Raw genomic sequence first — 139,485 nt, 5'->3', positions numbered from 1 at the left:
GGGCTATTACGTATGTTTAATGATCACCTGCAACACCATGAGAAATGTCCAATAACGGTCACCGCTTAAAACCAGTAAAGAGAGATAAAGTATGTGTCTATATTAAATTCCTCCTTGGGCTGACTCTAGGTAAGAAATGCAGCCCCGTAGATTTAAGGTTAAAGTGAATGTGTGAATCTTTGCTACATATTCCAGTAAAGCTGTTACACTTGTAAAGTACATAATTTGTTGGTTATAAAGATCTGTATTTATGCTAAAGTACTCTAACAACAAACTATATGTGAACTTAAGTTTGAGCAACAGATCTGTCTAATGCTGGCTTGCACGGAGTTAATTGCCACTGTAATCACTCTAGCTTCAGTAATGCTCTGACATTGCCATTTAGGAAACACAGATTCATTTCTAAGCTTTAAGCAGAAGGCAATACCTGGACCATATAGGATTTTCCAATCTGCCTCTGTCCAGAATAGATATGATTAAGTGCATTTTTGTTTAGCTATTGATTTATTCACCTGGCTTCCTCAAATGTCAGATATATGTATGTTTTTTGCCCAAGAAAAATAGGGCTATTTGGAGTATCGATTGCAGCAGTGGAGTCTGCAGTACAACTCAGTAAAAGGTTTGGTTCACATTTTAAGAAATTGCACTGTTTTTCAATAAACCTGCACGTCCTTTGGATGTAGATGTAAAAATCTGCTGCCAGGATTATATTATAATCTTTATTATTTTATTTTTAATCTAGAAAAAAAAGTATTTTCAGGTTGAGCTATCAGTGTGCAGTAATATCCCCTTAAACCTGCTCAGAATTTATAGATTTTTTTATGTAGTACTGTAAAAGGATGGGAAATGCTATTACCGAATTCAGTATTTTTTCCTTTTGTTGTATTCTACTTCTGTGACACTAGCAGTTCAGTCTTTTAATAAATACATATGTTTTTACATATGTGCATGTACAGAGAGAAAGAGAAAAAATCACACATAAACAGTAATTGCAGTGCAGTAACTGTGGTAGTAGTTACAAGTTCAAATACAAAATGTAATTATATGGGTGCATACACTACAAGGGCCTTTCCCTGGAGAATTTTTTTCCTTCTCTGAGAACTTACAGTGGCAAAACCTTCCAGACAATGTATTTCTCAACTGGCAAAATATTTCCTGATAATGATAAAAAAATGCTGCTTGCCAAGGCTCTTTGGATTTGTGATTTTCACAGAATCCAACAGTTCTGAACTTATTTATCTCCAAAGGGTGCTGGAGCCACAGCTACTTCCAGCAAATCCTTCCCACGTCTGTGCAGTTCCACCTCTGGGTTTTGCTGGTGTCTTTACCTTTCAGGAACTCCTTTTCCTTTCTTTGATTTCTTTTTGGTTCCACGCTTTCTTCAGATTTAGTCTGGGCTCTTGTTTTCCTTATTCTGTGTTCATACCATACTCCTGTGGGACCTCCCCTGAATTGTGTCATCAGAATGTCGTTAGTTTCAGAGAGTGCAGTTAGTTAAAAGAGACTTAACTGAAAAGTAAAATTACTGAAAAGAAAATTGGTTTTGTTCTACTTCAAAGTAGGACAAAGAGTCTTCTTTCTCTCATGTCAAATAGACAGATTTAACATGGAAATCTCCCTTACAGTTACCTGAAACACTCAAGCTAGGTGATACTCATCTGTCAAGTTTTGGATGGGAGGGATGTGCCATGGAAGTGCCTATTTATGTTCACAGACTATACAAAGTACTTAAGAAGTAGATCAGATTTAAACATTTATAGCTGGGTGAGATTAATTCCACTTTATGAGACTTCTCTGTTGCCAGGGAAGTCAAAGACAAGCTCTGAGTAATTTCCGTACTGAAAGATAAGGCCCAGAATTTTTGTGTCCTGGTAATAATGGTACCTGCGATGATGGATAACGAATGCCTTGTTTTTTAGCTCAGCAGCTACCTCAGAACACAAGTGATCATTAGTTATTACTGCCTGAAAGTAGTTTGGTAGTCTCTGAAAAATGAGAAATCGACCTGGTTCTTAATCTGTATTCTCAGAGATGACTTCATGATAGATGTCATTCACTGAACTGTCCCAGAGACTATAGTACTCTCTCACTTCTGGAGAGGAGATCTTTGGAGCTCAATCTAACTGTGGTAGAACAAGCATATCAAAGAGATTGTTTAGGGAGCGAATTGGCTGTGAACTGGAAGTACCTATGTGGGGGACAAGACTTCAGGAACAGACTCTTCAGCATACCTGGTGAAAGTTAGACCTCAACATATTCACGCTAAGAATGAGATTAAAAACATGCAAGCAAACAAACAGAGTAATATACATCTGGTATGACTTGAAAAATGTCAATACTGGTAATGTCTAAATTGAGACAGGATGCTTTCCTAAAAAAAACGCTGTACTGTAGTTCACACAAGAATTGAGCCCAGAAATTGTGATGGCATCTATGTATACAGAAAGTCAGAGTAGATTATCACAGTGCTTTCTTCTGACTTGTGGGATAAGTTCTTCAAACAGAAAGCCGGTCCAACATAAAAAAAGTGGTTTGCACTGTCACCATCCTGCAGAACTCCTCTTCTGAGCTCTGGATGACAGTTTCGCAGTCATAATGGTTTGCTCAGTGTAGAGCCTAAAATAACCTTTGGAAGAAAATGTGCATTGTGATAGAAAACAAAAGACTGGATTCATCTGCTGCTACTAACTTGACGTAGCTCCATTGAAGTTAGTGAAATTATATTGATTTACAAAAGGAGAAATTCTGATCTATGAACATTTGAAGCTAAGATTGAAACACACACTAAGACACTATCCCTTTTCCCTAGAACTCTAGTTTACAGCAGGACTCTTGGACTTCAAAATTCCTTTTTCAGCAGGACAGGATGTGTAGTATTCTGGAAGATACTATAGAAATGTGATGTCACTGGAACTTTGGCTGATCTTATCTGAAAAGCATAAAGCTATTATTCAGAAACTTCTGACAGATAATTTACATTTTGCATGTTGGATACTCTACAATAACTATTCTATTTTGCAGGCTAATTCTGTAGTGCACATTTAGTCTTTTTACATTTCATTTGCTGTCACAAGTGATCAAGTGACAGATAAAAAATTTACTTGATAATAATTGAGTATGTCATCTGCTTTCAAAGGCTCACAGTTCCAAAGCTGAGAAAGACTGAAAGAGGAGAAATGTATAGTGTTACATTATACTTTATCTTTCAGGTAGCTAAATATTGTGACTAAAAGTCAGATTAGACAGTTACATCTGTACCATGTTTTACAGAAGCGGAAAGATAAGTCATGGACTTTGACAAAGCTTTCTTCAGTACAGACTATTGATATAAATGCTTTAGTAGATCTGCTTATAATTTTTCACGCTGTCTCCTCTTTTGGCACTGAACTATATGAAATTTACAAAAGCAAAACCTGCAGCTCTCTAAATCACAACTGTTTTGAAAGTTGATGTCTACATATGACATTTTCACATTCAATCGTCATAAATATATTAACAGTTATGTGACTTACGTTGAATCCCTAAAGACGTACGCTTGAGAAAAGATTTTCTTTGCTTCAAGATGTCTTTCTTTCTGAAGAATCTGTCATACCAGCCAGACTTTCAAAATCTGCACTATAAACACCATGGTGTAGTGCTGAGCAACTTCCTGCAAGTTACTAAATGCTTTCAACTCCTATTGATCTTTTAGAAATTGAAGGAAACTGACTATTTACAGGAGGAGTGGAGACTTTTAAAGAATCTAGTGCAAATTAATTCTATTACCTTACACATTTGTAGTTAGCTTTAGGTATAGTTTGACATTTTCTATTTTTTCTTCTTGACATAAAAAGATACTTAACTGGCAAACACCTACTGTCACTTCCTTTGGGATTCTCACACCAGCTATCAACTTCTTCTGTTGCTGTTATCTTCAGTGTTAGAGCACAAAATGTTTTGGAGAAACTTAAGTGTAAAAAGCTTTTAGTTTTAAAAGTTAATGTGCAGTTCCATGGCTTATAGCAGGTAAATTGCCTCCCTTATAAACATACTAATGCTGTGAGCTCTTTTACATTTTTCCTAAATCACAGCAACCAGATATCCAACTGGCTGATTCGGTTGAGGACTTTTCCTCTAAACAATCAGCCTAATTCCAGACCGGAGCTGTTGACTGCTCAATGATCTGTTGAAAGATCCAGTAGCATTTGGCACATAGATATTGTTTACAGCATGTCCTTTATTTTTTCTGGCACATAACAGAACCTTCTGCTCCCTCCTTCTTCCCTGATGATCACCTTACAGTGACCAGGGAAGTAAAATAATGTAATTAAAGAGAGTGTAGGTATACCCAGATAACATTAGAAAATCACATACCAGTATTATCCAGCTTTGTGCTTAGCATGTTTAGCAGAGAGATGGTCCTGTGCTTTTTTGACATAGGTGTCACTATAATTCTTTGTCATGGGCCTTCACATTGATGACATTACAAAATCCAAAAGCTTTAAGACAGAGTGGGATACATTCAACCTTGAAATAAAATGCAATCTGTGAGAATAATTAAACAGTATGGTGCCTTAACAAGGAAGTGGTAGGTCATTATAACTTAGGTTTTTTAAAAGTACGCATTAATATCTTTTTTACAAAATATGCATTAATCATCTGGAAGAAATTTACAGCCCGTGTGCTGAGGTTATGGGCTGGACACATTGCAGTTCCTTTTGGTCTCAAGAAGTATGAATCTGTGAAGCATTTCCTTTCTTCGTACGTCATGGCATAGTGAGCAGAATTGTGTCCGTAGTCCTTGCATTGCTCATAGTATATGCAGTTTTGTATTAGGCCAATGTCTCATCTCTCAGGACTTCAGATGATTTCCTGAAATGATAAGGAAGTTTCCTCTTCCTTGCCCCCTCACTTGCCTGGGCAGAACTGGACAGGTGTACTTTTATTTATCTTTTCCTCCACCAAAACCATCAAAAGTGAGATGCTGGATTGTGTGGACTGGTGGCTAGAGGGGGTGAAGATGTCAGACTGGCTTGCTGGGATGTCTTGTTCACAAGCCTTTGGGTCTAGGAAGAGAGATCAGTCAGGCTTGGACTGTAAAGTGGATGTATGTGTTTATGTCAGACGAGAGGGGTTGAGGCATTATGCTTACAGTTGGGTGGAGGGTTGGAGTAGATTCTGGCTGTAGATTAGCTGGTTCCAATAGTATCACTAATGATACCCCTGTAAGACATTTTCGTATATAACATGATAAAAAGAGAATGTTTGGTTCCTGTTTACCTGCTACTGAAAAGAAGTTTGTAACTTGACCGTAAAGACTTTCCCAACTACCACATTTCTCGAAAGCTTGGGCAGAGTCTGAGGATTATATTGTCATGCAAATTGAACTAGGCAGTGAAGACCTGTCCCTCAGAAAACCATGCAAGTTTAATTCCAGTCTGAAAACCTTTTTATTTATTAATATCAGACTTTGAGATTTTAAGAGAAGCATAAGGAACTTGGTCTTGTATCGGCAGTTCTTTCTGGGCTCAGTTCCAAAGTCTTTCTCCACATTGTATCCACGGATATAATGTCTAATATTATATCTGTGGACGTTCTTATCAGTTCAGTCTTGTGGATCCCAGAGGCCAAGTTCATAACTTTTTTCTTTCCTCAAAGTTTTTATATTTATAATGCAAAGATATGTATTGCACTTTTCTTGCAGTGTTGCGAGAAGTGAAGGGGGGAGATACTCTCACCCCCTTCTCCTTCAGTCTAATAACTTGCATGAGCAGGTGCTACTCAGCATGAGCAGGGACTACAGGAGCAATCTCACAAAGGTGAGGTAGGCATGAAATTCTGTTTTGAAACTGGACCCACATGGAAGCTCACAGTCAGGGGTCGGGGTATTTGAAATAGTGTGTTCCTGATGGCTTCAGATTTGGAGTTCTCTTTTCAGGTCTTTTTCCAGTGGAGATAAGCACAATTATACACCCTAGCAGTTCGAATAATCTCTAGTTACATTTGGATTCACTGCTATGTATGTTTCATTCTTCTTCTCTTATAAAATATCAGGGATTAGTTCTCTTTACCTCCATCTATGTAGTTTGTTTTTTTTTTTCTATAAAATTCAATAACAAGAAAAAATCCAATGTATTTGTACTCACAGAAAACCAGTCATGCAAAGCATTCGTTTATGAGAGATGGTTACACTGAGTCAATACTAATACAATTACCTACTCGAACAAGCTCAGCTACTCTTTGCATTACTTAATTCTGCCTCTTTAGATTCTTGCTGTTTTTTCTGTAAGACTCGTTTTCTGTATTCTCTTATTCTTGTGTTTTCAAGAACCACCACTAGCTAGAAATGTAGAAGTACACTGTGTTGTCATGGAAAACCTGCCTTACCTATACAGATATCTTACCATCGCTCTACACAAAAAACAGATGCAAGATCTGCAAACTGTATGTACAGCTCTGAGACACAGTAGTCTAATTGGTAAAGGTGGCTGGGAAATATTTTTTTCAGTCTGTGAAAATCTTGAAATAAGCTCTTATTCCCAATGGGACAGAAGCTTTCCTTATTCCAAGTGGGACAAAAGCTCTTCTCCTTTTTTTTTGAGGGGCAGGGAGATGAGTGGGATGAGAATTGTCTCTGTTAAATTCTTAAATAAAAATAAATCAATTTTAGATGAGTTCCCACGTTTTACCTTAATCTGTTCCAAATATTTTGTTTCAATTTAAATTTCTTTTCTATGAGCTTCATCACTAAATGGCAGTTTTGAAGTTAAACATTTCTCATTTGAATACTGAAAGAGGAAGATTTTTCCTAATAGAAATTGTTTTGAAATTGATAGTTTCACATAAAACCCCCACTTCTGTAGAAATGGAGCTTTCCAAAGAACATTATTTAAATTAAAAAGTGTAACTGGTCTAGTTTATCACCGATTCTTAAAGGTAAAGACTGCTGGTTTGGAGTAATTTCTGTGACCCTCTGAAATCAATGGGAATCTTCTGCTAATTTCTGAATCAATCATTTTTGCTCAGTGTTATGTATCAAGATCATTACAAAAAAAACCCCCACAACTGGAACTAGGTTTCACTTCATCTTAGAGACCTACTAAAGCTTGGCGTATCCTGACTTAGTTGCCCAGCAGTGTAACAGGAGCTGATTTAAATGATTGAACGACCCTCTGTGTATCCAAGGAGCACATAGCCTAGTTCTTCTACTTTAGTTGTAGTTAGAGGAAGTTACTGAACTGCACTACAGCTGTGTGGTTGTATTTGATCCTACAAAAATGTGGATAACACTGGAGTGTTGCACTTGATCACAGTTTGAAGTCACTTCAGAAGGCACCAGAACCCAATCGTGATCCACATCGGAGAAGCAAGTGGTAAAGCTGCTCCTTTACTACAGCAATTCATCTCTGAGTAGTGTTACGACCAAATTTAAGTCTGTGTCATTGTGCATTTCCTGCCTAGCATTCATCTTAAATTTTCAGCCACATACTTAGTAAATTAAAACTCATATATTCCCTGGAGAACAGACAAGAAACCCCATCCCCTCTCCAGACGTCCACCTTAATCACTAAGTTACAAGCCATACTTTCTCAGGACCCTGTGAATATTAATTATTCTACACAAAGTGGAACAGCTTCAGCAAAGGCGGCCGAGAGAGACATTGAGCGCTCTATAACTTGGACATTATGGCACTTCAATGGGAAAACAAGCTCAAACCTTTACGGCAAAAAGAAGCAACTGGACCACTGGGATCCTGGGCTGCATTCAAACTTGCATCTTTATCAGCAAGCTGTTAGGTAAAATACTTATCATGAGCATCCAGCAGGCCCAGCAGAGCTTAGACTTGGACCTAATCTAAGCAGCCTCCTAGTAGTACAGTAGTCACAAGACCACTGCTGATATTAATATGCCTTCCTGGTGTTAATTGTTATTTAGATATAATCACTGCAGTATTTATTTATTATTTTTTTCCACACAGAAGGAATGAGGGTAGAGCACCTGTAACACTTGCTGTGTCACGAGGGGAATGTGAAGCAGTAGCTCTTTAGGAAAGCATACTGCTGGAAATCTACATTGGCTCAATCACTTTGCAGCTCACAACTGTGAAATGGCCTGTTTTGTCGAGCTTGTCAGCAATGTGCATCATTCAGTTGACAACACTGAAAGCTGAGGTTGGCTCATGCACAGTAATTTCCAGTTGATGAGTTAGTTCAATTGATACATTCACTTTGGGAAATAAAGTAAGAATATTCTCAGTTTGAGTGAGGCTACACTGCATGAATATCTTCCTCATTGAAAAGAGAGATGATGACTGTGTACAAGACAAGGCACGATTAGCAGGAGGGAAAAGAAAGAAGGGCAATATATCTTTTGGAGGGAACTGTTTCATTAGTTTTCCTTGATCTTTTTGAAGGAGATTTTGTTTCCTTATTGGTCATATATCCCATTTGAAGCCAATAGGAATGTATGCTTCCATCCTTTTCCCACATACACTGCATACACTGCACAGCTATGGTGTAACTTAAGTTGTGCACAGACTGTGTTTCTTCTCTAAAGAAGAGGGATCGTTACTTTGTAAATATAGAATTAAAGACTCAGGAATTAATGACTCTCTTTGATAGTCAAAGAATCGCAGGTATACACAGGAGGGAACCGATCCTTGTAAGGTTACAGGGTACTGAGAGCAAATGTAATCTCTAGAAGAGATGCAAAAGAACAGGAGTCATGGATCAGACACCTAGCAGTAAGCTTCACTCCATTGCTTGATTTCTGGTGCCTTCTGGAGCAAAGCAGGTTGTATTTTGAAGTTGCATGATACAGCATTAATAAGAGCTATTCATGGTTCAGCACTGCTCTTCTAGGCAGTACTTCATTTTTTGGTGCAGGGAAAGAAGGCGCTCTTGGCTTTTTTAAAAAAAAAATGTGGCATGCACAGGAGGAATTCCTCATGTTTTATGTAGTCAGTTGCTGCTAGTTTTTTGTGCCACTGGCATTCAGTCTCCTTTGTTATTCCTATGTTTGCCACAGGTCTAAGCACATAATAATGATGCAGTACATGTTAGCAAAAAGATCAGAGTGGCCTCTCACTAAATAACTTGCTGCTATAGCTGCTGCAAGAACCATTTTCTGTTCCCATTTCTGCTCGGAGGAGAATCTTTCCTGAAAACCTTTAAATAAGTTAAATACTCCCGGTAAGCAACATTTAGTGTCAAACTTTCCTATTTTAAGATGATTTTTCTCCTTCCACTTTGTACAAAGTATGTGTCATTGGTAGCCTTACAACCCTGCAGTGTTAATCAAACCATCCAAACAGTGGGTTTATTTTGTTTCTAGTATAGATACTGATCCTTAATTACCCCGGTATTGTTTTAGCTACCTCAGCACATCCTTATCTGTTTTGCTGCACTTCATTTCATATTACACATTTCCAGTTGGAGACTTGACAGGAGGCAGAAGCAATCAAACCATATTGTCTGGCATAACAGTGGGGAAACTGCCATGTCTCTCATGCAAAAGATTAATAATAGACTGTGTGCTGTCTTTGTAAAACAAAAACATGTCTTGCTTAAACGGCTTAAAAAGTTACATCCTGTGTGATGCTGTCAGTGTGGGGGCCCAATGTCAGACATCTAAGGAGTTTTAATCTTTGAAGAAGAAGCTTTTTTCCTTGTAAATCATACTGTAAGTTCCTGCTGCAGATCTCAGGGCAAGATGCTTACATTAGACTGTTGCTGCAGATAAGAAGGGACACACTGTTGCTGGGCAGAAGATGATCGTGGGGAAAGCCACAAATACCTCAGGTGGAGAGGGAATAGCCTGCTATTGCCAGGCGAGGGAGCTGTTGAGGTGCAAGCTTGGATTTTAGATCCAGACACCGTCTCTGAAATATAAGGAGACTGACTGGATTACTGCTGCCCTAAAATACCTGTGAGAGCCAGGCACTTAATTGCTAGGTCTGACAACAGCTAGGAAAAACCTACATAGGTGCTCTCTCCCCCTTTGCTATGTTTGATCTGAGGAGGAAGGGATATGTCCAGAACTATTAACTGGAAAAAATAGGAGTAGCAGCAAGATTTAAGAAGAGGCAGTAAAAGTTTATTTGGCCATCTTACTCACTTAAGAGTAAGTAAAACTTCAGAAATACATGAAGTCACTCTAGGAACTGATTTTCAATCCAGGAGTATAAGTACTCCATATTGGATTTTCTGTGGTCTGTCCTATCCTAAATGTCCGAATTAAAGGTAATCCAGCACAGAAACACTGATTTTATTAATCTCACAGAGTACAGAGAAATAGCTAAACATAAAAAAAAATTGCAGGTGGTGAGGAGGAGGCAAATAGAAAGTCCTGGCAATATGCTTGCAGGGAATGTATAATCTTCATTAGAAAATTCAAAGCCTGTCTGCTTGGCGTGGATCCTAGCTGTGTAGTGGTTTGTTTAGTGATGATGGAAAGCTCACTCTACATTAATTCCTAATGGATTATTGCAAAATGTTCTGTAATGATGACGTGCTTGAGCTGTTAATTGATTATGAAGTGCCTTAAGAGCTTTATGAAAAGCGTAAGATACAATTGGATCATGCCGCTCATTAACTTTAAAGAAAATAAATGTGCTGTAATTCCAACTGGCCCGTAAATCTCTTTTGTTTGGAAATAGATTCATGTCACCCTCCTTTTCTGCTGCTTGTTTGAATGGAAATACGTTCTGGGATATTAAGGGCCTGAACCAATCTGACTGAAGTCAACTGGGGTTGTTTCCATTGACTACAGAAGGGATTGGAGCAGTCCTTGTTTGGTTTATTCAAGTCCCCCAGAAAAAATTCTGTGGCAGAGACACAAAGGTTTGTGGCACAGTAGCTACAAAACTCTCTGAAGAGAGGGAACGTGAAAATTCTTGTTTCTGAACTAGGAGCATTACTCTATCCTAGAAGTGTTTCAGACTCCTAGCTGTCTTTTGTTGTCAAAATAAATTTGGCATAGATGGTGAGGTATAGGAGATTGGGACCGCATTTGCAGTGATAAAGCTCTGCACATTCATTTGGCTGCTACAGCAGTAGTTGTGCAAACAACCATCTTACAGCACTTTACATTGTGTTTCGTAAGGAACCCATAATGTATATCCTGTAAGCTCACCTTGGCAGCATGCATTTTACTCTCTTCCTGCGCCATGCTTTTGAAAGCTGGCAAGGACAACTAAGAGAGTGCAATTCTGAAGGAATCAAAAGCCTGTACTCTTGGTTAAACACTGGCCTGATCCTGTCATATCTCAGATTGACTTGCTGTTTTATGTTATGACAAGCCTCTGCTAAGAAGCAAGCTCAACAGGAGGCTGAGTGCTTTAAATGTGGGTGAATATAACCCTGGGATAAGTTATTCATGCTGCAGATCTGGTGATACACCGACCCTGAAAAAGAACCGTCTTTCACCCTGTAGCTCTGTGCAGGAGAGAAGGGAACAGAGTGGGAAGGGGACACATTCCCCCCACGTAAGACTACAGGTCCATATGTAAATCATAGGTTTTCTCTAGAGAGAATGTATCTCATTATCTGTATCTCAGCTTTTAGCATCTCAAGCATATTGTTTTTTTGCTAATGCAATTAATTAAAAATAAAGGTGAAAAAAACAGGCTGCCCAGGGAGGGTGTGGAGTACCCTTCTCTGGAGATTTTCAAGACCCGCCTGGATGCAGTCCTGAGTAATGTGCTCCAGGCAATCCTGCTTTGGCAGGGGAGTTGGACTAGATGATCTCTAGAGGTCCCTTCCAACTCTGAAAATTCCGTGATTCCATGATATGCCTTACCTTAAATAAGGAAACATCAGTCAATGGAATAGAATTCACCTTCATGACTATTTGTTAATACAGTTCAAGAACCAGGAAATCCTTAGGCTTTCTAATTTATTGTACAGAAAGGTTGTTATTACTGTTTACAAAGGAAAAGTTTTCCACGTAAAATCTGTTAGACTTGCCAGCATATCTCATGCATTCAAGTGCTGCCATGTGAGACAGATAAAAATCGCACCTAATGATAAGCTGTATTATGAAAGAGGCATCTCTGACAGAAAGAAAAGCAGCACTTGTGGATAATAGAAATAATGAAACAGCGATAAGTATTTTCCAAATTCCTTTTGCAAATTGAGGTTTTGAATATTAAGTATTAGTGAATGTTTTGTCAACCTAACAGTGATGGTTACTTACACACCACTATAAATGATCAATCCATACTTTTTAAAATGCTGCCTTTGAGTTTTGAGATCAGTAGGGTTTTCTCAACCTCTGATTCTCATCTCTGCAAATTTGTGGAAATGGGCTACCATCTCTAGAGTTCTGCTAAAATATGAATGGATTTAATTTTGGGGCTCAAAGTTGGTCTTGCAAGGACTTCTACATAATTGGTTTTCTTATATATTTACCTCTGGAAGGAGTTTTATGTGAAGAACAGTTTTGGAAGAAATAAATGTTTTATTTCCTATTTAGATTTTCAGAGTTTAAATATTTAAATATTTTAAATTTTCAGAAGAAAATCAAACCCCATTGAAATATTAGTTTTAATTTCAGTAGTCCAGATGTGTCACTGAACTAGTTCATGAAATTTGGCCTTCATGTTGGTTTCTGATCCAGAAAAGAGTTTTTCAGTCTGCAGATTTGATATTATTTCATCTGGAATACTCAAGATTTAGTTACAGTTACCTTCTAACCTGATTTCAAGAAGGAATTTGAATTCTTAGGGTACCGCTCAACCATGTTAAGGGGACACTGGCCAATGAGGTCAGTGCCCATTTAACCCATAAGGGTCACTCAGAGCAAGGAGAGCAATGAGTGGGACTTAACCTTGTTTTGAGTGGGGCTTACGCATGAAGCTCAGTACCAATCCTCTGTGTAAGGCTGAATTTCAGCTCTAGCTCCCAGACTCACAGTGAGTATATTACAACCAGCAGCTAGGTATTTTTATAATGGATACATTAAAAATAGTTTAACTAGGAGACATGATAGTTGTATTTGCAAGTGCTTTCAAGTCATACTGCTTCAGAAATAATGCTGTTGCCACCACTTACTTAGGAATGAACACATATCTTGCAAAAAGATTTTCTGTTTTTGCAGAAATAGTGTAGACCCCTAATTTCTGCAGAGCACTCTGTCTAGAGAAGCCAGCAAACTCCCACTTTACTCCAGTCCTCAAATGCTGACAGGTACCACCAGGACTCTGGAATAACTCTAAGTGAAAACTGAATTCTGGGTATTCATATGTAAATTGAAATAACTGATGTCCCCTTGTGCTTTTGCTTTCAAAAGAAAAAAAAGAGGAAAAAAAAAGAAGAAAAACCCTAAACATAATGAAGTATTTGCATATAAAAAGGCTTTTAACTTACATTTTTTGCTCATTGGCAATCTTTGGAAGCCCATTATTCTTTGCTGCTATTAAATTTACCCAGAAAAACATTCACATTTCTGGGCAAGTAGAAGTTCATCAAAAATAATTTATTCTTCTTCACTTATTTCCATAGGACGCAGACCTTTCTAGACGCAGGGCAATTATTTCTAGACACAAGTGGAAGAACAATGTAAGATTCTGTGGTGGTGTGGTTTGTTGATGTTTTTTTTTTTTTAAATTGTCCTAGCTAAAAGTTTATAGATACTATTTCAGTAGAAAATCTTATTGTAACAGCAAAGTAAATGCGGATGTCTTCAGCTTCTAATCCTGAGCATGCAGCTTTGTGACTAGATAACTGTGAGCAAACGGCTTATTCTTTTGAGGACTAATGTTAGTCTTACTTCTACTGGTGTAAATCTGAAATAACTACACAGAAGTCAATGGAGTTACAATGAGAATCCGATGTTATTTCCTCGTTTGTGAAAGAGGTTAATGACATTCTCTTCTCTCAGGGAATATGGCAAGGATATTTAGTTAATGTTGACTCTTCACTGTGTAAAATGCTAATACATTACCATTGTTAGAGCAAAATTTGTACTGCGCAGGTGAAAGAAACAGTTAACACACAAGGTACTCATGCTTAACCCACTCTGCTAAAGACACATCATAATATATTGGCTTTCATTATAGCACCTCAAGCAATTTTCCCATGACTACTTTCATTAGGGAAGGAAGACTGGTCTATTCTATTAGGAAAGCAACCAACTGCATGTAAATAAATTAACACCAAAAGATCACCAAGTATAAAATGTGCATATGTCCTCCACTGTGCTGCTTGTTTGTGTACAGGTCAAAAGAGTAAGTTTGTAAGTTTAAAATAAGCACCTTTGATTCTGTTAAGTAATTTGTTGTTACATGTATACTGAGAGACAATAAAATATACACAGACAAAATGGTGGACAGATAAATAATTATTGCCAGAAAAGATCTGCAGCTTTCAGGCAATCCTTTTAACATTTTTCTGTCTCGTTATTTCTGTATATAAATGAGAAATATCTTTGTAAGAGGTAGCAAGGATACCAGGCATGAAAGCCTTCGTATATGTCTATCCAATGCAATCAGGAACGTCACTGTTTAATTCTTAATAACTCAGAACTAGCAATTTATGAAGCGATCATGGCCTGGGACACTGTCAAAAAGCAAGTAGGGGCAAGTAAAACTGCAATAACAGTAATGGCCACTCCTGTTCTGAGGTTCATGTTGTTAGTTCTCGATGCGTTTTTCAAAAATGGGTGTATATCATAGCGCGCTATGATAGCTACATTGCTGCTGGTTCCTCAGTCACCATGCTACTTAGCTTGGTTTTATCAACATGATATAAGAATATGCTAGACTTACCTTTGTTGCCAAAACATTTGCAAGGAAAAACAAAGACATTACAACAATCATGGGAAAGCATACACATTTTATTTCCAGAATTAGGCTTTTTAATATTCACATGCTAAAAGGAAAAGAAGCAACAATATATCCTAGAAAGTTTTAATTTAGGAAAGAAATTAATCAAGTAACCTTTTCTATAGCCTTTATAAATTAGCAATAGCACTGGTTTGGTCAACTTGTCCTGAAAATGAGATCATTAAATCTAATTGGACACACTGTATAGTGAAGAATCATATGATAAAACTATGGATTTTATATCCAATTAGAAAAATACTCTGTGGTATTCAGCACTGATTCCAGTGGTGGATGTCTGCCAAGATACATTTAACTAAAGTGTACATGTGGTTTAGATTAATACATTTTGAGATAGAATCAGCCCTGACAACAGGGAAGTCGTCTATTAGCGGCAATAACTCAAAGATCACAGCAAAATTGCATGTTAAAAGAAATCATAAACTCGGGAAAATATCAATGTTTATTAAAATTTATTATCTCTGATTTAAATAGATGGCTTAGTAGAAGAGATGAGGGTTTTCTTAAGATCTTATAACTTGACCATAGTGAATCAAAATGAATGAACGCATGCCTTGCAAGTAGAAAATGGGGCTCATATCCTCCCTGCAGTTGAAAGCAAAGGGAAAATGCACACTTAAATGATGCGAGGATGAGATCCAAAGTGCCTATTTATGCACTTCTTACAGGCATCACAAAGTCTGGTCTCAGCAGGGTGAATCAAAGAACTGAAATTATGCATGTAAGGTTCATATTCTCAAAGAAGAGAGTTAGACGCTTCCCAGGGTAGCCCAGAATGCCACACAAGGGCTTGGTGGCCGGCCAGTATAAAATCCTGAGGATAACACATGTCAGAGCACTTCTATTTTTCTGGACTATGGAGCTTCTACCTGTTCAGCATACACAGCACAGAGCCTTCCCCTCACCGTAGTGGCCTAACCGAGCGTGGCTCATGCTTTCTGGAGGCATGTAATGGCTGAAGGACAAGGCTAACCTGGGGTCTCAACTCCCTCATTAGCTTTGAATGTTCATTTCATGATGACCTCATGTAAAATGCATTGATAGTTCAGAGCACAGCAGAGAATTCAATCTTCCAGGCCTCCTCACCTTTCTCTCCATGCCTCCAGAGCCTGGTATGGTCCTGTCTGCTTTCTCTCCAGGCTCATTCCTGGATGCACAGCAGCCCAGTTGGCACGGGGCACGCACCAAAGAGACCTTCCTAGCCTCAGACTTAGCATTTGCAGGCTAAGGATCAACCCCAAATCTCCACTGCCGGGGATAAGGGCTTTAACCACTAAGCAACCCCACTGAAGAAGCAACATAGTACCACTTTTAAATGGGGTAACCTGGCTGTCATGCTTTATGCTGAAAAAAATACAGTCCTTGTGTGATATATATCTAAGTTTATAGCTCACCTAGTCATTCCTGGTTGCATTGCGGTAGACCTCTGTTTTCACAGAGTAGGCACCTACTTTCACAGAAGAGTGATAAACATAAGTCTCATTTGAAGTATTGACAGAGCTTCCAAGTAAAGTAGGAGCATGCCATCTCCAAGAGTAGGTTTTCTGAGGAACACAGGATTTTGAAGATTAATTTCTTCAGTTCTTCCCAACATCTCATCTATAGGCACTGAAGGAATGTCCCTAGAACTCCTCCTGACTGCAAGGCCAAAAAGCCCAGGATTTGTTTTGCAAAGACCCTCCTAGTGTTGGCTAAAAATACATAGCTTCTTGAGTTCCTGGCACAGGGTAACTCTCGCATGGTGAATTAGACCTCTCAAACGGGACGGTTGGTTGTTGAGATGGCAATGGGAGTTGCCATTGCTATGGGTCCTTGCAATAGTATCTTAACTGGATCATGTGATCCAGCCTCTTAAACCACTGTTTTGCTCAATTCTTAGATGTAACTGGTCTGTGGTGCTATGGGACCATTCCAGCACGTATATGATCCGTTCCTACAGATTATCTTAAATGCCATACAAGGCATCTCCTAACTGTCAGAAGTATGTACAAGGGTCCTATGTGACTGTTTTTGCATACATAGAAACAATTTCTACTGCCTATTTACAAATGTCTGTGTAAAGTTTGGTCAATTCTGCAGCAAGAACCATGTAAGGGAGTCTCTCAACTACATTGTCCACCCAGAATGTTAACGAATACACTTAAGCATATAAATTGATATAGGGACACCAGGAACTGTCTGGGGAAATCTCTAGAACTGTCCAAAATTCCTACCCAGAGACCTTCTGTGAAATTCATATTTTTAATCATGAAGGTGGCTGGAAGTCCAGTCAATTGCCTTGTCTCAAGTCAGTCCATTGTTTCAAATCAATCTAAATCACTGATGCAGGTGACTAGCAAGTGACTAGCTGGGGAGCTCCTAGACCATCCAGGGAATTCATGACTTAAGGTTCTGGGTGTGCATAGCTCTGTGTCCTGGTTCCGGCAAGGATGGGGTTAAGTTCCAAGGAGCCGGCAGGGGAGGCACGTATTCCATACCACGTGACCCATGCCCCGCTATAAAAGGAGCTAGCCGGGGCGGGGGAGTCAGTCGCCACTCGGGGGCGGGTCGCGGCGGTGCGGGTCCGGTCGGTGCGCTTCGCGGCGGTACTGTAATCGCGTTCTTGTATTCCTTTACCGGTGTTATTGTTTTTCTTTCTTTCTTTTCTTTCTTTTTCCCTTTGTCTGTTCTGCTAAATTATAATATTTCAACCCACGAGTTTTGCCCTTTTCTGCTGATTTTTCCCACGGCTGTGGGAGTCGTGCGAGCGGCTGCGTGGTTCTCTGTTGCTGGCTGAGGCCAAACCACGACACTCTGATACCCAGCTATAGCACAGTTGCAACTAAAGGACAAACTTGGGTTTGACAACTTCAACTACATTGTCAACTTCAAGTTGACAACTTCAGCTCCATAACTCTTGCCACATTTTGTTATCTCAGTGCTCAGTCTGTATGGTTAGAAACTCTTCAGCTGCTTCAATATGCTTCTCAAATGCCTTCCTTCTGCGGATCGGGATTTTTCAGAACAAAACCTTGTATTCCATTTTCAGTAAGGGAATGGAGTATTTTACAATAGAGGTTAAAATACCGTATCCAGTATGGAAGCTGGCAAACAAACAAGAAGCTTATGTTTTCGGTAAATCTAGGTATTTGTGCCTCTCCCATCATTACACTATCTGAATGAGTCATTGCCTTTATGTATATTTAGTATTCACCTCAATTTATACTTGGGTAACTGATGCTCAGATTTTTAGAGTCCCAGCCCAGTGTCTTCCACTAGCTCAGGCATTATGTTCTTACTTGATTATTGTTTTTTTCTACTAAAGTTGTTTTTACAGATAAGAGAATGTAAATGTAGTCTCATTCTGTCTCCTTCATTCTTAAACTACTTTTCATTTATGTGCAATAAAATTTAACTTTTAGCAGAGGACTGAGAAATAGACGTAAGCACACTGACAAGCACTGATTGGCCTTGTGTGCATACAATTTAACCTTGGTCAATCTTTTTCATCCAGACAATGTCACTGTCTGGCACTGATCCATGCCTAGCTGTTCTTTGCCACCTGCAGTGGAATGAGATGCCTGACCAGCCAACCCAGCCTGCGTAAGAGGAAGCTAACAGATAAAGTGCAATAGAGCTTTATTTTTTCCCCAGTATGTGTTTACTCTACATCACAGAAAACCCATTTGTCAAATATTAATTGAATTCTCCAACATTTGGCATATTTGCATAACTATTATGAAATGGAGCATTATCTCCCTTGGTATTATACCCATTTCCCTTAGATGGTGTCTCTTTGATCCATTAATCATGTTTCCTGTGTCCTCTCACAGAAGCTTAATTGCTCACATCCTGCAGAACCCACTCACAAAGAAAGAAATTAGCTCTATGTAAATCTAAGGTTATTACCTTGCTTCTATAAATGTAAAACAATTAAATTATCCTTTAAAAAGGACAGTGATAAAATTCCAGATGAGCATTGATCACCCAAGGAAGCAGATTGAGGCAATTTTATTGGGCCAGTGGGAAAAAAATGTTTTTGCTTTACCAAGGACGTTACTGGGGTATATGATACTGCTGTCCATGTCTTTCTCCATTACCGCTGCTGTCCCGTTCATTGATTTCAGTATTACTTTAATATCTGAAGTGAAGGGCCAGATTCAATAAACATCTCTGATTTTAGGGCTGATGTAGGCTCATACTGCTGGGTACATCCCCTAGGCATTACTGGAACCTAGAGGTATGATCTAAGGATGTGAGCACACCAATAGCGAACCACTTAAAGTCAAAGGTGCAGCACTAGCTTATAGGAAATACTGCGTAAAGGAATACATCTTAAATTCTGCATCTCAGACCTGTAGGAATATGCTTTTCAGTAAATATATCTTTAGCCTTGAACCTCTACTAAATATAGGAACCCATATTTTAAAAAAAAAAGCTGGGCAAAGCTCTTCCCCCCCCCCCCCCAACAGGAGCAGGCGGTAGGAATGGCATTGCCTTAACAGAAGTTTGGTGTCACAGCACTTGTGGAGGAAGTGGGAAAGAGTCAATGTTTTTTTGTGCAAGTCAGAGTCAGCTCCCACAGAGATGTTCTAACCACCAGGCATAGCTCTTTCTAGGAAGACGGGATCATCTGCCTCTTCCTGTGAAGCCATGCAACTGTGCAAAATGTAATTCACTGGTAATTTGGCCATAGAGAGAGTGAGCAGATGACTCTAATCAGGCTGTTCAGACAAAAACATGGAAAACGGGAGGCCTGGTCTCCAATTCCCTCTTCTCTCCAATCACAAAAGTAAATAGTAGCATGTTTTGTGCAGTACCTTGTGCTATTGTTGTGTTGCATGTACTTTATGAGTACACTAGATGTTGACTTATGTAAAAAAAATTATAAATATATAATTCCTGGATCTTGTTCAGGTTTAGATTGTGAGACATTCAGTCCTGTCAACATTAGAAGAGCTTGAGCATGTAAATAAAGGTCATCAAATCTAGAAGCTCAGGATCTTTAGGATTAAAAACTCGTAAATTCTTCTAGACTTTAGTAGCTTAGCAAGGCTTGTCAGGATCAGGATTCTGGGACTTAGTTCCATTCATCAGATCAATCCCAAAGAGACTAAGCCAAGATTGCGCACACAAAAACCTTGCAGAAAAATGAAGCTCAGACTCCAGTTTACCAACCTAGCATCTAAGTCATTAATCATCTTCCCTTCCACATTTTATTTTCTCAGACTTCACTCTAAATTTACCTCTTTCCAATTGCTAAAGACCCTTTGTTCTTTCATCCCGCCTTGGTTTCTATAATATTTAGCAAAAATGTGACAGAAAATGTCTCCATGTCTGTAGAGAGATTGGTTTCTGTTCAAAAGAGTAAAGCGGGAGCAATAAGAACCAGTATATTGCTGCTCCATGTTCACTGCTTTCCTCTAAACACAAGTTTGTTCACTCTGCAGCTTTTTCCACGTTCCTCCTCTTGGTGCAAATTCATTCTCACTCCTTGTAAATTTTTCTTCACCATCCATTCCTTTTTTAAGGTTCTTTTTGAAACATATTTCCTCCATAAAGCCTTTTAATGTCTCCATCTATACAATCATTTTCTTTCTACTAAAGAAAACATCAAAGCTAATTTGTGGTAGAAGTGTAATCTGGTATATCACAGGTCTGTCTGATCATATAGTCTGTTTGATTTAGACTGTGAAGTTCTTGATCAAACCAGGATCCACTCTTTTACACTGTGAATATTTTGTTGGTATTTCATAAAAAATATTAAGATATTGTATCATATTTCCAAGGATACTGACATGTACTGTCCTGGAAGAGACCTGCATTCTGTATCTTATCCTATATGTCACCCACTGTAGAAGTTGTCAGAGAGAAGCCAGCAGTAAGGAAAGGGAGTATCTAGCATACATTTTTGGTTGCTTTATGTATAAATGACTATTAAGACACACATCAAAAGGGATTCTGATTGAGTCAGTGATTAAGTTGGTAGGACCTGACCATTAACTTGTTCTTTATGATTTCATTCAGAACCTTTAACCTTTTCTTTGGAGATTTGTAGACTTAAAGCCTTAAGCTATTCTTCAAGATGTTCTTATATTAATTTTGTTGTTTACAGCACAGCATTTGGATGCACATCTGGGGGAAACTGAAGCTTGTGAAAACTCCAACACCTCCTGTATACAATGTAATAAACATAAGCAATCAAAAGGAGGAGGCAAACAATACAAAACAAGCCAATTTTTGTTGGAGAAAAAGTAATCATTTTAATATTAGAAAAAAATTTGTTTTCTCCCGGTTTCACCTGTACTACATGCTGAAAATGTGGTGCTTACTACTAATGTAGGACTAAACTAAAAAAGCATTTTTAAGCACATAAGGAGGTCTTTTCTATAAGGTAAAATTTTAAGCTGTTTAAGAGATCTTGCTGGAGTAGAACCCATTATTTGAAGGAAATACCAGAAAATTCAGCACCATTCTATTTTCTGCTTGAAACTATCTGCAATAAAGCAGGTAATGTTCAGTATAGTTTCTGAAATTGAATAAAAGTTGATATTACAAGAAGAAACAAAGGAAGGTTAGCCAAACAAGATATGGCACAGTAGTTGAGAAAAGCTGGCAGAGACCAGCTGTAAAATTACTGGACTGAGCATAATTGGCCTATTTGTGTGTGTAGTTACTATGAAAATTCAATGTATGGTTCCAATATATTTCAGAAGGCTGAACACAGATTACAAGAATGTTAGCAAATGAATGCACACACACCAAGTTTTTCTTGTAGAATTCTGCATACCCTGGCATCACCAAGTAGTTAGGCACACCGGTTCTGAGGACATGCAGCAGCGTAGCTGCACAAGGCTCCTTTTTGTCTGTAAAAACCTGAATCCGGCTCACTTCTCTTGGCTTCAAGCTTTGGGAGAGAATTTGAGAGCCCATTTTAAAATGACGCTACGTAGCACTATGGGTCATTCATAAATAATAAGCTCCTTAAGCACTTGGTGCTGCTATTACCATCCCAAGGCTGGTTGTTTTCCAGACACCCAAACCATTAAGCTGGGCTAAGGACACTGGGTGAAGTCCCAGGGACATTGGTGACAGAGCATGGGCATTGCTTAAGGTTGCCGGTGGTTCCTTAATAAGAGCTTCTGGACTAGCATTGTAAGAAAGCATGCATTTTTTTTTTTCTGTAAGACAACTCCATTTATTTCTAAAACCAGATCTGAATTTACAGCCATTTCTTTGTCTTTCCATGACAATAATTTTAGGATGTACATTGTATTACATTTAATTACATGTAATTATCCTTTTGCCAGCCACTTAGCTTTTTATGCCTCATATTTTACTCTTTTTTTCTTTTAACTGTAGCATCTTTTTATGACTAGAAGCTGCAAGCTGAGAATTTATACAGGCACAGCTCTGGATACAGTTGCTTTGGTACTGGAAAGCGTAGCTTTGCAGCCATCTATTACATGTGATGGAGTATAATAACGAAAGCTACCCTTCCACATCTGTCAAGAAAATTTATCTCCAAATCAGTCTCAGGCCGAGACTATTATAGGCTGTGCTTGCACGGGCTGACCACAGTAGATTAGTCAGTCTCAAAAATAAAGATTAGCCCTTTTTCCTTGTTAGAAAACTTCATCAATGTTTGCAAAGCTTACATGTAAAAAACACACTTAATGCAAACTATTTAACAAAAGCACTTTGCATTTTTTGGAAACTGGAGGACTACAAACCTTTGTAAAACTACATCCTGTTAGTTCCTGGCAGTCATGATAATTAGATGTCCAGTGTCAGGTGCTGAAAGAAATAAAACAGCATGGGAGAAGCAATCACGGATCAAGCCAAAATGAACCACAGGGAAACATTTAAGACCATATGATAATGTGGTATGTGACATTGAGGAATACTGAATGCAGAGAAAGGCCAATTCAAACTGAGAGAAGTTCTCATTTCAGTCAGATACTTCAGTAATCAGCAAGGAGGAGACAAGAAATAGGAACCTGCTTTGCTGTCTAATGAGGTGTTAGAAGACTCGGGGCGGGGGGTGTAGTGTCTGAATGTGGCACTTTCTTTAAAGCTCTTTCTTCAGAGGCTTTCAAGGAGAATACTTAATTCTTGCAGGGTGCCAAGTCCTGCACAAGGGTGAGCTATCAGGTGGTTGTACTGTTCCATTACTGGATCTCAGAAAAACCTATAAAACCAGTGCTTCCCTGCTGAAGATGCAGAAAAGGCTGCAAGGTCATCCTTCCCCTGTGAGAGCAAGAGAAAAAAGCAGCCAGTTAAGAATTTCTAATGAAGAAATGAGCAAGTGCTCCTGTATGGCAGTAAGAGGTACAGGTTACATATGCTGAGCTGCTCAACCTGCCTACAAGGCAAGGAGTCTGTTCTCTCAGGGCAGACGAAGGCAAATCCAGTCTCACTAATCTTACATCCAGACTTCACAGTCCCATGGAGCACACCAAGACAACATGCCTGTGCCAGCATCTCTTGCAGTGGTTCACCTGCTGATGGAATAAACATCCTCTGTGATCGGGAAGTACGGACAGCCCCACTCTCAGAAGCCATTTTCTGGGACAGTAGAAGGCCCATGCTGTGATCTGAGCTCCTGACCGCATACTACAGGCCACCTCAGCAATGGACTTCACAGTCATATAACCGCTCTTCAAACGCATGATTTCTTTTAAATCTGTGTTTTCACATAGATTCACACTGCAAGACATTTTTTATATATGGAAAGCATTCTGTTCCTGAAAATAAATTCAGATTTTCCCCCAACAGTCTTGGAAATTTGTAGATAACTCCTCCAAGTATCATTCTTTTCCCCCCAGGAGAAATGTGACCAGTAACTGAAGCACAGCGGAGCCATTATCTCCAGTTTTATATATGTCTGGCTAGATGCACAGATACTGTTGCATCACTAGTCACCTTTTATAAAAGGAACACATTCTACTTCACAAGGGCAAAGAATTAATGCAGGCCTGTAATACTGTGATTCTAACAGGTGTAGTAAAAAGTAGAACACATCACAGTATTAAAATGACTGTTTGCCAAATCTGTGTTTTTCAGTGTATGTATATAAATTAAGTGGTAGCAGAAATAATTCTGCAATACATTTACTAGAAAACACCCTTGAAACAAAATTCTTACCCAGCATGTGTAGGTTTCCTACTATCCCTTTTTTTCCAATAGTATAATTGAAGAGCATACACTTGACCTCTTTCACATTTTATAAGTAGAGGATTCTAAAATCTATAATCTCAATTACTCTCTTAATAGACTGTCTTCAATTTTTTTTTTACCTGTTGACCTGTGGGATAAAGCTATTTAGAAGAGATGTTATTGTGGAGAGCACTGCCATAATGAAAATGCTAAAGGACAAAAAAATCCAATAAGGAGACTGGGAAACACATTTGAAAGCACACTGCTCACATTTAACTTATTCAGTATGCATACTGTGAAGCATCTGGGTGTCTTTAAAATACAATCAGGTATTAACTTGGTACCAGCTATTACAGTCAGCAGTTTGCAGCAAGTTGCAAGCACTTGACAGAAAGCAAATTATCTCCCTAACGGATCCCATAGCACAGAAGTCTGTGAATAAGAAGGTGTTTCAGCAGCAAAATGCTGAAGGCAGGGAAGAAATCACGTTCAGCTGCTACATTACCTCTTCTTCCTATGCTGATGCCTTTTGTTTTGCAATCCTGGATTTGTTTTGTAATCCTGGATTTGTTTTGTATATCCCCTGTGTGGTCATGCATCTGCATGCACCAAACTGCTAAGTTTTACCAAGTAATCTCAGCCCTTCTGGTTTCAGCCCTGTAAGGCACAACATGGTAGTTAGCTCCTAGTACAAAATTGGGTTTTTTCCTTTTTCTAGAAGAAACTACCACAGAAAGTAGCTATATTTTGCAGTCATGTTTCAGTGTGAGGCAACCAATTGTCTCCTTTGTCCCTGATCGGTTGTAAGTCATAAGCATTTCTTCCATTTTTGCAGCAGCAGCAGTTCAGGCCCTGGAAACATAGTCAATGCAAAGAAACAGTCCAGCATAGCCTCTCTTGCTTCATCCTTACACATGGCAGAACTGTTTCTCTCAACGTGAATAACAAGTTTTTGCTCAGTTTTGTGATCCTCATAAATCGAGGCTATCAGGTGACTCCACTTTCAAATCCCAACTGCTGCAAGTCTCACGCATCTGATAAACGGTCCCCTTTTAGAAAGAAAATGAAAACACAAGGATGAAAGCAAAGAAGCAAACGGGTGTTGCATCAGACTTACAAGGAGCAGAGATCAGTTAAAAAAGGTTTATAAAAGAATGATTGGCACTAGTTATGAGGTTGAGGCAGCAGCACAGATGCGCTCTCTGTAGGAGCGACCTGGCCAGTCGCGTGCGAGCCCAGGAGACGGGCAGTGCAGCACTACCAGTGTCCAGGGGCACTGTCAGAGCCCACGTTTACTCCTGCCCCTCACACAGTGCATCCAAAGACAGCGTTGAACAAGGCAGTTACACAGAGGTAAAAGTCATGAGGTAAAAGTGGCTTTAGTGCTTGGAAACTCCGACTGCGGTCTACGGGCGTAGTGCTGTGAGAAAATCATGATAATAAACCCCTTCAGGTACATACCGAGATCACTTGATTAAGCGGGCAAAACATTAGCCCATTTAAACCAGTCCTTGGGAAGGGCCTAACTGAAAACTGAGTCCCTGACGGGGAGGGAGCCAAACGCCTCCCTGGCCCCCAGCGCCCATTTTATGTTCGCCGCGTTCGGCCTCAGCGGCCAGTCACAGCTTTCCGCGGTTCCCATTGGTCACCGGCAGGCGGGGGCGGGGCAGGGCGGCCGGCCAGCGCATGCGAGTCTGCCGTGAGGCCGGCGCGGCCGGGCGGTGTGGCGGCGAGGGGTACGGGGACTGGTGCGCATGCGCGGAGGGCCGGGCCCGCCCCGCCGTGGTGCTGTGTTTCCCGCTGCGCTCGCAGTAATTGGCTACTCGGGGTGAACGTTGGAGGTGACGCAGCTATTGGAGGCAGTTGTTGGAGGCAGCGGGTAGGTGCGGGCGGTCCCGCTGTGGGGGGAAGGAGGGGGCTTTCTTCCCGCCTTCGGGCTCCTGGGGCTGGTTGAGGGCGTACTCGCGTTTCTCTTCCCTCCGCATCTTCCCCTCACCTTGGGCTGCCCGAGCGGCCCCGCGGCCTGCTGGGCAGAGCTCGTTGGCGGTGGGGCTCTCCCAGGGGGCTCCCGCCTGCTCCAGCCTCCTCACCGCCGCCCGCCTCGGGCCTGGGCCCCCGGCCGGAGAGCTGCGCTCCCCTTACCTTTGAACTGCTGGTTCTCCTCCCGGGCTGTGGAGAGGTGCTTTGGCTTAGCCGTCCCGGGCGGGGTAGCGGGAGGTGGTAACGTTGCTTACAGGACCCTCTAGTGCAGTGTTCCCGGGGAAGGCTGGCTTAGTTTTAGCTGTCGTGTATTTACTGATTGCTTTGTACTACAACTGAATCTGTGCGCGTGTACTTCACAGTGGCGTTTGCATTATCTGCTTTTGCTCTTATCCTTTAAGTGTTACATCTTTCAGCTTTGTCTTGCTCATCCTCTAAGTTTTCCTTTCTTGGGGCGGAAACGTAGTCGTCTGCTCCTTGATTATGTGTATTGATAAACTTCTGTTTGTACCTCATCGGCTGAATAAGGGAAGGCTATCAGGAACCGTCATATTCTATTTATCCTGTAACGAATCTGGGATTTATTGGCTTAATAACCCTGTATGAAAAGCGTTTTATGGATAATTATTTCGTTTTTACACTTCACCTGATTTCTTTAGAGTTTTGTTATTTTTTTATTACTTACGATACTGAAAAGAAATCTTCTCAAGTGTAACATGTTGGTTAAATTGTTAGTGCTACATGGATTGTTCACTCGTAATAAGCTTTTGATTTTTAGAACTAAACAGTGACTTTTGAAAATATCTGTTGGTTTCTTCTGGGGCAGTATTTTCAGGGATACAAATATTTGAAGATCCAATAAAGATTTATGTTTTGGGGGGCACTTTTGGACTAGGCTGCAAATCAGGCTGAAAAAGTCTTTTTGCTGAGGAGGTGAAAGTTATAATTGCAAGCAAAACAGGAAGCAGTCTGTACAACCAGCAGATCCTGGTTCCACAGTAAAATCCACAGAGAAAGGTCATTTGAAATGGCTGCTTAAGAAAACTCAAATAAAAAATGGTCAGTGAGCAATTTTAGTGTTAGAGTGAAATTCTTGGCATGGAGACTGTTGTTGGAGTTTCATAGACAAAAAAGAAAAAACCTTGGACTGTAGTCAGAAATGTTAACAAACTCAGTATCTTATAACTGTTATGAAAATATTTCAGTACAAATCACCGAAGTGACCAGCCTGCTTTACCGTGTGGTGTGGGTTTCAGTAGTGGTGGGTTTTGTTTTCATCTTCCCAGGAGTGGAATGGTGTTTGCTACTCACTTTGCAGATGTGCCTGTCTGGTCCACAGTGTAGAATGTGAATGTAATACTGTTGCAGAGTTTGCTACATAAGCATAATAGTTCAAAAGCACTACAGTTTGTGACTATGACAAAAATGGTGCCAATGTTGTTGAATGCAGTTTGAACAGATGTAAACAGTTGTAGCTAACACTCCTAGATACCATGATAGATATTGCCATAATCTTACAAATCTGTTTTTTATAGCTGGTTTACCTATATCATTTATGCATAATTTCTGTTTTTCATGTTGTTCTCATAGAAGTTGATCATTCAGCATTTCCAAAGATGAAGAGGAAAGTTGGGAAATTGAGGCTTAGTCCTAATGAAGAAACTATGCTTCTGAAAGAAGAATATGAAAGAAGAAGAAAACTGAGGCTACAGCAAGTATGCTTGTATTTTTGCACGTTGTGTATTTCATTTAACGATATAACAAATAATTTAGGAAAATTAACTGAAAAATTATTTCATGTAAACTAAATTTCAAGGTCATAATATTGTATATTAGGTTTCTATTTACTTTATGAATTATTCTCCTTTTCTCATGTTTATTTACTACTAAGTGCGTATTTTGCTTGTGATGCTTTCTCTGTTTGTTAGATTCACTTTGGCATCTGTTCCAGAATCTCTTCTTCCCTGCCAGCTTCACGGTATCTACCATTCTTATCTGGCTGTGAACATGCAGTTGTCTCTTTTCTGCTGGTGTGTCACTTGTGTGAAGATTCAAACCTCTTACAGTGTTCCAGGTGTTTTCACAGTGATCATGCAGAAGAAATAAGACACCTACTGCTAATACAGAACTTTGCAGCTTTCCACTAGATGAACTGAACTGCTACAGTATGTCATAGCTCTAAGTGCTTTAAGTACTTCTCCTTTTAAAATGTCTGAGCAGAGTATGTTTATGCGCTTCAGAATACGTCTGTTCATCATCTCATCTTTCTTCCATTTTTGTTCTGTTGACCTGCTGTTAGGACACAGAGCTATTTCTCCCTTTCTCTTCTTACTCTTTTCTTAGCCTTCCTCTGCTTTGTCCTGCACAAGCTGTTCAGGTCTTTCACATCTTCAAAAAATATATATCTTCAAGACATTTACTGTGTACTAATCTTTCACCACTCCTGGGTTTCTTTTCTTGATATGTTTTTCTCTTTGGCAAAGAGAATTTTACTGACAAAGTGGAAAACAAAAACTTAGTAAACAAATTGTAATTTATCAGTGCAGTTGCTGATTTTCTGTAAGCCATGTTACATTGTAATAGGGGCTTTAATAAATTATTGTGTTGTATTTTTGGAGGGAAGAATATTCCAAGCAGTTTTTGCAATTTTGTTTTGTATGTTGCTGTTTGGACTTTAACTGAAACATTTAGCTAAGATTAAATTTATTATTTAATATATTAATTTGGCAAAAGGGTAATGGCACCTTTAAAGTATTTTCTGGACAGGTTGTTAACGGAATAGTAGATGAGATGGAAAGCTGAAAGGAGGGTAGAACATGTTGTAGAAAGACTTTCTGCAAAAAATATTGTGGGTTTTTAAGTTGCTGACAAAACATAAATGCTGTTTTTACAGGTTAGAGAGCAACAGAAGTATATCGCCTTGCAGATAAGACAGAAAGTAAAGCAGAGGAGAGAAGAACAGCTACATAAGCTAGAGGAGGCACTGAGAGCTGAATGGCAGAAAGCACAGGATCAAAAGATGAAAGCTTTAGAAAAACTGTATTTATCAAGCTTAAGAGCAATTGGTGAGGGTCACCGACGAGCCAAGGAGAACGTAAGTGAAACAGCTGAATTTTATTGTCAGGGAAATTCTTGATGTTCTAGAAATACCGAGATTGCTGTCTGGTCTTCTATATTCTTGATCTTTCAGTCCTAATATCTAAACCAAACATTTCTAAGAAGTTTGCATTCTTAAAAAAAAAAAAAGTTATATACTTTTTTTTTGCAGATATCTTTCCAAAAAACCAGGATTAAATGGTCTAGCAGACCTATCTGCTAAGGTTTTTGCTATGCAAACTCTTAAAAATATTTTATGTTGAATTGCACACATATATGGTAGTGTATGTCTGTACTTTACTAAATCGCACATGATGAATCATTGTCTCAAGTATGCCAGTAATATAGTAACTTTTTTCTCTACCGTATAACAGTATCTTTTCTATGGTTAAGAAAATACACCTTTTTTTTTTTCCTATTCAGTCCTCAAGTGACATGGAAAATCTTGGTAAAGGCTTCAGAGGCCTTTGCCTAGACTGCAAACTGATGTCACTTCTTAATTCTGCACCTATAAACTATTTTCACTTTCTTTAAAATCCTGTAAGTTGTGTAGGCTCTCTTAAGTAGTTGGGTAGAAATTTTCTGTAGATTTGACTCTGAACCAGGTTTATGGAAGTCAGCCATGCCACAGATTTCTTGCATGACTTTTTCAGACTAGCTTACTTCCTGAGTTAGTCAGGCTTTTTAACCTTTTATAGCATTATACTTTTCTATGTCTCAGTGTCTTTAACTTCTTTGTTAAGGTCCTTTCTGATGCTAGGATGGATGAATTTGTGGAAAACTCTGTTACCGATGCCATAGGAACAGTGAACTAATTATGAAGACATGTTTATGTTGATACACAGTTATTGTAATTAATCAATGAAAAGTAGTAATTTACTTTCTCTGTACAGTCTAGTCAGCATTTGCTACAATGTGTTAAGCATATTTATATTACTCTCTTTATCAAAGAGATGCAGAGAGAAGCTAAGTTTTCCTTGGCCAGTGTAACCAAATATTGACATGGAATGTGGCAGATTTGGTGCTGTTGGTGGTAAAGAAGAAGAAAATAAACATGGAAGAGAAGGAAAAATTATTTTTTAGAGTATTTTTACTCTAATACAGCAGAAAGTAATTTTGAGCTTGTGATTGTTACCAGCAGTACTTAATTTGACATATCACACTGATAGTATGAGAAGAGAGTAAAAAACCCTGTATTAAGTGCTTGCAATGTTTTGTTGTTAAGGAACCTGACTTAGAAGCTCTGGCAAAGCAAGCAGAGGAAAGGAAACAAAAAGCAGAGAAGAGACATAGGAAAGCCCTGAAAGAGCAGAAGTACCAAAAAGAAAAATTACTTCGTGAGCAAGCCCGGTATACAATAGTTATCTTGTTTTATTAAGCATAGAATGCATTTTACAATGTCACAAGGTGTTTCTTGCTTGGAGCTTTTTCAATCTTTGAAAGTTTATGGGTTAGTGAATTAATGCTTGTGGACAAAGCTTGTGGATTTTGCTAAGAATTGTATTTTTAAAACAAAGACAAAAATGTCAACTATACAAGCTGGCTTTCTAGACTCTCAATGACTGGGGAGTCTTTCATCTCTATATTGCTATTTTCAGTCTATATTGTTGACTGACAGCTATTCAGTGACATAGGAAATGAAATGTTCTCAGGCCAGTTCCTGATGGAGAGTTACCCAATTGAAAAAAATGACCTATTGCATTTGCCATGGTTTTCCTTCTTAGCGTTTTGGGTTTCCTTAAGCAGATTGGACCAAACTTGAGTGGGCATGAAAAATTACCTGTGTGCTCTTGGGGATGGTTGTGCTTGAGTAGAGCTGAGACCTATTGATTAAATACTTGGTTATCTCCACACTTGAGCAATTAAAATATGTTGAAGTGCTTTCTGAAAATTTAAGTGAAAAGCAGAGATTTTGCTTTGTTCTTTAGAAGCTTGTGTGTGTTAACATTTTTGCATTACTTCAAGAAATTTAATTTTCCAGTGCTGCCTTCCAGCATAAGTTCTGTTGACTTTTCAGTGTGCTTGCCCATCCCTGTCTCCCAAACATTCAATTTGGGTACATCTGTGTCTGTATTTTTAGGTTTGCCTTTTATTTTGCGCAGTGTTGCCATTGCTGCTTGGATAATTTTCCTTCTGTCTTCTTTTTTGTGTGTTTTTTTTTGGTTTGGTTTCCCTCCTCCCCCTGAAGACGAACAAATGCACGTAAACATGCTCTGGAAGTGGAAAGGCAAAGAGCAGCCAAAGTTGCAAGTCTGCCACCTCCTCCGCCACGTCCTCTTGAGGTGTGTATCCATGATGTGATAGTGATTACAATTTCAGGGTGCCATATAACATAATGATATATTTGTTGGTTTGGCTCCTCACTACAAAATATCCGAAATTGGTATTTGCATAATATAAGGAGAGTGGTTCAGCAAAAATCAAGAAAATTAATGAATTATGTATTAGTATACTTCTTACTACTGAGCTTTGGTATTTGTTTATTTCTGATCACTTGTTATGTGTGGATTTTATTTCTTGTCATCTGAGATCTTATTTTTGTGGTTAATGTGTCTTTTAAACTTTATCATGATCTGTTTTTCATTTCATAGCCACAGTGGTATTAAACTCTGCAGTGATCTCTCTCAGCATGTACACGCCATCTCAACCTCCTGTCATAATGATGCAGTAGTAGCATTTTGTTCAGTTCTGTAATAAGGATAGTTCTGCCTTTTTAGATGTGCTTTTTGGTTTTGTTGTTGTTGGGTCTTTACTCCAATTTATTTGTTTCTTGTAGGGGATATTAAATGTAGGGTAAGCTGTTTAATTTTGATAGAAAACCTGTAGCTAATGCTATTGGGGAGGAAAGTAGGTAACAACCATATTTTTAATTCTATGCCGTGCCCTTTTTAGGGGGAGATTTTGTAATTCCTTCATGCTTCTTTGATTTCAGAGAGATTCTGCATAGGTCTAGAATTTAGTGTAGGATTGCAGATCTGAACTGCAGGAAGAACATTATATGCATTTTTACTTTGGAGTTAACTTTTAGTAAATTTAATTTATCAGAAATTCATTAATGCAGAGCTTAAGTTGCCTTATGTATTGTTGTGCTGTTTCAGGCTGTCAGGTTCAGGGATATTCAGATCACTGACAAGAAAAGAAAGGATTAAGGTATACTAGTCCCTCTCGGAGCCAGTGACGTTATCAAAGCTTTTCCCAGTTACATCCAGTATGTTATGTAAAGGTTAGTGTGTTGGATGATGAGGTTTGGTGCTGACGTATCTAGAAAAATTGAGTAAGGTTTGACCCTTGCAATTTTCACAATTATTAGAAGGGGTGCCTTTATACTTTGCTTTGTATCTTTGGGGTTTTATCCCTGGTAGCCCAAGGATTTTCTTATTGTGGAAGATGGTTATGAGTGAGGGTTAAAGCAAGTTGTTGTAAAGGAGTGGTAAAGTTAGGGGTTATTTCTGGTGAAGTATATGCAGTATTGGAATTTAGAACGGATGGAATAAGGTCCTGTATGGTACAGTTCAGATAAAGCTGAACAAAGCTGTGTGGACAAAGCTGTTTGAAGGCAAAGGTGCCCAGGATAGCTGGTCAGCATTCAGGGACTGCTTCTACCAAGCTCAAGATCAGAGCATCCCGACACGTAGGAAGTCAAGGAAGGGAGCCAGGAGACCTCTGTGGCTAAACAGGGAACTGCTTGGCAAGCTCAAGTGGAAGAAGAGAGTTTATAGATCATGGAAGGAGGCGCTGACCGCTTGGGAGGAGTACAGGGCTGCTGTCAGGGGATGTAGAGAGGCAACTAGGAAAGCTAAGGCCTCCTTAGAGTTAAACCTGGCAAGAGGGGTCAAGGACAACAGGAAGAGCTTTTTCAAATACATGGCAGATAAAACTAACACCAGAGGCAATGTAGGCCCACTACTGAATGGGGTGGGTGCCCTGGTGACAGAAGATACAGAGAAGGCAGAACTACTGAATGCCTTCTTTGTCTCTGTCTACTCTGTCGGGGGCTGTCCTGAGGAGTCCTGTTCTGCTGAGACCCCAGATGAAGATGAAGTCAAGTCAATGGATGAGTTTGCCTTAGTTGATGAGGACTGGGTCAGAGACCAGTTAAGCAACCTGGACATCCATAAATCAATGGGTCCAGATGGGATGCACCCGCGGGTGCTGAAGGAGCTGTCTGAAGTCATTGCTGGACCACTCTCCACCATCTTTACCAAGTCTTGGGAAACGGGCGAGGTGCCTGAGGACTGGAGGAAAGCAAATGTCACTCCAGTCTTCAAAAAGGGCAAGAAGGAGGACCCGGGTAACTGTAGACCGGTCAGCCTCACCTCCATCCCTGGGAAACTGATGGAACAGCTTATCCTTGGTGCCCTCTCAAGGCATATCAAGGATAAGAGGGTTATTAGGGGCAGTCAGCATGGCTTTTCCAAGGGGAAGTCATGCTTGACCAACCTCATAGCCTTTTATGAGGAAATAACCAGGTGGATGGATGATGGCAGAGCGGTAGATGTGGTCTACCTTGACTTCAGTAAAGCATTTGACACGGTCTCCCACAGCATCCTCATGGCTAAACTGAGGAAGTGTGGACTGGATGACCGGATAATTAGGTGGACTGCGAACTGGCTGAAGGAGAGAAGCCAGAGAGTCGTAGTCAATGGGGCAGAGTCCAGTTGGAGGCCGGTAACCAGCGGAGTGCCTCAAGGGTCGGTACTGGGGCCCATATTATTCAATATATTCATCAATGATTTAGATGAGGGAATTGAGTGTACTATCAGCAAGTTTGCTGATGACACTAAGCTAGGAGGAGTGGCTGACACGCCAGAGGGCTGTGCTGCCATCCAGAGAGACTTGGACAGGCTGGAGATTTGGGCAGGGAATAACTTAATGAAATACAACAAGGGAAAGTGTAGGGTCCTACATCTGGGCAGAAACAACCCCAGGTTCCAGTATAGGATGGGGAGCTACGTGTTAGAGAGCAGTGTAGAGGAAAGGGACCTGGGGGTCCTGGTGGACAGCAGGATGACCATGAGCCAGCACTGTGCCCTTGTGGCCAAGAAGGCCAATGGCATCCTGGGCTGTATTAGAAGGGGGGTGGTTAGCAGATCGAGAGAGGTCCTCCTTCCCCTCTACTCTGCCCTGGTGAGACCGCATCTGGAATATTGTGTCCAGTTCTGGGCCCCTCAGTTCAAGAAGGACAGAGAGCTGCTGGAGAGAGTCCAGCGTAGGGCAACTAAGATGATTAAGGGAGTGGAGCATCTCCCTTATGAGGAAAGACTGAGGGAGCTGGGTCTCTTTAGTTTGGAGAAGAGGAGACTGAGGGGTGATCTTATTAGCGTTTATAAATATATAAAGGGGGAATGTCATGAGGATGGAGCCAGGCTCTTCTCAGTAGCGACCAATGATAGGACAAGGGGTAATGGATTCAAGCTGGAACACAAGAGGTTCCACTTAAATTTGAGAAGAAACTTCTTCTCAGTGAGGGTGACAGAGCACTGGAACAGGCTGCCCAGGGAAGTTGTGGAGTCTCCTTCTCTGGAGACATTCAAAACTTGCCTGGACGCCTTCCTGTGCAACCTCGTCTAGGTGTTCCTGCTCCGACAGGGGGATTGGACTAGATGATCTTTTGAGGTCCCTTCCAATCCCTAGCATACTGTGATACTGTGACACTTTCATGCTGCTCTTTTACATTGTGCCATGTAACGTGTTCACGGTGTCTCTGCTGTAGAGCAGATGAAGGCTGGATCAGTTAAAACTTTGACTCTGCATTTCCTAGTTTTCAGATGCTTGTGTTGCTCTGTTTGGCGTTGTTGGAAAAGCATGAGATGCTGCAGCATTGCTTTCTGGTAACTTTTGCAGTTTAGGTTGTGTTTTTGTGTTGTTTTCTATTAAAAAAAAAAAAACAACAACAACCAAACAAACAAACAAAAAAAACAAACAAAAAAACAAACCACACGCCAAAAAATGCCCCAAAACAAGCAAACAAAATACCAAACCCCAAACAAGTTTCTATTTGGTGACCGAAAGTCAGCTGTGTTTAACATACATATTTGTAGATGATATAACAGCTAAAAAGACACAGTACTAGGCGTAGTACTACATAATACTTTTCATCTAACAACCTCAGTAATGCATCTCTCTCTCCATTTTACAAATGCAGAATTTTGTTCTTATTCTTTAGTCTTTTTTCACCAGGGCAAGCAAGAAGACTGTTCAGGTTTCCTCAGGCTCTGGTACAATTGCATTTGTGATTGTGTTGGATGACAGGTCTGGGTTGGTACCCTGTTTAAGAATTGCAGAATTATAACTTCCTTTCCTGAAATATTACATTGAGTGCATTTCCACCTGGGAACAAATGTCCTTTACTCACCTTTTCAGCAACCATGATTTTGGTTGTTAGCAGAGATTGCAAACATTTGATTTTCTACAATACGTGGGTTTTGTTTCTTTTAATAAGTTCATGCTCTGATAATGGCAAATTGAATCAACGATTCTGCAGACAAGTTGGGTTTTTCTTGAGGAAAGAGGTTGTACTGCATTGTTTAAATATAGCACAATGTGTCAGTATTATCCATGTAAAGACTAGCTGACTTTGAGCCTTTTCCTAGTTTTCGTATCTGTATGGATTTTAATCCTTTTGTCATAGGCCTATGCTGCTGGGAGGTCACAGGGTGAAGAATAAAGTTATTTTCTTGGAAGAGTAACTGGGTGCCATGTACTGCATTGGGTAAATCTTAAATAATTGAAAGATCAGAATTATTAGGGCTGTGGTTTATTCGTAGTTCTGTATAGAGGGAGAAAGCAAAATACGTTAACTGTCAGTTTCAGGGGGGAAGAATCTGGGGCTTTGTCTTGCAAATGTGTTACTTAAGCAGTGAATTTGAATTGCTTAACTTTACTCTAAATCCTTTGAATTACAGCAAATTACAAGGTCATCTGCATAAGCATGCTTATTTTCTTGAATCAATTTACATAAAGAGCTTATTAAACATAACTGTAATCATAATCTGATGCTCTGTTGCAGTAACAATTGAATAAAATTTCATGAAATGGAGCTAGGGCAGTGTCGTTCATTGCAGGATTACTTAGAATATAAACATTTTCTGAAGATACTCCTACTATTATTACCTTACCCAGTTACAAAAGAAGTGGTTTTACTCTAGATATATTGTCATAATCAAGTTTAATTCTCAGACGGATGGCTTTTAATAACTGAGACCTTATTTAGTTAGACCAACTGTTAAGTTACTGTTATGGTTTGAGAAACACACAACAATTTATCGTTGTTTAGACAATCATTCTATTCTCCTGATGACCCCTCCCCACTCAGGAAAGGGAAGGGGGGGGAGGGGGGACAAGGAAACCTGGGAGCTGAAGTATAAACAGATTTAATAGAGTAAGATTAGATAATTAACATTAATAGCACTAAAGAACCAATACTGATCCCGATACCAATACAGAATATGCAAATATTATACTCAGCCAATTTTATCAGTAGGAAGCTCTACACTTCCAACCGTGGACAGTAAATGTCAGACACTGCAAGCGCTAGAGCTTCGGGAGGAAGGAAAGGCCTCAGGAGTCCAGCACTGGGGCACAAAGTTCTCAGAATCGCAGCCATCAAGGGAGAGAGCAAACTTTGCAGCTTGGGTCAAGTGCTCAGGTCTCGCACCTCCTCGTGCCTGCATCTGGCAAGCTCGAAAACACTGAGACCTTGAAACACACACACTGTAGCTGGCTGTAAAGTAAATATTTTCACAAATTCAGACGCTAGAGTCTTCCAAAAGTGCAGTCTTCCCAAGTATTAAAAGAGAAATTAGTCCTGTGTCACTCTAAACCAGGACGTATAAGATTTTTACGTAATGGAAATACAACCTAAAAATGTTACTATACTCTTCTGGAGTATTCATGACATTTTTAGAGTTGGGCTGTGTTTTGGTTTTTTTTTTTTTTATTTCATGGTACATTGCTGCTCCAGTTTTGCAATATTTTAGTATAGAATTATTTACTTTTTTAGGAAACGGAAAAAAAGGAGGGGGGAGTTACAGTCCTCTTGGTGGAAGTATGGACGGATTCTTAACTGCAGTGGTTCCACCATGAGGTGTAATAATGTTGCAAGTATTATTTTTTCAACCTAAATTGCTTTTGACATTAATTGGAAAACTGCAGCCTCCAACATAATTCTCACCTCTTCATAGCTTTTGAATAGAATTTTGGAGATTTGATTGATTATATGTAATTAGTAATTACTGATTTGTTAGTTTTACTTTTTTTAATAATTCAGAAGACGGGTTTAATTGTACATTCTCAAAGTAACACAGTATAGGTCAAGCAGTTGGTGATCTGGCTAATGAGGTTTAGGCATGGGACTTCGCTGTTTTCAGAGCTATAATCAGTATCTACAAATGTTTCAGTTAATGTTGATTTGTTACAGTTACTATGATTTATTGATTAAGATAGCAATTTTTAAACAGCATTATGTGCAAATAAAAGTGAAATTCTTGATGGCATGCTTTTATGGGTACTTTTTTTTTTTCCTTCTTACTAGAATAACATGCATTTGCTTAAGAACCGTGAAATAAGTTACTGGAGTTCTGTTGGTAAGGTTAAAACTATTTGCATATCATAAGATGTTAAAGACTGCACTTTCTACAGACTTTATAAAACACCAAGAGATAATCCATGCTGAAATTTCATATGCCTCATCTTATGTAGTGATAAGTTTAAGATATTCCTGAGACTTAATGCTGCTCTTTGTGTATGTGTGTTTGTTTATGGTCATGTTAGTTTTAAACCGCTCAGGCCATGAAATGTGATGTTCTAGTTAATGTGGATAAGAATCCTTTTTAGGAGAAAGTCTAGGAAGAGGAAGCTGAGAGAAAATTGATGAAGGAGATGTTAGAAGTACAAAGGCAGGTCCTACAGAAGACTTGAGTACCTAACCTGGGTACCTCACTACTGAGAATATCAGGATGAGCCAAAGAAGAGGGAGGGTCTGGTGGCTTAGTGTTCAAACTCTTTCAGACAGGAGTTGAAATGTGGTAGTGTACCCAAAACTTATTAATACAAAGTATTTAAAAAAAAAAAAAGAGTAGACACTTTTCAGTGAATTTATGGAAAATTATCTCTTCTCTGGTCAACTAATAAATTGGACATAATGGGTTCTGAGTTTTGTGAAGGAAGTGTGTCCTTGAGAAGTGTTATTTTGCTGTTAGGTACAATTACATTGTGGCTCTGTGGTTGCTCTGCTTTGAGGTGAGTGTGACAGCTGTTGTAAGTGGGATTTGTATTAGTACATTAACCTCAAGTGCTTTTAAATTAAGGTAATGCTTTTGAAACATGAAGGTAGAGCTCTGATGAATGTCAGTTTGTGTGGAGGAGTTTGCCTTAGGCTGTTAGATGCTCTCAGTAGTTAAGTCGTCTAGATCTGCCTTGTGCTGTTGCGATTTGTTAATTATTAAATGTATGTGAAGTTTTAAACAACAATATTTTCGGGAGAGACTTTAGGGGGGTGGCTGCTTTCTTTTAATACGAATTTGAGTGTACAGGTCACTTATGTTCTGTTTAGTTGCTTTGCTGGAGATACTGTTCTCTGATTCAGCTGTACTTGTACTTTTCGTCCTAGAATTTTGAAGTGAAAAAGACCCCTGCAGTGAAGCCCTATAGTGCTGACAAGTTTTCTGTTACACGTTATCATATTTCCGAACCCTATGTGGACAGAGAATTGGATGGAGAGCAGGTGATTAAATCCAAGTGTTAGTGATACATGCTTCTGTTTATCTTTATATTGCATACAGTGTCGGGATAACAGCAATTCAATCTTCTAGAACTTGTTTAAAAATATGAACTTGTATAAAGCAGCTGTTACAACACTTACTAATCAGAGTCTTAGATGGGGAAACTTGCAAGGCCTGTTGTGTGCTCAGTCACTTGCAGGATCACACCTGACAGTCTTTCCCATGTGAGCAGACCTCTGCAAGGGGTTGACTTCACAAGACTGATGTAACATTAGAACAACCAAATCTTCTGCTTTGTGGCTTATGCTAAATTAATAGTTGCAGTTGCCCTGCTTTTTTGTCGTCCCCTTTTTTAGCTATGTACTCCCAGTCTTTACCTCGTATTTGTGTTCATCCATTCATGCAGTCAACAGGTTCAGCTTGCCAAAATGGCAGAAGTTTAATTTGGTGAAAAAGAATGATGAATAGATTTTTGCCAACTGGAAAAGCATACTTGCGTTTACACTCAGACAAAGGGCAAAGTCAGATCAGAAGAAGGGGAGGACCTGGAAAAGTGAGAGAACGGGCAAGAGCTTAGCTTTTAGAGGTGATTTTTTGAACTAAGGTCATGCTGTTGAAAAGTGAACCACACAATAGTTTGGTTTATCAGTGATGTGAGACCACAATCTAAGTTCCTGTTCTGGATCAGCCTCTTTTTAGATTGGAAAAGCATTCTCAATAAATCTGTTTTTGTGAATATTTTCTTCAGTGCATTCATGAAGTTTATTTGTGACATTTTAGGTTTTCTTAACATTTGAAGGACTAGGCCTAAACAATAAAAGGAGTGCTATGGTTTGCTTAGCTTTGTCATGGAAAATTCCAAAATGTTAATCTTTGTAGGCTTGCTTATGTGCAATAATATTATTTTTTTTACTGAAGTATTTTTAATTTTCATGTGTTAATAATTTTTTTCTTATTTAAAAATTGCAGATTGTTTCTGGTTTCCCAAATGAGAATGAAAACGCTTTCTTCTTTAAAAGAAAACCACGAGGATAGAAGTAGTCAGTCTGTAATACTGACTGTATTATTTGCTTCATCTTGTATTGTAGGAAAGATAACCACTCTGCTATAACACATAAACCATAGAAATGATTGTCCCTAGGACAGCTTGAAACTAGAACACTTTGACACCTGCACTTAGGGAATATATAAATATTCATTTTTTAAAAATGTAAAAAAATAGTTTGGTCCTCCTTGTAGCTAAGGATTATAAACCTTCAAGGCTGTTCATATCGCATTGTATGCTTTTTTTTTTTAAAGCACTTTTGCTACAGAATTATTCATTTATTTATTGTTACATAAGCTTTAAACTACCACAAAGAACTTCATGGACTAAACTGTTGATTGACTACCAGCCAGATGCTCGGTTAGCTGCCGAAGAAGAAAGGAAGCGTTTGGAGGAACTACACACAGAGGCAGAGAGGGAGAGAAGAGAGCAGCTTGAAAAGGCACATCTCAGAGGAAGTCATGCATTGAAGAAGGTCCATTTGGCTCAGGTAGGCGAAGTAGTTGTGCCTGGTTTTAATGCCAAAATGACCAGTGTTAAGTAAGTTGTAGGTAGCTGATTAGTAAAAGAATTGTAGTTAGAAGAGGAAAATTGATGGACTAAATGGAATTTTCAGAATGCGTTTAAAAACCATTAAACTCTGTCTGCTTATTTTTGGTATCTGGAAGGAGGAAGAATGAAAGCACACAGATTAAGACCAACGTTTAGAAGAACATCCTTTAATTTTTGTTATCTTAATGTTTGACCAGCTATTAACCAAGGGGTAATAATCAAGATAAACCTTTTTAATAGGTGATGAGCTCTGCTTTTTCATATCAGCTTTAATTGGAGTTGATTATTCAGGGGGAAAGATTAGTTTATTATTAATAAGGCAACAGTTTATTTTTTTATTTTTGGAGAACTTTTCAAAGTTTTTACTTAAAGACTGAGGTGCTACCAGTGTGTAGGTCTGGAATTGTTTCCTTTAAGAAGTAAAAAGTGAACTATTGAGAAAGGTCTTTATACCTAGAGATTTGCTCTGAAATTTGATTTATTGTCCGTTATCTTCACAAGTATTTTTGGATGCTAGAAATAGTAAAAGCTTCCTGTTTTTTTTTTTAGTTGAGATTTGACTGGCCCTGAATGAGTAACCTAACTAAAATGGGGCATTGTGAAAACATTACTGATGCTCCTTAAGTAAACAGGGGAAGAAAAAACAACCACCAAACTTCAAATAAAACTTTTTTCAATAGCTTTCATATATAATTGTAGTGTGCCAAGAGTATTTAGTTCATGTCTTAAAAAGTAGCAATTGCTGAACTATATACTAACAGAAGTAATTTAGCAAAGGAAGTATTCATTTACCTTATAAAACAGAAGATAAATTCTGTTGAGGAGAGTTGGCCTACAGATATACAGTCTGATCCTTTATTTAACATTAGATTTTCTAGGTAGTCTTGATGATTCTTGTGTTTAAAGGTCAGATACAGCTTTCTCCCGAGGAAGCATCTTCTCTCTACAATAAAATTAACTTTAAACATTAAGGATTAAGCAAACTTCATGGTAACCAAATGGGAGTATTTTATAAGGCCTGCCATATGGCTGTCTGAACGTGAACACTACATGTTTGTTATCCCTTCTTTATACTTGAAGGATAGGGAAAGGCTACTGAAAGAACTTGAGCAAATGCAGAATATGGATCGGATGCGCAGAAGACAGATTGTAGCACAGATGCCACCTCAAATTTTTGTGCCTGCATACAAACGCATGGAAATAAAAGAAGAATGGCAGAGAGAACTGGAGTTTGCATTTGAAGATATGTACAGTGAAGACAGGAGTAAGTAGTTTCTTGTACGTTGTTGAACCTGGTAGCCCAGTGTAGCCCAGTAGAGGAGAGTCTGCTGGAGCTGCCTGTTCCCAGGTCCAGCCGGTAGCAAGGCTGTGTGTGTATTCACAGTAGGCACATATGAACAGGCTTTCAGTATACACACACACACGGAGCTGGCCGCACAGGCCAACACAGAAGACGCAGTACTCGTGTTAAACACAAGCAGTGCAAGTGGCCTCATCCTGTTCACTGCTCTGGCTGATCAGGATGAAGGCCTGTTAGTGGGATATATGACTGTATGGATTCCTCCAGCTGTTGGTCTTAGACACTCAGTCTACCCAGTAGTTGTCCCCTACGTCCCAGGTCTCCATCCGTCACACTATGGATCCCCCAGTGATAGGTCATAGGCACCCAGTCTACCCAGTAATTCATCCTGCACCCTGTAGCCTCGCATGTCCTCATATGCACTGGTATGCTCAAATACGTGCTATGGATCACTCAGTAAGTGGCTTTAGACACTCACTCTGCCTAGCAGCTGAACCTCAATCCTTAGTCTCCCCAGTTGCTGGCTCCTGGGCATGCGAACCACCGAGGCCTGCTGCTCCACTCCGGTTGTTGCTACACAGACCTGGTTGGGTATGTGAACGTATGCACAGACATGTACACGCTATGAAGATACTCCCTCTGATCACTGACATTAAATACCCAGTCTACCCAGTAGCTGACCCTGGATCCTCTTGTCTGCAGTTGTCTCCGAGATGCGTGCATGTGTGCTGGCAGGTTTCCTAGTTGACCCTGAGACCCCATGGTCTCCCCTGTAGCTGGCTTGGATGTTTGGATCTCCTGATCCCTCCACTAGCCAACTCGCAGATCCCCTGGCCTCTCCAGTGTCCAGCCCAGTCTTATGGCTGCTTGATACCAAGCTCCTAAGCCTTTTATTGTTCTTGTTGTCTAGTCTGGCTTGCGACTTGCTAGCCACTGCATGCTGATACTCATACACACATAATATGCACGTAGTTCTGAGGAGAAGGATCTGGGGGTCCTAGTAGATAGTAAATTATCCATGAGCCAGCAATGTGCCCTTGTCGCCAAAAAGGCCAATGGAATCCTGGGCTGCATTGGGAAGAGAGTGTCCAGTGGGTCGAAGGAGGTCATTCTCCCCCTCTACTCTGCACTGGTGAGGCCACAACTGGAATACTGTGTCCAGTTTTGGGCTCCCCAGTTCAAGAGGGGACAGGGGAGCGAGTCCGGCGAGGGGCAATTAAGATGATTAAGGGCTTGGAGCATCTGCCTTATGAGGAAAGGCTGAGAGAGCTGGGACTCTTTATCCTGGAGAAGAGAAGGCTGAGGGGAGACCTTATTATGGCATACAAGTATCTAAAGGGTGGGTTGAAGGAGGATGGAGCCAGGCTCTTTTTAATGGTTCCCAGTGACAGGACTAGGGGTAATGGGCGCAAGTTAGAACACAGGAAGTTCCGTTCAAATACACAGAAAAACTTTACGGTGAGGGTGACAGAGCACTGGCACAGGCTGCCCAGGGAGGGTGTGGAGTGCCCTTCTCTGGAGATTTTCAAGACCCGCCTGGATGCAGTCCTGAGTAATGTGCTCCAGGCAATCTTGCTTTGGCAGGGGAGTTGGACTAGATGATCTCTAGAGGTCCCTTCCAACTCTGAAAACTCCGTGATTCCGATCTCTTCAGTTAGCAGCACTCTGGACACAGGTGCCACTGTGACTTTGGTCCCCACTCCAGTTGCTGGCCTTATATATCTATAGACACACACATGTACAAAATAAGAGGGCTCCTTACCCAGGAAACAGCTAGAAATGGCATTTAGTCAGAAGACGGGACAGACTGTCAGGCACAGTGTATGGCCAGACAAGTGTACTGACTGGCCCCTTTTCTCCCCTTATTCTTATATTTTTCCTCACACTTGTTCTTCCCCAGGCTAACTTAATCCTTTCCCTGCCCTTGGTTCTTCCCCTAAATATCTATAAGCATACAATCCCAAAATGATCTTCCTATGTGTCCCATACCCCTTGTAGGCAGTAACCTCCTCAGTTGGTAAGATGATCCTGGGAGGACGGTTGACTCATCTTTTAGGATTTCACACCTGGACTATGTGATGAGTCACTCTCCCGTGACAGCCCTGTGAGCAGCCAGGTCAGCGTGCATCTTTTCCTTGATGAAGTTACTGGGATCCTCCTTTGTGTACTTGTTCCTTTGTGGTTTTTTTTTATGTAAATATGAGCCTTTTATCACATATTTATTCTGGAAGACATAGCATATCCTAGTGGGAAACCCTGTAGAATTTCTGAATTAATAGATGGCTAATGATCTGAACAATTTTGAATCTTCTATTTTGGAAAAAAAAAAAAGTTGGAATAAATCTGTTGTGAAACAAGCTATTGATATTTTAACTTAGGAATTTGTATGATGAGTGTAGTCTTGCGATGTTGTTTGCTTTCTATTCCAATTGGTCATTTTATGTGGTTGTGTTCTTTTAATTAGAAATGAAAGAAGACCTGATTTTGCAGTTTGAGCCACAGCCTTTGCCAGCCCCGTCTAAGAGGTCTCAAGATAATGATCTTGATATCTCTTTGGAGCAAGAATCTGCTTGTGCCACTCAACCAGAATCTGCTTTTGCCACTCAACAAGAATCGGGACAGATGATAGATGAGGAGGTCCCCAATGAATCTGAAAGTAAAGCTTTTAAACTTTACATTTATCTTAAACTTTTGGGGTTTATAGTAGAAGAGATGAGATTTAGCTTAATATATCAAATAAATTACCTTCAGTAACTAAAATACTCGAAATACTAAAATTTCTTAATGCCTCTGACATATTTCAGTATGAAGTGGTTTATGATGTTTATCATGGATGATAATGCTCTAATGATTATGAATTTAAAAATGAAAATGTGACTTCTTTTTCTAATATACTTCAGTTCATTAGTATCCTGAGAATAATTTTCAGTTGTTGTAAGAACTACACTGTTAATAGCCCTAATTGTTCCTTTATAATTAGTGTAAATTATGGGATGATGCTGGTATGTGAACGTAAATATTTTTCATCTTGTGTTTTGAAATATTCGAAAGTTAAAGCTTGACTTCGTATGAAAGTCTACTTATTGTATGTCCTTCATGTTCAGGTTTGTAATTGAGTTGCTCCATGTTGTGAGTAGGCTGCAACAATTGCCTCTGTGTATGTACTCTTCGCTCGTGGCATGTGCAGAATAATGTGATGTGAACAAGAAGTGTGTTAGTGAACTTTGCTGCTTGGCCAAGCATTTCTGCCGCTGGCACAATCTGTTTTTTGGTCTGTGATGCATTATGTTGCCAGTGCTGATAGAAAGCAGGCAGGCAGGGGGATAGTACTGCTTATTTTTGCAACAGTATGGTCTAGGAGTAATCTGACTGTGAAACACTATACCTAGCTTAGCCCTCCTTTTATAGCATGTGGAGAAAAATTACTACTTCTCTCTTGCAGGTAAGAAAAAAATATTGTTAAGCTTTTAAAACTTGGTAATATACCTGAGCTATTTGTCCAACTGTGTAAGCAATTAAAAACCACAAAAAAAGAGTTTTTTTAGTTTTACGATGTGAAGATATTCATTACCCAGAACTCTTAACAGCATGTATTCTTTATAGATCATGAAGAAGCAAAAGCTCACCAACCTCAGTCCAAACTTGCCTTAAAGAAATTGCTGAACAAGATTAGAAGCCAAAAAGAGGAGTGGACATCAAAAAGTGAGAAAGAGATTCAAAGTGAAATTGAGACTATTGAATCAGGCACAATTGCTAGCGAAGAGAAACCATTATGTGATTTAGAACTTAACTATGAGCAACAGAAAAATACAGTATGTGAAGCCAAAGGTACGTAATATATACTTGCATCAAAATTTGTTGTGTAGCAGCAAAAAGACTTGTAAGGGTAGACTGTAACAAAGCTCTCTAATGAATTTTCAGTGGTGGTGTTTTGTCATGTTGCCAGAAGGTACAATTCTCCTGTCTTTGCCCACAGTGCATTGTGGATTTGTTGAAACCACAAATAGGAGAGGTTTTTGCTCTGATGTCCAACTTGCCCATTAAGATCTTGTGGAGGAAAGATGTCCAAAATACCTTTGCATCTTCTAAATCTCACCCAAATTGTTGCCACACTTGGTGTTGCCATGCTTTAATAGGTGTTTGCCTCCAGGAGTAGAGTTCTCAGTGCATAATTGGGCATTGAAGTTCTGTACCTATTGAACTGGGAAAGCCAGATGCTTCAGAGATTCACAGCTAGAAATGCACAAGACAAGCATGAGCTGTCTTGTGGGGGTACCTTATTGCGGCCTTCCAGTACCTAAAGGGGGCCTACTGCAGAGTCTACAGGAGAGCTGGGGAAGGACTTTTTACTAGGGCATGTAGCAATAGGACAATGGGGAATGGCTTCAAACTGGAAAAGTGGAGATTTAGGTTAAATATTAGGAAGAAATTTTTCACTGTGAGGGTGGTAAGGCACTGGAACAGGTTGCCCAGAGAGGTTGTTGAGGCCTCATTCCTGGAGGTGTTCAAGACTAGACTGGATGGGGCTTTGAGCAACCTAGTCTAGTGGGAGGTGTCCCTGGCCATGGCAGAGGGGTTGGAACTTGATGATCTTCAAGGTCCCTTCCAACCTAAACCATTCTATGATGTGTCTGAAATCATGTTTGGGTTTTTTTTTTTCTGCTTCTAAGCACCATTCTGAGAAGCCTCTGTGCAGAACTAGAGTTTATAACAGTTAGACGTTCTGGTAGTTTTGGTAGTCAAATAATTTTGGCATTACTTCCCATTTGTATCCTTCATGCTCTTTTGGTTATGCTAGTGCTGAAGTTGGTGAACTTGTATGCTGAGTGGGATTTCTGAAATAATTAAAGTGATCAAGTTGTGGCAGTAGGTTTGTGGGTTTTTTCGCTTTCATAGGGTGTTTGGTTTTTTTTAAGCAAGATTAAGTGATTTAGTTCAATCACGTACATGGATGCACCAGCATAATGCTTGGGGATTGGAGAATGCAGCATGAGTGAAAACATGCCTCTGGGGAAAACTTGCTGCTATTTGAAGCTGGTAATACAGGATGAAGACTTACTTTTTGTGCGCTAGCCGAATGTTAGATCATTTGCTTAGAACGTGCCAGTTTTAGACCCTCTTTGTTCCAAGAGGTTAATGTGTGGCTCTTTATTCCTCAGGATGATCTTGCTATTAGGCTACCAAGTAATCTTGGTAGGAGCAAACTTCAGTCCCATTGGAGCTGCGCCATTACTGTATGTTCAATAAAGACATATGATAAAGGGCCATTAAAGGCTTAAATAATACAAAAAACTTTATGGAGACAGAGTAGTGGGATGGAGATGGTAATCTTTTCAAAAGCAGTTTATGCATTTTGTTTAGAGAGGTTGGGAAACTGTAAAGGAAGATGTAAAAACTATCCAAGGCTCTTTCTAACTGCAATTATAGTTAAAATACATGTATGTTTTAGACTCTGTGAAAAAGTTGGAAAATACTGCTGCAGTTGAAAATTCAGTTCTAATCCATCCTCAAGAACAAGGAGCTAAAATTAGAATGGAAGAGGAGAGAAAAAAGTGGGTAAGTGTGTGTACTTATTCCTATCTCAGTCATGGTGTGAAAAAAGTGATTTGCAGAAGACTTTAAAATGATTCAGGTTATACAGCTGCTGCAGGTCCTTTCAACATGCTTGTAATACTTAAACTTTTACTGTAATACTTTCTGTACTTGGCCTCTGTGTATTAACTTTTTTAAAAAGACTGAGCTTTAGCTGGAATTTAGAATAGAGTGGAAAACCCCAGTTTCTTAAAGTCTAACAAGTGCTATAGGCAAGGGATGCCATGCTGTGATTAAATGAGAATCCCAGTTGTAGATTAATACCTCTGCATTAGGGAGGATGTAGTCAACAATACACAACTCTGAAAACTTTACTAAACCTGTGTAATAACATAGGAGGGTCTGTGGGATTGTGTTTAGAGTGACAAGAAAAGCTTACAAACCTGGAGTGTTTTGGTTTGGTGCGTTTGGGTTTTTTTAATTAACAGTGAAACAAATGTAGAGTTTTTTGTGTCTATGGGAATGCTGCGTTTATTGTACTTGGAAAATAATAACCTTGTATTATTGTTATGTGTATGGTATTGTGTATTAGCTTCATTATCTTTTCATTTTTGTTTCTTAGAGACCTACCAGCTACTATGTGGTGGTTTATCTGTTTAAAAAAAAAAAGTTGAAATTCGGGTCTTGGTGCAGCCTTAAATTGTGAAGTTAAAATTCAGAAATTCAGGAAACAAAAATTTGACAAAATAGTATTGTTGGGGGAGAGGAGGAGGCAAGCAGCAGATCTTCTGTGAAAGTGTGGTTACTTTCTTTAACATTTATTTTCTCTCACTTTGCACCTGCCTGTGTGTATATACTGCCATGTCGGCATTAACTGTTCTCAGGTCTAACTTTTTGTCGGGTTGCTTTTCCTGACATCCCCATCCAGACTACCTCATTAAAGGCTGTTGTCAACTTCAACTTTGCCAGTACTTTGACATTTTTCTTTACTTCCATTCTAAAAGTATATATGCTGTTGCTACACGTGGATCTAAGTGATTTGTAGCTGATAGGTACATGGAAAGAGAATAAAAATAAACAAGCCACTTAGAGGTTTATGGAGTACTCTTAAAGTGGTTATACATTAGCTATTTCAGAAGTTTTGTAAGGCTTGAATTAACATTTGAATGTGTTGAACTCTTGATGAAAAGCTCTATAAAATGCAAAGTAGTTTTTTGAATTCAATTTAAGAAAAGGACTTCTCTTGCAGTCTCTGAAAAACTATAATGTATCTTGAATGGTTAGATTCTGACTTTATCTGTTCTGTTAATTTGAGAACAGATAATAGTACAATAGTAGATGGATTCAGGGACTATTAGAAATATCTAGCCAGTAAAACAAAATTCTTCTTGTAAACTTTGGAACTATTTTTAAAGGCCTCTTACACTTAAAGGCCTGTCACAGGCAATAAAATTTGTGCTGTCAGATGGAACAAAGTTTTGTGCGTGGTGGTGTGTCAGAGGTCTTTTGATTTCTTTGTCTGTCAGTTCTTGAGATTCACCCTCATTTTTCTTCTCAATAGAATGAGCAAATAGAGCAACAGAAACAGGAACAGCTGGCCTTGCTTAAACAACTTGAAGAAGAGAGAGCACGTTTGGAGGCTGATTTTCTGAAGATCCAAATGCAAACCTGTTTGGAGGAGGCTAAGAAAAAAAAAGAGGAGGAAGAGCAAGGTCAGCTGGTACAAAGCCACAGTGTTCCTTCTACAGATCAACAGAACAGAGTGGAACATGAGGTGAAGATTTGTAGAAAATTTGTTTAGTTTAATTATCCTAATTATAAAAATAAAGAGCACCATTTGCCAATTTTAAATTATGTCAATCAAGACAATTTTTATTTCTTTGGCTATGAATCAGATGTTCATACATATAAAAGCTTCCTTTTGTCTAGTGTAGAACCTTGTATTTCATGATGTCACTGGACTTTGAATATCGGATTGTCTTTGCATAGTCCCAGAGACAGAAAGTCTATTTAAAATACCTGTTACTAAAATCTGATTAGAGTCATATAATGATTACGCGTGTACACTTATCCTTTTTCAAGAAGGAAAAAAAAATCTTGGGGGGGGGGGGGGGAAACAAAACAAAAACCCCCACCTCTACCTTTTTTGCTGTCTAAATCTCAAACAGCTACTTAAAGGAGAGCAATTTATTGAGGATGCTGAAGGAAAGTAATATTTTTTTAAAAATCCTGAGTCATTTGCACATCCTGTACGCTTCTGAGAATCTGATTGCCTTGAAAATGCAGCTCTGTTGGATCATTGCTCACTGAGTTAGCTACTGGGTTACATTTACCTCTGAGCTAAGCTGCTGTAAGCACCATTGACTTTGACAGTGTATGCTCAACTTGCCAAGGGAGACTGTAGCTGTAGGCCATCTGTTCCAGAAACTGCTTTAGCTTCATTGCCTCAGGCTGAAATCTCACAGATTTCAAACGGTGGTACAGAGTGGCTTCTGTAAACTTAGGAGAAAGAACATACAGCTTAAGGTTGTTGCTTTAATAGTTCTCTGTGAGTTATTTGTATATGTGCACTTAAAATGATTTTATTTTGATTAGACTGGGAATACTACTGTATCAGAAACCAGGAGTCCTAGACAAGACAGCCATTTACAGATGATTCGTAATTATCAGCAACGCCTTCTACAGCAAAATAGGTAAATTCCTTTATGAAATGGAAGTCTGAGTTGCTTGTTTCAAAACAATTGAAATTGCTTTGATTACTGAAATTTATGTTTATCTTTGCACCACTCTGGATTGATTCATGTTTGCTTTCTGTTCAGGCTGCACAAACTGACCATTGAAGAAGCTAGAAAGCATCTGCAGGAGTATCAGAATAAATTGAAGCAGAGACACTTGTCTACTTCTGCAGCACCTCCAAGCTCTGTGGAAACAAAATCAATTAATTTAAAGCCTGTCTCAGAACCACTTCTACAGAGGCAAGGAGTGCAACCAACACAATACCAGTCATCTGAACAAGTTCAGGCACAAGAGTATGCACAGTCGCTACCTGTGTTTTCAGGAAAGTTGCATATGTTGGGAAAACCATCTTCACAGAAACTTGAAGAGCAAATGCATAACGTTTGTCCTGGCAGACGTGTGCAGTTTTTAGAAGGATCAGAATTGAAGTGTGGAGAGTTTTGCTTGCAGTGCGGCTATCCTTCACAGGAACAAGTGGGAATGTCGGAAACCTCCAGTAATCACGTCAGAGAACCATCTCAGTTCCAGTTACCATCAGGGTTAGTGATGAAAGATGTCACTGCAGTAAGAACACAACCGGAAGCACGTGTACAACACGTTAGATTTGTTTTGCCTGCAGAAGATTCCTCTGAGCCTTCAGAGATGGTGCACTTTAAAGAGTCATGTCAGAAGATGTCTAACCATCAAACAGAGACAGAAGATGGAGAAGAACCTCCACTTGAGACACCTCTCCTGCCAGCAAGAAAGGGATCTCATATAGTTCAGGCAGCCTCAGTCGATTCTTTGGTGTATCAGCAGGGATCTGCAGAGAACACTGTCAAAACAAGCCTTGAACAACCCCTCAATCTTTCTGAACCTGTGACTTTACGTCCTGAAGAAACTAAAAACCAGGGTGTTGAGGAATTCTTGATACCAAAACCAGGAAATGCATCCTTGTTAAATTACGCTAGTATAGTGAATTTAAGGGACAGAGTGTTGGCCTCATCAGAAAGCATCCAAGCTCAGCAGAAGTGTTTGAAAGAATTGCAAGAGCAGTTAGATGCACAAAGAGAAGCTCTTCTTTCTAGACAGAAAATACAAGAACAACTACTTCTACAGAAGCAAGATAAATTGAAGGAACAGATGCAGAGACAGCATGAGGCTTTGAAAGAAATTCTGAACAAGCAGGTAAGCTTTATAAATGCTTTGCAAGGTGGCTCATCTAGTAGGTGATCAAATTCAAGAGTGAATTCTACCAATTAGCAAAGTATCCCATGGAGTGTTGATAGATTTAGGTGATTTACCATAATGAAAATTTTAATTAGGACCTGTGATTTGTGATCGGTAGTTCTTTTCTGTAAGCCCCAAGAGCACAGTTTTGTTCAGTCTAACAGAAATAGCATGAACTTCTGTGCTTGGTCTCTGAACCAAGATGTGAGACCCCACCTGGAATATTGTATCCAGCTCTGGAGCCCACAACGTAAGAGGGACAACAAGCTGTTGGAGCAGGTCCAGAGGAGGGCTACGAAGATGATCAGAGAGCTGGAGCACCTCTCCTGTGAAGAAATGCTGTGAGAGTTGGGGTTCAGCCTGGAGAAGAGAAGACTCTGGGGAGACCTTATAGCAGCCTTCCAGTATCTGAAGGGGGACCTACAAGAAAGCTGGAGAGGGACTTTTTAGGAGGGCATGTAGTGATCGGGTGAGGGTTAATGGCTTCAAACTGGAAGAAGGGAGATTTAGAATAGACGTTAGAAAAAAATATTTCACAATGAGGGTGTTGAGGCACTGGCACAGGTTGCCCAGAGAAGCTGTGGATGCCCCATCCCTGGAGGCGTTCAAGGCCAGGTTGGATGGGGCTTTGAGCAACCTGGTCTGGTGGGAGGTGTCCCTGGGCATAGCAGGGGGGTTGAACTCGATGATCTTTAAGGTCCCTTCCAGCCTAAACCATTCTATGATTCTATGACCATATTGCCAATTGAAATAGTTATGTTGTTCAAAATATCTGCAGGTATAGTTTTCTTCACATACAGCTGCATTTCTAGAGTTGAAACAGCTCTTGTGTTAAAAATACTTAAGCAGTACCTCAAAGGATATTGTAAGCCTTTTGAATAGATTATGTTTTAAAGTTTGTCTTTTTATTTGTACATGTTAGGAAATTGGTTTGGCAGCTGCACACTTGACTTGTAATTTTGCTTGTTTCTGGGTAACAGAAGAAAAATCCACGTTTATTTTTGAGTTTCTAAAGAAGCTCTTTTTGCCTTTTTTTTTTTTTTTTATAAACAGAAGCCATCGTAGAAAAATGACTGTTGCCTAGAGTCCTAGTCTCTTGCTTTTAGAGTCTCCAAACAGTTAAAACTCCAGAATTCAGGAGTTGAAAAAATGAAAGCAGGAGTTGCTTCTTTTAAAAATTCTGAGTACTCTGATCTAATCTAACAAAGGTCCTGAAAATGTAAATAATTACATTTTAGCAAGTTAGGCTTGTAGAGCTAAATACAGTATCTGTATGTCCAAATGGTTTTGTAAGCTAAGCAAGTCTGTCCAGTATCTTGCATGCTTGAACTATTTTCTCAAAGTGCTCTATATTGCCCTGCATGGAATACGCACACAAGAAAATGCTGGTTTGATAAATGAGTATAAATATAATCTTATATACAGTTTCTCCCACCCTCCCCACCCCCCGCAAGGTGAGACACATCTGCACAAATGAGATGACCGAGGCACAAAAGCCTGACTGGATTAACAGGACTGAGTTTTTCGAAGACTCAGAAAAGTACCAGCAAGGGAATTGTGGCAGGAGTAAATTTCACAGAAGTAAAATGATTTCACAGTGCATCGGTCCAGCTGAGCAAACTGGTAAGGCTGTATAGTATTTTTCATTATAATTTTTCTTGTTTTGCAGCTGAGATGGAGTTCTCTCCCATCTCCCCAAGTTAATTTTATATATATATATTATTGCAACGTGCTAGGGGAGTTTAAACTGCAAAACTTTATTTTACAGAACAGTCTGTGAAAGTTCTATGTAGAGAGCAGAAATGGACATCTTCTAAACCACCTGTGGCAAAAGTCAAGTTAGGGCTTGATTTGGAACAGCATGAACTTAGTGTTATACCAGAGGTAGACACACCGAAGAGCTGCAACATTTCTTTTGCAGGTAAAATATATGTATATATGGATATAAAATATATAATAAATGCCCCTCTGCCTTAGAAATACAGATTGGAGGAAATGAATCTTTTCTGAAGAGTCTTTGAGATGATTGATCGTGAAATAATAGCTGATACTGTTGCCTTATTTGAAGGTATAATTTATATACTAGCGAAGTGAGTTATAGTTGAGAAAAGCTTATCCTGTCAGTGTCTGTCTTGAAAAACATAATCGAAACAAAAATTCAGCAAGAAAAGAAAATCCACCATAATTCACTCAAATTCACCAAGAAGAGAAAATTGACTGTAATTCCATGGCTTAAGTTCCCTGTTGATTTTTCTGTTGGGCATGGTCTGTGTTAATAGACAATAATTGTAAAGAGAATCATCAGAGTTGATGGAAGGTATTTAAAGGTTTAGCTTTTGAACATACCGACAAAGTGAGTGTGAAATCTTTTAAATAAGGAGTTAGTATCAAGTTTCTACAGAATTTTTTAGACCATCTTTAATTTTTTTCTATTACAAAACACTCTTTGTACAAATCTGAGAGCAACTACACAAAGCAAGTATTTTCTAAGTCTGTTACAGTCTGCATGCAGTGCTTTATATTTCTCTGTGAGAAACATTTAACAGGTACAACCAACTGATGTCTTCTAAATGTAAGCATTTAAGTATTTTTTTTTTTTAAGTCTCTTCATAGCTAAAATGTAATGCATACTTTGCAAAAGTTTTAATATTGCAACAGTGTTTTAAGAGGGCTAAGCAGAACAATCTGAGTAGGCCTGTCAGGGTGGCATTCATCTTGAGGAAAATAATGAAACAGCTGATATGGTATACTTTTTAATTAAAAAGTAATTAATGTTAGTCAGCATCAGTTTATGCAGAATAACTCTTGTTGGACCAATTTGGTGTCTTGATTAGACAACAAATTTTGTTGGTGAAAGCTTTTATTGACGAATAATATATTTATATTATCGAAAGCACTTGACAGTGTTACACATCTTAATTTAAAAAAATTAAAAATCAAAATACATAGCAAAAAAGTTTTCTGAAATATCTGGTGGAATTCTAGAGTAGGAAATACTCATTTGCTGTGTAATCCCATTATGATCCACAGGTGATTTTTTTCCTATATTATCTAACCATTTGTTGCGGTAGGTAGTAAAAAGTTGAGCTTGAGTTTTGATTGGACTTGGTGCCCAAAAAGGGCTGTTGTATGGGGCAGGTTGGGGAGAAAAGAAATCTTTAAGCCAGAGTGGAGAAGTTGTATTGCCTCTGGATTTGGAAAAAAATTACTGAAAGTTTTCTTTCCACATGGCAAATCCACCAATTTGTTTTCTTTTTTTTTTTTTTTAAGAAATATTTTAGTTGAGTTAGGAATTATTTTTTTGAGAAGTCGATGACCTGTATAATCTTTCAACCTGTATAATCCATAAACTGTGTGATGCAAAGGTTTTCACTGACCTGATATGGCTACCTTCATTAGAATGGAGCACTGTACAAATTCAGCAGGTTATTTCTGTAGAGCAGAATGTGCATCATAATGTTTTCCACGAAGTGCAAAACACTTCATTTCTATGCCTAAACTGATCACAAGTGTGTTGAATTCAGATAAAACAGGTTCTGTTGGTGGAGAATCTTCTCCCATTTCAACCACTGGGGAGTTAGCATATATGAAACGTTACAGCCATGCTTTTCATGAAGAAAGCAGTTTACCTTCGAGCATAACAAACTGCGAGGAACAAATCTCTAATGGGAGTCCAAGGCAAAATAACCAGTCAAGTCGATTATTACAAGAGGTTCTGATGATGACTGCTGAAAATTCATCTGATTCAGGTGAGGAAATCGTTGTCTTAATAGGAATTATGTGAACACCATTCAGCACAGTTAATTTTACTGCTATTTATTTGTAGCATATGACCTGACTTGTAAAAGGACATGTGGTGCTATTTAAATACTATTTAATTCCAAGTGTAAAAAAGGGTGTTTCAATAAGCGTGTGTCTTAGAATGACTGAATTTTATCTTTTTTCGTGATCTATTACCGTTCTAGTAACAGAAGTCCACACTGCTGTAAACGTCATTGCTAGTCAAAACGGTTTCTCATCCAAGGCACGTGCTTTGTATCTGTACCTTGTAGAATTGTCTGTAAAGAAACTTGTTTTGTATTACCTGATTGCCCTGCCCTTACCGGCAGAATCCCATGCACACATAGGAAATAAACTGCTGTAGAAAGCCACACGTGTCTTCCTCCTGAGGGGGGTATCTTCTGCCTAGGCTGTGGAGTGTTCGGGTTTGCAGCTTCACCAGGTAGGAACCTGTTTTGAGCAGACCAGTGGTGTACCCGATTCAGTACCCAGTGATTCCTTGTATTGACACAAAGGAAATTAATGCTTAAAAAGAACTCTGGAGTGTGAACATGCTAATGTAGGTGTCCACTGAAAGATCAGTGTATATAAGAAATTGCTTAAAAATACAGTTGAGACAAAAAATAGAAGGCTGAGTGTTAGCCTTAGCTAAAAGAAACACCTTTGAAAGAATCAGCTGTTAGTCGTAACAGAAATAAAAATAGTGCAGAAATGTAAGGATTACTTTAATTCTGATCTTTTCTGTTCATCTGTGAAGAGCTTTTATTAGAGATCATAGTTTTGAGGCTAGACTGTGTCCATATGTGACAAAATTAGTCTGATTCCATAAATTAAACCAAGTTGGTTTGGTTATCAAACAAAAAAAAAGTTGTTAGAATGTTCAAAGTAATTTTGTTACGTTGTTGTTGGAACCTACTAGGCATGTTATGGGTAGCTTGACTGGTTTTATAAAAGGACAAAGGTGACTGGTCTTAGGTAAACAAAGAAAGTGGGCTACTAAGAAGTTTTTCAAGAGATTGGACTAGCAAGTGGATGTCAAAGTTTCCAATTCCTACTGTTTCTTCCTTGCCTATACAAATTTAGCTTGTCTCTCCAGTCTTGGAATAATTTTAACTCAAAATAATTGGAGTACTCCGGTACTTTAATTTGCATTGACCTTGCTTTTCTTCAAACTTCCTGCAATTTGAAGGGCAGTTTATTGTTGCTGTAATTGGGAAATGCTGTGCTGGACTTGTTGGGAACTGTTACACAAAGTTTGCAGAATTTGAACCTTATTTACAAGATGAAAGCATCTCGTGGTGCAGTACAATTTTCAGTATCCATCTAAAATAAATACATTACTAGAGCTGCAAAGGAGTTTTCATCAACTTTGCTACCTTGTATGTACATCTTTACAAGCAATACAGCTATGTAGTGTGCGCCTTCTGGTTTTGCTAGAAATTTCACCGCTGCCCCAAATCTTAAGATAACTTTTCATTTGGTTTGTGTTGAGGCATTCTATTCAATTCAACCAGGATTTACTAGGGATTGAAATTGTTTTGAATAAGTACATATAAGCTCAGTTTCTTTCAACTGCTTCCTTTAATTCTCAGAATACTCTTTTGGGAATACACCTATATTTAAACTTAAATTATCACTAACGAATTTTGTCTTTTTTAACGATATTTGAAGAAAAGGCTTGTATTTTTCTGAGTAAGTTGTAGAAGCATTATTAGATCAGCTGTTTCCAAATTAATATGAAATATCTTCGCCTAGTGTCTTTTTACAATAGTGAGTATTATATATGAACAGCGCAATGGTTTATGTAAGAAGATTAGGAAACTTCATGTGAACATCTATATTTATTACAAAAAAAAAAAACAAAACCACAAAAGAGCAAAAAGCAAAGCTTGCTGTGATTATGTATTTAAGAGGATTGTCCTCTTGAGCAGTTCAATAACCAAAACTGTCAACAGTATCTTTGTAATTTGGAGGCTGTGAAGCACTCTGTGGTACTTTCGATAACTAGTGCAGTATCTTCAGTGAGAAAATCTACAGTCTGTGTTTAATATAAAGTTTCTGAAGGGGAAACTTAAGGTGGATTTTAAGTTGTTACTTATGAGAGTAGCTTTGGTTATTTTCTATTTGTTTTTTTTAAAAGGACTAGTGTCAAAGGCTTTACTAAGGTCCAGGTAAACAGCATCCACAGCCTTTCCCTCATCCACTAAGTGGATCACCTTGTCATAGAAGGAGATCAGGTTTGTGAAGCAGGACCTGCCTTTCATGAAACCACGATGACTGGGCCTGATCACCTGGTTGTCCTGCATGTGCTGCATGGTGGCACTTGGGATGATCTGCTCCATAACTTTCCCCGGCACCACAGTCAGACGGACGGGCCTGGATCCTCCCTCCGGCCCTTCTTGTGGATGGGTGTCACAGTTGACTGGGACCTCTCTGGTTAGCAAGGACTGCTGATAAGTGATGGAAAGAGGGTTATAGTTCAGTTTTTATCTTTCAAACTGCATCCTAAAATAATTGCTGCTATTTTACTGCAATTTCTGTTGGGGGGGGGGGGGGGGGGGGGAGGGGAGGCATTCTGGATATTACAGACTCAATTTTTAAATACACATTCTGTATCACAGTGGGGTGGCCAGAAGGTTAAAACATGAAAGTCCCATGTTGATGTCAGCAAGCTGTGAGGAGTTGCACTATTATTTTGGAGGGAGGAGAGAAGAATAAAACCCCTTCCTTTATGACTCACCAAATACAGTTTTTAAAGGATATTAATGTAATAAAGTCATGAGATGTGAGCATGTTGTATTTTTAATTAAGTAATTTGTTTTATAGCATGAAATTGCTACTGTTCATCCCTCGTATTAATGTTACAAGAACAGCGCAGGTTATTACAGTATAGTAATGAAATATTTGTAGCATAGCTCTCCATAGAATTTATATACAAGGGAGTATTAAATGCTTGAATCTCATCTGGTGTGTATCCTAAATTACTACCTGTCGCTCTGATACCCTTTAGAAAATACAATCTTTTCTTTCAGAGAAGTATTTAGTCTTGATGTAAAAGTATTGGGAAATGGAGAATTCTTTAGTAGCTTGTTCCAGCATTTAATTTTTTATCAAATAATAAAATAAATGGTCTGTTTCCAGTTTCTGAATGTCTGACAGCCATTTGTAGCCACTGCTTCTTGTTACTACATTCTTTGAGTTTAGAATTTTTTTTGTGCTGTGCATTTTCCCTCCTATGAAGATATTTAAATACCAAGAGATGATTGCAGTTTTCATGCTGATTCCGGGAATTTTCTTCAAGGCCTTGCTCATTTTCAGGATCCTCTGTCTCCTATATTCTGCTCCAGAGAAGAGCACCAGACTTCAGCAGTGTATCTAGACTCAGTCACACTACTGCCATGTCCAACCAAGGAGGTTGTTGCCACCTTGTTCTTCTTAAACCTTAAAAGTTCTCTCTCCCATGAACCTGAAGACCTTTGTCATGTACTTGTAGAAAAGGAATGGGAAACCAGTGTTCTGTGCTTAGATTTAGAATTTTACCTGTATTGGCATAGTGTTGTCCAACAGACCCAGCTTTGCAGGAGGTTGAGGTAATTCTTACTGTTGCAGTGCTACTGTGTTTGTTTTTTGGTTTTTGTTGTTTGTTTTTTTTTACCATTCTTGATATTATTTGCAAATTCTATTGCCAATGGCCGTGTTTGCGTACCGATCAAAATGTCATAAATGATCAGGATCAAGCCTGCTAGAAGTTTCTGGAGAATTTATGAGTGTGGGAGGAAAAGAAGCCATTTGAGAGTTTCTTTACCCTTTATTTTCAAATCAGGCAGTTAAAATCTAATGTAATAAACTATTCTTAATTCATTTACTATGTTAACTTCTCTTTTAATCCAAATAAATATATCTTAGATGTGTTTCCTTTCATGGCTGGTACTTTCTCCTAGAAGAGTACTGGATGATAGTGGCTATAGGAAACCTTAGTTTATTTGGTTTTCCTCTCCCTGAAATAAGTTTCAAAACGTATCATGTTGATTGAGACACATAAGTATCACATCATATAGTTACTTCACTGGTATTGCCTCACAAAGGGAACTTCTCCCCCCTTTTTTTATGCAGTTGGAAAAAGAGAACAGCTGGATTCCACCTTCCAGTTAGAAACTGAGTTTCAGTTTATACAAGGTACAACCTAGTATTAGGGTTCACAAAATGTTAGGACATCTGCCTAAGTATAGAGCCTTGCAAGTGCTGGGGGCTTGAAACGTCTCTGCCACTTGCAGCCCTTGTAGAACTGGGAGAAAACATACCTACTTCATTTCTACTACTTAATTTCAGTTTGATAACCAGCAGTTCATTCTTGAAAATTATTATTGGAAATAAGAATACTTATTTTAGTGTTGTTTGTTGGCAATTAATTTGCAGTCATAGAAGAATTGTCAAATTTTGAAGGTGCTCATCAGCACTGAATACAGAAATTGCATTTTTCTGGTGCTGCTATGGTGATTCTTTTGCACAGCTACTAATCTTACTTATTTTTATGTGTAAGAGCATTATGACAAAGGTGATTTAGTTCCGTGGTAGTAGTCATGCTATAGTTAAGTAATTCGGTGTTTCTGATTTCTCTGATCTACTTAGAATGTCTGCTTTTTTTTGTCGTTGTAATGGTAGAGGACAAAAGACTCCACCCACCCCAATTAAATGATTGCAGTAACAAAAAAAGCCATGTTTCATTCTGCAAAACCAAACTATGAATTTCTAGTTCTTTCTGCATGCTTTGCAGAGAGCAGTCATGCTAGTTAGAAATTTTAGGAAGGCTGGTCAAGGAGAACCGCTGGTTGCCAATTAAATTGGTAGTACGGTGGAGCAGAAAGTATGTTGTAGGTGAGAAGAAAGTGGTAAGGATGGGCAAAATCAGTGCCCTAACATTGAGGACAGCAGCAGCAGAGTATTACTGCCATCTGGTGTTTAAAAAAAAAAAAAAAAATTGCTAATAACTCAAAAGTTGCTTTCTATTCCTTATTGCTTCTATTACATTTGTGTTCAGCCCAGTCCCAGGATTCTCAAGTGGCTCAAGATTCACCGGTTCTTGCTGCTGCAGTTGGAGAGGGAGTTACAACACATTCTGGACTATCATTCAGACTTGATAATAAGGTTAGTCATATCAAAATCACCATATAACATAACTTTTTATTTTGTGGTGAAACCTTTCTATCTCATATTATGGGGGTAAGACTGGGTGCAGCAGTATAACAAGCACCAAGAGAGGTAATCACTGCGATGGATCTGCTGGCTATACTCCTGTTCATACAGCTCAGAATTCTGTTGCCCCTCTTTGCTGCCAGGGCACACCGTGGCACTTACACTCAGCTTGCTGTCTGCTGAGACTCCCGAGTCCTTTTTCACAGAGCTGCTCCCAGGCAGGCCCCAGCTCGGAGCGATGCATGGCATTCTTCCTTCCCAGGTGCTGGACTTTGCGTCTGTTCTTGCTGAGTTTCATAACATTCCTGTAGAACCTTCATGAGGTCCTTCTAGATGTCAGCTGTGCCATTTAGTGTACTGGATGGTCCTCCCAACTTAGTCTTATTTGCAAACTTGAATAAAGTATGGTTTCGCCTGCCCTGGGTCATTGCCAAAGGTGTTAAAGAGGATGGGTCCTAGGAAGGAGCCCCATCACACTCCGCTTGTTCCCCACCTCCAGGTAGAGCGTAACTCTTTAATCCCTGTTCTCTGAGCCTGATTATGCAGCCAGTTTTTTACCCGTCTTGTCATCCACCCGTCCAGGCTGTGACATCCAAACTGGGATACAAGAATGCTGTAAGACACAGTGTTAAAAGCCTTGCCAAAATCGACATCAATGATATCCCCTGCTTTTCCCTCACCCAAAGATCCCATTGTTTTGTCAGGAGATGAAAACAGTATTTAAAAAATGCTATGTATAACATATATATAAAAAAACCTTACTTTTAAATGTACATGTTTTGTATGTATATGTTAGATATATTTATATAAGGTAGTATGTAACAAAAAATGTAGGGAAAGGGTTTCTCAGATTTTTGTCTTTTATTTTCTTAGTGCACATCTTAATATTTCTTCCCAAACTCTGAATTCACATCTGATTCTTCAAAATTTAGAAGTATGAGATCACTCATTCTTTGTTCTGTGACTTTGTAGACCTTACCTCAAAATTAAGGAAGATAATATTTTAGGATATTTTGTATATTTTTAGTTTAATTTCATAGAATTACATTTTTTTAGTCAGTCTCCTGTCTGCAAAAGTCTCAATATTGCAAGTACTTGTAAAATTCCTGAGTCTTTCATGTATTGCATACGTGTTCCTCTGAGATCTGCAGTTCTACTGAAGTGGGTCTGTGATGAGAAATAGCCAAATCTGACCACCAGAAGATAAAATTGTCTTCCAGGTGTCGTGATTTATATGCAGTTCTGAGAGGCTTTATAATAGTGTGTGTGTGTGTGTGTGTGTGTGTGTGTTGCGGGGAGGGGGGCTGTTGGGAGCGATGTGTCTGGGACATCAGGTGTGAATGTTTTGTACTGAGCAATGATGAATCCGTATTTGCCTGACTGTGCAAAACATGAAGGCTTCTACACTTGAACTGAGCTCAGAATGAAAAGTGTGGTTTTAAAGCTTTCATTATGGGCATCCTAATACACTGTAATCACTATGTTATTTCATCCTAGGAGGTACTTTCTAAAGTAGTATCCACAAACACAGCTTCAGAGGCTTTCATGCAAGGAATACCCTGTGACTTATCTTCAACAGTTTCCACTGGAAGCTTTTTGACTACTGACACGTTGGATGTAAGCCCTGTTGACACTGGTAAGTGTTTGGGTTTTGTTGTTGTTCTTGTAAAAGGAAAACTGTGTATTCTTTTATAGCAGAATGGGTCTAACTCACTGGACATAAGTTCTTCTGAAATGGGCTAATGTGGAACTTCACTTAAGAACGATTAATATGTCTTAGAGAGTTGAGTGTAACTAAATGCTTGTGTTCGTGATTTTTTTTTACTTTCATAATAACTTAAACTTAATGCATCTGCTTTGGCAAAGGATATTTTGAGTTTTATTAAGCAACTGTAATACTAACAGTTTTCAAGTGGCAAAATTTTTTAAAAAACTGATCCACAAATGATACAGTGAAAAAAATTTTCTAATCAATATATATCATATTTTTACAGAGCTATGATTGTTGTCATGCTGTTAAGAGACTTGTTTCAATATCTGCTTGTCACCATAGTAATTCTTAATAACTTACTTGTGAAAATGTCATTTGAATGCCATACTGACTTTTAGTACTTTTCTGGGAAATATATGTTCATATTCTTTTTTGCTTGCAGTCTGCCCCTTTGTCCTGTTAGCTTTTCACAAGTTTAAAAATAATTCCTCTAAAATATATATAGTTACTCCTCTATATACTGACCTTATCACTTGTGAAAATGGGGAGTGAGTTTGAAAGTTATTAGATAGTGACCTATGGATTTATTTGCTTTAAAGCTTAATATTGTGTTAATCTGACACGTGATCTCATAAACAACATCTGTGTATATGAGTTATTTCATGTTTATACATCAATTTTTGAAGACTAGAATTTTTAGAGCCTGAGGTTTCAGTGGCTTATTTTAACCCTAATGTTCTAAAATGCTAAATGTTATTTTGAGTAATAAACTTCATAACTCGTGTGACAAATCCATGTTTTATTTTCATAAGAAAGCTAAATCAAATTCTAAGATCATTTGTTTGTAGCTTTTCTTTTCTGTTGTTTTTTAGTTGTGGGAGAAAAATACCAAAGGTTTTTGGTTGCTCAGCTCCATGAATGAATTTTCCAAGTCTTGCTGTGTCTTCACTGTACACTCAGTGCTTAATGATGACCTTTTCTGACAGCTTTGTGCAATTCTTCTGTAAGCGTGTAGACAAAGAGCGTTTGGTGCTCTTTGTTTTGGTTTTGATAGCCTTGATTCCCTCAGGTTTCTTATGTTGGTATTAGGCAATTTCTAGTTAAGCATGAATAAAACTACTGCACGATGTCCTAAAGATACTCAAGATCACATTACAGGATTGATGCATTTATATGTGATAGGAGGTAAAAATATGCTAGCTAGCATAAAATAACAGTATTACTTCTTTTCTGATTTTATTGTTTCAGTATTTCTTAAGTCTACATACTCTAAAAGTGCTAAGCTGTACTGACTACTACCTAATTAGATATTATCAACCTGAATTGGTGGGAATTTGTGGTAAGGGTTGTGGGAGCATTGACAGGAGACAATTAAAGAAACAAAAGCCCAGAGAGCTCCTTACGAATATTTCAGGTTATTAAGCAGTGTCTTTTCAGTTGACTTGATGTAAGTGGTTTATATGCGAAACTGTGAACATGTAGCTTACCATTTCAGGATTGTCTTCTGATAGTATGGAAGATCGAATTTTGAGCGAAGCAGCAAGCTGCCCTTGGAACTCCTCACTGCCTTTTTCCTCACAGCAGAGGCAAGAGAATTTGTCTAGAGTATCTGAAACTCAGTTCCCTGAAGGAGAGATGTACCTTTATAAAGGAAGTCAGATACAGCAGATCTTGAGGAAATATACGGGAGAACTGAACTCGGAGGACAGCACACGCTTCCAAGGTATTTGCCATTTTAAAGCATTTTTGTGCTGCGCTGTCATCAAGTGGAATGAGGAGAAGTTTACTCAATGTTATGTGTTAGTCTGTCTGATTTATGTTCAGCTTATGTTTTAAAGACAATAAGGAATGTACGTGCAAGAACTTTGATGGTTTGATGTTCTTCATATTCTGCTTTATCTATATGTCCATAGAGTGTAGTGTAGTGCAAGAAAAAAAAAAGCTTGTTTGATCTGGTATCTGTCTGATCATAGTCTAGTTTTACACAGCTTCCTGCTACCATCGCTTGGCTGTTTTTTATCTGTGCCAATTGTACCGCTTGTTTATGCATAACCTTGTCTTCAGGAACGTAGAGACAATAATATATAATACTTTATTATTCACGTAGAGTAGTATAGTTGATGAAACGCTGATTAACAGACTGATGGGAGTTCTGTGCTCTCCAAAAAAACCATAACAATTCATGAAAATAAGAACATCTTTATTAGCTATCATGAAGATAACACCAGTATTTTATTTGGAATCACTTCCCCCTGGAATGTTTGAAAACCTAGAATCATAGAATTATAGATTAATCTAGACCAGGAAGGACTTTGAGTTTTGTGATTCAAATTCTCCTTTCCTTCTCACAGCAGAGCCAACTTAAACCAGGTTGCTTAAGGCCTTGTTCAGGCAAGTTCTGAATATCTCCAAGGACAGAGAATCCACACTCCCCTGGGCAACATTTTTAACAATTCCCTTCTCTCTTTTTTTTTTTTATTTCCCCCAATTATATCCAACCAGAACTTCCTGTGTTGCATTTTGTGTCCATTATCTTTTTCTTTCACTGAGCATGTTCAAGAAGACTGACTGCATCTTCCCCATACTGTCTCTTAGGATGCAGTAGCCAGCAGAGATTTCTGTGCCTCTCCCCCCACACCCCCACGCTTTTTCTTAAGATTGAACAAACTCATTTTTTTAGCTTCTCTTTGGACATCATGTGCTTCATCCTTCCTTTAATCAACCTTGTGGCTCTTCACTGGACTTGCTTGACTGTGTGTTTGTATCAGAGTGAAAGAATTAGATGCTGTAAAGAATTATTATTTTTTTTTACAAGCTAGTATTTGTATACTTGCAGAATCCTATATGCTTTATTTACTGCATATAGAAGCAAGGTGTGATATGTCCATTGTTTTGGGGGGCGTGTGTGTTTTTGTTTTGTGGGGGTTTTTGGGGGGGGGGGGAGGGTGGGGGTGTGTATTTGTTGTTTTTTTTTTTAAATAATCTCTTGTCTTATAGCTGTAGCAGGTGAACTGGATTTTCCTGAAACGAAAAGACATTTTCTGAGCTTCCATCAGCAGCTCTTTCAGCCTTTGGAGCCAAGTCTTGATTTTGATACTTCATCATCCTGTTCTCAATACAGAATTTCACAAGACAGTAAAGAATTTAGCAAGGTACTACAGAAAAACTCTGATGGAGAAAATACTGTGGCTTAAGATTTCTGTAAGATGTAAATGTATAATCCCTCTATTGTCTTCTGTTTAGAAGAAACAATAATAATCCTTGATATACTTGGAACTGGAAGTCTTTTTGCTGGTTGTAGCAGAAATGTGATCTAAAAATCAAATATTACCCTTAACTTTTTATCCTTCATATTTCTGAGAAATTGAATCTTAAATAAGATTTTTTTTCTGCCACTAGACTTCAAACTTTTCAACAAAAAGTCAAGACTTGTCTATGTTCCTAGAAGTGGGAAACTCCAGTTTGAATATACAAAGAAACAGTCTGCCTTCTAGTCTGGAAACCAACAGGGCAAACAACATTGTGGCAGAAGAGTCTATTAATGAAAACCTTACTCTGGGTATGTACAGTATAGCCAGATCGATGCTTTCAAAATCAACTTATTGCCAATATGTGAATACCAACTCTTAAGGTGGGTTTGCAGTGTGGAACCTGGGAAGGAATTCTTCACTTCTCTATCAGCCCTACGTTGAAATGTCTGAACTCTGCTGCTCTCTCATGCACTGTCGTCTTCACCACCTTTAATAGGCATTTACATTTTGTGAAGTTCTTTATTTCCTCAGCAGTTGCGACTTCTAATACAAAAGCAGACCTGCACATTCAAGTCACTGTAATGGGTATTATGTTGCTTGTACAGTAATTATGAAATACCAACTCTATCTGAAACTGTCAGTTTAAGTACTCTTCCAAATACTTGTTCATGCATAGCCATCATCTTGTAAGTTTGAGGAAGTTCCATAAATTGGTTAAAATTTTTTGAGGTATATGTGGTAGAATCTCTCTGATCTTACTCATTTTTCTTTTATACATTGTATCCTTCGAAAAAACATTGAGTTTTCCTTTTCAACTGTTAAGTCACACCAATAGTCGTTATGTACGGCACGCTGTGATATTTGGTCCGATTATAGAATTGCTTTATCTTTCTACAAAACAAAGGGAAGGAGAAGGGAAGAGAGAGGAAGGAATAAACTTTTAGATTACAATGTAGTGATTAATTTAGTAGATTAAAAGTTTATGGTTCCATAGCAGCATTAAGTTAACTGCAGCTTATAGCAGGAAAAGTATCTTTTAATGTTTTGCAGTTGAATTCAAATTAACTTATTTCATGTATTCTAAAGAAAAGGACCAATCTGAAATTCCAAATGCAGCTAGTAGTAATCTAAATATTTCTGAAGCTGTTATTTACAAGAATCAGGTGCTTCATCATTTTAAGGTGCTCCGACAGAAAGCTGAATAGTAATAGGAAACACAATATTTTGACTAATAGATGCCAAAATGGCTTATACTTGAGACTACCTGTGGTCACAGCAAATAGAATTTAGAAAGCTCCCTTATAATTTCAAAACATTATATTTCTAAATTGCTTGTAGAAACAATCTTTGTGCTTTAAACATAACTGCAATATCTCCCCATCTCTTAAGTGTTTCTGTAATCCCAAACCAATTATTCTTGTGCTTTAAAAGAGGGGGAAACAACATAAGCAACAGACTAAGCAAATAAACACTGTTTAGGGTTGGCAGTTCCTGGCAGGGTGATAGGCAAGTCCCTCATCTGGAGATTTTTCTAGTGTTGCCTGATGTTGCAGTGTAATTCCTCCCTCCCCGTTAACAGCTGTTTATCAGGAGATTATATTCTTTATACACGTAAAACTAGTACTTTCTTACGTCAAAAAATGCAAAAAAAAAAAAAAAATTTTTTTTAAGGAAACCTTTAAAGGTTTATGTGATGTATTTCTGTGTGTATAAAAAGCCTATTGATAGCATCATGCTGGTGATGGTGTAACTGATTTTATTGAACTTAGGTCAGAGGCATATGTAAAAACAAAAAACAAAAAACAAACAAACAAAAAAAAAAACAAAAAAAAAACCAAAACCAAACAAAACAAAACAAAAAGGTAATTTTTTAAACAACCCTGTTGTTTGTTTGGCATAAACTGTACTGCTGAAATGCCTCCCCAGTAATGGAAGTGTTGATACCCGATCTTCTTTTCCAAGCCTCTTCCGGGGAAAAAAAACATCTTGATTTGTGTATGTAGATCCTAAGGGAAAGGTAATTTAGGGTGCAATATTGTGACTTGTAGGAGCGGCACTCGTTGTTCCAGTTTGGATGTTTTCTTCTACTTTGAAGAGTTTCTGCCCAAGTAATGATGTTTTTGGATTTTCTTCCTGTTTCAGAGACTTTGGATGCCCAAAAGGCACTCAAAGGACTTCTGTTTACAAAGTATAAATTGTAAAATCCATTGACTTCCCATGTAGTTATGTCAGCACCATCACAAAATCTGTCCTTAAACATATTCTCAGCAGCAACAAAAAGTGTTCTTTCTTGAAGTTGTTTTCTGTGCAGTGAAGGAATCATTTTATGTAATGTTAACGATATGTTTGAAGAAACTTAAGCAGACTATTTTTAAACAAACTATTTCTTCCTATTTACGAGAGTGCTTATTATACATTACTGAAAAGTCTTATTATGGAGGGACTTTTTAAAGTTCAAATTCTGGTGTTTGCTAGAATTTTGACTCTTGATAATTTTTGTAACAGGATCTGAAGAATCTTTTCACCCACTACAATTAGAATCTGCTGTGAGTGATCACTGTCAGAGTGCTGATCAGCTGGTGGACCTTAATGCTGTGTTACAGGGATCTTTTGAACAAACCCCTGGAATTAAAAAGTGGGGCAATGAGAACTGTGTTTCATCTGCCAGAGAATACGAAGAACTGGCAAGAAATATGGAATGTCTTGATCTCCAGTGTTCAATGGAAGATCCGCGAGATGAAAGTCTGAATCCACTGGAAGAGGAAAAATCATTTTATCAGCTAAATACCACACCAGTTACAGCGGATGAAACTTTCCCTCCACACTTATTAAAAGAGACTATGTCTTCTGAAAAATCATTTGATGTGAAGCTGTATGTGAAGCTTCCTGAAAAATCAGTTCACGTACATGAAGCAAATAAAGCTGTGGAGCTGGATTCTCAGTGCAATACAAATATAAAGGAGCCAGATCAGGGCTTTCCAGAAGTACAGAAATCTTGCAGCGTTCCCAGAGAAACCAACTTGGAAGACTCAGACATCCATTTACAGGCTGTCATACAACAGACTGGTTCTTTCCTGGAAAGATGTGAAAAACATTCTAATTCTGTGCCCATAAGCTCACGTTGTATTCCAGTTTGGGTGAGTAAAGCAGATTTCCAAAAGCAGTAATTTCTCCAGGGTTTTTTGTTGTTGATTTTTTGTTGTTGTTGTTGCACCGAGTTATTTTAGACCTTTAATATCTGAAAGCTTGGCAAATTTTGATTTTACAGTTCTAGTTTGACTTTTATGTTTCCTGGACTTCTGCCTTACTACTTAGTCACATTTCAGATGACAGCACTGAAATTATTAGCAGTAGCTAAAGTGAGCTGGAGTTCCCATGATTGTTGGAGGAGCTTATAACGTCTTCTGTTGCCTCTCCCTCTCTAGCATCAGTCGGTATAGCGTGTGCACCTGCATGACATGGCATGGTTACTTAACTGGGCAGCCCCTGTCCCCATTTAGAAGCCTGAAGGAGGTAAACATTTTAACCAAAGCAAAAGCGAATGTAAGGAAATAAATTTGATATAGTTTTAAAGAAAAAAGTTTGCCCTAGAACAAAGTAATTTAAACTTGAGGTGAGCCGAGGAGAGGTGGAGTTTTTGTTGTTTGGTTGCTTTGGGTTATTTGTGGGGTTTTTTTTAACACTGGTATATAAAATACTTTGCATTGGATTTAGGTTCCAGGGTTTGCATACATCAAAACCTCCGGCAAAGTGTGCTCTGTATTTCATTTATTGCCTGGGGGCAGATTTTCTTTCTTCTGCATGTTGAATGAGCTGCTTCTTTCTGACAAGATAACAGCTGTTGCTATTGCTGAGAATAGTGTGTTTTTTTTTTTATTTTTCACACTGATGTCTTGAATAATTTATTTTCTAGGAGACTGAGTCAGGGCGTGGTATTATGGAAGAACCTGAACTCACCCTGATAAGCTCAAATGACATTAGTATTGCAGAATCAGACATTGAACATGGTAACCAAGAGAAAATTAAGGAGGATAAAATCAATAACCCAGCATGTGTGGATCAGCCCGAATTTAATGAGTTTACTGAGGTGAGTCTTTATCTAATGTAATTCTGATTTTAACTTAGTATTAATCGTAATAAGGAGAGGCCCCACTGTAGCAGTTTATCCCCTGTTGCAAAGCGAGAGAATGTTAGTTATCCAAGCGTGGTAATTACTTGGATCATCTTGGTTTGATGTTATGTTTTCTGGACAGATCTAAAAGATCTTAAATTTGGGCTATTGCTTAAAATCACTACCTCATCATATCAGTGTCGATAGAGTTTGGGAAGACTTGCTGAGAAACAGAACCATCTTGATGGTGTTTGGAAGACTAAATTGTATCCCATTAGTTGAAGACTTGAAGGAGAGGAGAGGGTGGGACAAAACGGAAGCTACAAACTAAACAGGAAAAAAGGAACCTGGCAGATGGAGCTACACCAGGCTCACGAAGCACTTTGAGGTTTATGGGGAAAATATGGTCAGTTCATCATACTGCCGTGCTTAATTTGCCTATGGTATGCTTTTTGCTGTTTGCTTTTATACAGCAAAGGCCATAAATTGTAGAGGGACTGGTTTGAAATGAGAGTATTTGGGTGCTGAAGCAATAACGTAGAACCACGTAGTGTGTATCTGTTAGTTAAACAGATTAGGTGAAATCACGTTTCAATAGCAGGAGGCATCTAGAGAAGATCCTAAAATTGCTGAAGGATGGGTCTTTATAAAGTAATTGACATGTGGGTAAGGTGGAGGTTGGCGGCTGGAGGCTGTGCTTCTGCAGTGTGTGTCGCCTTCCAGCTGAGAAGGGGGGAAGAGCAGTGAGGGAGTGATGGGGCAGACCTAAAGAACAGAGGGAAAGAAAAACATGTCTGTTCAGACAAAATTATGCAGCCCTGTATTAAGAACAAGCAGTTGAAATCTGGTGGGCAAAGGGTCTTTAATGTTTTGGGGTTGGTTTTTTTTTTTTGTTTTTTTTTTTTAAAAGTTTTAAAATGTTGTTAGAAAGTAGCTTTTTAATATTTACAACCAAGATCTATATAGCAGATGCAAGAAAAACATCAGAAAAAGGCAAAAGAGTATGTCTCTTATTTACATCGGGTCTATGCTACAGTACTACTTCACTCAAACTTGTGGTATGTTGTAAACATTTCCAATCACCGATTCCGTTTGAAACAGGAGGGAGAATTTTTACCGCTAGTTCCAGATGCAGACGATGCAGCGTTCGTAAGGCCTGGTGGTTCTTCCAACGCCCAGAGCCCCAACGGCAGTCACGTTCCGTCACCTCAGACTGCAGGTAATTACGTGTAACTTCAGTATACTGAAGTTAAGATGGAGGTTTTTGTTCATAGTGTTAAAGTCATTAATAAAACACATCTCTCCTTTGGAAAACATAGAGTGTCTTTTACTTAGGCAAGTGCATCTTGCTCCTCAGGCTTGGTTTGTACTATGTTTGACCCAGGTTTAACGTGTGTCCTATTGACAAGGAAGTACTGAGTTGTCTCTTCCTACGCCAGGCTGTCTTTCATGAAAAGTTCATGTCTGCAATGCATTGTGGGTTTTGTGTTCTAACTACTTAATTTTGAAAAATTCTGTCATGTTTTGTGGTTTGTTGTACAGTTTATGCACCTTTACTTGTTTTGTTTTGTTGTGTTTTTTTCCTGTGAGTCCCCAAGCTCTGTAGCCAAGGAATGTCGTTTTTATGCTATTCTGATGATAGTGTGCAACATCAGTAAAATGTTGAAACATCTTTTGTTGAAGATGAACAGCAGTAACATGACAGACAGGAATTGACAGAACTTGACTGTGGTAGGGACTTCTCAGGTCTCTGATACGTTTTGAGGCATCAAGATGCTTTTGATGCAGTATTTATCACGGCGTTTGTCTTGGCAGACCTGCTTACAGTTATTGGATTCCATAGGTCTGAACTGCTGCTTGGTTTGCAAGATTACTCTTCATTGGCAATGCCATTCCCCTGGTGCGATTTACAAAAGCGGTCAAGCTCAACGTTTTAGGAGAAATACATTGAAATGCACGACTCTTTAGAGGTGATATCGCTCATTGCTAAAAGTGAGAAATATTCAGACTTCTCCTTTTCTTTCAGTAATGCTGCTGGAGTTTGCGGCTACACCAGGGAGTTTGCAAGAATCCTTTTTAAAAAGAAAGAAGAACTTCATCCAGAAATCTCTGAAAAGAGTAGAAGAAATAAAAAATAAAGAGAGAGAAAATGAAAAGCCAGAAGCCAGACAGCTTCAGAGAGGAAAGGCTGAGAAGTTCAGCAGGCAAAAGGGGTCTTGTCTTATCTCCGGTAGGTTTGTCTGGGGACAAGACATCGCACTAGGTATCCTTTTAGTAGCTGTTTTATATTGAAAAATAGATCTTTGCTATTGCATACTGGGATATTCTTTAATTTGTTTTCTCAGGGATGTGGGGAGGGTCTGGCTACCTCGTTAGTGTTGTAAAGGCCCTTATGGGTCCTCTTCACATTTTGGCGTTCTGCCTGCATGTTTGTAGTCATAAGATGTCTATGCAAATAATAGGTGTTCATCAAAGAACAACCATACAAAGCTAAATGATGCATCTCTAACATCTGCTAATGAGGCACTGGAAGTTGGCCGTTTAGAAGCACGGCTGGCCTGAAGCGCAGGCAGCAGCCTTGTGACTGAGACACTGAAGATTTCTTTTCCACATGAGACGTCATCACCACTGAGTCCATCCTGCTAGCCTGTTTTGGTTTTTTTGTAGTGTGATTTAAAAATCTTTCATGCTTTTGAGTTAGCTGGACTAGAGACTTAAGATATGTGTGACTTTTTTTTTTTATTTTTAAAGAAAAACAAGGTGCAGTTGCCAATCAGTTCAAGAAAGTAGGAGAAGTGAAAGTGTCTTCTCCAGAGGACAGGAAGTCCAGAGAAACCAAAGTGCACCAGTGTACTTCAAGGTATTGCATGAACACAAGTGGGAGAACAGTAGTTTGTGTCTTACGAAAGCTACTGGTCAGTCAGAGCAGTTTGTGATCTCCAGTTGGACCCAATGCTGCTTAACATGGAACAGCTGGGAGAAATGCGCCAGGTGTGCTTGACACAGGCACCTGCTTGGCTGGCAGCAGGAGGCATGGCTGGCAGCCTGCTCCATGCATCATGTGAAGGCAGCTCTGCCCCTCAATGCATGAAACCAGATTGAATTTGAAGGAAAGCTCACAATTGCACTTGGGCACTTATTAGCAGTAATATGCAGCACGAACAACTCCTGAATGGAGTGTTTGTTAGATGCAGCCCAAGAGGAATTTGAAGTGATTCTAAGATTAATGGAGAGCTGAGTCAGAATTTCCTTTCTTAATTTCTAGCTGCTGAGACCATATAAACCCTTAAGCTTGTGAACTTGTTCCAGCTTTGCCACTTTCTTCCTGGCAAAATATTTTTTCCTACTGTTACAGACGACTTTATCATCAACTTGCAGAAGTAAAAATCAGAAAGGAAGAAAAAACAAGGCAAGAAACTTACGCTAAAAACAGAGAAAAGGCGAAAGAGTTTCAGAAGGTAATTGTCTGCTACAATGTCATCTACCTGCTTAGTTCTTGTGGTTTCACTGAGCTTCTGATCAGGCTGATTGAGGCATAGCTCTGTGGTGTGAGTGCAACCAAAACAGAGGCCATCAAACCAGTCTGCAGTGGGTACATCCCGCTTAACAATTTCCTTGCCAACACCATGACTGAGCTGAAATCTTCTCTAAAAAGTGTGTCTGCCTCAGGCTGGTGACCTGAGGTTGAGTAAAAAGGTTCTTGGGGACTCCAACTGCTAGAAACTGCTTGGCAAAAGAAGGGCAGGGCTTTTTGTTAGCCCAAACTTGACTGAATTTCCCTTATAAGACAGTCTAGGGGTTTAGTGGGGGGTTGATTCTGTCTAGCTGAGCACACCTCAGCTTAAGGTTACAGGAACACTGTCTGGGTTTGGCTGTGGTTGCTCTGGATCAGGGGCTTGAACAAGAGGAGTAAGGTTGTTAATTCTCCCCATCCCCTTGGCTGGGCCTTGGACAATGGGAAGGCTGGAGGTGCTGCGAGGGGCCCAGGCCCAAGCCCTGCTGCTGTAGTCTCGTTGCTTGTTTTATTTGCAGAAAATGCTGGAAAAACTACGAGCCAAGAAGACTTGGAAAGCACCATGACTGGCAGAAGACCTGGAGCAACAACAAACACTACTGTACTGGTACAATCCCAGGGACCACTGAATAATGCAGACTTTAAGTTAATTGTGGAGCTATTAGGAATCCTTACCTTTAAGCTATAAACAAAATCTGTGTAGTACTCTCATGTTGTACTGAGCTGCTTTAAACATGGTTTGTCTCACATGGCATAGACTGACATTGTGAAAAGCCTTTCTTGATGTGCCTTTAAGGGAGATCATATTAATTTTTGTAATATACATGTATAAAATACTTTCAAATAAAGGTTTTTAAGACTTGACAAGTCAATTTCTTCTGTAAAGCTGAAATCTTTCTGTTCTTTGCACTATGTGATTTAAGATTAGGAAGTGTGTCAAGAGTGTTACATCTTGAAGCACCCAAAAGCAGGACTGTTACTAGTTCTGAAAGGAGCTCTTCCCTCCATGGTTCCTGAGTACCAGTCAGAGCTAAGTCATTACATCAAGACAAATCCAAAGCTCAACTTCTGCTCTGTTTGAACTGGGTCACCAGCAGGTACCATAGCAGGGTCATTTCATTAAATCTGGTTCTGTGTAAAATGCAGCAGCAAAGTCATGGAAGGCTTATTTTTGATGAGCAACTAACTATAATTTAGGCTTGTTTTCACTGATTTTTCTCAGTCCATGTACTGCAGTAGCTAAATCCATTTCTAACCTCCCTGCTAAGTAAAGAGCATAACTCCCTGGACTGACAAGCTGTTGTTTGTGTTAAGTCAGGTGAAGGCTTTTTGCACTGCAAAAGGTATGTATGTGCAGTCTCATCTCTGCCCTTGTGGCTCTTAACACATGAATATTGTTACAGTCAGAAAGGAAGAGGCCAAGACTACACTTCAGTACCAGCAAGCCCCAGGTGCTCAGCAGCCATGACTTGCTTTGTTTGCTTACAGTATAGCAACAGAAAACAATCCCAGGCTGCAGCTTTCAGACATCAGTTTTATTTAAATGCTGTGACATTCCATACAGAATAAATACAGTCAAGTTCAGTACCAGAGCAGTGAGGGAAAAGAGCTGACAAGACCTTTTCCAGTCACATTACAACTGGATACACTCAGCTTGCTTAGCTCTTCTCCAAGGGCAAGCAGGCAGCTTTGCCCATCTCTCAGAAGGGCAAAACAGACAAGTCACAACTGAAGGGCAGAGGCTCCTCCTGCTTCCAAACAACACGCACTGTTTTAATTTACAAAGCAGCAAGGGAAGTTAGAATGAATGTTTAATTCTAAATGACTGCAATAAACACTCTAGATAAGGTTCTTTCTCTGTCTGGAAGAACTGTGCAGATTGTTGCAGCACTCACAGCACCATCCCCAGGACCTGAGAGAGAAAAAGCATCTATTAACACTTTTACTTAAAAGAAAAGCCATTTGAACTCTATTTGTGCTTAGCATAACATGTCTTCCTCTAGTTTGAAGCAATTTCCTTTCAGGAAATGGTGCTGGTATAAAAGCAGTAACAGAGGGAACATGCACATACAGCCCTTAATAAAATGGTAAGGGGTAAAAGCACAATTTCCAACACCAGCTCCCCAAGTGTCTTATGTTTCCTATAACTACTTCCAGTGCCCACAGCACTACCCTCTCAGCTGGTTGTTCCAGGATTATCTACTCTGAGACTTGCATGCAGCTCTAGGAGTGTAGCATATTGCCAAGGGAGAAGGAAGCAGCATTTAAGTTGCAAGATTGCTCATGCTCCAACTGTATCAGCTTGTTGTTCTCCAACTTCACACACTGTAGAAGTCAACTGGTTTCAGAATGGAACTGAGCAGCCTCTTCCCTACATCAGCATCTCAAACATCCTTTTTCACTTCAAGAGGCCTCACTCTGCAAAGGGTATCTCCTCATAAATAGACCATAGCACACACTAAGTGTCCATGGCATCCTGCAGAGGATTTCAATGTGCGGTCACCGCGTTAAGAGCTGCTGGTTTTTCAGCCATGCAAACCCTCTTTGAAGTGACCTGAAATTTCCTTTTAGTACTGTCAACGTTGCTGAGCACTCTTACCTTCAGACTTGCCTTGGTGGCACTCAGGTGGTGCTTCTCATCCCTCTGAGATGCAGCAACTTGGCAGCAGACACTACGGGTCAAAGAAATTCAGTCAGCATCAATAAAGAGTTGCAACAAACTCCAGCTGGATGTAAATTGCACAGGGCAGCCTTTTGTCTCCCCCTTCTGCTTCTGCATTCGTGACAACCATCCTCTCCACAGCAGCTTCTGGGGTCCCAAGTTACAAAGGCTCTAGCTACAACTTTTGTTCCTCTGTAGTTAAGTGTTGGAGGTGCCCAAGGATACAGCCACATACCTACACCTCAGCAGGAACTTGCTTTCATCTTAACAGCAGGAGGGAGCACAGTGTGTGACCTACACACAAGCTTTATTCCCAGCAGACTTTGTGCCATGTCATGTGGCAATTCAAGAGTCTGATGGACTTGCTCTTTGGTCATGTCCACAGCTCACCAGAAACAGCAACATCCCAGCAGCCTTGGTAATGACCAGGTACTCTCCTCTCACAGCTCCTATCACCAACATAAATCTGGGACTTAAATCAATATTCCAATTTCCCATCCTTTCTTGCCCAGGACCAATCATGCCAATGTGTAAGCCAAGCTCTGTACCCCAAAAAGTCTAAAAATCCGTTAAAAGCTCCATGTACAGATGAATTCCTCACAACAAGCAGCAGCCAAATGCAGAAACTAGTACTGCAAATCACTGCACAACTGTGACATCCATTTAAAGTATGTGTACACACACACGAGAATGACTTGCAGATAGGCAACCTGCTCAGATGCTGCCAAGATGTGGGGTGATCACTGCCCAGCAATCTCTGCTACTAGACAACCAGGCCGACACTTTTCTAGAACATTCACTGAAGCTGCAACATTCTAGAGTCACATGAAGTTAACCAAAAATTCTGTAAAACTGCATAAAACCTTCCAAACTGACAAATAACTCAGTGCTTACCTGTCAAATAGGGTATCATCTTCCACAGCTCATACTCTTTACACATCAAAATTCACATTGTTCTGTATCCTAAAGTACCTGTTTAAAAGAACAAAAAAGAAAAACAAACTGAATGCACTTGCCCAGTTCCTGAGGCGAGTATCCAGTTCTCACCCTGGAACAGGAAAACAGAAAGCCAGTACACTCAAAATCCCGAAGAGGACAACGACTGTATCAGCAAAAATACCAGGTTTCACAAACACAGCAGAACGAAAACCAACGATGCCAAATGCTGAACTACTGTAGCACTGTTTTTTGAACATCCCATCAGGAGAACGCTGCTGGGTGCAGATACCATACAGTGCGAGAGCTGCAGTAGTTCTTCATCCACAACTGCTCATTTTAACATTCAAGCTTTTTATATGAACCAGTTACTGTCGAGTGGTAAACTACACTGAAGTAGTCTTCATTTCACAAAAGCTGCCATGCAGCTAAACAGGGAAAAGAGACTCCATGAATTTCACCTAATAGCAGCTTCAAAATTCTTCGGAGTTTTTATATATACCTGCCAAGAAGGATTTATACTTCTTGCAGAGTATTTTCCTTCGTTTACTTTAAAGTCTGCATTCTTTAGAACAGAAGCCAGGAATTTTAGTGGTATAGTAGTAAACTGGCCAAGCTGCTCAGAAATTAACTCTTTAAAACCCAAGATGTAACCCCAGCTTGCTGCTCAGTATGAAACTATTAAGCATCTCTTGACACAACAAAAATGCAGCATGCTTATGAAGTTACTTTAAGTTCAGACAGTCACCAGTGCTGTCCCTTCATACTTATAGCCACCAAAACAAGAAATAAGAATCACTCCCTGGTGATCAAATGGGGAATAGACTGTTTCAAGCCATCCAGGAAACTCAAACCACAAGAAACAGTGTTAGAAATCAGAACCAGAAACCCCTGGCTGAAGAGCAAGTTAAGCCCATGCAATTCAACAGGTTGGTTACACTTGAAGTCCCAGAACACACCATCTTTCGACTCTTACCAACCTTTTCCACCGGAATAACTTTTTTCCACTTGTATCAAAAGCATGTCAGTACCTAAACAAGAACATAACGCATTACTACAGTTCCCAGGGTGCTGCATCTGCAGAGGTTTGTCTTGCAGTTTTATCCCACAGAGCTAACAGGTAGTTCCATGGGTAAAGCGAAACCACAAGTTTATTCTGTGAGGCGTTTCCAACGACACGAACCTACAGAGGAGATCCTATCGGGATAGACCTCAACATGCCTGATACTATAAATAAACACAATAAATAAAAATCAAGCAGACTGGAAAAGTATCTCATAAATCCTACTAAGTGTCTTTTCATAACTTTCCTGCTAAGCATAACTTGTACAAGTAAAACTATCAGTTTAAGCAGTTAAGCTGATCACCTACTTTTTGACTGAGAAATGTGTACCTAGCGTTCTTTGGACAAATCAAAGTCAAAATAAATTCTTCACTTAACAGAGTGAATACTACATTAAAATACACCAAACTAGCTTTGAAAAAGTCCCAGAAACACTCCCCAAGTCAATAAGTTTGATGTGATCTAGATTTCCAGCCACTGAAAACCAGTGTCCTCCGATCATTAAGGAATATGCAGAACCTCAGGTGTTGTACTAACCTACAAGGGGCTTCAGATGTCTGTTGAATGGCATCCTCCTCCATTTCTTCTCTCATTTTCTCCAGTAACATACCACCTGAAAAAGCAAAGTAAGGTTCAAAACTGACATGTATGTGCACACAAAGCAGCAGAACCTAGAGCACTACTTCGTACTTAAGTGGTTCTAACCTCCACAGGCGCTCCTGATAGCCTGTATTTGGAATCACACTTACACCTACTATAATACCTGAATATTATCCTGTTTAATTTAAGAGGTCTTCTTAGTTTCCTGTTTATTTTTAAAAGAAAGTAATCACTGATACAAAAAACTGCACGTTAAATACTCAGATGCCCAGAATAAAGTGACATGACAGGGACACTCATGTAGTAAATTTGTTCAGACAGGCTATTCTCACTCACTCTTTTCAGAGCAGTTGAACATTTTGCCAATCATCACAACAATTTTCTCACAGCATTCTAAAGCTGGGGGGAGATAAGCTCTATGTTTTCTAAAGCAACACTGCACCTTCTCAAGAAGAAAACCCAGCAATATAACCAGCTCACTGAGTTAAAGAAAGATAGCTAACCTGCAACAGGCAAGGGTTAAAAAACAACGTCACACTAACTTACCAAGATGCTAGTTCAGACTGGACTATCACGTGGACTTCCTAAAAAGAAGTAAATTGTTGTATCTGAGTAACAGTTTCAAGTTTCTTCAGTATTTTAGTAATTTTTAAAGACTTAGGTACTTTCATACACAGTATGAAGCAGGAAGACTGTAGTCCAGTTACACCATCTGAATGATAATGCTAAAACAAAGCATTTCTTGCCATGGCCCAGTATCACACAACTATCAAAATTTATCTGCAATTTAAGAAACTGGAGCACTATGGCACAGAAGGTACAACTAAGGGAGTTACCTAACAGTCAGCTGTACTGTGACGTAAGGAAAACACGACATACTACTTTAAGACAGCTTACAAACATGCTCTAATAAGCCATCTAACATAATGCAGCACTGCAAGTATTTTCCCTCTATCACCTAATTCTACTTCCTTTAGTAGGCAGAATGCAGAATTCAAAAACATCAAAACAAGCTAATCCTTGGGATTTTACAGTAGCTGCATCTTTAACTATGTTTGCCTAATTGTCCCACTAAGTAAACCTGTTACAGGTCTCATTGTCACCACTGCAATTAACTTTACAGTGAGGAAAGCACAACCTGTTACTATTCTAGCCACGTTTTTCAATTCAGACACACAGTGAGTTGTGTCTATTTGCTGAATAACGAGGCACAACAATTAACTCTTCACAATGTCTGCAGAATAGCTTCTGGTTTTGATGCGTAGCCAGTTAACTTTGAAACACGTTACCAGCTACCATCTGGTACTTGGGTTTGTGTTTCAAAATAAAATACTGTTTCTTTGTAAAAAGACGACCAAAAAGCTAAGACTTGAGCTTTTATGATCCTCATCCAACTACCTCCATCTACGAAAAAACAATTATTTCCTCTATACTTACCCTTAAGTAGAGGCTTTCCACTGTGTTCCAGACACCACAGGAATACCTCCTTAAGAAGAAATATTTTGGAACAAGGTCATCAATTTAACTACACTTTTATGCCATAACAGTTCAACAGTTCTTCAATGTTCTATTTGACAAGATTCCAAATAAGAAATTTTCAACCTACTTTTGTTTCAACAGAAATACCAAGTTTAACCAGCACATCTGCATGAAAACCAACGATGCCAGCTGCTGAAATACTGTAGCACTGCTTTTTGAACACCCTGTCAGGAAGATACTGCTGGATGCAGATACCATACAGTGCACAAATCAGTCTGCTTACTTGCTGTGGAAATAGTACTTGTCTGAAGAAATCTGACACTCTTATGTTTAAGTTCAGGAGAAACACAAAGCCTACCTCTTTTGCTGGTACATTCCACTGAAGTCCACGACGTACACAGTATGATTTGTACATCAGAAGGCCAGCAAGCAGCCGTTCAGAATTCAAGCAGCACACAGATACTACAACTGCTCACTCACTGCTGCAGATCTGGTGTGTCCATCTGCAGAGTCTGGAAAGAAATCAATATAACTGCACTTCCGCAAGTCTGGTACACGAAACTCATGCCCTAGATTCATCAATATTTGAATGAACTGTTGTTTGAATACATGCAAATATTGTCCCTTCATATAAGTAACACAACTAATATGTTCATCAGCTGTGGGTTGCAAAAGAAGGGTTTTTTCTAAGCACTAGGTTCCAGGTTTTTGTCGACAGCAACAGACAAAAACTGAACACGTGCTAGAACAGACTGAATGCATCAGCTTTCATTTTCATTTTCCCACTATTTTTCAAAGAGCATTTGAAGCTATTCCTCAGTTTACTATATACTTACCATTAATAACTGTCACTTTCTGCTACTACGTTTTCTCTTTTTAGAGACAGGTATAGTTTGGACTAAGGTTAACTGTGCCAATAAGTTCAGTATCAGATATACCATTTATGAACAATTTATGCTGTGTCAAACTGATATGTTGTCTAGCCCAGTACCCTGACTACAACAATGGCCAAGTAAGATGCCCTGTTCCTATCCTCTTATTTAAGTATGTCCTTGTAAGGTTTCATTACTTGCCCAGCTTTAGCTCAGGGCTTCCCATGTTAAAGATGTTTTGCTGTCCAGTAATCTTACATAGCGTTGTCTTCCACGCTATTTCCTACGCTCTCCTGAAGCCACAGAAACTTGGTAACAAATTTCACAGCTTTAGCAATACATCCGTGCAAGACCACCAGCTTCTTTCTGCCGTCCCTCCTGTTCTTGCATGGGACATGCATTAATGTGACATTTTACCAGAGGGAAGCAATCAGAAGCTGCAGTACAGAAAGTGTAGGTGGGGCACCACCAGGAGACTATATCTATAGTAGTTCTCCAACATCTTCGGCAGAGAAGATCCCAGGTAGTGTCCAAACCAAATCAGATCGATTAAGCTGCGCTGCAGCATTCAACAACAGGAAAAACCAAAATATTTCTATATATAACTGCTAACAAAACCTGCATTTAATATACAGATGTTCAAGAACTCAAAAAGTTTTAGTTTTCACTCAAGCAGAGGCTAAAGGCTCTAACTTTGGTCAGACTGATACCTTGGAAGCTTCACACAGCAGTTGCACAGCTATGAAACATTGTAATGTGTTCACTTGGACTATGGAATACTGTTTTTTCAAAACGTTTTGTGAAATAAAGCAAAAAAGCTACCTGAAGAAAACAGGAACTGCAAACCAAGTTAATAGCTTACCTTGCACCTCCAAGAAAATTGAGCAGTACTTCATCTTCCAAAAGCAACGTGAACTAGAAGAAAAAAACAAAGTGATAAGAACTATCAGATACAGTCAAATAACTGAAGATTCCTAAAGCCAAAAGCTAGGTTTCAGCGATCAATTTAGCAGTTGTAATAACCTTGATTTTCATGTGTATTTATCCAGTTCTAATCAGAATTGAAATTTAGTTCATTTCTGAGTCACTCAGCAGTTGAACAGAAAAATTCATCACATGAACTGCAGAATGAGCGAGACTCCACGTACCACCTTGCTATGCCTTACCAAGCAAGAACCCCACTCCTAGATCCAGGATGAGTCTTTCAAGCCATACAGAGTATTTCTCAGGTAGATGCCTAAAAGAGTTACATTTAGCCATTAATTTTGTACCAGTATTAAACGGGATCTTCAACTAGTGAAGAGTAATTTTTGCAGTCTTACTCCCTAGAGCTACCAAGTTGCAAGTGGGAAACCCCAAACTTACTTTACGAAAATCTGGGACCTTAATTCTAGCGTATAAGGAACACAACTTGACTTGCTCTCATTATACTGAGCACCTACTGTAAACCTCCTAGACTGTCAATACATTTTGACAGAAATTAAACCAGTACATATTCAAGTCTTTTTCAGACAACATCCCTGTTCAGCACAGACTATCTTTACCTGCAGAACAGATGTTCATTTGTTGTGAGAGAGATTCTATTGTTAAGAGTATTTGAGTGAGGCAGATCACCCTTCGGCTATTACATCTCCTTGATTTCACAAGGAAACTTTTCAAACTTTTTTTTTTTTAATTTCTACCGCTACCAAGACAGCCTTGTCATCTAGGAGTTAGCTGCATTCAGACCATTTCTAAACATTCATTAGCCATGTTTCCAGCTGTCTAAACACCTTTGAGAAAGGTATATACAACTGGGGCGAAGCTTGTTAAGTACTGTCATTACAAAGAGCTTTCATCTTCTGCTCAGTCACATTCACGTCAGACCCCATTCTGGACAGAGGACAGCAAGAAGGTAAAAAGAATCTTTATCTAAGGTTAACTATGCTGCTACAGTTATTTTTAAGGTAACTTATAATTTCAGATTATTGTATTAGACTCAGAAGCAGAGAATTAGTTTTCTGGAAAGTTATTCTGCATGTAATAGACAACTTCAATACAATTGATATTATCATCATTCAAATGCATTAACCATATTTTTGCAATACATTTCTGACTAATGACTTTTGCATTTTTACTGTTGGCACAAAGATTTGCATTAAGCTTCAATTCTGTCTTCAAGCCTTACTCAGCTCTTGAAGTATAACCTGCATTTCCTTAAGATATAGAAAAATAATCCCTCAAGTACCACTCACAAAAAAAGTCAGCTATGACAAAACACCCTTTGTAACATGAGCATGTATATGTATGTATGAAACGCATAACATTTTTCTATATTTCTATGTTACATTATTTGGAACTTGTTTTCCTATTTTTAATCACGTAAATTCTGTGATCCATTGGTTAACAGAAGTAAAGTTGCAGAAGCCAGCATTTCCACAATATTATCAGCCACTGAATCAAGGGTATTATATAACTGACACAGGATAGCGCAGAAGACACTTAAAAGCTTGGCAAAAAGATACATTAGACTTGGTCTGTAACAATCTTGGACACAAGCCAAATATACTCACCTTAAACCAAATCTGACTAGGTTGCTTGGCTGATAGCTCAACACTGACTTCAGACCAATGTTTTAAAGCAAGTAAGCCATGCAAAAGGCATCTGAAGAGTGATCACTGCCACCTCATTTGTTAGTTTTCTATTCACTGAGGTGAACCCTGCAGAATCCCAGAGTTCTCAGCACAGACGTCTTCCTCCTCTATTACGATCACTTCAGCTGATTTCACAGGTTTCACTTCTGGCTTTGATTTTTTCTTCCTGGGAATTTTGCTACTTATAATGAAAGAACTGTTTTCCTAAGGAAACGGAAGACACAAGTATTCACAAGTCTAGTTTTGAGATACTTAAAAGGTAAGACTTTGGTAATAACTTTGTAGACTTTAAGACCTCTTCAGAGAACTCTAGAACTCCTACAAATTACAGCATTATTTCCAAAGAGGAGAGTGAGGACTCTCAAAACAACTTCCTTCTGCATTACAGATCAAAATTCACAGGTATCATACAACTAAGCTGAAGAATTAAGTACTGATTATCTACTAATTCTTTAACCTCAAAAGAAAAAGAAGGTTAGAGTTTCTGAAGTTAAGGAATATTTACTCACCACTACTCTGGCATCAAAGTCTTCTTGATTATCAGAATTCAAGCTGTCATCATCGCTGAAATACAGAAATTCAAATCAAGCTCTTCACTTTTACAGTATCATAGAATCATAGAATGGTTAGGTTGGAAAGGACCTTGAAGATCATTGAGTTCCAACCCCTCTGCCATAGGCAGGGACACCTCCCACTAGACAGGTTGCCCAAGGCCACATCCAGCCTGGCCTTGAACACCTCCAGGGATGGGGCCTCAACAACCTCTCTGGGCAACCTGTTTCAGTGCCTGACCACCCTCACAGTGAAAAACTTCTTCCTAATGTTCAATCCGAATCTGCCCTCTTCTGTTTAAAGCCATTCCCCCTTGTCCTATTCCTACATGCCCTAGGAAAAAGTACTTCCCCAGCTCTCCTGTAGGCCCCCTTTAGGTACTGGACGGCCACACTAAGATCTCCCTGGAGCCTTCTCCAGGCTGAACAGCCCCAACTCTTTCAGCCTCTCCTCATAGGAGAGGTGCTCCAGCCCTCGCATCATCCTCGTGGCTCTCCTCTGGACACACTCCAGCAGGTCCATGTCCTTCTTCTGTTGGGGACTCCAGAGCTGGATGCAATACTCCAGGTGGGGTCTCAGGAGAGTGGAGTAGAGGGGCAGAATCACCTCCTTTGACCTGCTGGCCACACTTCTTTTGATGCAGCGCAGGATACGGTTGGCCTTCTGGGCTCCGATCGCACATTGCTGGCTCATGTTGTGCTTCTCGTCAATCAGCACCCCCAGGTCCTTTTCCTCAGGGCTGCTCTCCAGCCATTCCCCACCGAGCCTGTATTTGTGCTTGGGATTGCCCTGACCTAGATGTAGGACCTTGCACTTGGCCTTGTTGAACTGCATGAAGTTGGCTTGGGCCCACCTCTCCAGCCTGTCCAGGTCCCTCTGGATGGCATCCCTCCCCTCCAGCATGTCTACCTCACCAAACAGCTTGGTATCAAGGGCAAACTTGCTGAGGGAGCACTTGACCCCACTGTCCATGTCACCGACAAAGATGTTGAACAGTACAGGCCCCAGCACTGACCCCTGAAGAACGCCACTCATCACTGCTCTCCACTTGGACATCAAACCATTGACCGCAACTCTGAGTGCGACCGTCCAGCCAGTTCTTTATCCACCGAGTGGTCCATTTGTCAAATCCATGTCTCTTCAATTTAGAGACCAGGATATCATGCGGGACAGTGTCAAACGCTTTGCACAAATCCAAGTAGATGACATCAATTGGTCTTCCCTCCATCCACTGCTGCTGCAACCCCTTTGTAGAAGGCCACCAAATTTGTCAGGCATGACTTGCCCTTGGTGAAGCCATGCTGGCTGTCACCAATCACCTCCTTGTTTTCTATGTGCCTCAGCAGTTTCCACGAGGATCTGCTCCATGATCTTGCCAGGCAGAGGTGAGACTGACTGGCCTCTAGTTCCCTGGGTCTTCCTTGTTTTCCTATTTTAAAATCGGGGTTATATTTCCCCTTTTCCAGTCGGCAGGAACCTCGCCAGACTGCCACGACTTCTCAAATATGATGGCTAGTGGCTTAGCGACCTCATCTGCTAGCTCCCTCGGGACCCGTGGATGTATCTCATCAGGTCCTATGGACTTGTGCACCTTCAGGTTCCTCAGGTGGTCTCGTACTTGATCTTCACCTATAGTGGGTGGTTGTCCATTTTCCCAATCCTCATCTTTGCATTCTGCGTCATGGGTAGTGTGGCTGCAGTCCTTGCCAGTGAAGACTGCAGCAAAAAAGTCATTGAGTACCTCAGCTCTGTCTCTGTTCCCGGTAACCAGTTCTTGCATTTTCTTCCAGAGAGGGCCCACAGTTTCCCTAGTCTTTCTTTTCTCGCTGACATACTTAAAGAAGGTTTTTTGGTTTGTCTTGATGTCCCCAGCCAGATTTAGTTCTATCTGGGCTTGTCTAACCTGATCCCTGGCTGCTTGAATGATTCCTCTGTACACCTCCCAGGCTACCCGCCCCTGTTTCCACTCCCTATAGGCCTCCTTTTTCCTTTTGGTCATGTCCAGGAGCAACTTGTTCATCCATGCAGGCCTCCTGGCTTTTCTGCCTGCCTTCCTCTTTGTAGGGATGCATCGCTCCTGAGCTTGGAGGAGGTGGTCTTGAATATTAACCAACTTTCTTGAACCCCTCTTCCCTCCAGTACTTCATCCCATGGCACCACACCAAGCAGATTCTTCAAGAAGCCAAAAGTCAGCTCTCCCAAAGTCCAGGGTGGTCAACTTGCTGCACACCTTCCTTGCTGCCTCGAGGATCTCAAACTTGACCATTTCATGGTCACTACAGCCCAGGCTACCCTCGAGTTTGACACTGTCTACTAGCCCCTCCTTGTTGTTAAGAACAAGATCCAGCATAGCTCCTCTAGTAGCCTAAAAGGTGTGGACTATTTTCCTATTACAAGCCCTGTTTCTCTTAATACGTATGGAAGTGTTACAGCTTGTAGGTGGAAGACAATACTCCTTCTACATAAGGTTGTTCTCAAATGATAGTTTCTGACAGCAGAATTGCATCCCGACTACCAATACTGGCAGGACAGATGCAGCGCTTAGCAGGAGAACGAAGACTTAGTACTAGACATCAATAGTGGTATTGAGACATTTAAGATTAACACTAGCAAACAGGCCAGAAAGTCAGCAAATTAGAAAAAAAAACAGAATACAAAGAAAATAAGGGGCCTCAGCTAACAAGAGTACACAGCTGTCTTCCTGATACTACAACTGAGAAGTATTATCTCCATACTGCCATGAAACACAAGTATGAAATTACACTGTGTCCACAGGTTTTTCTCTCAAGACAGAAGGAACTCCACAGAAAGAGATGAAGCCATTTTAGTACTACGGTTTCAACAAGTGGCACCATAAGGACTGGTTCCAAAACCTGACAGATGACAGACTTCTGTCTTCTAGTACTCATTAATATAAAGAACTGAGTGTCTGGATGAGCTCACTTGCATTTACTCCACAGAACTTTCTTCTGGTCTTTTGTAAGAAAGCAAACCAACTACTGTTACTCATTTTACAGGCTCAGAATAATGCTTCAACTCACATAAATTAGCAGTTTAAGTCACTACTAAAGTGAACAGTAGCTGAAAGACAGCTTTGTATGTTTACACTGTCTTTTAGGCTTTTTAGTTTGAAGGTGCTGACTGTATTTACAACATTAGTTATTCTTGCTGATTGATTGATCCCTTTTTACTGCACTTAAGTTAACTGACCATAAAGAAAGAATTAAGATGACACTTCAGTACTTAATAAAGTATAAAGGAAATTAAAAAATATCCTTTAGTCTTTACCATAGAACACTCCACATCTTTATTTGGGATAACCGTAGAGGAAATAATTTAAGAAAATACTTTTTTCTTTTTTTTTTTTTTTTCTTTTGAAACATTGCCACTACGTCATTTTAATGAAACAGTACAAATCACCATTTGAAACAATGACCGGTCTTCAGATTAAAAATATTTCATTCTAGAAGAAGTTCCAAGTTATATTTACAATCACAGAATGCCAAATAGCTGGGTTTTTTTCTCCAAATAAATAATTCTTTCATAAGCAGATATTCACGTTTAGATTACACAATGCTGATAAGGACAGCATAGGAACCGAACTTGATATACCGACAGCTCTGTCACAAAATCGCACGCAACTACAAGCGACTGTACTACCTCCTGAATCCCTCAACTGTAAGAGCAGCAGACTGTACTGGTCTGGTTAGGTCGGAGTTAGCTTTCTTCGTAGCAGCCTGTATGGTGCTGTGTTTTGGTTTTGCAACTAAAGCAGTGTTGATGCCCTCCCCACACCAGCAAACAGTCTGGGGGTGACCAAGAGTTGAGGGGGTGGAGTGTCATGCATCTACCTCTACACACAAACTCATATTTTAGTTAAGAACAAAAAAGCAAGTTTTATACCACCTGAAAATATAAAGATGAACTTACTTTGTCTCCTGAATAGGTGAAATGGGGCCTTCATCATCTAAATATTTGTGTTTCCGTAGCACCAGACATTCTCTTTCTAAGTCTTCACTAGCCTGAAGGGCTTTTAGAGCTTTTTTAAGGTGTTCTTCATATTTAAGCATTTCAATGTACTGGAAGTATCCCTTTGCAGCTGCTTGCTAAAGGAAAATGCATCAGATGGGATCTTAAAAACACCACTATCAAGTATTTATATTATGAACTGAATTGTAATATATTGACACCCCTATTTTATCTGTTATCCCACAAAACAGAGGACTCACCTCATAGCCAAGAACCATCTTTAAGGGAATATGTTTCTTCCCGTAATGTTCTTCAACAAAAGGGAACTGAAAGCCTCTGTGTAGAAGCCTTCTCTTTTGCTCTTGAGGTGAGGCTGTCAGTGGTGGCCTCCCCATAGGCATCTGTGTGCTCTCATACTTTTTCTTCTTCTTCTTGCCTGAACCACACTTATACTTTCGGTGTGCAGCAGCCTTAAACTTCTTTCCCCTGAAGTGATAGGCAAAAATGGCTTTCAAATTGAATTTTGACTTCTGCTTCGTGGAAGTTTCAGATAATTTCACCGGACTTTGAGGGGACAGAGAAGAATCTGAAGAGCTTCCACTGTCAGGCACTCCTGCAACAGATTCAGCTTGTTGCTTTGAAGACTGAAGTCTCCTTTTTTGTTTTGAAGGTGCAACGGAGCACTTAGGATGGTACTCACTGCCACTAGCAGCAGAGAGATCACTAAGAAGAAAAAATATTTACTTTTAAAAGAATGTCTACTTTCATGATAAATGACACAGGTTCTTCACATGGAAAGTTCTAAACTAGAGATAAAAACTCACATTTCTGAATCACTGCTGTCCAGTAAAACCTCAGCTGAAGATTTACATATACTGCTAAGCTCATCTGAAGACTCATCAGGAGCAGCATTCTTCTGCCTTGAACGTGAACACTCCATTTGTGTATTTGTTTCATATGCATGTACCTTATATGGTTCTTTCTGCTGGCTGCATATCAGCTCTTGGGCATCAGGGTAATCGGGGCCAGAAGCCTGGGACTCTCCAGTATCAGTCATGCTTCAGTTTGCCCTAAAAATCAAGGAGAAATCAAGAAATTAAAGAAAATTCTATGTTAATCAGGTAACAAGCCTTCCACCACTCCACCTAATTGCGTAAACTTACAATACAAATCTGTGAGCAAACTTCAACAAGATTTTCCTATGAACCATGAGCAAATGCACTAACCCTCACATAGTAACAGTTAAGTTGTAGCCACTTATCTCACGATATTCATAGCATAATTTAGGTCAGAAGGGATTTTTACAGCTCTTTTAGTCCAAGTTCTGCTAAAAGCAAGGCTAACTTCAGAGTTGCATCAGACATTCAGAAACTTGTAGAGATGAGCTCTTAATGCTTCAAGCCTCTTCCTACCAGGAATAAGTTTTCCCTTATATAAGCACACATATCTGTAGCCAACAGCATATTATACTTGTAAGGATATTGTAGTTTTAAGTCATACACAAATACTCACTTCACTGTAGTTTACAGCTTTTTTTTTAAACTAATCTAAGGCAGTGTAGTCATCAAAAACAATGCCATCTTCCCTGTTCTTTTGCAAGCTACATGATACCTAAAGCCTCCTGCTCTAACAACCTATCAACCCTTTGTTCACTAGTTATCAAGCCACGTGGAGACTAGCCCCACAAACAAAATGTTAATTTTCAGTTGAATCTGCAGAGCCTGTCCTCCCTATGTAATAGCCTCGAGTTATTTTACCTGCTTGTTAGTCATTTACTAGCCCTCTAGATCAGTATCTTTGTAATTTTACTGTAATTTTCACTATGCTTTTTACAGTTTCACAAACCCATCATCATACCCATTAATATTTCAAACACACAATTTAGCATCTGAAGACACTATAGCAGAACTCATCTACTGTCCTCAGATAACCCGCTATTGTCTGGGTAACAGTGTCATGTTTCAGAGTACAGATTACTGCCGGATTCAAGGAGAAGGCTTCCCAAAAAGCACAGGAAGACAAAGGTATACAACAGCAAATTGAGAGTCTTAAAATACAGTAGATACATATAGACTAGCAGTAAAGAATAAGTACAGCAGGCCAGCACAAATGGCTACAGAACATGAACAGCCATGACTGCTCACATTATTAAGTTCCATTTGCTCTCTAACCCATACAACTACAATGCCTTCGAAGTTATGCTCAGAACTAAGAGGACAAAAATATCACAAATCTGCTACAGCCACACATCAATAACTGGATTTTAAGCGGTCTACATCTACATGACCTTCTGCATCCCCGAACTGTTCAGGGCAGAACCTACCCCACTGCATTTCTCAAAACGAAAATATTTCATTTTAAACCCGCATTAAACGCAGGCTCAGAAGTACACTAGACCTTAAACTCATCCTAATGCACTTAAAATTACAGCGCAGGGGCTCGATCTCTCCTTCGCTGTGAGGAAAAGTGATTTTTGACAGCAACCTGCACCTAAGGCAGCACACCACTAACATCAGCTCACCCAAGACCGGACCAACACAGCGCCCAGAAACAGAACAGCCCAACATCGAAGCACGAACACACGCAACAGCAGCACTCGCAGCTGCACAGGCTGCGGCCGGCACTTACAGTTGGCAGCTCGGTATCATTTATTGCCTCTACTGCACCTTTGTTCTTCACAGCTTGGCACGTCAGGCAGGTCTCTTAGGTTAGAAAAACAACCAACATGTTACCGGCTGGTTATTTCACGCAATCTTCTCGCTTCCCAAAATGGGCCATCAAACACTTCGCCAAAATTTACCTCAGGCTGAAAGGCGCGGTGCGCCCTCCCCCCCCGACCAGCTCGGCTGCCGGCACCGCGCTGGGGCCGGCGCGGCGGCACACATGTTGTACGTGGGCACCCACCACGTTACCACAGGCCCGTGACACCCCACCGGCACCGCTCCCGAGAAGAGCCCCACCCGCGGCCGCTACACAGCCCACTCCCGAGGAAAACCCCCGCCGGGGCTCCGCCAACCTGCCCCGGCCCCTTCCCCGCGGACGGGCCCCCCAGTGGAAGCGTTCGGCAAGCGGGCACGACTCGATAGTGTCACGACTCTTCCCCCCTCTACCCGAGCCCTCGCTCCCACCGCCCCAGCGCCGCGGATGGCGGCGGATGCTGGGCTTACCCTCACCCACCTCCCCTCCGCCTCACGCGCCGCCGCCTCAAAGGCCGCAAAATGGCCGCCCGAGAACTTAAATAGGGCCGGGCGCGCGCGAGAGGCGCGCGGGCTGACGGGAGGGAGGGAAGAAAGGAAAGGCTGCCGCCCGCCGCCATGCTGGGGGTGGCGGGGCGGGCGGTTCTCGGGGCCGCCCCGCGGTGGGGGCGGGCAGTGCCGCCGCGCAGCCCGGACGGCGGGGAAGGTACGTGCGATCAGGCGCTAACGGCGACCGGGTGCGGGGACTGGGGATTGTCCGCCGGCGCTTTTGCTGTCCTGGGCAGCGCGGGGCAGCTCCCGGCCGTCTCCCCCGCCTCAGCCGCTGCCCGCCTCGCCCAGAGGGTCTGGGCTCCCGTCAGGGCGCAGTTCCCGGGCTCCCCGCTCGGTGTGAGACTCTGAAGAGCTGCGGGTTGTCCCGCCGGCCTCCCGTTACTGCTGTCCTGCCTCTCCTTCCCGCTGCCGCCTAGCCGACCCCGAGCCTGCCCCTCCAGCCGGAATAACGCTTTTTTTTCCTCTCGCAGCTATGCCACACGCAGCGCCGGCTTTAGCGTTTCTTTGCTTCAGCGCCTTTGGCTGACTGGGTGCTGTCCCTAGCAATCCTAGTGGCGCCTGTTCCTGCCCTGCCGTGATCCGCCCATTCCCCGAATCTCAGCCGCTCCAGCCGGTGCCTCTGCCGTCCTGCAGCCTTCCTCTGCCACCGACGAGATCTGCTTGCGTGGCCCGCTTTGAAGCATACAACCTCTGCAGATACATCTGGGGTTCTTTTTGCTCTTCTTGGTTTCATTGCTAAATTTCTCTTCTCTCACTGACTGCCATCTTCAATTTTTCTCTGGTATTTCTTTTTCCAGCCACCCCAGCTCATGTCTAGCCTGCCTATAACCTCTTCTTTCTGGCTGCTACCCTCCAAACTAGTTTTGATTCAGATTTTTGATACTAGGCAACTCTCCCCACCCCATTAATATCGTGGTTCCCATTTCATTGGCATTATCCTGGCCCTTGACTACTCTCTTTGATGTTCTCTTCCTGCTTCAGAGATAGACTGCTAAAGTCTTTTTAGATGCTTGTTCTCTCCGTTCTTGTTGCGCCTTCCCAGATCTAATAAACTTATCATCCTTTTAGCATTTGTGTTCTTTCTTTGAAAGTCTGCTGTGGTAATTCAGTGTTATCCCACCCCACCATGGTGGATCTGAATTGTCTGTTGTTGTCTCCTTTCAGGCTCTCCCTATCCCACACCAGACAAACTCCCCTGTGAATGCTTTGCGTGTGGTGTTGACTCACAGATCTACTTCTCTTTTGTGTCTTTCCCGGTAAGGACTGCTGGCTAGCAATATGGTACATTGAGCTTTTCCCAGTCTTTCCCTGCTTTCTTTATTGTGGGGAGCTGACTACTGTCCTTTAAACAGCAGGTGATGGTCTAGGTGCTATATCTGAGGCTACTTATTTAAACTGTGTCCAAGTCTCGTCTCTGCCTTTTGCACAACAGCAGTTCTAGCCTGTCTTCTCAAGTCTGTTTCAGGACTTTTTCAACTGGTCTCTTGAGTGCTGGCACAGCTTCCTTCTGGACATGGCAAAGGGTTCTTGAGGGGATGAGGATAATCTAAAACAAAGCTGCCAAAACCATCTTTTCACATTCTTTCTCTGACTGAATTACTCCCTTTTTGTGTTTGGTGCACACTCACAGTTGTAGAGTCTGGTTCGCTCCATCTGACAACAGGCTTCTACCAGAGACACCAAATCCAGCCTGTTACTTTCTCCTCCACAGCCAGGGGAGGGAGGGAGTCGCCTGTGGAGATAGATAAGACAAACTAAGATGAGAATTACTATATACAGGTAGCTGTCTTTCTCCCTTTTTCAACTGCTTGCTGCATCAGTAATTTGGGGTGACTGAACTTTGAGCTGAAAGACTTCAGTTAGGTGACTGCTATGATCTCCCAACTATTTTTATTTCTTTTTTTCTGCTGTTTTTTTCCCCCTTTATGCAGACTTGAGAGGCTGTCCTATGGTATAAGGACGGTTATGATATTCAGCAATCATCAAAGCTAGGATATTTTTAAAATAGAAGCTGAAAGTATTACATAAACAGCTAGCTCACATAGTAGTGCTTCCAAACAAAAGCCCTGTCAGGACAGGGAATGTAATTAGGTTTTTGGCTTTTTCCTGCAAGGCCTGAGATCTGGACAAGTAGGACACATTTTCTGCTGGGTCCAGCAGGCATGTGCCTAAGGAGTTAATGATTGCTGTGACTGATTTAGAGGTAGTGTATAATCAGCTGTTTCTGCCCTGAGCTAGTGGTTTGCCCTGGTAGCTGACTTTGCTGTTGCAAGGCTGACTGAAATGTAGTTCATTTGTAAAAGGGTTCTTAAACTGATGTTCAAACAAAACTTTTTGTTGCAGGCTCTGTACCTGAACAGAGCCTGATACTGCAGAACTTGCTGCTGTTGTTTTCTATTTTGCTGTTAGCTTGTTCCCCTCCGGAAGGGAAAACACATGCCCAGAATCAATTGAGAGACCATGTCACAGTGAAGTTGAAAGTCCACCGTAGCCAATGCTGGAAAAGTAAATATTAAGGTAGGGAAGACCTGAGGAGGCAGCTAACATGCTCAGAAAAACCCAGTTTTCTTTCAAAAATAAATTATGACTCCAGGCTTACAAAGGACAGATGAGTCTCCTGACCTGTCCCTTGAACTGGATTCAGCGTGGGATGTTTTGCCTGCACCCAGTTGTAAGCTTGAGGACTAGCATATGTAATGCTCTGAGCCAGCTATGGAGCTGACAGACACATCTTCCAAAGTGCAAAAGAAAATTAATGTTGAAGCTGTTAGTCTTTCCTTTCATGACAGAACTACAATTCTACTGTTGTCTATGTATTGTTGAGTGAAATTGAAAAATAAGTAACATATTGAAAACAGCCTGTTTTAATTGTTAAACTCTTATCCCTGTTGACAGATCAGTCGCTCCTACAGTGTGGTGTATTGTAATTTCTTACCTGAAGAAATCAGCACCCATTAGGAAATGGCCAAAGTCGAAAGGTTTGCATTTCATGTTCCAAGTCTGGAAGAGCTTGCAGGGGGTAAGTCATGCAGCATGTAACTTTTTACGAACTTATAGTGTACTTTTCAAACTTATCTTAAAGCTCTTATCAAAACCTTCCTACAGCTAGTACATGCAGAATGTTCCTGCTGTTAGCACACTGAGATGTAAAGAAAAGTACTATTTTTCTATATGCTATTATTTCTTTAAAACAAACAATGACTCCTCCCCCAAACCCCAAGTGATATTTAAGCACACCAACACGCTCTCTACCCGTTAAAACTGTCTGGTGCATTTGCAGATTTGTGCAAGGGTTGTGAAAGTTTGACAATTACAGACCAAACTTATTTATGCATATGGGATCATCTGTCCCCCTCCACGCTCCAGTACTTCTTTCTTTTTCAAGACTACTGAAAACACAGCTGACAAGATGCAGTATGGCACGGCAGGTCCTCTTGCTTGAACCTAGTTAGCTCCTCTTTTGACGATTGCCTTAGAACCGGACCGCAGGAAACATTTTATTTATTTCTTTACAAAGCCCTTACAGAATGTGCTCAGACTAACAGAATGGTTGAGGTTGGAAGGGACCTCTGGAGGTGATATGCTCCAACCCCCCCTGCTCATGAGCTTCTTTCCTTGCCCTAGTAGCAAGGCATTATTCCTTTTAGCAGTCTGTCTCCTGCAGCAGATGTACTAAAGGTTTTTTTTTCTTTCAGAGAGGTCTTCAAGTTCAGTCTGCCACTCTCCCAAATCTGTGTCAGTTTGACATTTCTATGCTTTGAGAGAGTGTGGTCCCAGCAGTACTGTGAGCGATTCTTAGTGCTTTTTTCACCCTGTAGCTGTCAGGCTGGGGCAATAGGCCAGGGCTGCTGTAGACCTGTGGGCTCAGTAGACAACAGCGTGTACTTGCCATAGAACAGCTTAAAACAGTAGCAGAAAAGATGGATTGTGAAGCAGAATTTCCCCCCTCCCGACCCCCCATCTGTCCTGAGGACCTCCTGTAAGCTCTGAATTTTGTTGCTGTTCAGCTCTTGAGTATGATTTGAGAAGTGCCCTTTTATTGTCCTTTTCCACTTACCAGAAGGTACTGAGATGTATTTAGAAACCTGCCAAGTACCTTCTACTGACCCTTGTGGTCAACAGCTTGGTAAATCTGCTCCCAAGAAGTAAGGTACGTCTGAAATCCTAACTGGAGGAAACAAAGGCACAGGGAAGTCTTCTGAGTAAATAAGGAACTGCCTGATTTGAGATCACAGATTAGATTTTCTCTTCCTGAGTTTGAGACATTTGTTAAAGCAGACCCCCAGGCATGAAAGAACTTGGACCTTATTTGAAGCAGTGTAAGTGAAGGCAATCCCACATTCAGTTAAGGTCTGGAAGTTGTTTCCAAACAGTGCACTTGTCTAAGTCAGAATCTTCCCTGCTGTTTGAGTGACATTGCAGGTTCTGAGCCTAAAAGCATTGATGTGAAGCAAACCCAAAAGTTTAGATTTGGGGCTGTTCATTATCATCAGCACCATTCATTCTCTGTCTTGTACTGACAGTGGCACTTGCCAGTAAATCTCCACATGAATGTACACATACTAGGCAATATCCTGTGACAGCAGAAGTTTCCAGACAGCAGAGATGGTTTGAGATATATAGTTAGTATATTTAATGAACTGATTGTCACTTCAGCTAAAACTTACTTCCTCCTTTGCTCTTGCGTGGTATTTGATCATGATCGTAATTGTCTGCTCTTGTGAAGCAAAACCACTGCTGAATGGGGCTTGTTTACCCATGCTACTTCACATTGTGCTGTTCCTAGTGCTACCAGGAGCAGTCAGATATTGTATTTCAATTAAAAGGTTTTTAAAATTCTTAAAATTAATTAATGTGGTAGCTAACAATTATCTGAACAAGCTTTTGCACTTCTCTGAAGCTCTGACTCAGGAAACAAGTGCCCACAGACAGTAACTTTTAAATCAATGGAGTTACTTAGGGTAAGCATAAGTCCTTTAATGTATCTTGCTGAAATAAAGCCTAAATAGATATATCTATTGTTGTTAGTAACTTGTCAAACTCTTGGTAATTTTTTGTTGTCAATAACTTTGGCATTATTCTTTATTATAGTTTTGCAGAAAGGGCTCAAAGAAAACTTTGCTGATGCTGAAGTCTCTGTTGTAGACTGTCCTGATCTGACTCAGGAACCCTTTAACTTTCCAGCTAAAGGTAACCTAGCATTCCTGTCTTCCACTACGAATGTTCCAATTATTTCTACCTGGTCCTCCTTGGTTTTGATCTTCTAAAGATATTGGGAGAGCTTTAATTGAGTTCCCTTTGTCATCAACAGAGTGAAAGAAACACCTCCAGAAGGTGATTCATCCCTTCTTAAAATACATGTCCAAATAAGTGGGATGAATTTTCCTGAGACTTGAAGCATCAAGCTTTCCTGACATTTTGCAAGTGGAGTCCCAGTGGGGGTATCCAGTGTGTGGTGAGGGCAAGAGAACTGGCAAATGGCAGTTGTTGCCTACCATAATTGTTTGGGTTTTTTTTTGTGCTTAGAGAATGTTAATTTTACAACAGGTTACCTAGCATTAAATCCTACTGTGAATCATTTTAGGTCTTACTGTCCTTGGACTTCTTAATAGTGCAACACTTTATCTAAGCATGGTAGGGAAATAGTGTTCTCAAAGGGTTTTAGAAATTTGAGGAACCAGCGCTTTGGTGGGTTAGACTGCATGCTTATTTAAGATTATTAGGAAAAAACATTTTACCATGCTAACTGGCTGTATTCTTCCAGGAATCTGCGGAAAGCCTAGAATAGCAGATGTGGGAGGTGTTCCTTACCTCATACCTGTTGTACAGAAAGAAAAAGTGAGTTTTTCCTGTGGCTGTAGGTTTAATACATTTATCAAAAGAAAAGCCATATCTTGTTGAAATATAAACAAAACTAAGGACTAATGGATACTATAAGATTCCACTTGTGAAAAAGACTTACTTTTCAGTGTTTTGTGAGATTGATTCTGACATGTGTTAAACGTAGACTATGTCAGGTAATGTGACACATCGTAGCAAAAATAGCATATCATCATTGATGGTTCATCTTCTCCTGCTGTCAAATGCAAGATAGTTTTGGAGACATACCAACTGTGACAGTATCCATGGAAGAAAATACTGACAAAGGGCTTATCTGCATGTTTCTATATGGCTTGCTGCATGCCTGTGATTTCAAGTCACAGCTATGTTTCTTTGTAAAAACTGACTGTATTTGCATTTTCAGTCCAACACTGGATTCACATTACTGTTTTTTTCAAGAATATCATGCCTTCTTTCTGACACCTCACCCTATCTGTCTCTATATGATATTCCCTTGCATTTTTTATTTTACACAAATATAATTTTCAGTAAGAACAACAATTCAGCTTGGGGTAAAATGGCAGGGGAACATACATGCAAACTCTGCCTTTCAGGAAACAGATGGACAGGTACCCAGTTTGTTACTACCAAATGTTGTGTTGTTCAGAAACCAATCTAATTATCCAAAATACTAATGAGGGCATTGTGAATTAAATACATCCAGAGGTTACAGTGAACAGAATGACAATTCCAGATGAGAGCACCACACCATAATCAAAAGATTGTTTCTCTTTTGCAGGTTTACGATCTAAATACAGTTGCAAAAGACATAGAGCTGCCTGGAGCTTTCATTCTTGGAGCTGGAGCTGCTTCATCTAAGATTCTTGGAGTGAATGCTGAGGTCAGAAAATAAGTGTGATGGTTCTCAATGAATTCATGGAAGTATCATAATAGTAGAGCAGTATCATACTGGGTATTTACCATTTACAACAAAACATTAATAAACACCATTCATGCCAAAAGCACGTAAAACACATTAGAAGGAATTCAGATGAGGGCCATCCAATGAGGTGCATACTATTGAGGTAATAGAGATTAATTTTTAACTTGAAATTCTCCAGGAAGCATGTGATTGCTTTGAAGCCTGCAAGAAACATGATTTTTGAAACTGACTGACAAAGACCTGACCAGAGTTTTTAATGACAAGATTTAGAAATGCTTGTTCAAGTTACTGGTAAATGCCTTTGAAATACTCCCTGTCTCTTGGTTGGCTTTGTTTTACCATTGTCAATTTTAAAGATGCCACCTATAAAATGCTCACCTGCAGGAGAGGCAGGAGACAAAAACTACTGCCTGTGGAGGCTTTGGTTAGTTGGAGTCTTTTCAAGCCTAAACCTCTGGTCTTGCCATCTCCTTTTGATGCATTTATTGGCAGATGAGGTAGACCATCTCAGCATTAAATTTGGGCCACTATAATGGTGGTTGTTATTGTACACTGAGAAAGTATTACACAGAATTCCCATAATTGCATGCAGGCCTCAGATCTCAATGATTAGACTTTTTTTTCTTCTTTTATTTCCTTTTTTTTTTTGTTTTTTAACACTAGCATTCATATTCACATAACATTAAATTTAACTCTCCAGAGAAAGTAAAACTGTTTTCTGGAGTTTTCAATTACATAACAATATTAGTGTCTTTTTCTTACAAGTACAGACCTTATCCTGAGAGAGCTGTGTGATAAAGGGGATTATTTCTTGGGATCATGGCCAAAGCTTAAACCACATATATGTGTGCTCTGTTTGTTTGACTGACTCTTACATGTTCTTGTCAACTTGTTTGACTTATTCTTTACATGTTCTTTTTCTCAGCTTATCCCTATTGTTCAAACTAAGAGTGAAAAAAAGCCTGCTGTAAACGGGAGCTACGTTGCTCAGATAAATCCTGCAGATAAAGGGTGCCTCCTTGAGAAGTACAGCAGTAAATATACCGATTGCGAATTTGGGCTGTTGGCCAACCTTTATGCCAGTGAGGGCCAACCTGGTAAGGTACGTACTTGGATCAAAGGTGACTTTTCCTGTAGAGCTTTGTGGCTGAAGGGAAACTCATGCTTCAATGTACTCCTATCAGTTTTCTGTGATAATAGTAAAGTAGTAATTCCATGAAAGAATATCCAAACATAAGGAACTGGTGCTGGTGAATGAGGGGAAGAATTGGAGGAGACAGAGGGGCATTTGAATTTTTGAGGGATAAGTATTAGTTTACTAAAAATTTTCCATCGTAAATCATCCATCCATATCCAGTCCAAATGAGCAGTGATTTAATGTAACGGTTATACAATGACTGACTTGTGTAAATCAGGTCTGGGAACTTGTCTGTTTTTTTGTAGAAGTGCTTCCTCCAACACAGCTAGCACAAAACGGTGTTGGCAGAGCAGTCAAAAACCTGACTCCTGCATGGAAACTGAGCAGTCTTCTCTGTTTCCAAGAATTTCTTTAGAACAGAGTGGAAGCCAGCTGTTGGACAGAAAGGGTTTTCTCATACCATTGCCTCATGTGCAAGTGAATGACTTGCTGCCCAGCACCCTTCACAGGCAAAGCTAGCGTTGAACAGAATGTCATGAAAGAGAGCTGGTCAGGTACTAGAATGATGCAAGTGGGGCAGCAATTGCAGGGAAACTCACTTTTTCAAAAAGTAATCTTGGGTCATAAACTTGGGAGAATTTCAGAGCAGCTTTCACAGACCTTTGCAGATTGTTGCAGTGGAAGACAGCAGTGACAAATTAACTTTATTCTCCAGGTCATTGAAGTGAAAGCCAATGGAAGAACTGGGGAACTTAACTTTGTGTCTTGTCTGAGACAAATTTTAGAGAAACACTATGGAGAAAAGCCAGTTGGGATGGGTGGTACATTTGTCATTCAGAAGGGGAAAGCAAAGATTCACATCATGGTAAGTTGTTCTCAATTCATATAACTTTCTTCATCCTTCTGAAAACAGGAGTATAAATGAGGGTGTAACATCTTAGTGCCTTGACTTTGTTTTGTATTTTTAAATGTATGCATAAACTGTTAGGATAAGCAGCATATTAGAGTAAGGAGCTGATGTTACAGAACTGACGTTGCAAAACTAATGGTGCTGTATTACTTGGCCTTAATACCATCATCTTTTCTTTTGAAATCTGTGGGCAGCTAAAAAACTGTAGACCTATTGTAAAATGAATTGAAATTAAATACATGAACTGAAATGATACTTATAAGAAGCAATAGACTTTTTTGCAAAATAACTGAGCTTCTAAAATATACCAGGAAGAGAATCCTCATTTCAGTAGTTCTCCCGCTACCTGTGCAATGAAAGAATCAATATTCTGGTCACTTCTTTTTCTGGGAGAAACACAGTAATGGGCACTGGTGAGCTGCTTTTAGGCAAGAAGGAATTGGAACAGAATATTGGGGAGGGGAAAAGCGAAGGAAAGTTGCTAGAGAAAAAATGTCTTGATACAAGTGTCTTCCTTTCACTTATAAAGCTTTTACTTTTACTGTAGCCTCCAGAATTTTCTGCCTGTCCTCTGAACACCGATGAGGATGTGAATAACTGGCTAAAATTCTTTGAAATGAAGGCTCCACTGATTTGTCAGACAGTAATAGTTTCCAGAGATCCAGTGAGTCCCTTTCTCATTTCTAAGTGTAAATTGAGACTTGTTATGAATTTTGTTTTGTATGTGATTTTCCTTTTAAGAACAGGGGTGTGTATATGTTGTGTTAAGCTTTTGCAGAGGTGATGTAATGAAAGAGAAGCTTCTTGGTTCTGTCACTGGATTCAGTTGAGGCTAGGTCAATCTGTTCTGAAACCTAGTGGCTGTTCATAGTGGATTGAATTTAATGGTTCAGTTCCAATTGCAAGTGTGCAAGCGTTTGGGATGCAGACTCAACGGGATAGTTGCATTCACTGGTGACCACATGAGGAGACATGTCAAGAGCATGGGAGCTTGTTTAACCATGTGTTCATGTAGTTCAGTTTCTTAAGAATGGTCTCTGCTAATGCTGTGTTGAAATACGTGAAGCACGTGTCTCATTGCTGTTGCAAGTTAAAGTCTGCAAAGCCTCATGCTAGAAAGTTATTTAGCATCTTTCACAAGCACTAAGATGTGCATCATTAGGAAGACTATTTATTTAATAGTAACCAGGAAACCATAGATCAAAATGGCTATTTCATAAATAATGATGCAGTCATAAGTAATATAAAGAATATTTTTTCAGAGTAAAATGAGACATACTGTAGGCTTGGATATGTTCAAGCGTGTGACTTTATTCTGTTATTATGTGGCAGCCTTTGGCCTAAGGCTAAATTGTGCGTGTCTTCCCAGAATCAACTGATGAGTACTTGGAAAACAGCCATCAACAGCTGCTCCATTCAGAACCAATGCAACTTGTGAGATGGATGCAGCTGGGTTATTTCCATCTGTATCCACTGCAAGCTCAACAGCACTCAGCTAAGCCTATGGTTTTGGAAATCACTACAGAGATTTGTCACTACAGAGAAAAGCAGTAGAAGTTGACATTCAAATGCTATAGCATTACTCATCAGTATCCTCTTGCAGCCCAGAAAACCAACTGTATCCTGGGCTGCATCAAAAGATGTGTGGCCAACAGGTCAAGGGAGGTGATTCTCCTTCTCATGAGACCCCACCTGGAGTACTGCATGCAGCTCTGGGGCCCCAAGAAAGACACGGACCTGGTGGAGTGGGTCCAGAGGAGGACCATGAAAATGGTCAGAGGTGTTCCACCCCTCTGACCGTATGAGGAAAGGCTGAGAGAGTTGGGGTTGTTCAGTCTGGAGAAGAGAAGGCTCCAGGAAGACCTTATAGGGGCCTTTCAGTACTTAACAGCGGCTTATATAAAAAATGAGGACAGATTTTTCACCAACAGGTGTGACAGGACAAGGGCAGTGGTTTTAAACTGAAAGAGGGTAGATTTAGATTGGACATAAGGAAGACATTTTTAACGATGAGAGTGACTCTTTATCGGGGAGTGTAGTGATAGGACAAGGGGTAACAGTTTTAAACTGAAAGAGGGGAGATTTAGATGAGATATTAGGAAGAAATTCTTTACTCTGAGGGTGGCGAGACACTTGAACAGGCTGTCCAGAAAACTTGTGGATGCCCCATCCCTGGAAGTGTTCAAAGTCGGATTGGAAGGGACTTTGAGCAACCTGGTCTAGTGGAAGGTGTCCCGGGCCATGGCAGAGGACTTGGAATTAGATGATCTTTAAGGTCCCTTCTAACTCTAACCATTCTATGATTCTTTGAAAGAAAAAAAAAAAAAGGGAAATCTGTGAGATTGACACCAAAAGTTGGGGGCTGTCAGGGTTTCTAAATTCTTTTGTTTTCTCTCTGTTGTACAGCTCCTCTTCTTTTGTCTTATTAGTTTCACAAGCATCTTGCAAATTTTCACTGCTTAGTGGTTGGACTGTGGTTGATAGCTTCTAAATACTGCTCACATGAATGCATGTTCACGAGCCTTTCTCTGGTGACAGGGCTTCGATCTGCGCGTGGAGCACACCCACTGTTTCAGCCACCACGGGGAAGGAGGCCACTACCACCAGGACACCAGCCCAGACAGCGTGCAGTACCTGGGGTACCTCCTGCCCGCCGAGCTGCTCTTCCGCATCGACCGGCCCCAGGAGACGCACCTCGTTGGGAGAGACTGAAACGGAGAGGAAGCTCCGGTGCAGGCATAGCAATTCAATCTTTCTGAAATACAAATGCTGATTTTTATAACTCTTTTAATTATGCACATTTATCAGAGTCAAGAATAAACACTGTAGCAGTAAAGTGCTGACTTCTTAACTGTGTTAAAGGGAGAAATTCAGAGTGTATGTGTAATTGAAATTGTTATGACTGAATTCAAATGGTATCACAGAATGGTCGGGGTTGGAAGGGACCTTGAGAGATCATCTAGTCCAACCCCCCCTGCCAAAGCAGGTTCCCCTACAGCAGGTTGCAAAGGAATGCATCCAGGTGGGTTTTGAGTATCTCCAGAGAAGGAAAATCCACAGCCTCTCTGGGCAGCCTGTGCCAGTGCTCTGCCACCCTCAGAGTAAAGAAGTTTTTCCTCATGATGAGATGGAATTTCCTGTGTGGAATTTCCTGGGCTTGTGCCCATTGCCCCTTGTGCTGTCACTGGGCACCACTGAAGAGTCTGTTCCCATCCTCTTGACACACGCCCCTTAGATATTGATAAGCCGTGATGAGATCCCCTCTCAGCCTTCTCTTTTCCAGGCTAATTCCTCTATCATCTTTGTAGCCCTCCACTGGGCTCTCTTCAGTAGTTCCCTGTCCTTCTTGAACTGGAGAGCCCTGAACTGGATTTCAATTTCATTGCAATATTATTGTGGAGGTTTTTTTACTATTTGTTTGAGCTTCCTGCATGGTTGTAACTGGTGATGGGGAACCAGAAGTGAATTTATGTTTAGAACAGGGAATTAAACCACCTTCTCGTCAAAAATAAAGCTGTAAAAGAAAAATGCCCGCACCTCTGAGGAGCAAACCCCGTGGCTGCGCCGTGAGAGGGAGAAGGAAAGCGACCGCGTACTGCCATCGGCCGTGGAAACGGGCCAGCAGCAACTCCGGGCGCCCCCTCGGCTGCCGCCGTCCCCTCAGGGGCGGCCCCGCCCCCTCCCGAGCCCCTTCCGGAGACAGCAGAGCCCGCCCGGCTCTGGCCACGCCCCCGCCCGGCACCCGTAGTGGGCGCGGGGGGCGCGCGTAGGCCCGGCCGCGGCGGTCGGAGGTCGCACCAAGATGGCGGGCGTGCCGGTGGTGCGCATCAGTATCGAGTCGGCGTGCGAGAAGCAGGTGCAGGAGGTGGGGCTGGATGGCAGCGAGACCTACCTCCAGCCGCTCTCCATGTCCCAGAACCTGGCGCGCCTGGCGCAGCGCATCGATTTCAGCCAGGGCTCCGGCTCCGAGGAGGACGAACCGGGTTCGGCGGGCCGCGCCTGGGCCGAGCCGGGCGAGGCGGAGGATGAGGAAGGTGAGGGGCGGCGGGCCCGCGGCTGAGCCCAGAGCCTGAGCTCTTTCGCCGAGCTGCAGCTGAGGGAGGCCTGCCCAGCTGTGGGCTCTCCGGCCTGCAGCCCCGCAGGCGCTTGGGCCTGGCTTACCTTCCCCCTTGGATACCCACGGTTGGCCGTGAATCCGGCCGGGATATTTATGACGGAATCCCAGCAAATTACAGTGCAAGAGTGGAAAAGGATAGGTCCAGATATCATGCCGTTATGTTGTACTTCACACCGTTACGATCATTGTGTGGTTTAAGAATGAGTCCTACACCATATCTTTTTACAATCCTTTGTTTTCACTTATTTTGTTTTATTTTTAGGCTTGGTAAAGTTTCAGCCATCCCTCTGGCCTTGGGATTCAGTGAGGAACAACTTAAGGAGCGCCTTGACTGAGATGTGTGTGTTGTATGATGTTCTTAGTATTGTCAAGGATAAAAAGTTCATGACTCTAGATCCAGTTGTGCAGGATCCCCTTCCTCCAAAACAGGTACATTGTACCTACTTGTGTAGTTCTTCTAACTTGATACCGAAGACTTTACTGGTGGGTTTGGTGTATGATATATACAAGATTTAGTAAAATGTTCCTTGCGATGTGCTGGTACAGTGCTTTATGGGTTGGGGGAAGGCTGACAATGGGAGGTGAGGCTGGTTTCACAGGCCTTTTTGCTGAAGCTGTAAGTCAAAATGCTACTTGTGGCCATATAATATTGTCATGAAAGTTATTCTAAATAAGTTACTGAATGTCTAGCAAAGCTAAGTTATCAGTCACTGCCAATTAGTTCCACTAATAATATTTTGAGAATTAAGATACAAGAAGTTTTTCTCTTTATTTGTTACTAGAATCCTCAGTTTCTGCAGTTGATTTCAAAAAAGAAGTCATTAGCTGGAGCAGCTCAAATTCTGTTGAAAGGTGCAGAAAGACTATCCAAATCGGTTGCAGAAAACCAGGAAAATAAGCGACAAAGAGACTTCAACTCTGAACTGCTAAGGCTGAGACAACACTGGAAGCTGAGGAAAGTGGGAGACAAAATTCTTGGCGATCTGAGCTACAGAAGTGCAGGTATACAGTACGATCTTTTGGTTTTCTCAAGAATGGATATTAATATTTTACAGTTTTTTGTAACTGGAAAAACACGGAATATTTTTAATAACAAATAATATCAGCTAATAAAATATTATTATAGTTATGAGACAGAATTATAAAAGAAAGAAACTTGGTTTATTGTCAGGGAAAATATCCTGCCATCCTCAACTTAGAAAGTGATTTTAAAAGCTGATTGTATAGGATTATAGTAAAGATTCCTTTACAGAAGCAATTCTTTATAGACAATGCAGTTGAACAGTTGACAGGTAGCCCTTGTGAATCTTTAGCTTTTATCTATATTTGGTCTGTAAAGTGTTTTTAACAAATAGAGGAGGATCTTGCATTTTTCTCTGTGTGAAGATGGATTTATTTTACCTATTATTCCTACATTTATGAGAAATGATACTGAGAATATGCATTATGTCATGGATTACAGTATGAGAGGGTAACCAACCCAGAGTTCTAGACCCAATTATGGAGTGAAGGACTGAATACAGGATCTTGACAAACTTAAGACATAGATACAAAGCAGACATCTAAACTGGTTATGTTAGGCTCCAGTTGTCATCACTGTCAAATTTGGGGTTCCTAATCTTCACAGTATCACAGTATGACAGTATGCTAGGGATTGGAAGGGACCTCAAAAGATCATCTAGTCCAATCCCCCTGTCGGAGCAGGAACACCTAGATGAGGTTGCACAGGAAGGCGTCCAGGCGAGTTTTGAATGTCTCCAGAGAAGGAGACTCCACAACCTCCCTGGGCAGCCTGTTCCAGTGCTCTGTCACCCTCACTGAGAAGAAGTTTCTTCTCAAATTTAAGTGGAACCTCTTGTGTTCCAGCTTGAATCCATTACCCCTTGTCCTATCATTGGTTGCTACTGAGAAGAGCCTGGCTCCATCCTCATGACATTCCCCCTTTATATATTTATAAACGCTAATAAGATCACCCCTCAGTCTCCTCTTCTCCAAACTAAAGAGACCCAGCTCCCTCAGTCTTTCCTCATAAGGGAGATGCTCCACTCCCGTAATCATCTTAGTTGCCCTACGCTGGACTCTCTCCAGCAGCTCTCTGTCCCTCTTGAACTGAGGGGCCCAGAACTGGACACAATCTTGTTTTCATGAAGAAGCTGTAGATGTAACCCATCTGTCTCTTTTTAGATGATTTCTACTAAACTAGATGAACTGTGCTCTGGATGTTAAAGAGATGCAAAAGATGTGGGCATCTGCCTTTATTGGTCCCACCTGAATGACTGGCTGTCTGGCTGTTTTTTACAGACAGAACACTGTCATAGTTTTAAGACTGAAAGCTAAACATCATCAGCACTCCTTTAAATCAGTAGGGGTGTTGCACCTTAAACTATTTGCTTGCAAAAATTTGGGCAGTTAATTTTTTTGTCTTGTTTTAACCAAACACCTTTTCTTCTCCTTCCCTGCTTCTGCTGACACCATTTTGAAACACTTGGTTTTCTCCCATAACTATTAAACGCTATTTGCTGACTTACTGTAAAATATTGCCCATCACACGCTGGAGGACTGAGATGTGCTGAAATGAGCTTTCTAATTTACCTGTTTCTTTTTAAGAATTCATTAAGACATTTGAGTCAAGTGCAACTATTGAGGTTTGGAGATTTAGAAATACATATTCTTCCAAAATGGAGACATGAGCTTCATTATTTGCAGAATATGCTTTATAATATGTATGTCTTTCTCCTTCCTTTCTTAGGCTCCCTTTTCCTTCATCATGGCACATTTGAGGTGATAAAGAACACTGACATTGACCTGGATAAAAAGATACCTGAGGATTACTGTCCTTTAGATGTTCAAATTCCAAGTGATTTAGAAGGATCAGCCTATATAAAGGTTTGCCAGAGAAACTTTAATAATATAGCTTGGGCTTTGTTTTGTTATTTGTATTGTTGCAACAAAGCACAAATATCAAATAATGTCCTCTTTTGCCTAGGTTTCTATTCAGAAACAAGCTCCAGACATTGGGGACCTTGGGACAGTCAATCTTTTTAAAAGACCTATGCCAAAATCAAAACCAGGTATAGCTAGCTATATGATGTTTTCTGAGCATGTTCTCCAACAATGTGTTTGCATCTGATGTTCATTTGAAAATTCTAGCTTGAAAGAAAAGTGAACAGGAATATTCTTATTTAAATGGAAACTTTCTGTGCAGGTGATGCTTGGACTTTGGAAAGATGATGCTTTCAAAGTGTGCTCCGTCAATTTTTCATATGTGTTTACTCAATTTCTGAAATAAAATTACTAGGATTATATTTTAGGTATTCTGAAGCACCTTTTGTTATTTGTTAAGGGTTCGAGCGCATAACCAAAAGCAAACAAAGCTATTGCTCAACTGGACTAAATGTCCGTTCACTCTTAACTTTGCCCAAAATGCATTGTTTGTTTCTGTGGCTGGTATGTTTTCTCTGAATCTGAAAGTGTGCTGACAGCATGTGCGTTAATTACCAGCAGCTCACGTGGCAGACACTATCTTGATTTATTTGATATGTGACAGTATCAAAGGTGTAAACCTTTGGGATTAAAAATTCATCCTTAACTCTTTAGGTTTAAAAAGAACTGTTAGGATTTTATTTCACAGTGATCGGTGACACAGATGCTGGTGCTGTCTTGAACATAGACAGGATGTTGTATCAAGTAGATGTTTCATATGGTATTCAGGGTATAGAGCTTGTGTACTTGCTCAGACCAGAATCTTCCAAGAATTTTGGACCTATAAATACTGTGAAAGCACGTACATGAATTTAACGTTATTTGGTGGTTCGTTGTAGAGTGACTTTAATAAAGCTAGATGTATCATTGACAGTAAATTGCAAATTAAGAAGCAGGGGATCATAGGTAGAGTTCACAAAGGCCTGGGAATGTAACAGGCAGTTCCAGAAGGGAGTTGCAGTTCACAATATACATATATGCAAAATTGAAGTGAAGTGCTCTAGTGTTATCTTAAAGTGCTTGCTTAACTGAGATAAAATTCTGAAATACTCAGTTTGGATAGGAGATACTTAATACCTTATCTTAGCGATTACTCATAGCTCCTGTACAGTATCTGGTATCTGAAGCTAAGTAGTTTCTCTTTACTCTTCCCTTCTGCAAATGGTGATTTATATTTTCAGGTTCTCCGCACTGGCAGACAAAGTTGGAGACTGCACAGAATGTTCTTTTATGTAAAGAAATTTTTGCTCAGCTGTCACGAGAAGCTGTTCAAATTAAATCACAAATTCCTCACATTGTTGTGAAAAATCAGATAATTTCTCAACCTTTCCCAGGTAGGAGACTTTTTAAGACTTCTTAACCTACAATTATTTGCTTAAACACGAACTGAAATTCTGAGTGATGTGACCTTTTTTAACACTCTGTTCTTAAAAAAAATTTTTAAAAAAGATAATCTTGAAAAACAGAATTTCCCACAACTTAAATTTTGCTTGCTAATTGTAGAAACTATAGTGCATTAGTTGAATTTTTCTAACTTACTCATATTTTATTGTATGGATTTTGGATTGCTTTTCTTTGTGGTTGTGTTTTTTGTCAGTAGGATTTAAAGCTGTCAACTGTAATGCCATGTGCACATTGCAGTTTGCAGCTGTGCATAAGTCATTGCTCCTGGATTACATGCAGGTGAAATTTAAGACTTGAGTTAATGGGTCTTCAGAAGAATGGAGGCTAATACTCTTCAATGAGGATAATTAAACAACATAAAGATGGCTCAGAGTCAGCTGGTACAGAGGGTACACAACTGATTTTATCACATGAAGAACTGTGTTTCTGGATTGCTTAAATTTTATATAATGGTAAACCATTCCTTCTTTGGGGAAGGAGTTGGGGTCCTGGGGATTCCTTTTGTGTGGAATTGAGTCATAGAAATTGGTGCGAAGTGCATCTAGTGAGTTAATAGTTGGCCTGTCAACACTTCAGTGAGTAGCAAGTCTTACTTGCCTTTGGTGCTGTGTTTGTCAACATCATTCTTTCATTTTTCTCTGATACGGTGAATACTGGCGGAAAAACTGCTGACTATAAAACGTGAAGAAAAAGCAGTTCTAAGTAGTGTGCTTGAAAACTGTCAGCATCTTTGTTTATTTTTTTAATCTGCTTTGTGCAGGTTTACAGTTGTCTATTTCTCTGTGTCACTCTTCCAATGACAAAAAATCACAAAAGTCTGCTTCTGAAAAACAGAACCCAGAGGATCATCTCTATGTTCTGGAGCATAATTTGCATCAACTTATCAGAGAGGTAATGCATTTATGGTCACATAACAGAGCTTTTGGGCTATTGTTCAGACTTCTACATAGCATGTGGCACTGTTGTAACAACAGAGTGCCACTAGAGGCCAGTCAATTTCTATCCATTTGTTTAAAGCAACCTACGGTACAGTTTTGGTATGTATGGGTGGTCAGGGAGTTCTTTGCTAAGTAAAGAAAGTTCTTTACTTAATCTCAGGCCCAGCTGCTCTCTCCAGAAAAGCCATACAAGGTTTTTCCAGTACAGCTTATCAATCTCCCTTTTTCTGTTGTGTCCAATTAGTGCTTGTCAAGTACTTCCAGTAAGCATCTGTTCAGACAGTACGCTCGTAAAGAAAGAACCATCAGTTACTTTGGTTCTTTTGGTTCTTTTGAGGTCTACTTCTCTGCTTCAGTGTTTGAGATTCTTGTAAAATCTAGTGGAAGGACTGGGGGTAGAAGGTTGAGGTTGTGTCTGATCAGGAGAGGAGCACAATTTTATATGTCTAAGCAGTTGTGAAACCATGTTCCAGGGAGCGTTCATCTCCTTAGAGCACGGCTCTGCAAATCATGCAGTCGTATGGAATAGTCCAGTGTTTTAAACACGTGAACTAGGTTTCATGAAGTTTTGGCTCCGTGTCTAGCTCTGTTGTGAATTTCCTTTCTTGACTTCGAACAGGTTGCTAAATCTTTGTACCTCAATTTTTATCTGTAAAGTGCTTCCTTTATTTTTGTTTGACCATTCTGTCTCCAAAGATGTATATAAGGCAGACTTATTAGTAGGAGCTACTGCCATACTACCAAATTTTTGTTACGTAGCACTTTTTTTTAAAAATCACTTTCCATAAGGTTTGAAAGACCTGCATAAACAGGGGAGGCGAAGTATAAGTATAAAGCTGGCTTTAAAGTGTTGTCAAGTTTATAAAGTAAAAACGTTGCACTTTCTGAAAGTATATACACTTTAAAAACTTGATGTGAAGCAGCATATTGTAGCATGCATATTATCTCTTGCTGATATATTATTTGGTCACTTCCTTTTATAACATCTGTTGTTTGTTGCAGTGTCACAAGCAAACCCTGAGCTCAACAGTGATGCCACATCCAGCTAGCGCGCCTTTTGGCCATAAGAGAATGAGACTTGCAGGACCCCAGGCTTTTGATAAAAATGATATCAGTTCTTTACAGTCGAATGAAGGACTTCTGGAAAAGATAATAAAGCAGGCAAAACATATCTTTTTGAGACGCAGGTAGGTCGCAGGCTATTCTTGTTAAAGTTACAATAAAATGTGCCATTATGTAGAATACAACTTACCTTTTTTCAATGTTCTTACAACCAGCTACTTCTTTCACTGTTAAAATAGTCTTTATTTTTAAGTAATAAGAACTAATAACATATCATCAATATGAGGAAACAACACTCAGCTATTAAAAAAAAAAAAAGAAACAAGTCAGATTTCTTTGAGATCTCTGTGACAGTTTTGACGTAGGCTGCTGATAGTTGTTGCTGCATAAATCCTTTTTAGTATTCTTTGCTGTGTAGTAGCCGATACTGAGTAGTAATATCACTTTAGTACTTCTGCAGAATGCATGTAAAATATCTGGAGTAAACAAGTGTGCTTCATTAGCATCTGACTGGTGCTGAAATAGAACTTTGATCTACATGGTTCTGTAAAATTTGCAATTTTTTTTTTTGTGAGTGCCACAAAAAACCCCCACCCCCAAACTAATAACCTAATAAACTAATTTTGTTTAAAAAAGACAACAGCACAAACTGCCTAGATTATTGTGGCTGCAATCCATCTTTGTCTTCCAGAACTGCTCGAACCATTGACAGTCTGGCTAGTCGTATTGAGGATCCTCAGATTCAGGCCCACTGGTCCAATATAAATGATGTTTATGAATCCAGTGTTAAAGTTCTAATAACTTCTCAAGGATATGAACAAATATGCAAGTAAGTATTAAAATGCATGTATCTTTCTAGTTGTAGAAGCGTGCAACAATGGCAGTGTGCTCAAGTTGTGTTTTATATGTTTAGATTCTCTTCAGACATACAAGTAGGAGTCCATTATTTGTGTGTGTGTGTTTTTCTGAGTTGAGGCGGGAACAGCCACCCTAAGAAAATGTGTTGACAATGGGTGAATCAGTTGTTTTTTCCATTTTTGAGCTGTCCTCTCTGGCTGTGTCCACAGTGTGGAGCAGACTGCGATCATTGGTGCAGTTTGCAGTCTCAGTTCCAGAGTACGCATGCTGCCCAGATCTTGGCTGTGGGATAGAACAGGCCACACCGCTAGTACACTCCGCTTTTCCCTGCGCCTCTGGAAGCAGACCTGGGCACAGTGGCAGGGGCAGGGCAGTGGCAGGGCTGTGAAGCACCTTAGGAGGCTCCTTGCCCTGAACAGGCAGTGGACCAGATTTGGGAACATGCCACAGAATATGTCCCCTGCAGTATAGAGGGAGCTGTTGTGTTAAGCAATGAAACTGAAATTTTTGGAGTTGCTGTGGTATTCCATAGGCTTTGCACCATCCTCGTTTTAGAGTTCTTGTCGATGAATGAGAGGGATTCCGTGTTCTTAGTTTCCTCTTTTCTTAAGTGTTTTAATACATTTTTGAATGAATATGTATCTTGTCTTCACAGATCCATACAACTACAGTTGAACATTGGAGTTGAACAGATCAGAGTTGTGCATAGAGATGGAAGAGTTATTACGTTGTCCCATCAAGAGCAAGAACTGCAGGATTTCCTTTTATCTCAGGTAGACTCATATACATTATTCTTCCCTTTCTTCTAGCGTTTGGGAAACAATAAGTTAGAATCTCACCTTTATCAACGTAGAAAATGTTAGAAAACTTCAAATAAAGATAGTGAAAATAGGAAGGTAAACGACTGAATTTTTCAGTGTGTTTGTATAGTGACTTTAGAAACTGTAACTAAAATATGCCAGTTTTTACTAAGGTCAGTAGTAATAACATTTTTTCCTTTCACATTTAAAATACATTTCTTTTTGCTACTCGTTATGGGAGTGCTAAGATTTTTGCTTACTTCAGAACAAGGCAGTGAGAGTCATAGCAGACAATAAGGTATCCAATATATGAAACTTACTGTATCCTATCTAGAGTAGAGATCTTAATGACCCCACAATTACTGTCATTTCAACATTGTCTTGTTAATGTTCACTTTGCATCAGCCATTACTAAATCAGCTGATATTTGAATGAACTGTGTTTTCTTAATTGCTTAGAGCAAGCTGCTGGTTTTAGTCAGAAGTGACAGTTTCCCTAGTATGCATTATAAATAGTCAAAATATAGGTCTTTAATAACAGTGGTTAGCCTGTTGCAGTTATATGAAACTCCGTGACACAGAAAACAAGTTGAAACAGATTCTGCTGATGGTATCTCTTTTTGGTCAAGTTTTTTCAGACTTGTTCACAGAGAACTGCTGAACATTGCTAGATTCTTCCTTGTTACAAGTGTTAAGTCTTGATACAGAAAAACATTAGCATTTAAACTTTTAAGCTGTTAAACCTCAATGCTTACACTTGAGTATTAATGGAGATAATTATGCATTATGCAACCTCAACTTTTTTTCTTTCCTGAGTTTGCTACAGTAATACTCTCATAGATTTTACATATTTTACAGCAGAGGTCTCATTTCCACTCAGAGAAAGGATTATTTCAAAATCCTGTTTGTATCTCTTAGTTCTTGAGACCTAAATAAAGGTTTTTGTGAACTGAAAGCAATACTTTAAAATAATAAGCCCATATACATATGAAAAATTCATTTGACTGCATAGTGTGCTTAATACAGTGGTCTTCTCTGTCTGCAAAGGAACTAGTCTAAATTCAAATGACACAAGTCTCCTAGCACTTACATAGCATGTATGTTAAAAAAACCAAAACAACCAAACAACTTCCTCTGAAACTAAAGGACTTATAAGGCAAAGTCACTTTTATAAATAACAACTGTAAAGCAGAAGAAAAAAGGCTTGGTAAAAGCAGTACACAATTCTTTCTGTGGTGTGCAAATATTGAACAGAAGGTGAACCTCTTGTTATCTTTCAGATGTCACAGCACCAAGTACATGCAGTTCAGCAGCTTGCAAAAGTTATGGGATGGCATGTGCTGAGTTTCAGTAATCATGTTGGACTGGGGCCGGTGGAGAGTATTGGCAATGCATCAGCAATAACTGTAGCATCACCAAATGGAGACTATGCCATTTCAGGTACTGTTTCCTATTGCAAATGTATGGAAAATCATGAAATTCTGAAGTGAATTCTCCAGGCTTTGTAAGTCTCTTCTCGAGATTGTTTCTAGATTATTTTGCTATAAATTGACATTATTCTACAAAAGTCTAGAGACTCTCTCTCTTGTGTGTGGAATTGACACCTAAATAGAATCAGTACTTTGCCCAGTAAGCCACTTAATATAAACCTGATTTAACTTACAGAGGCTTGAAAATATTTCTTAGAATTAGCGCAGAAAAAACAGATTGCAGAAACCATCAAGATCCTGAGAGAAGGGAACAAGGCTAACAACAGGATTACAACTCTAGATTTAACGAGAACCGAGTTTGGTCTCTTCAGGGATCTTCTTGGAAGAATCCTTTGGGATACCATCCTATGGGATGGAGAGAAGAGGGGTCCAATCCAATAGATTATTTTTGTCAAGGATCGCCCCTTTCAAGCTCAAGGATGGTCATTCCTACGTGCAGGAAGCTGTGCAAAGGTGACAGAAGATCTGTGTGGATGAAGAGGCAGCTCATGACTAAACTCATGCAGCTTCCTTTTTATGTCAAGAGATTTATAAGCAGGATCAGTTAACCTGTGAGTAAGATAGGGAGACTGTCCAAGCATGCATTGATGGGGATAGGATAGCTAAATTTTGAAGAATTTTGTGATTAAAAGCAACAGCTATCCTGAGTGACTTCATTCCTGTCAGTTTGAGGTAAATCCACTAGAAACAATGTAGTTTTGATTACTTTTTTCAACAGAGTGGTGGCAAATACATCCAAGGTAAGAATCTGCAAAAACAACTTTTGCCCTTCCTGGCATCATTAGGGAAAAAGAAATGTATTTGTAAAGTGTATGAGTGGGTTTTTTTGTCAAACGTTTCTCTGGCTTGTTCTAACCAAGAACATGCAGTGCTAAAGCAATAAAATCATAGAGAAGTGGGAGACAAGAGGGAAAATTCAAAGAGAAGAACTTCCCTTGTTTGATTTCAGCATGTTTGGAATTGAGTAGGAGTAATGTATAGCATACATGAGGAAAGATACTTAATATAAGGAATTCATACAGTGTAAAAATGTTCATAAAATTCTCTGTTCATCACAGTACGTAACGGTCCAGAAAGTGGCAGCAAAGTAATGGTTCAATTTCCACGGAGTCAGTGCAAGGACCTCCCCAAAGGTGATGTACTGCAAGACAACAAATGGAATCATCTTCGAGGACCATTCAAGGAAGTTCAGTGGAATAAAATGGAAGGGCGTAACTTTGTGTATAAAATGGAACTCCTCATGGCTGCCCTAACTCCATGTTAATAATCGTCAGCCTCTCCTGGGGGCTTTGAATCATCACTGTGCTTTGAACGATCACTGCCCGTTGCAGCAAAGGGAAATGGAACCTATGGGGTAACACAAGAAAGCAAAACCAAATTTATTTCCTGTACAGATATGTCCATTGTAGTGTTTGTAATAAAACCTTTTTCAATTACATAAAATACAAATTTTGAAAAAGTTCCTTTTAGCTGTATCTTTGCGGATTGCTCTATCTAGAGTAACGTAGCTGAGTAATGTATTTTTCTTTGATAAGATTAAATTCAGTAGCCTTTCCTGCATGAAAGGTGTCTGCTCAGAGTCATTCCCTTCCCCCCCATGCCACTACCTTTTCTCAATAAAGCTTTGCAAATGTTCCTGAAAGAAGAAAATTGTTAGAATTTAATTGTGTCATCAATAAGCCTTTTAGTGGCTCATACCACAGGGATTGGCTGTCCTTGTGGAAGATCATGGACTTGTTTGATTAGGAGTGGGACAACAGAGGAAAAGCAGAGCTTCCTTGTCAAGAATTAAGACTAAACAAAACTTAAGATTCAAGGAACAGTCTTCACTGCTGATGTTCTTGTGTTGGCGTTTGTACATTGATATGGCTTCTGGGTGACCCATTTCTTTTTGAGAGATATATTTACTTGGTGACTGGTTTAAGTTGAGAGTGTTACGAAGTCACAGCATGTGGCAAATGTCTTTTCTCTCTGATGGCTACAAATGACCCTATGTGGTGCCAGTTACTTTGCTTGTGGTTTCTGTCCTTGTTTTTTTTGCAAGCATGTAGAGGAAAGGGTCTTACTCTGCTTGCAAAATTCTGATAATTTGAGTTTGTGGGTGACTTGTGTAAATTCATGTCTGAATAGAAGCAGGTAACTCGTGCAGTAGACCTTGGATCTCCACACTTGTGCTGTTCTCCCTCCCCCGCCCTCCCCCCCCCCCCCCCCCCCAGTGGCACTGATTATCATCCAGGGAAACAATAATATCCTCCTAAATATTAGCTCTTTTGAGTTCTTTTAAAATAAAAAAAGTCATGTTTTTGCCTTTTGGGTTGTAATTGTAGCCTTCTTGAAGCTTCTAGTAAGGTGTTGCGCAAAGCTTTTCTTTAATGATTAATTGTTAAAGGTCTTTTTAAAAGCTGGCTGTATGAACTGGTTCAGACTTAACGTTTATATTGTGTGTTACAAGGTGTGTGTGTGTCTATATATATGAGAACATCTTGCACATAGAAAATGTTTGAATTGAACATCATACTTATATGGTGACAGTTGTTATTTTGCTGTATTCTTGAGCAATAAAGAATAGTTGTAGGAAACACATATTAAGCAACTGCTTGTGGCAAGCTGCTGCTCAGTGTGTATCCAAAGCAGCTATTGTACTTCTGTTGGCGTTTGCCAGTGTGGAACATCTTGTTATTTCAGTCTCTTGAAGTACTTGCGTCTGTGCAACTGAACTGTGAGTGAAAAAGGGTTTGCTTTTCAGCTTCTGAGGAGTTAGCCAAGACAACTTACGAAAATGAAAAAACACTAGTTGAAAATAGTCTTTTGATCTTCTTGAAAGATGGGTGAATCTTATGCAACATGTGTGAGGCTGGGTCCCGTATTGCTGGGCTAGCAGGCGCTGTACGATTACAGGCAGAGAGGGGGTTTATTCATTATTGAACTCTGCATCTGTTGGCACATCTGGTTATATCGAGGCTGTTTTGGCTATTGGCCACACAATGAATCTTCTCTTACTAGTAATGAGAAGATGAGCCTATGAAACTTAAATGCGTCTTTACACTTCACTGTTCTTAAATTGCCAGGTCTGCATGTAGTGATAGCCGTTTCATCAAATAAGCTCGTCATTACCAAGTAATAGTATCACTGTGAAGCTACTAGGGTCTCGCAGTTGCGGGATTTGTCCCCTTCTGAAAAGAAGCAATGGATGCAAGAGGACTTCTCTTGTCTTGCAGAAGTGCAAGCACTGCACATTAGCAGTGAAGACATTTGTCGAGACTTTCAGACCTAGCTGCAGAAACAATAAAAAAAAATAAATGGATAGGGACCTGGAGAGCCTGTCTTTTAATGTTGAATAAACAGGGATTCCTAATTTTAATGGAAAACAGACTGATGAGGCTTCCAACAGCAGGACAGCCTTGAAATTCTTGGTAGTGCATCTTTGAACATGGCATGAAGACATTAATGGATGATTAAGACCTTTACAATTGATTGCCAAAGCAATCTTGTGAACTTGGACATTTCTTTAATTAAAATTTAAATGGAAAATGCCTTAATCCCTTTGATCACTTTGAATGCTCTAAATAATAAATTTGCTGCTGTTCTGTGTGGAGTTTAGAACTGGAGTAACAATAGCTATTAATTTCTAAACTTCTAACAGCTTGCCACAAGACTTTCGATACTTCAGTCACCTCTAGTGTAGGAAACTGCTGCAGACAGCTTAGCTGTGTGTTTTGTATATCAGATACCGACGTTAATAATGCATATTGACAAACACCAGTTTCAGAAAATATGAATATTGTACAAGTGTAGAGTAAGCATGTTAAATTCTGGATAAAATTTGTGGGTGAGGAATTGTCTATAAGAAAAGCAGTATGTAGGCTGACTGTACCATATGTCCTCACTGAATATTCTTTGAATCCCTTTTCATCTAGGATATTACTACCTAAAAGCAAGGCAGGTACCAGCAGCAATAGCCGAAGATGGGTGCCTGAAGTTGCTGTATCTTTAGCTAAGCCGAGAGAGGTAGAACAACTGTGCTACTTGGAAACTTCTTACCGCTGTTATAGCGCACCTTAAATTGAAGAATTTTAAGTGGTCATTTCCTACTTTTATCAGTAGGATATTTCAGATATTGTAGTTTAAAGGCGTAAGTGATCTCTACAATTACAGCAATGCATTTAAAAGGTGATTCACACCTGCATGCCTTTCCTGACTTTTCCAATTACAATATTCAAGGTAGCATTGCAGATAATAACGGTGTTACATGTAAGCTGCGCTTTTCGTCCTTTCTGAGTCTGGCAGAGCACCTGCTGCATACTCAGCTCAGCCTAATGAGCAACTTAACTATTCAACTTCTAAGTTAGATTTAGGGATTAAAAAAAAAATCTGAAATAGATAAACAGGAAAAAAACATTTAATAATGTTTTCTGTATGCCATATGGATACTTTACAGAATACTTCAAGCTTGGTGATTATAACAGATGCACTTACAACTTCTTTGTCATCAAAGCTTAATTCACTCAAAGATACAGAAGACTGGCAATATCTACTTTAAAGTGAAGAATTAGAATAAACTGTTGCTTTCCCAAGATGTGCTGTAGCTGGGATTATTATTATTTTTTTTTTAATTTCTCACTTTTTTTGATCCCCCCTAGATGTAGGAAGGAGCAACCAGCTGAATCCAGTACCCAAATTTATAAGTGAGTGAGAGGCCTTCTGTACTACAAATGGCCGTTTCAATCCGGGGATGATTTTTTAAAGGTATTGTGTACAGGGTGCTTTGGGAAAAGTCTGTTTGCATCGTTACGCACTCGGTGAGAAATTTCTTTGTTTTTTCCAAATGTAACCCATTGTACCTCTGCATCTGAGCATCGTAGTCCCCGGCCAGAGGGGAAGCGCTGTCAGCCTGTCTTGTAAAAGCTTTTTGCAAACAAGTGAGCTGAAGTGCGAGAGAGGCAGTAGAAGCAGTTTTGGTTCGAAAAGCCACGTGGCAATCTGCAGACACGCGCTAGTCCGTGGACTCTTACATTTTCAAAGTTTATTTCACACTGCAAAATTCTTCTCTTTACAAAGGCAGATCAGGATAATTTGAAGCTCAGTAGTCAGTTTAGTGCTTTCTCACTCACAAAAGGAAATCTTACCCCACCCCGTGGATCTGCAGGTGGAAAATGTACATGCAATGTGCAGATTCAGGAAAACACTAGTTAGACAACTTCACGTTTCCTTACAACGCAGGAAAGCAAAAGGTGGCTTCTCCACAAGAGCAATTTCAGAACTGTATTTGTAAATATGAAATTTCAAAGTAATGCTGTTTTAACTTTTTCCCAGGTAGAGTATTCATCAGCAGGCTAAGTTTGCAAAGGACTCGACATCTTTCACAGTGAAACTGTTTAGCATTTAGTTTAGCCACCCTACTGGTGTGATGTGTCAGTATTGTATCTGACCAATCTAATCATTACAGACAGCGTCCTCTTCAGTGCCTGCGCATAGTTCCTTGTTTAACCACCTTCTCTTGTAATGTCATAAAATGTCTCTTAATATCCCGGAGCAGCGTAAACAACTGGAAACGTAAGTGGGGGGACTTTGACCAGCTCGGTGTTGTTTCAAAGTCAGTTTTGTCTCATGAAGCTTTACAGTTTGTCTTCAGAGCTTCAGGAAATTCTTTACACCCAAAAGTAGCAGCGTAGGTGCAATAAACAGGATTCAATCCTTGCAATTAATTTTTTAATGTAATACTGTAATTAGACATTAAATTTATTATGTTGAAGGATGCTAATAGCTGCTCTGTCTGTAATAGGAGACGTGCTGTAGCCAAAATACAGGTGTCCTTCAAGACCATGATCATTTCCTTTATGGGTTGATCTTGGAGGCTTGCTTGCTTGGTTACTTTTAAGAGTGGTAGAGACTGTAGATTTTATTAACTAGCCACAAAAATGTGTTCGTGCTCAGCATGAAAGCGTACTGTTTTTTACTTTGACCTAGGCTAGCAGAGCCAAAATCTTGACAGGTCAAAACAGCTCCATCAGACACTGCTGATTTCATGTCTGATTAATTTGCAAGTCAGGATGTTTCCACAGTAGTCACAAACGTTTTACCTTTTGGGTTTTTTCTTGCTTCCCTTGCCAATATTTTCTCCTGAGGTAGAATTGTTATTTTTGTTATGAAACAGTCCTTGGCTAACACTCAATGGTTTCCAATTCAATCTCTTCGGTTGTACTTGCTGCAAATAAAAGGATATTATTATTGATTGGCAAATGGATTGGAAGGCCAGTGTTCCAAAATTAACAATGCTGTGTTAACAGCCAAGACGTTTTGAACTTTTTAATATTAGCTCAAGCTTACTCATCTACAATTAGGTTTTAAATACATCTTTTCAAAATATTTAACTGCACAAACAGTCCCTCACAATCTTTAAAGCGACACTGGTTTCTTCCAATACGACTAAAGGCACTATGTAAACTGAAGTCCATAGGGCCCGTCCTTCTACTTCTCTTTGTGGCTTTTGAAAGGAGAGCTCTTCCAAGGTGGAACTGGGGCAGAAGTTAGGTACCTGCTTTGGATCGTGTTCTGGGACATGACAGAGCAAATCTCTAGAACTGTGGTTTTCCTGAAGTCTGCCAAATCAGTGTATTTGGTTCAGACTTTGTAAAACTCTGGCTCTGTAGGAAGATTGGCTTTAACTGGAGGAAGGAGAGGCTTTATCCAAACAAAAGCCTGTCTATTCTGGCACGATAGGAAGCTTTTCAGTAGCTACGGAAGCTTGTGAGTGGTGCGTGCACCATGAAAACAGCAGCAGCCCTTAGAGCCGTAGGTGAGCCGCAGAAAGGAAGAGATAGCTCAACCCAAATGAATCTACTCTCATATCAGGTTTTGCAGAGTTGACACAAAGTCTGAGCTATGAGGCTTAGGATTTCTGAGTGTCTGTGTTGGTCTAGTAAAATACCAATACTTAGACTGCTTGTCGTAACGTAACAGCTTAAGCAGCGCTTATTAGAGAAAAAATACAGACCTTTTACCTACAGGGCAAGAAACCACTAGTGGATCTGCACTTACAAAGAAGGGAGGTAAACGCCTGAACTGTTTTGAAGTGGTAAAAGAAAGCTCCTGTTCCAAGGATGTGCCCAGAGCTTGAGCCCAGGCCCGTAGCGTGGCACCTCGTCTTGCTGCCTAGGCCGAACATCCCTGGCTGTGGCTTGGGAATTTCTTCTCTAATATGTGAATGTTCCCTTGATCTGCTTTTCATGACTGGTGTCTTTGGCACGTGTGAGGAGTCTGGTTTTGATATTAGTCAGTGTTCATTGGAGTCCACAACCGGAGCAAACGTGAGGACAGACGAAAGGGGGGTTTCAGAGGAAAGGAAGGGGTGCAGTCCTCCATGAAGTGAGGTGGGGGCTATTCCCAAGGGCCATTTGAGTATTTTCCCCTAGGAGATACCCTTCTGGTGCAGACCCTGAGAGCCTTACTGATGCTCTTCACTTTAACTCGTGCCCTCTGTTGGGGGTTATTGCAGCTCCGGCCTTTTCTCCCCAAGTTTTGCAGTTAGCAAGTTGGGAAGTGTTTTGTGGTTTCTAATGTAAAATGTATAAGGTAGATGTCCTGTGGATTGTTCTGCAACTAAATACCTATTATTCAGTTCCCTCAGCTAGTAAAGAGTTGAACAGGTTAACTGAACTGAGTCTTCCCAGTCTTCTCAGTGTCCCTCCTGACCACCTTTATGGCTCAAATCACAAGTGAATTTAGGGCTCAAAATTCAGACTTGAAAACCCTCTGCCTTGACTGCATTCTTAGAAAGATACCTGTTAGTTTGTGTGGCGTCTTCTTCTGAAATAGATGCAGGGATTTATTACACAGCCACATGAAGCAGATCAAAATGGCAGATACTGCAGCAAGAAATGCAAAGAGAACTGCTACAAAATGTAAATCTTCATAGATAATCTCTGCAGGGAGGCAGAAAAAAATAATATTATGATTATGAGCAGATTAATGTTTAAACATAGGTTAAAGCCAAGATCTCCCATGTAGTTTGTACCATAAACGTTGACTATGATGGTGCCGTAGGTGCTGGTTCCATACTCCTCCGTTACAGTGATAAAATAGTAGCCAGCATCTCTCATGCCCATGTTCAGAAGCTGTATAGAGCCATTTTCAAAAGTAGTCACTCTGTCCTTGTACACCGAGGATACGTTGACGTAATTCCCACTTTTCCACTCAACAATTTTGGTGGTGCCCCAGCTTGACACATGCTTCCACTCAATGGTGGCGACGCCTCTGCATGAGTATTCAACGGAGAGCAAGATATTTTGTGCCACTGTTGTGTTGATGCTGGGTTGTGGGACAACTAACGATACTCCTCCGGGAGCTGAAAGACAAAGGAGGGCGATGAGTGTGGATGTGGTACTGTACCAACTGTCCTGGGCACGATGGGTCCTCTGGGGGGTAATCTGTCCTATACATCACAGTGGTCTGTTTTAAGAGGATGGATTATGCTTTGCACTTTATCTTCGTTTCTTCTGACCATAAAAGGAACACACACTTAAATTAAAGACTAAATACACATTTTTAATCGGTGATAGCCAGGAGAAATGTTTCCATTATACAGAACAAGTAATTGCACGTGTTTCAGTGTTTTGATACCCAAGAGGAGAGAGTTTGGAAGAGTCTTTTTGGGTAGGGGAGCATAACATTTTCTGAAAACTAAGCAATACTTCTGTATTCATCAGTAACTGGCTTTCCTTTAAAATCTTGCATTTAAACGGAAAGTTTAATCGCCATGGCCAAGGTAACCTACTATAATAATTAATTACCATCCCCCAAAAGCAAGCCTGCTACAGTTCTTAAGTATGTGAAGACTTGGCAAGGACTTCCTCAAGTTTTCAGGATGCGTAACCAACATTTGAGACAACGGCTTCATAAAGGCAGACAGTTATATGCCAGTGCAGGTGAATTGCATGCAATCAAAGGTACCTAGTTTCATGCAGAGTCAGGGACTTCACGTTCCTGGTGATCTCTAGGCAAAAATGCATGTGAAAGAATATTTAATTCTCACCCAGTTCCCGCTGAAGCGATTACGGAGCTGTTCATAACACTGTGGAACTGAACTGACCATTTAGTTTAATGTGTAACTGCAATAATTTCTGCTTGCGTGTGGGTATTTCTGCATGAAGATTTGGATGAACATCAAACATCTGAGTTTCAACTGGCATACTTTTTTTTTTTTTTTTTTTTAATAATTAGTGGCACGTTTGAGACACTTGGCTAGAGACTGAAATCTTGTTATCTACCTGCAAAAATCAAACCAGGCAAAAGGCAAATAAAGCACAGAGTAAGCCTCACCGCTGGATGCCTTTTCCTGGTTTGGCTTGGAGCAGCTCACCCGCTCTCCTCATACTGTGGGAACAGCCTGACTGCAAGAGCAGAACTGAAAAAATACTGCTGAGCTGTAAATGTCTGTAACCCATCAGGGAGGGAGGACAAGATCTCAGCTATGCTGAAGGAGCGCAAAGCAGGACCCCGGGGGTGCTCCTGGAAGTTCTACAGAGTCTTCGGGGAAAATAATCGTTAAAAACCGCAAAGAAATAAAACCTCCAAGGGAAAGAAATTATTTTTAAAACCCTCCATAGCCAGCAAAACCCCAGAGCAAGTGGGGAGAAATGGACAAATGAATTACAAGCTGACTTCCCTCTATTTGGGATCTCTAGCAGAATTCAAAAGCTCTTCTGGTCAAGGTAAGGCAAGGAAGCCAGTTTGATTCCCAGGTCCTCACCTATGGGACCAGCACAGGAGAAAGCCCCAGCCACTCTGTATTTTTGTAACCAGATAGGATCTAGGCTTTTTCCAAGGTAACGCTCCTGGGATTCCTCCTTCGTGGGCATCTTGTCATGCTCGTGCTGCCCAGCACCACACTTTCCAGGTAGCCCAGCACATCCTCAGCTAAGCTTTGGTCTGCCATTCAGCCTGGGAGCGGGAGAGACTAACCAGAGCTGTGAAAAAGGGGGTTGTGCCAGCCACAGAAACAGAACAGACGGGAACCTCTGGTAATCACTGCAAATTGTTCTAATTGTTTTCTGTTCCATGTGTTTATTTAAAGGCCTTTTGCTCTGTTTCTGACTAGACAGGGGCCGAGTGTCTCACCACGGTGACCCTTTTATGTTTTGATAAAGGCATGGCTTTGTTTTGAATATGTGACTGCAAGGTAAATGTTAAAAAAAAAAAAAAAAAATCCTTCCATTAAATTATTTGCATACGTGTTCTGTCCCTATCCAGGACACAAAGCCAAAAAAGGCAATGCAATAACCATTCAAAAATATTTTTAATACGCAGTCTGCCTAGATCACCTGAACCGGTCTAATCCAAACAGAGCTGCATCAGCCTTGAGAGCAAACATCACACCCACCTGCAGTGCCCTGCGCAAGGCCACTGCGCTCCGCTGCTCGCAAAACCAGACCCTTCACGCCCAGTAAAATGTGCACCAAGGGAGAAGAGGGGACGGGTGAGTTTGCTGTCCCTGGCATGCCGCCGCGCTCCAAAGTGTTCGTCTGGCCGAGAGTCAAAGCTGGAAGCGCGGCTCTGTGTACCCAGACCTGGCCGTAGCAACGCAGCCGGGCCTGCAGCGTGCCGGGGAGTGGGTGGGAATGGGCTGGCAGTGAGGAGCCTCCACGCAGGAGCTCTAAAACGGGTGGGGGACAGCTCTAAAATGGAGCTCTCAAACTCTGGGGACAGTTCCTCCACCCTTCGGTGTCCTGCTTGTGCGTCACCTTGATGATGAAGGAGATGGCGCAACTTGTCCAAACCCAAACCAAACCCGCTGGTGGCACTGCCCACCCCGGCTCCCAGGCGTGGGGACTGGCTGCAGCATCCCCTACCCCTGGCCCGGAGAGGACCTGGCCGGCTCCCTGCGAGCTGCCCCGTCCCCACTCGCCCCCCGTGGGGTGCCGGATTGAAATCCACCTTTCCCTCTTTGCCGCCGCCTTTCCCAGCGTGACCCGAAGCCCTCGGGGTTAGTTCACCGGGATTTGTTTCCTCCTGCTTTACCTTGTCCCCTCCGTTGGGGGGGTGGGAGGGGTGGGGGGAACGGCGGCTGCTCGGGGCCGCCCCCGCCGGGAGCGGGCGACGGGGCTCGTCCCCCCTCGGCGACCGGGGTTCCCCCGCCCGGGCTGGCATCGCTCAGCTCCGCCGCTGCCTCCGAAGAGCAGCAGGAGCGGGGACGAGCCTTCCCGGGCCGCTTCCAGCCTGCAGAGAGCAGCGCTGCCCGCCGCAGCCCCCGCGAGTCCCGTCCCCGTCCCCTCCCGGCAGCCCCGGGGGAACGGCCGCGCTCCCCGCGCAGATACCGGGCGCTGGGGCTGAGCCGAGGGTAGCGCCCAGGAGGAGGAGGAAGAGGAGGAGGAGGAAAGGGCCGAGGGAGGAAGCGGAGGGGAGGAAGCGACACTTACTCTGCAGAGCCCACCCGGCGGCCAGGCAGAGGGTGACGGTCCCCACGACGACGCCCCGTCCCCGGCAGCCCCGGAGCGGTCTCATCAGAGAGAAGCCGATGCCCCAGGGCTTGCATTTAAGCGACGGGGCCGACCAGCGCGGCCCGACCCCGGGGGCTGCCGGCCCCGGCTCTCCTCCTCGCTTCTCTCCCTCCTCTTCCTCCCCGTCCCGCCGCCGCGCTGCTCGCAGCCCCCCCGCCCCCGCCGGCTCCCGCCGCACCGGCCCGCGGGCTCTCCCACGCCTCACACCCCGCGATCCTGCGATAGGGATGGAAGATGCAATTGGCTGAGGAAGGGCAAGCGCTGCCCGGCCGCCTGCCATCGCCCCGGCCAGCGAATGAGCGGTAACGGGCGGCCGGCGGGGGCCGCGCAGCTCTGCCCGGCTCTGCCGCTGCCCGGCCGGGGAGCGAGCCCTGCCCCGCCGCGCCGAGGAAGCGAGCCCGGGCATGGGGGCACTCGGGCGGGGATGCTTCTGTGTGTGCGTCTGTGTGTGTGTTTGCTAAAGGAACACGCATCCGCAAGGGAAATTTCCCTTCGGGGTCTTGAAAAGAACTTTGTTGCCCCCAAGGAGTCTGGCGATGCTGCGGGTGAGATGGTAGGGGTGGGCAGCAGCGCCTCTGCGTCCCCAGGGGTCATCTTCAATTCACCGTGCTGGAAAAAGCCCGCTTCCCATCCCACTGTACCAAGCACAAGCACTGGGTGCTCTTCTCTCCATTCCATCATCTTCCAGAGGAGGACCCCAGAAACACTTGTCCTTCTTTCAGGAAGCAGGGGACAACATGAGTTAGGGGCAAATATGATTAGAAAACATGTGAGCACCCCAATCCTGAAAATTCATCATCGCTCAGGGGTGGATGCTGCCAGAAGCCATATGCACCCCCAGGAGAGCCACCCCTCTGACCAGGGAAAGAGTTACACACCAGGGTGGCCCTTTGAAGATCTTCCATCCCCCTCTTCCTCCTGTTTCCCTCTCCTCAAGTTTTCTTTAGTAGGGCATGGATAAAAGGGAGATACCTTGGTCTGCTGGTCAGCACAGGCTTCTGGGGGTGGGTGGGAGGAAAGCGCGATTACCCACGCCAGGAGGGACGGCTGGAGCCTGCCAGAGCCCTCTGTACTGGGCAGCCACGTCTCCCGCTGCACTGTATGGACCAGCGCAGGTTTCCCCAAGTACTGGTTGTCTGCAAGGATGACAAGTGAGTTCCGTGGGGGTCTGGGTGGCCGAAGCACATCCTCGGGCATGGGGCTGAGCAGAAGTGGGGCTGGGCTTACTCAGGGCTCAGCTGCAGGGGACCTGCTCCCACTGGGGTTTTCCAACAAGTGTGACGCTGTCATGTGTAGCCAGGTGAAATCCCCACTGTGACATTAGGGTTTCCTACTTGCAAACCTCAGAAGGGACTTCTAGGACTTAGGTCAGGCCTCAGCAAGAGAGGGTGCAACCTGCATGGACTCCAGGCTCCATCTTCTATTCAGGTTGCTATAAAATCTCCAGCTTCCCCGACTCCTGGTGCATCTCTTGAAGCTTCAGCAATGGGAGTCAGATAAAGGGACAGGGGGAGAGAGATCACTGAGGACATATTGCCTGAATATTTGATCTCCCTTAGGTTTTGCAGCCTGCTGTGCTGCTGGGGGTGCCTGAAAATGGGGTTGCACTTACTCTGCAAAGGCAGACTACAAAGTGTTTCCCCTCCACCCCGTCTGTCTGAGCTGCTCCTGTGCTTTGCCAGATCCCCTCTGCTGCCTCACACCAACGTCGTGTCTGGGTGTCCCTGCTGAAAATGGGATCCCCAGTGGCAAAATTTCTTCCTAGCCCCATTGCTTCATGGCAGTTTTATTCCTCAAAGCATTAAAGAAGGTCTCACGGTAGCGTAAATTTAGGTCTTTTTCCTTTTTCAATTCTTTAAACCTTCATTTAAATTATTTTTGAGCTCTTGGCCCAGTGACCTATTTTGGCAGCCCAACATATGGGGCATATGCTCATCTAAAATGAGTTGAACTTTGAGTAATTTAAAATTTATCACACTAGTTGCATTGATTTAATCCACTCTATTGGAAAGACAGATGTTAGTCATGAAATTGAAATCCAGGTCTGGAGTTCTTCCCAAATATTGGCAGTTTTGGCTTTGCAGTATAGGTCAAATGTTCAGTCTTGGCATAAGAAATGAGTGTTTGTTTCAGCGTCAATAATTAGTAGCAAAGAGCTTTCATATTCCTTCTTTTTAAAGGGAAAATTATAAAATGTCTAGAGGATGCTTTTATTTTTTTTTAATATAAACTGCACCTCAAGAAATACGGTGACAGATATGAGAAAATGCCCAGTATTAAGAAAGCATTTAATCAGATTTTTATAAACCTGATTTGTCTGAAAGCTGTCTGGTTCCTCTCTCCCTGAGAGCCCGTGGCAAGCAACGCTTCCCCCCGCTGTGCTGGAAACATCCCCTCTGCAAGGCAGGAGGTGGCTCTTCAGCAGAAACACATCGGGGTGTCAAATGGTGGTGATGGGCGAGTGCTTTGGGCAGAGCGGGAGCCTGTTGGGGGGACAGCGGAGCACCGGAGGGCAAGGGGGGGGAATTTTGGGACAGGCTCCCTGCTAGCAGCCTGCAGAGCAGCCTGGCGGTGGTGAGCAGGGGCTGGTGTTGGGGACCACCGGCTGCAGCCCCATCGACAAGCAGAGCGAATCGCTTGACTTCGAAGAGTCCTGATGATAGCTGCGTTACGGATTAGCAGCCAATCTCACAACATTTAACTTTGATGCTTCGCCCCTCTGAGTCCCCCCAGCATCTGCCTGCCTCCCAGCACCCCAAATTCAGTGGGGGGTGAGCTTCAGCAGATGTCTCTCCTGCTGGTGGGGATGGGGTTTGAAGAGGATGCTCTGAACGAGCTGGTGGTGGGTCCTGGGTTTCGGTGCTCCGATGATGCCAGTGCAAGGCTTCGGCAGTGGAGCTGATTGTGCTGGGTGGCAGCAAAGGGCGTGCGCCCTGCCCGGCTCATCTCCAGGGATGCTGCTTTGGTAGCTAATTCAGCGTACATTTACAGGAAAGACAGATTGGAGTGTTAATCCTGAGATTACTTACCTCGGCGTATTCATGATGTGTTTTCCTAACAAAGCTTTTTATTGAAATCCTGTCCAACCACATTCAGATGAGTCTGATGATATGCCACTCCGGGTTACAGATGTTTTGTCCATTAATGTTGCTCCTCTGGTTTTATTTTTCTCTGCTTGTCAAACAGCAGTTCTAGCAAACACAAACGTATCAAGCAATATAGTACAGGCTGTAAGAATTTAGTTTGTCCTTGTTTAATTACAACATGCCTTTAAACTAGCAGTCTCTCGGAATGGTTTGTGAAAGACTGGGTTCCCCATCCCTGCACTGCCATGGACACCTGCAGATTTTAATTGCGACATGCTTGTTTCCCCTCCCCTTCCCTTTGCTTATTTCCATTATTTTAAAGGATTGTTTTCCCCTTCCTTCTCTTTGTCGTCTGAGAGTCTCTCAAGTTTGCCTGGAAGGCCTGATTTCTCTTTCTGGTGTCATTAATAATGGAACAAAACCGCATTAACAATTGCAACAACAGCCAGATAGGAGCCAGAAAGCTCCTTTTGCTCTCTAATATGCTGCATGAGTACTCTGAAATGCTTTATACAGAGGGTTTGCTTTTTTTTTTTTGCTCACCCTTTCCCTTTGATGTGTTTTCGGACCCGACAAAACGCTTGACCTTGTCTTTTGCCAAAGAAAAGAAAAAATACCCCAGTGTTAAAAATTCACAGTTTCCAGACCTGCAATAGCACTTTCGAGCTAATTTCGTCCTGTGAGAAACCGTGGGAGAAAATTCAGCAAAGAAATGTTAAGAGGGACTGCAGGGCATTGCATCCGCAGGGTCAGAGGGCTGCGGAGGCTGCTCACCTCTGCCTTGAGATGCTTTCGGTCAGTGCAGCGAGCTGGCAAACAGCTGGCAGAGAGCAGGGAAGAGCTGCAGGCTTCTGAACCGGCAACAGAAATGCACACCAGGCACAGGTACAGGAGAAAAATAGGTAACATCTTGCTGGACTCTCCTCTTTCATGTGAAGTTGTTAGTCCAGGCTTACCTTATTCTGGTCTTCTAGAAGAGGAAAGGACATACGCTGGGAGGTCCCAGTGTGTAAAAACATTCCTTCCATCCATATGAGACCAAAAATAGCCTTTTTTAGCATCTGAAGTAGGATCTGGCCAAATCTGCACTTTGTTTGTCAGTGCTTTCTTTTTGCCCTTTAATATTTTTTTTGGCAGAGGCACAGCACAAAAGCCCTTCTCTTACCCCAAATCAATCAATAGCTGTAAGAGGAGAGACCGTGGGTAATCCTGGTCTGTCAGCATTCCTCCACTTTTGAAGCTATCTAGGCCTCCTGAATCTCCTTGTGGGTTTGGTCTGTGGTTTTGGGGGTTAGGAAAATAGAGGAAAAAATGAAAATGAAGTGAAATTCAACCTTGAAAGATGCAGAAGTGTATAGCTGAGGATGCACAGATGCTTGGTAGAAAGGAGACTTTTGGAAACAGCTTTTATTGAATGGGAGACAGTCAAAGCACACCTTCTGGTGGGGATAGCCGGGTGATTGCTTTTGCCCGCGAGGCACTGTTCAGTGTCTGAAATTAAACAGGCTTTCTCTATGTGGCATTTAAACTCTTCCAAAGACATTACACCCTCAGCCCTCTACACCCTTCTGCGTTTACAGAGATCGCAATACTCCCAGTTTCTTTAAACAGGAAACCAAAGCATGACGTTGCTTTTTTTCTAGGAAGTTTATGGCAAAATAAAGAAAAAAAGTCCTTCCTTTCCTGAGTTCCCAAGGTTGCCTTTATCCCTTCCATGCAGCGTGGCAAGAGCACAGGGCACAGCCTGCACAGGGACAGTGGCTGCAGGTTTGCACTGCAGGACACGTTATACCACCACTGCAATTCACTGAGCTCTTCATTAGTGGTTTTTTCTCTCTCTCTGCCTTCCTTCCTCCTTCTTTGTTCAGTTCATCATGCCCAATGCACCTGCCTGCAGAGGATACATGACACTGCTGCAACATTAGCTGCAATTTTTGCTCCACAAGCAATGCCAAGAAAAACTGCTTGACCCAGAGAAGCAGCTACGGCACCAGTCAGGGCAGGTGTGACAGCCATGAAAACATCCTCAAAGCATGCAAAATTAGAAGTAATCTTGTAGGAGTTGGCTACAAAGGCTTTCTGGTATAGCTCTGCCATCAAGACCTTCCCAGAGATTGAAGGAAAGCAACGGTGGCATCCATGCCTCGCTTTTATGACAACTGGGTTGTGATTTCCAGCCTGGCACAGTTGGTGGGTGTCTCTGGGGACCTTGGAGACAGTGTGTCTAGTGACACAAGCAGGCTATGTCTCCTATAAAGCTGTATATGTGTCACTCAAAGGCTTGTTTCTCAGATTTTAGAGCCCAGCTCTATAAATGAAAGAGGCTTAAAGAATCCCAGGTATCACCCAGTAGTTAAATCTATTATCAAAAACTTGTTTTGCTTCATCTAAAGCTGCTCAAGAATTTGAATCTTGTTTGCTGAATTCTTTTCCCAGGCCCATAAGTAGGGTGTACTGTCTTTCTCCTCTTGCCTTGTATTCAACAGCTGAGGGGTGGAAGCTCTCACCCAAGAAATGAGAGACCCGGGTCGAATGTGGACGCTTCTGGGGAGGTGGGAAGGGGAGAATAAGTGGATGCCCCTTTCTTTTACTCTGAAATGCTAACTCTACAGAACAAAGTAGGCTTTAATTTCAGAAAACAAAGACAAAGTAATACTAGCAAAATAATAATGTGTGGCTGATTAAATAAATATATTTGTGTTCTAGTTTCACCAGGACACCTGAAGGTCAATCATTCCTATAACCCTTCACCTCACCTCAATGTCTTGAAAAGGGAAAAAGGCCTGGTTAGTGTTACACCATAGAAAGAAAAAATAAAAGGAGCTTTTATCACATGTAAGAATCACCTGGCCATTTTACAAGATACTCAAGTTCTGCTTTACTGATCCGTGGTACTTTTCACTATTGGTTGTTAGCAGTGTGAGGAATTTCAATTGCAGAATTCAGCAAAGCAAATGGCAAATCTATCCACTGTGTGCAGAATGAAAACAATCTCAAAAATGGGAAAATACGCAAAAGGGCGCTTATGTCTTACCGTTTTTCCCCTGTAAGTTTTGATTTTCTCCTCTCCATTACCAGAACAGCTGAAGGTTTTGTCATCCCAAATCTTGGGATGCCCCAGGCGCTCGATCCTGTCTCCCATCTCCAATTCAGTCACTGTCCTAAAATGACAGCAACCCTAAGTAGTGATATGTACAGATTGGGCGAGAACTTAAATAGAATTAAGCATGAGTAATAACTAAACAAGGCAATACTTAAGCTTGATTAAGCTGGTCTAGTTGAAATGGACCCTTTAAATATCTACACTTGAGTCTCAACAGCTCTTTTTATGTGGACCACCTGGGCAACTCTCCATTTCATTTGGTGTAAATTTGGTGCAAAAAATTTACTTTGACTTTCAGTGGTGCCCAGTGATAGGACAAGAGGTAACGGGCACAAACTTGAACATAGGAAGTTCCATCTAAACACGAGGAGGAACTTCTTTACTTTGAGGGTGGCAGAGCACTGGCACAGGCTGCCCGGAGAGGTGGTGGAGTCTCCCACACTGGAGACATTCCAAACCCGCCTGGACGCCATCTTGTGCAACCTGCTGTAGGTGACCCTGCTCTGCCAGGGGGGTTGGACTAGATGGTCTCCAGAGGTCCCTTCCAACCCTGACTATTCTGTGATTCTGTGATTCTGCCCTGTCATCACAAGCATGTCCTCACATGGTCTAACTGAGCTGCCAAAACCAGAACCCTCTTTTTCTACCACTGATTTAGGCTCTCTCTGGGTTTGCAGAAGGGCTGAGCAGGGGCTGCCCACAGGGTCTCTCTGGAGAGCCAAGCTTGGTACTCTTCATTGCGGGCAGCCTCGCTTGCCCATGTTGGCTTCCATGTCTGGATAAGGTGCCTGTGGGGCAGCTGGGAATATGCAGCACCGAAGCAAATCGAGTCAAGCCCACCCAGCCCTGCAGAATGACTGCTGAAGCACTTCAGGCATGCTGCCTTTCAAATAATGACCATGATTGAGCAATGGTGGTATAATTATACCGTCTCCCGTGGAAGCAAGTACGGGTCACTCAGGGCAGTCACAGCTCAGACCCTTGCACATGCACCATGGCTGGAAACTCCTGAAGCACCACGGCTGCCAAAACATCAATTATAGCCTTGGGCCCAGCTCCCCTCCTCAGCCTGTGTGTTGGGAGGACTTAGGAAACATCATTTATTTTTTGCCTCTTATTTGCAGGAGGGCGGTGTGGGTAGGTAGCTGATGGAGGAGGGCTGCAGCACCATCACTGGCAGCAGAAGACCTCCCAACAACACTAACGGAGACACCTGGTGCATGGTCACCTGGGATGGGCTGCAAGTGCCTTCACAAGGCCCAAAGGCCACCAGCCGCTTGGGGAGGTATATTTCTGACTGGCAAGTGGCAGGCAACGGTGCTTGGTGGCAGCCTGCATCTCCTGGTGAGGACAATTCCCAGGACACCACATAAATGATTCCATGATTCTATGACACCGGGAGAGCCGCATTCAGGGCCCAGGGAAAGGCGTGCTCTGAAAGGGAAGTGCTGGTTTGTGTTACTTGGGGCTGCACTTAGGTGGTGCTAGAGAGTAAATAATTAAAACCTCTGTGCAATTTGGGTGTCCCAATGGGGAGTTCGCAGACGTTTGTCCCTAAAATATTTTGTGAAGAATGGTGATCAGGTGGACTCAACACTGCCTGATAAGGCACATGTCACAGGACATGCCGGAGCTGCAATGTTTAAGGAAAAGGAAACTTAAATTGTCTTAACTTTTTAGTATGTTCTCAAAACTTGAAGAACAGGAGACCCTCCAGTTTTATCCAGTGACAAAATGCTTGCCTAAAATTCTCACCAGAGGGATATTTAGAGTGATATAGGCTAAATAAAAATTTGCAGACCAAAACATGACTTATGCATTACCTCGCTCATAAGAGCACAACTGGGGGAGTGGTGCTATTTCTTCCAGCTTCCCAAGAAACCCCATTCTCCTCTCTTGTCATGCACATCAGGATTGGCGCCAGGCATTTGCATTGCCCTGCAAGTCATGTGGGGGAGAGGAGAACTGGTTAGGGTGGTGTTCATCTTTAGCAGAGCACGGCGGGGCTTCTCCCATATCAAATCTACCTGCAGGAATTTGAAGCCTGAGTGAGTTTTAGCATCACATTCACCTCTTGAAGGTAAGTATCCTTTCCCCCTTGGGTGTTTTATAGCCCTGGTGCATACCACGTTTGGATAAGGGCTCTTGAACATTCAGCTTGCTTTACAAAAAATGTGTAGGACCTAGAATCAGGTCCTTCATAGCAACAGGGCCCATGTATGATGATGTTGGACTTCACAGTGGAAGTACAGCTAGAAATTCCAGAATTTATATCCAGCTACCCAGTTTTAAGCTTTGCTGTTGGTTTTAACAGTAGTATGCCAACCTGGCAAATATTATCTCCACTGCAAAGTTAAAAACAAGGTCTAACGTGGCCAAACATGATACATACTGCAAGATGTTGCCCCTTGCCTTTTCCACTCCCTTCCCCAGCTGTGGCCTTGCCACCCTGTGGGGTTCACTTTGAGTTTCCAAAAGGGGCTACACAACAACATGTGCAGCTGATCAGCTCATAGCCTTGTCCAAAGCCCCAGGATTTCCTGGACTTTCATGGACTCTTTATCAGGGAGTATGGCATTAGGATGAGGGTAATGGTTTTACACTGAAAGAGAGGAGATTTAGCTTAAATATTAGGAAGAAATTCTTTACTCTGAGGGTGGTGAGGCACTGGCACACGTTGCCCAGGGAAGTTGTAGATGCTCCATCCCTGGAAGTGTTCAAGACCAGGTTGGATGGGGCTTTGAGCAACCTGGTCTAGTGGGAGGTGTCCCTGCCTATGGCAGGGGGTTTGGAACTAGATGATCTATAAGGTCCCTTCCAACCCAAACCATTCTACGATGCTATGTGTGTGCACTGACCCTCACATACAGACACCACAGCAAGACCATGACCTCAGTTTATGTAGTGTTTCCTAGATTTGAATCACCATGATGAAGTGAACAACTGTACTCCCATAAGCGAAGTTATACATGGAATTAAAAGAAATGCTTGGTCCTAAGGACAGCAAGCAGGGACAGTTCATCAAGTGTTCTTGAAATGTTTGCCCAGCCTTCACTTACTTCAAACAGCATTTACTTTTTTCTGTAGATTTTACTTTTCTAAGAGGCCTTTTAATTCTGTGAATTTAGTGTTTTCTGCAAATTTAAATTTACCTGTATATTTCCATATCCCAGATTTTTATTTCAAATATCTAAATAATTCTTTGAACCTGGAAGGGCTTTGGAAAGGTGGTCTCTTAATGAATTGATGTAGAAACACCAATACAGCAACTAGGGAAAAAAGTTTGACATTAAATTTTTATTCAGCTCTAATCCTCATTAGATGTTTGACTCCTGCTTTTGGGAAAACCTTTTCTAAGCCTGTGGAGGACCTGTGTTTTAATTGGGAAAACTGAAGGAGCCCCACTGCAGAGATTTCAGCCTCATTTCTACTTTTTTTCACAATTTTATTCCTAGATTTATATGTGACTTTCCTCTGTTGAGGAGGTGATAAAGCCAAAGCAGCTTCAGCAAGGTTGGTCTAGATCTACCTCAATGCAATTGATCAGTAATCTTTCATAGAATCCATGCAAGTTAGCATGAATTCATGCTAAGGTGGCATTAATTTCCTTGAATAATGTCAGTACACAACCTCTGTGTGGCCTTTGGTGACTGCAATGCTGCTAAAGGCTATCTTTTCATTTATGCTTTGCTGTTGAGGTGGCCACCAACGCTCAGGTGGCCACCAGTGCTCAGAGACATTACATACTTCATTTTCAGAGTAGTGTGTTATTCTCAGTGCCTGAGCACCGCAGAGAGGGCACAATTAAAACAACCTGCCTATATTTCCACTACAGATCCGATGATTGCTTCCCGTATCCCTTATCCTTGGGTCCAGAGCAGTAGTATGAAAGCCTGTCTCTAACCAGCCGCATCCATCCAAGGAGAAGCTGCACACCAGTGGTGTATAAAATAACTAATTTTTGGAAACCAAATGTCTCTGTCTTATGTCCAGTGTATAAATCCCTGTCCTTAAGGTGCTCCTTAGATTTACAATTAGTAACCAGGTAGTGAAGTCAAGAAATAAAAAAATGGAAAAAGCCCTTTTAGTACCTAGATGGACCCCTTTTTCTTTATCTCTGTTTCATGACCCAATGAAATTATGACAACTGCAGTAAATTAACTTTTTCACTCCTACCTCCCAGTTCTCCTTTAATTAATGAGGATATGGAACAATGGAGTAAATTTATCCAACATAGACCTTTTCTGATTCAAAGGCAGGTTTGGTTGAAGGTGGATGTTACTAGTTGCTGAGCTTCTGGCCATTGTTCAGTACCTTATTGTCACTTCAAGCATATTCCAGGAGGGAATATTTCCCCATAGAAGAGAATGTTCTCACTTTGTGCACCATACCTATGACTATCCTGTGCTGTGCTCCTCAAACCCATTTCCTGTGTGTTTCTCTTTCTTTCCTGTCTGTGGCTATTCTGTTCTTCCCTCTTGTTTCCCTGCCTGTACCAATGAACACTTCCAAACTGGCAGGGCTCCCTACCTGTTCCTTCCTAGTTCCATCTAATAATCACAAATTAGTTAGCTAATCTTTGCCATTAATTATCATAGTTCAACTTGAAAACTTAGCATGATAAGGGGATGTGCAGAGGAATTAATCTCTGCTAGGCATTGTTTCAAACTGTCCTGTTCCGTTCTGTTGCGTATCAGTCCTCCAACTGTGCTTATCGTGCTGTGCTCTGAGCTCTGTCCAGAGCTGCTTTATGCAGTGTACATCGCAGCATTGCACAGTTCGCCAAAATTGTAAAAAATGTGGAAAAGTTGGAAATTTTTCAGTTTGCTTTAGTCCCATAGTGTAAAATTTCTCTCCAATTCTGTAATGAAGTCAAGGTCTGTTATTATTGAATTGTGGGCATAGCTGAACTCTAGGAGAAAATAAATCCCACGTTTGTATTAAAGAAAACCCTGTCATGCCCTTTCTGCAATGCAAGGGCTCCCTGAATGAATTCTTCCTTAAAACAGAGGATAACTTTCAGAAAAGCTTCCAGTTTCACTGTAGCATTTTTAGCGATGAGAAATCCACCTCACTCCAAATTCTTCTAACGTTTAAAGAACCCCAAAAGGTCCTTAAAAGCTGAGCCTTGTTTGTAGTCTGAATTTGTCTAGTTTTAACTGCCAGATATCGGATCGTGTCATAAGCCCTGCCTGTGAGAGAAGAGACATTATCGAAGTAGCAGGAACGTGCTCTGAGTATGATTCATCTCATCTAAATTTCAATGTTACAATGCACAGTGTCACTTGGGGCTTCCTTGCGGGACAACACAGGCAATAGGCAGTTTTAGACTGATTCACTTGATCTATCTACAGACGTCTGCATTAGAGTGTCCATTAGCCCATACTGAAGTGCATCTCGTTTGTTCGCCCATCTGAGCACACGATGTGGACTGCTCCTCATTGCCTACTCAGTCACTGATAAGTGCAGTTCAATAGCATAATGCCAAGAATCAACCTCACTGGAGATTCAGATAGCGGATGATAATTTCCTACTTGTAATTACATTTCAAGACCTGTCAGTTAGCCAGTTGTTAATCCACCTAATGTACACGCCATTGATTTTGTATTGTTTTTGTTTCTTAATCAAATTTCTGTCTGATACTATCTCAGATGCTCCACAGGAGATGAAGTCTAAAAATGTCAAGGAAAACCAAGACAACGGAAGCCTCAGGGTATCTCAGTGGATCCTGCCAGCCCAGGTGACAGTAGAGTGCTGCCCAGGTGCTGGTATTTGCTGCTTCAAGTCTGTCTACTGCAAATATTTTATCCTCTCAGTCCAGTCCCAGTTCCTGGGTCACTGACTGTCCGCTTTGAGTGAATGTTAGTTCATTCCCTGGGTCTTTTTTGGAATGAACTGACTGATTTCTTTGAAACCAAAACTCAGATGCTATTCTGCAGAAAGTTCACTCCTGATGACTCCAGAGAACTGAAATTTGGTTCCTCCAGCCTCTGCAGTCTTCCACTTCTATTCCAGCAGGCTTTGCACCCTCAAACATCCCCCAAAGTCTGGTTGCATTCACTCTACAACTTGGCCTTGAGGCCCAGGACTGCTGCATGATGCAGAAGCATTTAGTCATGTAGACATAACCTTTGAGTCCACCGGGTTGTCTCCCTGCCCCACAGAGTGACCCAGCACAAGCAATATCCAAAAAGTTCTTCATTTCCTTCGAGGTAGCTGACCAAAATCCAGTACAGCCATTCTTTTCATCTGGAAGCTCTTTTTCCCATTTTTAGAATCTTTCTGCTCATTGTCATGCACACACCACAATGACACGAGGAGCCTTGAGAGTCCTTATCACACCCATACGTACATAAATAATCCAGACCTTTCTGGCCTTTTTGTCCCAGCTTTTGTTAGTTTTCATAAACAATTACATGTGGCTGACTAGGCTGGACTTCTGTTATCTTGGACAATTTTGGGTCCACGCCATTGTTACAGCAGTAAAATGATAACTTTAAAACGAAGACTTTCTAGGATTCAACTGCTTGTTATTACCAGTGACTGAAGCAGAGGCACATCTGAAAGGAGCCCCAGTCCAGCCCACCGGAGGGATGCTGCTGCCGAAGGAGTTCAGCTTCTTGATCCTGCTGCGAGACTGTCATTGCAGTCTTCCAGGGTCACAAAATCACAGAGTGACTGAGGTAGGAAGGCACATCTGGAAATCATGTAGTCCAATCCCCTGCTCAGAGCAGATTAAGTTGAGAGCAGGTTGCTCAGACCTGTGTCCAGTTGGCTTTGAATATCTCCAAGGATGCAGACTGCACACCTCTGAGTGACCTGTTCCAGTGCCTGACCACACTCACAGTGGAAAAGACTTTTCTTACCGATTATCATGTGTTTCGGTTTGTACCCATTGCTTCTCATCCTCTCACTAAGCATCACTGAGAAGAGTCTGGCTCTGACTTCTCCCTCCCCCCCCCCCCCCCCCCCCCCCCTTTCAGGTATTTATAAAGATTTATAAGGTCCCCCAGAGCCTTCTCTTCTCCAGGCTGAACAGTCCCAGCTCTCTCAGCCTCTCGTCATATGAAAGATGTTCCAAGCCCTTAATCATCTTCAAAGTCCTTCAGCGGACTGTCTTAAGTAAGTGTGTGTCTCTCTTGTACTGGGCAGCCCAGCGCTGGACACAGCACTCCAGATGTGTCTCACCAGGGCTGCAGGGAGGGGAAGAGTCACCTCCTTCTCTGCTGGCAATGCCCTGCCTAATGCAGCCCAGGAGGCTGTTGGCATTTTTTGTCACAAGGACACATTGCTGGCTCGTGGTCAGCTTACTGGCAACCAGAACCCCCAGGTCCTTTTCTGCAGAGCTGCTTTTGAGCTGGTTGAGCCCCCAGCCTGTCCTGCTGCCTGGGTTTACCCCTCCCCAGGTGCAGGAAGTTATACTTCCCTTTGCTGAACTTCATGGTGTTCCTGTCAGGCCATTTCTCCAGCCTGTCCAGGTCCCTCTGGATGGCAGCACATCCATCTGCTGTATCGGCCACTCCTCCTGGTTTTGTATCATCTGCGTACTTGTTGAGTGAGCTGTGCCCCAACACAAAGGCCATTAATGAAGATGCTAAACAGTAGTGGTCCCAGCATCAAACCCTGAGGGACACCACTAGCGACTAGCATCCAGCTGGACCTTGTGCTGTGGATCACAGACCTCTAAGCATGGCAGTTCAGCCACTTTTTCAGTCCACCTCTCTGTCCACCTATCTAACCTGTACTTCATCAAAAGCCTTGCTAAGGTAAAGATAAAAAACATCCTCTTGTTCTGGGTTGTGAACTAAACTGACCAGGAAAAATGCCCTTCAACTATGAACAGAAGTGCTCAACTCATGAAGAATGAGTGTTCACCATTTATAATAGAGCTTTCTCTCTAACCATTCTGCGATTTTATGATTTCTTCCAAAGATCTCAAAATCCTTCTTGGAGTCAATTAAAATGCTGTCCCTCTTCAAGGAACTGGGAAAGCAAAGCATAAGTGAGGCAAGTGAGTTGCCTAAGGTAGATTTGCAAAGTCTAACTAACATGCAACAATACCTCCAGGGTCAGATAAGATAGCTGGTGGAGAGAAGCTGAGGAGAGGAGGAGGAAAATGGACAAGTCTGCCAAGGCAAATCCTGTATTACTTCAAGGGACCTCCCAAAAGATTTTAAAAAATCCCACAAAACAACCATTTGGCCGTTTGGCCAAAGAATGGAAACAAAATACTGTTCTTGAGGTTGTTGAAGAAAGATATTTCCCGTCAGACCTAAGGAAAACTTTAGCTATACATCATTTGGGATGTTCATGCTTGTGTGTCTGATAATGGAAACCTTACTCCAGTTCACATTATTCTCCTTCTTTTGATTATTCCAGATGGCCCAAATTCCAGTCACAAAGATGATCCTGGCCCCTACCTGGGGGGCAGAGAAAGCCATGCTTTGCTGCAGCAGCATTCCCATCCCTGGGGATGATGGATTGCCTCAAAATTTTAAGGATCAGCAAAGCAAGCTCTTTTTTTCTTTTTTTTTTTTTTGCCTGGATTTACAAATGTCCTGTAATGGGGGATTAATGCCTTTGAATTCCAGGACACCTTGTTATAGGAGCACAAATGTCAGTGGTGGTCAACAGC

At 41.0% G+C, this 139,485-nt stretch overlaps 5 protein-coding genes across 5 annotated transcripts; 3 read left to right on the top strand and 2 right to left on the bottom strand.

Annotated features, from left to right (window-relative positions):
- Positions 1 to 25,821: 25,821 nt before the first annotated feature.
- Positions 25,822 to 73,552, top strand: CEP295 (centrosomal protein 295). Its single transcript, XM_082493298.1, has 29 exons — positions 25,822 to 25,838; positions 27,530 to 27,654; positions 28,833 to 29,033; positions 30,261 to 30,385; positions 31,224 to 31,317; positions 38,646 to 38,759; positions 40,152 to 40,292; positions 41,435 to 41,618; positions 44,119 to 44,310; positions 45,258 to 45,482; positions 47,104 to 47,210; positions 48,748 to 48,960; positions 49,782 to 49,879; positions 50,006 to 51,089; positions 52,586 to 52,754; positions 52,900 to 53,052; positions 54,656 to 54,880; positions 59,950 to 60,056; positions 61,602 to 61,740; positions 63,311 to 63,538; positions 64,813 to 64,967; positions 65,215 to 65,374; positions 67,572 to 68,203; positions 68,980 to 69,153; positions 70,279 to 70,396; positions 71,204 to 71,407; positions 71,929 to 72,037; positions 72,533 to 72,635; positions 73,210 to 73,552. Exons 2-29 carry the CDS (start codon positions 27,556 to 27,558, stop codon positions 73,255 to 73,257), a joined length of 5,601 nt encoding a protein of 1,866 aa, XP_082349424.1. The 5' UTR covers positions 25,822 to 25,838; positions 27,530 to 27,555; the 3' UTR covers positions 73,258 to 73,552.
- A 659-nt stretch (positions 73,553 to 74,211) lies between these two features.
- Positions 74,212 to 90,661, bottom strand: TAF1D (TATA-box binding protein associated factor, RNA polymerase I subunit D). Its single transcript, XM_082498237.1, has 16 exons — positions 90,635 to 90,661; positions 90,086 to 90,159; positions 88,282 to 88,527; positions 87,718 to 88,180; positions 87,419 to 87,594; positions 83,446 to 83,500; positions 82,856 to 83,140; positions 81,166 to 81,218; positions 79,790 to 79,943; positions 79,390 to 79,438; positions 78,499 to 78,536; positions 77,890 to 77,965; positions 77,270 to 77,320; positions 76,248 to 76,325; positions 75,291 to 75,363; positions 74,212 to 74,603 (listed from the first exon to the last, which is right to left on the bottom strand). Exons 3-7 carry the CDS (start codon positions 88,512 to 88,514, stop codon positions 82,988 to 82,990), a joined length of 1,080 nt encoding a protein of 359 aa, XP_082354363.1. The 5' UTR covers positions 88,515 to 88,527; positions 90,086 to 90,159; positions 90,635 to 90,661; the 3' UTR covers positions 74,212 to 74,603; positions 75,291 to 75,363; positions 76,248 to 76,325; positions 77,270 to 77,320; positions 77,890 to 77,965; positions 78,499 to 78,536; positions 79,390 to 79,438; positions 79,790 to 79,943; positions 81,166 to 81,218; positions 82,856 to 82,987.
- A 2,867-nt stretch (positions 90,662 to 93,528) lies between these two features.
- On the top strand, positions 93,529 to 102,282 carry LOC309672839 (ester hydrolase C11orf54 homolog). The gene is made up of 8 exons (XM_082484450.1): positions 93,529 to 93,724; positions 95,797 to 95,895; positions 96,470 to 96,543; positions 97,325 to 97,426; positions 98,394 to 98,570; positions 99,322 to 99,471; positions 100,064 to 100,180; positions 102,055 to 102,282. Exons 1-8 carry the CDS (start codon positions 93,667 to 93,669, stop codon positions 102,226 to 102,228), a joined length of 951 nt encoding a protein of 316 aa, XP_082340576.1. The 5' UTR covers positions 93,529 to 93,666; the 3' UTR covers positions 102,229 to 102,282.
- A 1,021-nt stretch (positions 102,283 to 103,303) lies between these two features.
- Positions 103,304 to 115,061, top strand: MED17 (mediator complex subunit 17). The gene is made up of 12 exons (XM_082498234.1): positions 103,304 to 103,550; positions 103,896 to 104,062; positions 104,416 to 104,635; positions 106,383 to 106,519; positions 106,620 to 106,704; positions 107,797 to 107,949; positions 108,780 to 108,910; positions 109,960 to 110,144; positions 110,711 to 110,848; positions 111,533 to 111,650; positions 112,957 to 113,116; positions 114,225 to 115,061. Exons 1-12 carry the CDS (start codon positions 103,319 to 103,321, stop codon positions 114,428 to 114,430), a joined length of 1,932 nt encoding a protein of 643 aa, XP_082354360.1. The 5' UTR covers positions 103,304 to 103,318; the 3' UTR covers positions 114,431 to 115,061.
- A 4,266-nt stretch (positions 115,062 to 119,327) lies between these two features.
- Positions 119,328 to 124,665, bottom strand: VSTM5 (V-set and transmembrane domain containing 5; the record flags this gene model as incomplete). Its single annotated transcript, XM_082498583.1, has 4 exons — positions 119,328 to 119,371; positions 120,948 to 121,088; positions 121,181 to 121,510; positions 124,581 to 124,665. The coding sequence occupies 4 exons, from the start codon at positions 124,663 to 124,665 to the stop codon at positions 119,328 to 119,330; spliced, it is 600 nt and encodes a 199-aa protein (XP_082354709.1).
- Positions 124,666 to 139,485: the final 14,820 nt, after the last annotated feature.

This window comes from Vanellus vanellus, assembly GCF_965231255.1.
Source record: "Vanellus vanellus genome assembly, chromosome: 1".
Classification (NCBI taxonomy): Eukaryota; Metazoa; Chordata; class Aves; order Charadriiformes; family Charadriidae; genus Vanellus; species Vanellus vanellus.
This window is presented reverse-complemented; position numbering and strand designations above follow the sequence as displayed.

Coding starts and splice junctions, on each gene's coding strand:
- CEP295 (XM_082493298.1), top strand. CDS start 27,556: ATGAAGAGGAAAGTTGGGAAATTGAGGCTTAGTCCTAATGAAGAAACT. Junction 40,293..41,434: donor AGAAGGTCCATTTGGCTCAG/GTAGGCGAAGTA, acceptor TTATACTTGAAG/GATAGGGAAAGGCTACTGAA. Junction 60,057..61,601: donor CATTCAGACTTGATAATAAG/GTTAGTCATATC, acceptor ATTTCATCCTAG/GAGGTACTTTCTAAAGTAGT.
- MED17 (XM_082498234.1), top strand. CDS start 103,319: ATGGCGGGCGTGCCGGTGGTGCGCATCAGTATCGAGTCGGCGTGCGAG. Junction 106,520..106,619: donor AAGGATCAGCCTATATAAAG/GTTTGCCAGAGA, acceptor TCTTTTGCCTAG/GTTTCTATTCAGAAACAAGC. Junction 107,950..108,779: donor AATTTCTCAACCTTTCCCAG/GTAGGAGACTTT, acceptor TGCTTTGTGCAG/GTTTACAGTTGTCTATTTCT.
- TAF1D (XM_082498237.1), bottom strand. CDS start 88,514: ATGACTGATACTGGAGAGTCCCAGGCTTCTGGCCCCGATTACCCTGAT. Junction 88,181..88,281: donor GACAGCAGTGATTCAGAAAT/GTGAGTTTTTAT, acceptor TTTTCTTCTTAG/TGATCTCTCTGCTGCTAGTG. Junction 83,501..87,418: donor TCACCTATTCAGGAGACAAA/GTAAGTTCATCT, acceptor TCTGTATTTCAG/CGATGATGACAGCTTGAATT.
- LOC309672839 (XM_082484450.1), top strand. CDS start 93,667: ATGGCCAAAGTCGAAAGGTTTGCATTTCATGTTCCAAGTCTGGAAGAG. Junction 96,544..97,324: donor CTGTTGTACAGAAAGAAAAA/GTGAGTTTTTCC, acceptor TCTCTTTTGCAG/GTTTACGATCTAAATACAGT. Junction 100,181..102,054: donor TAATAGTTTCCAGAGATCCA/GTGAGTCCCTTT, acceptor CTCTGGTGACAG/GGCTTCGATCTGCGCGTGGA.